This window comes from Pseudoliparis swirei, chromosome 1 (assembly GCF_029220125.1).
Source record: "Pseudoliparis swirei isolate HS2019 ecotype Mariana Trench chromosome 1, NWPU_hadal_v1, whole genome shotgun sequence".
In the NCBI taxonomy this organism is placed as follows: Eukaryota; Metazoa; Chordata; class Actinopteri; order Perciformes; family Liparidae; genus Pseudoliparis; species Pseudoliparis swirei.
Genome location: NC_079388.1, coordinates 19,160,809 through 19,282,693, shown reverse-complemented (window position 1 = coordinate 19,282,693; position 121,885 = coordinate 19,160,809). Strand labels below are relative to the sequence as shown.

At 43.7% G+C, this 121,885-nt stretch overlaps 4 protein-coding genes and 2 long non-coding RNA genes across 6 annotated transcripts; 4 read left to right on the top strand and 2 right to left on the bottom strand.

The window, feature by feature from the left end:
- The first annotated feature begins 1,490 nt into the window (after positions 1-1,490).
- On the top strand, positions 1,491-97,213 carry khdrbs3 (KH domain containing, RNA binding, signal transduction associated 3). The gene is made up of 9 exons (XM_056428663.1): positions 1,491-1,930; positions 48,748-48,887; positions 57,898-58,014; positions 63,010-63,156; positions 63,660-63,799; positions 69,856-70,036; positions 80,125-80,207; positions 93,180-93,232; positions 96,042-97,213. The coding sequence occupies exons 1-9, from the start codon at positions 1,840-1,842 to the stop codon at positions 96,131-96,133; spliced, it is 1,044 nt and encodes a 347-aa protein (XP_056284638.1). The 5' UTR covers positions 1,491-1,839; the 3' UTR covers positions 96,134-97,213.
- Positions 87,120-88,566, top strand: LOC130204605 (uncharacterized). The gene is made up of 3 exons (XR_008833731.1): positions 87,120-87,357; positions 88,156-88,278; positions 88,372-88,566. It is a non-coding gene; the product is annotated as an uncharacterized LOC130204605 (long non-coding RNA).
- On the bottom strand, positions 90,038-90,875 carry LOC130204552 (uncharacterized). Its single transcript, XR_008833712.1, has 3 exons — positions 90,353-90,875; positions 90,190-90,228; positions 90,038-90,093 (listed from the first exon to the last, which is right to left on the bottom strand). It is a non-coding gene; the product is annotated as an uncharacterized LOC130204552 (long non-coding RNA).
- A 971-nt stretch (positions 97,214-98,184) lies between the features above and the next one.
- LOC130203466 (uncharacterized) lies at positions 98,185-101,986 on the top strand. The gene is made up of 2 exons (XM_056429688.1): positions 98,185-98,243; positions 98,825-101,986. Exon 2 carries the CDS (start codon positions 99,829-99,831, stop codon positions 100,744-100,746), a length of 918 nt encoding a protein of 305 aa, XP_056285663.1. The 5' UTR covers positions 98,185-98,243; positions 98,825-99,828; the 3' UTR covers positions 100,747-101,986.
- Positions 101,987-104,153: 2,167 nt separating this feature from the next.
- Positions 104,154-106,274, top strand: LOC130201972 (uncharacterized). Its single transcript, XM_056427251.1, has 2 exons — positions 104,154-104,238; positions 104,391-106,274. The coding sequence occupies exons 1-2, from the start codon at positions 104,164-104,166 to the stop codon at positions 106,272-106,274; spliced, it is 1,959 nt and encodes a 652-aa protein (XP_056283226.1). The 5' UTR covers positions 104,154-104,163.
- LOC130202607 (uncharacterized) lies at positions 104,917-110,200 on the bottom strand. The gene is made up of 2 exons (XM_056428321.1): positions 109,382-110,200; positions 104,917-109,169 (listed from the first exon to the last, which is right to left on the bottom strand). Exons 1-2 carry the CDS (start codon positions 110,198-110,200, stop codon positions 108,840-108,842), a joined length of 1,149 nt encoding a protein of 382 aa, XP_056284296.1. The 3' UTR covers positions 104,917-108,839.
- Positions 110,201-121,885: the final 11,685 nt, after the last annotated feature.

Below are 121,885 nucleotides of genomic sequence, written 5' to 3'. Positions count from 1 at the left end.
CTCAGCATCCTCCACAAATATTGACAGAATCCTTATCTCTTTTCTCCACATTTTCTCACAAATATGAAGCTTGTTATATACAATTTCTGGTCCTCCCAGCCTTTTAAAACACCCCAAATTCCTCACAAAGACACTTTAGCATTCATTGTACGCTTCCAGGAAACCGAGAGGCTTAAGATGTCTGATAATAAATGGATTTGTGGCTGTACCTTTGGATAACTGCTGTCTGGATATCTTTTTTTAATTTTTGTAATGACACCACAGTGTCACTGTCTGTTATCTAACTGGAGACTCGCCAGGTTTGTCTCTGCTTTTTGTTTCCTAAACAACACGGTTGTCTAAATTAATGAATTCATAAACACGCCCGCGGGACAAAGGCATGCTTGACCTACGAGAAGGGGAATGGATTTTTCCTGAGAACTATTGACACGTTGTCCTAACAAGGAAACGCAAGCTAAGGAGTCATGAGCTCCTAATCAATTAACTTGAATGAGTAAAGAGGCTATTATGTAGCCTCATGAGATCTTCCGGTTACTTTACTGTACCAACCGATTTGAAAATATGACAGGTGAGCATCATCAGCATAGAAATGTATAAATATCACCTGCTTTCATCCCAAAAAGCCTTATATTCGCTGTGAGTTGTTTTTTGATTTACTTCCCAGATGTATTTAGCAATTTGACCCATACGCAAATGTGGATTTGCCGGCTAAATGTTAATTTTGTGAACTCTTCTCGAACACGGTTAAACCAAATATAGGTTTCCCGAGTGAAGCTGTTTACGCCAAATTCCTACACCCCAAAATATGTATGCAACGCAACCATCAAGGTTCTATAAATACGAGGTTGGCTCTCAACATGACGCCGGCGGCTTGCAAACTATACGGAAACAAAGGTGCTGACAGGTGCTCAAGGGGTTACTCTTCTGCCGCAACTCTTTTTTAAAGCAAGAGTAACAGTCCTCAACATGTGTAGGATTATGGTTTAAATGGAGGGGGGGGAAATAATAATTTAAAATCTTGCATTCTCTCTGGTGGCCCCCGAATCTTTACAAAGCCTTGGTCCGCCCCTGTTGGGTCGCCATGTAGTTCTGGGTCTTCAACGTGAAGCAGCCGCCATATTGGACGACCGTTCTTTTAATCAGCGCTGTAATTGGTCCCAGGTGTGGCTGATGTGTATAACGTCAACAGGGGAAATCATCTGGCTTCATGCTTTTTAATATATGTTAATATGATCCTGTCATATTGTTTCGCTCCTACATGACTTATTAACACGAACACAAACATTACTCTTTACTTTGACATCAAATGCGGGCTCAATATCCCTAAACTCGGCGTCATCTCCGAACCGCCGCCGGTGTTCATGGGAAGTTTATGGTAATTCAGCACCGCGGACAGCTCTGTCGCGTCGCCCCGCCCCCTTTTTTTCGCGGGGCTGCGGTGTCGCGCGCCGCAGCCGTTGTTGTCCCTCACTTTCAGCACCGGATGCTGCGAGAGGGAGCCGAGAGCGAGAGGAGCCGGGCTGTGATGCGTGTATCGGGGGCTCTTGCTGGCTGAACAACAACTTCTCGATGGGGATAAAAAACCTCCCGGTCACATTTAGTTGATTTATCCCTTTAGGCGTGTTTGTCTTGTGCGCGTGCGTGCCGCGAGGACCACTGAGAAATTATGCTCGAGCGCGAATGACAATATCGCCCCGCGAAAAAAAGAAAATATTCGGAGGAGCCCCCCCCCCCCCCTAAACTTTGGAGCCGTGTGGACGTCGAGCAAGTTTTTTATTTTATTTTTTTGGACTTGAATTAAACATTGAAGTCTTTTTTTTTAAAAGCCCGTGCGTGAGAATGGAGAGCGAAAAGTACTTGCCGGAGCTTATGGCAGAGAAGGACACGCTGGATCCGTCTTTTCAGCACTCCCTGCGGCTGCTGGATCAAGGTAAACATGTCGGTTGGCTTTTAACAACTGAAGTAAACAGTTTATAGCTGCCGTGAAATGTAATTTTTTTGGCGTTTGACTCCGACAACACACACGGCTAGTGTGCTGCGGGCGACATGACTCCACTACGCCTACTTCAAGTTATAAATAAGAGGGTTTATTTATTTTTGTGGGTCTACTTACAATTCCCGGTTTGGTCACACCGAAGAAGAAGAAAGCAGCATGGCTGCTTCGCCAAGTTGTTATGCAGCAAGTATGTCATAGCCATGTGGTGTGTAGAAATCAGGAATAAAAACCTCTTTAAAAGGGTTGAAGCACCTGCATAGAGATTTAATAAACTATAAGACATTTCTTGTTGAAAGAAGGAAACCTTTTATCTCTAAATGAGCCTTTTGTTGCTGGTTTTTAATCAGGCACAATGCTGGAGGAAAAAAAAAAAGCTTTAATTGATGGCAAAGTTGAATTTTGCACCTATTGTTTTCAGATGATATCACACAGCCAACAGGTTATAGGGATGGAGGACTAAAACCACCTGCATGGCATCCCAGTTTTTGCAGGCGACAAGCAGACGTGTGTGTGTGTGTGTGTAAGCTGCGGAAATAATCACACTCTTATTCAAATGTACATGTGTTTTCCTGCCTTTGAAGTGACTGGATTTGGAAAGGATGGAGCAGCGGCGGCGGCAGCTCTCGTGGACGCTTTAATTAATCCGTTGCACATCCCGTCTTCCGCTTTGAAGCCGTCAAGAATCTTCTTGCACTCCTTCAGACGCAGTGCAAAGCAAAAAAAAACAACTCATGTGGTGGGAAGCGCACTTTTATAGCATCCAAGTGGATCCTTAAGTACCACTCATGGGCTTTGTCGTCTGGAGTCTGGCAGCACTGTTGTTGGCTTTGAGGGGAAGAGCAAGACAAGGAGCACTAGTCTGTAAACAGCCCCCGCTGCACTGTCACTAATTGAATTGAACCTCCAGATGCAGTTGTGTTTTTTATTTTGTACTCCCTTCTGGCCCGACGCCTCCCATCGCTCGGCTCCTCGAGGGGCTCCTCCAAATGGCTCCAAATGGTGCCCCTGCAAAGCGAGGCGTGACTAAATTTCACGAAACAATCACTTTTCCTGGGTATTATCCGCCCCCCCCCCTAAACCCCAGATACAAATATACAGTTGCTTGTTTTTCATCCTCGTTTTTGATCTGCCGATTGTGCTTTTTAAAAATAAATCAATTGATCGGTTGGTTGGACTTGAAGTCCGGCCAGGAGCTCTATAGCTGAACATATGGACTTGCATTCATGAAGCGCCTCTTCAAGTCTCCTGGCCGACAAAAGACGCTGCAGCAGACTGACGGTTTCCAGGGTTCGTACGGTCATGGAAAACCTGGAAAAGTCATGGAATTTTATAATGGTCATTTCCAGGCCTGGAAAAGTCATGGAAAAAACTTAAATCATAAAAGTTTTGGAAAAGTCATGGAAATGTGTTATAATCACGTGCTCATTTACGCAGAGTTTGAAATAATTAATATGTTTTTTTAAAGAAAGACGCTCAAAATATAAGCCGGCGTGTGCTCTCAATACGCAACATTTTCTACATTTTTCATGTTTATACTGAGATTTCAGTTTGGTCACGGACATTTGGTTTAAAGTCCTGGAAAAGTCCTGGAAATCCATTCGTCAAAATGTGTAAGAACCCTGGGTTTAAAAAAGCTCAAAGAAATTCAGTTTACAATAAAATGGTAAAAATGAATAAAGTCCTCCTGAGCATTCAGCTTGCGCTTCAAAATATTGGGCATCTTTGCTTTAGAAACTAGAATGGGCACTCGGTAGAGCGCATACCTTCGGATATCACAAGATTGGGCATTGAATTATGAACATTTTGGCATTAGTTGGATGAGTTTCTTTCCTCAGGCCATCAGGATTGTGAACTCCGACCTCACCAGGACCCCCACATAGACCCACACAACTGCCCCTCTTAGGCACACACACACACACTTACTGTAAATATTGTGTTGTTTTTTATTTGTAAATAGTGTGTACTTGTTGCCCTTGCACATTCCTGCTGAGCATTGCCACTTTCATTTCACTGCACACCCTGTGTGTGTATGTGACAAATAAAACATCTTGAATCTTGAATCTTGAATCTTGAATCAATTGGATATAAATTTACCGCGCTATGGTAAAAAGAAGATTTTGACCTTTTCATGACCTTGACCTTTGACCCGATCAATCCCAAAATCTAATCAAATGGTCTCCAGATAATAACCAATCCCACCAAATTTCATGCGATTCGGTTTACAACTTTTTTTGTTACGCGAATGACACGCATACAAATACATAAATAAATAAATAAATACACGGCGATCAAAACATAATCGTCCGCATTTTCAATGCGAAGGTAATAATCTAAATTATCAGGCTAATCGATTACGACAAGAGTTATTTCCTTTCTTTCGATGGACTACTTGATTAATTGAATGAATCAAAGTAACTGATCTCAAAAACCTTCCCCCCTACTATCATTATTCGTCCTCTTTGTTTGGGTTTTGAGGTCAAATTAAATTTGGTAAATTGTCGGGAGTCTGACAACGTCCTCAGACGCCTCCCGACAAACCAACAGGCTTCACGAAGAGCCTCGCTGTGAGGATGAAATGGTAAAGAGCCGGCGGCCTGTCTCCCGTCCTTTAAACACAGTGATGTGTGTAATGAAAGTCTTCTTCTCTCTCTCGGCGTGTGTTGGAGTTATGGATGCGATGCCGAGACGGCGTGGATCGAAGCCCGCGGGGTGAACGCGTCTCCCAGAGAGTTGATTCATGTGCAGTGCGGGACATTCAATCCAGATACGGCGGGTTTTACTCGGCACTTCTTTTGTTAAGATATGGGTTAGCCTCTTTTTCTTCTTCTAAGAACACATATTCGCCTCAGTGAGAGACAGACCTGAGCCCTGAGTGAATACTATATGCAAAGTTGAACGATTCCTCCCGAATACAAAGTCTCTGCAGTAGGTATGTCGAGTTATTACCTTCGCATTGAAAATGTGGACGGTTATGTTTTGATTGCCGTGTATTTGGATGCGTGCGTGCGTGTTATTCGCATAAGTCAAAACGTTTAAAACTGAATCGCATGAAATTTGGTGGGATGATTGGTTATTATCCGGGGACCATTTGATTAGATTTTGGGATTGATCGGGTCAAAGGTCAAGGTCAAGGTCATGAAAAGGTCAAAATCTTATTTTTACCATAGCACGGTCAATTTCTATCCAATTGGCATGCAACTAATGCCAAAATGTTCATAATTCAATGCCCAATCTTGTGATATGCGAAGGTATGCGCTCTACCAAGTGCCCGTTCTAGTTGCACATATTTTGGCCATTTCCCCCCAAAAACTGCTTAAAATTTATGGAATTCTCAATGCAGGAAAAGCACCCAAAAAAATAGAATATAAGATTAAATGTTCCCTCTGTGTTTTAATTCAAATAGCGTATTGGTAAAGCACTATATTACTAAAGTTAGTTTGTGATTCATGCACCAAAAAATGTCAGTCGGACACCATCGCGAAAAGCAGAATTAATAATCTGTGACATTTCGTGAAGTAAACTGAACTCCGCGGTGCACACACCATTTGGCCCCCGAAACCCAGAAAGTCTGCCACGCCTCCAAAAGACCCGTAAACACTGTTATCTCTCTCTTCCACAACAGATGGGACTCAGCTTAATGGAGCTCTTCTTCTGCCATCTTGCTGATGAGTCCTGGACTCGATTATGCAATTGGCGAGGGGACGGAGCTCGAGTAACTGTAGAGTTTCACTGTGTGCAAACGGTGAATACGAGATTACCCTCCAGGTCTGGAGAGACTTCCCATTCGGGAGAAATTAGGGGAGCAATGTAGTCGGAGCGCTGGGATGAGGGGGGGGGGGGGGTTGGGCGTTGAGAAATTCGAGGCCATTGGTGGAGCTCCTAACCCACGAGGACCATTTCTATATACAGAGAACATGTGTGTGTGTGTATTTTATTCAGTCAATCAAATACAATTCAATATTATCCGATATAATATCCAAAACAAAAAATACTGAAGAGGTAGAACCAAAAATATGCTTATATATTCTTATCCTAAATAAATCAACAAACCAATCAGAAAATGTATATAAAATAAATAAAAATAAGAAAGAAAATGTATAAATAATATATACATATACACAGATATACATCCACATACATCTTCCATATAAATACATTTCAATCACACATAACTCTCAAGAATTGTTTTATAAAAATTCCTTTGAACACCAAAAAGGAGTTCACCATTCTTACATCCATTTTAACGTTATTCCATAATTGGACCCCGACAATAGAAATACATCTTCTTGTAATCCCTTTTTTAGTTCACTGCGTCTGCTGTTGTCTCCACTGAAGTAAACATGGAGGACACAAAGAACACAACGAGTTGAGCCTGTGGGAGAACTGGGCGTTAAAGTACGTTTTCTGGCTTACAGTTCTGGTAGTTCTACTGCTTTACATGTCAGGAGGAGGCTCAGTGTTTTCAGTTTCAACACAATCAACTGAAATATTTAAAACATATCTACAATAAAAATCGCACATTATAAAAAAGAAAACATCAACATGAAGCATTACGAAACAAACAAAACAGACTTTCACCCTGGTGAACGCTGTGTGGGTCCTGTGGGAAACTAAAAGTAAACGTGGATTCAACGCGGTTGTACGCAACGTTGTTTTCCGCAATGTTGTAGTAGTAACGTAGTAGTAGTAACGTTGTGGTAGTAACATTGTAGTAGTGACATTGTCATAGTAACGTTGTAGTAGTTGTAATGTTGTTGTAGTAACATTGTAGTAGTGACATTGTCATAGTAACGTAGTAGTAGTAACGTTGTAGTAGTAATGTTGTAGTAGTTGTAATGTTGTAGTAGTAACGTTGTAGTAGTGACATTGTCATAGTAATGTTGTAGTCGTAACGTAGTAGTTGTAATGTTGTGGTAGTAACATTGTAGCAGTGACATTGTCATAGTAACGTAGTAGTAACGTAGTAGTAGTAACGTAGTAGTAGTAATGTTGTAGTAGTTGTAATGTAGTAGTAACGTTGAAGTTGTGACATTGTCATAGTAATGTTGTAGTCGTAACGTTGTAGTAGTTGTAACGTTGTGGTAGTAACATTGTAGTAGTGGCATTGTCATAGTAACGTTGTAGCAGTGGTAACGTTGTTGTTGTAGTATCGTTGTAGTAGTAGTAACAATGTTGTAGTGACATTGTCATTGTAACGTTGTCATAGTAACGTTGTGGTAGTGACATTGTCATAGTAACGTCATAGTAATGTTGTGGTAGTAAGATTGTAGTAGTGACATTGTCATAGTAACGTTGTAGTAGTAGTAACGTTGTTGTTGTAGTATCGTTGTAGTATCGTTGTAGTGGTAGTAACAATCTCGTAGTGACATTGTCAGAGTAACGTTGTCATAGTAACGTGGTAGTAACGTTGTTTATGTAACGTTGTCATAGTAACGTTGTTGTAGGAACGTTGTTGTTGTCGGAACGTTGTTGTTGTCGGAACGTTGTTGTTGTAGGAACGTTGTCATAGTAACGTTGTGGTAGTAAAGGTGCTGTACATTTGTTGTAACTTTCTTGTAATGTAATTTTTTTTGTATTGTAACAAAAAAGTCCAAGGGCGGTTGTTGTATATTCATGGGAGTAACAATGTTACGTTTAATTATTATTTAAACAGAAACCATGTGATTGGAAACACATAAGTCTGAGCTGAGGAAGCAGCTTCAAGAGAACCCATTACATTTTGATTCATATGATAAAGTGTTTATATGCATGTGACTCCTACATCTTTCAGGAACAATGCCAAACGCCATTTTTAGGATTATTGTGATTATCACATGTTTTTGACTGGATTATCTTCCACATCGCTTCACATTATGACGCATATCCAACTGTGAAGTTGTTGAAACAATAGCATGTTCAAATATAAAGTCCCAGATGTGAGTGTGGATGCAGAGCTGTGTTCAGGAGGACCTCAGTGCTGCACACACTCCGTATCTCGTGCCTTTCATTGGAGACCCCACAGCAGGAGCTCGGCACGAGGCTCGCAATGAATTAAGATCCTCAGCTAGTTTACCCACAAAGAACAGCAACAACAACAACAACAGCATACATTATCTGCACCGACTGAGCAGGTGGGGGAAACGCATATCCATATTTCAGACGTGACGCCCCATTGTTAATTCATACATTTCCATCTCGGGTATTTTTAGCCGCGCTCGAGTTCCCGGGTTAGAATACCCAGAGGTGAACGGGGGAACGCTTTGGCCTGGGATCACAAGGCAGCGATATCGTTTTGTTGCGGGGGGGAAAACGGCGCTTGATAACGATAATAACGACCCGTGGATCCGCCCCCCGGACCCAGAGGCCGGAGCCGACCGGTGACTCGACCCCCGCAGGATGCAGCGAACTCGCCAAGTGAACTGAGAGGGCGGATGGGGGACCTGCTCTGCATTCAGACAGGCAGCGCTGTGTGTGTGTGTGTGTGTGTGTGTGTGTTTGGTGAAATGTAGGCCAGGACTAACACGGGCAGCCCCCCCCCCCGCTGAGAAGCTCACGGCGTCTCGTTAACAGACGTCCCCGCATCGATTCCACGGCTAACGCGGGGATGCGTGTTCTCGCCCGTCGCGGCAATAACGAGCCGGCGCCGCCGCGGCGTCGACTCCGTGCCAACACTCGATCCTCTCCGGCGGAGTTAAAATGTCAAACCTGGAATACTAACGTGATTCATTTGTGTTTGTTTTGTTGTGCATGCAAACAAACAGACAACCAGACAGCAGAGGATCGAACGCCTGCTGCCGGGCGAAGGCCGCGCGAGGCTGCTGGCGGCCACGCCGCGGCCGGCCATGCGTGGTCGTTTTGTCCCTTTTGTTTCTGGCTCGCGGTGAGAATGCGTGATTAGGTAAACAGTTTGGAATAAAGAAAAACAAGCAGAAGCTGGTCGTGTCGGCCGGTCTGAGCTGTGTCTGTCCTCCTGTGAGGGTTTAAACTCTCACTGTGATGAGGAGACACTCGATCTCAAACAATGATGCATTTACAACGTACAGCACATCCCGTTAAACACTAAATACATTTTGAAGTTCTGAAGATTCTGTTTTCTGCTAAAACGTCACAAACATATTCATTTAATTCATTGCATTTACTCGTCTCCATCTGTTGGTTGGTTGCAGCTCCACCTGGCACACGGCTCCACCAGGTGCTCCACCTGTTGACTTAGAGATGGTCGAGGCTGTTGAACACCAGGGATGGGTATCGTTTGAGTTTTTTACCGATACCGGTGCTAAACCGGTACTTTAAAACGATACCGGTGCCTGAACCGGAACTATAAAAAAATACACACAGTGAGGACATTAAAAACCTCTTCGGCCAGATTCCCTGTAGAAGCCGTTCTCGTGGAGCACTGACGAACAACGGAGATCAGACCTCACCTCGTAGCTAGCGCTAGCTACGAGCTATGAGCTACGAGCTAGCTTAAACACGGTTATAATGGCTAATTTAGTATTTGTTGTCCTACTCTTTTGAATGCAAGACTTGCGATCAACGTTCCGGTACTAATCTGAGTTCAGGCTGCTCGTCGGTCTCCACGTGTTCAGGGGGGCCGGTACCCGACCCTATTGAACAAGCCGCTGCCGTCTCGACGCCGCGTGCGTGTTTGAAACCCCAGAGCAACGTGCACGTGCCGCCCGCACGGCGCCGGGCTCCGAGTCCGGCCGGGCGGCTTCAATAATGCGAGCTGCTCTTGTTTGTGGCGGCGGAGGCCGACAGCCGATGCTCCCCGTCGCCGATGAGGAGACTGACTCGCTGAGGTGCTTCTGGGCGTCGACACAACACGGACCTTTTGGACTCCTCCCTCTTCTCAAACGTTCTTACACGTCGGCAAAACCCAAAACGTAGTCGTAGCCGTATCGCACGATCTCTACGTCGGGATTATATTCTGGGTTTTGCTTTTTTTGCTCGTAGGTTTTTTCGCGATTGGTTACGTACGTTAAAAGACATTTCTCGCCTCATTTATTTCGGGAACTCGATGGATATTGAGAGGAGGAGCCCGGGTCATCGCCGCTCCACAATATATATGCTCCGCCTTCTCTATTACATATAGATCCATTGATTGGGATTATATTCTGGTTTTTGCTTTTTTTGCCCGTAGGTTTTTTCGCGATTGGTTATAAATGTACATTAAAAGCAATTTTTCGGCTCATTTAATTCGGGAACGTGACGCATATTGAAAGGAGGAGCCCACGTCATCGCCACTCCTCAATATAAGCTCCGCCTTTCGCCTTCCCTGCGGCACATATGGATCCCCTGATTGGGATCATATTCTGGTTTTGCTTTCCCGCTTGTAGTTTTTTTTTTTTTTAGATTGGCATAAGCGATACGAGTCTACGTCAAAAGCCAGTTTTCGGCACATTTAATTCGGGAACGTGACGGATATTGAGAGGAGGAGCCACTCCACAATATAAATCCTCCGCCGTAGCCGTCTCCATCACATATTGATCCATTGATTGGGATTATATTCTGGTTTTGCTTTCCCACTTGTCATTTTTTTCCCGTGATTTGGCATAAGCGCTACGAATGTACGTTAAAAGCCAATTTTAATCGCATTTCATTCAGGAATGTGACTGACCGCCACTCCACGATATATATATATATCAAAAGTGTGGAGGGGTTGGAGGGGATGGAGGAGTCTCTGTCCCCGGGGAGAGGTTATTTGTTCGGGGATTGTACCGAAGTCAGTTAGAAGAAGAAAAGGGGGGGATGCAATCTGAGGGGAGCAACAGAAAACGGAGGAGTGGAATTGAACGGGAGTTGGAATGGGAAATAAAAGTGGCAATACGGGAGCGCTGTCACAGATGAGTTAGTGGGAAATACAAAAAGAGAAAAGTTCAGACGACCGAAAAGAAAGCAGCTTCCTGTGTGACCCCTACAGCAGAATACTCCTCCGTCTCCAGGAAGTAATATGAACGCGTGATGGACAGTAATTAATGCTGCGACGGAGGACGAGTGTGATCTCCTCCACCTTCTCTTCTTCTCCGACGGTGTGAATTCATTGCTCATCGTATTTATTTACATATAACTATAATTCCAAAACGCACATTCACATCTTTTATCTTTTATTTTGAAATTCAGTCGCGAGAATGAGACGGATGGATTTTTCAGCCGTTTTCTCATTTTCTGCACGAAACTTTGCTATAAAGAGTTGATATTTGACATTTGGACTTGAAAAGGGACCCCCTCCCCCCCTCCTCCTCCTCCTCTGTGTTGGCACCTCCTCAGAGTGGATCGCACCGGATTATCTTCTCCCGCCTCCCCAAACTGATCCAATCCATTTTGTGTAATCCGACTCAATGTAATTCTGTTTATGGTTCCACCTCTACACACACCTCGCCCGTGAGGGCCCCGGGGCCTCACGCTCACTTCTCTTTCTTCTCCTCCTCCTGCCTGAGCCTGTTGCTCTGCAAACAGACGGTGTCGCTAAGTCAAATACGCTGTTCGGTGCAATATTATGATTAAATAAAACATCGCTGCGGCATGAAATAAATAAATACAAGCGGTGTCAGATGGTCACCTCTGTGTTCTGGTGGTTGTGAGGGATGTGAGCCGTCTCTCCGCCCCTCGCTGATGTTTCAGAGAATGAAAGCACATTATTAACTTGGCTCCGTTATGTTATGTAATGTAATGTTATGTTATGTCCTAATGCTCTTAACAGAAAGCTCACGACAGAAAACTGCCTCCAACTAGTTTTTCTTTCAAAACGTTGTCAGCAAGCGTTCAAGGACTCGTCTTCTTCTTCTTCTTCTTCTTCTTCTTCTTCTTCTTCTTCTTTTCCCTTCCCAAGACCTTTTGCATTTAGTTGGCGAGGGTTTTATGTATTTTATGCGCCTCGAGGCGTTCACTGTGTCTCCGAAACTTCTGCACGGACGAGAATAAAGAGCCTCCGATCCCGCGGCTGCGGTTGAGCGGCGAGCGGCAGATGTTCCAGCCGGGCGAGCGTTCTTCTGTCCTCGGAGGTCCTCCGTCATCTTCATCGCCTCCATAAAAAACAACGTCTGGTTTAACGCCCCGGAACTAATCTGTTATTTTAGACGCTGTCGTCAGTAAAAAGTCTGTTCTCCATTTCTTTTCTTGTTTTTTATTTTTATTCAGTATTTTAATAGGACGTTGTACTTTTGAGCAAAGAAAGCGACTCGGGTAAAACACACCCGGCGTCGTTCTGTCCGTGATCTTCTTCTGAGCGTCTCCTCGTGTTGCCTTCAATGTCAAAAACACGTTTATTAATAGAAGAGAGCTCCTTTTTCTCGTCTGCTGGCAGGAAGGAGGCGTGTCCGTGTTTTGATGGACGCGGCGCAACCTGCAGCGCTGGCGCTTATTGAAGAATGAGGACCTGTCGGAGGTGTTGAGCCGTCTTTAACGTTCGCCTGACGCCAACGCTTCATGCAAAGTTTGTCCGACTGTTTCCAGAAAAAAGCTCTGCGTGCGAACCGCACGCTCCATATGTGGAAAGAGATTATTTATATCTTTAATATTTGTCCTCTCTGCTGCCGGCGTGTGTCTTTTCTGTCATCTGGCATAAAGAGGCATGTAAACACCGCTACCTGCTGTATACGTAGCTGGATATTAACTGAAAGTCAAACGTCGTAGTTGATTTATTCATCACGGTCAGAGGCGTGTCTGTGCTGGAGCAGAACGACGAATACTCCTTCATATCCTGGACTGTGTGGCACTCACCTTTATTTTTTGTAAAAGCAGAAAAAGAAGCAGAGGCTTTGGTGGGGGGGGGGGGGGAGCACATTCTCTGGTCTTTCGGATGCTGGAGAAGTTCCCCGGCCAGCAGGACCCTTTACTTGTGTCTTTAAGGCCCTTCTATTGCTATTTAACTGCATGCCGACAAAGTCACTAAGAATAGTATAAAAGAAGGGAAAGTCCATTACGTGGTACACGGGGTGGGTGAAGTCATCGCCTCGTGAATGGAGCACGGAGACCAGGTGTGCGTGTTGTTGTTTTCCCGTCAGCCCGTTAACACGTCGCCGCCGTACGACATTCATTAAGTCTTATCGGCTGGCCGTAAACACGGAGGGTCGACTCATCACGAGCACAATTACCCGCTCGCTCCACGCCGGTCAATACATTCTGCGGCGGGCTGTTGACGCTCCGCCCGAAGGCGCTCCGTCAGCGCTCCGTCAGCGAGGCGTTTGGCAGCGCTTCTCGTTAACGTCTGACCTGGGATCTGCCCAATCGGAGGCTCGTTAACGTCTGAACTGGGATCTGCCCAATCGGAGGCTCGTTAACGTCTGACCTGGGATCTGCCCAATCGGAGGCTCGTTAACATCTGACCTGGGATCTGCCCAATCCGAGCCTCGTTAACGTCTGACATGGGATCTGCCCAATCCGAGCCTCGTTAACGTCTGACCTGGGATCTGCCCAATCGGAGGCTCGTTAACGTCTGACCTGGGATCTGCCCAATCGGAGCCTCGTTAACGTCTGACCTGGGATCTGCCCAATCGGAGGCTAGTTAACGTCTGACCTGGGATCTGCCCAATCGGAGGCTCGTTAACGTCTGACCTGGGATCTGCCCAATCGGAGCCTCGTTAACGTCTGACCTGGGATCTGCCCAATCGGAGGCTAGTTAACGTCTGACCTGGGATCTGCCCAATCGGAGGCTCGTTAACGTCTGACCTGGGATCTGCCCAATCGGAGCCTCGTTAACGTCTGACCTGGGATTTGCCCAATCGGAGCCTCGATAGAGTCTGACCTGGGATCTGCCCAATCGGAGCCTCGTTAGTCTGACCTGGGATCTGCCCAATCGGAGCCTCGTTAGAGTCTGACCTGCAGGTGCATCTCTGCCCTGTCTGCTCGTTAAATCGCCGTCCTGCATTCTCGTTCCATCGTTAGCCCACAAAGTACAAAATAAAATGTCTTTTTATTTTATTCCCCACGAAACAAAAAGCCACACATTGGAGTCCTAATTGTGCGAAACTCTATTTAAAAGCCGCCGAGATGTAGGAACTTAGGAAATATAACCGATCCATTCAGTATTCAGAAACATATGTTTAGTTTTCCTTTTTACGAAGTTATTTTGGTCACATTGAAATGTGGTGAAATGGTCTCCACAATGATGTCACTTTGGATTGATTTTAAAGTGACTCACGTCCTGATGGATCTCACATCAATCTAAACCTTTCTCTCCATCAAGTCGCTCAGCGGTTTACATTGAACCAATATAATCGGTTACTGATGAATATTTTCCCCTAAAAGCTTCAGGAAACAGAACTAAACGTGGCTACATCGAGCATTTACTGGGGATGATTTTTAGCCGTGGATTAATACATATTTGGCACATTAGTGAGTATTTACAGCAGCAGCTGGGTACTTCCGTGTGTGTGTGTGTGTGTGGACCAGATACGTTAGTGGATCGATGTTTTTCGTCCTTTAAGTATCTTAAGCCAATGACTCTATATGACGATATTTCTAAAAACAGCAATGACCGCCCGCCGCCGCACTTCACGAGCACCACGGCTCACTTCTCTCCCGTCGCGTGGAATGCACATCGGGGGGAAAAAGCTGACGGTAATCACGGCGAGCGTGCGGCCGCACGCCGGCCCGGTCGCGGTGGCGTCGAGGCCGACGAGAGAAATCGAGTTTATAGATCTGTGGCTTTTTTCTTTTTTTCTTTCTTCTTTCTTCTGCTCCACCCCGAGGGCGGAGGCTTTAATTGGCGGCTGACCCCCGGGCGCTGGCTCTGTGTGAAGATGGCGTTAATACGAGGAGGAGGAGGAGGAGGAGGGGAGTGGGGGGGAGAGGGAGAAGAGGAGGAGGAGGGGAGAGAGGAGGGGGAGGAGGAGGAGAGGAGAGGGGGAGGGAGAGGGAGAAGAGGAGGAGGAAAGGAGGAGGGGGGAGGAGGAGAGGATGAGGGAGGAGGAGAGGTGGAGGGGAGGAGGAGGAGAGGAGGAGGAGAAGGAGAGGTGGAGGAGGAGAGGGGGAGAGGAGGAGAAGGAAAGGAGGAGGGGGAGATGAGGGGGAGGGGAGGAGGAGGAGCAGAAGAGGGGGAGGAGGAGGAGAAGGAGAGGTGGAGGAGAAGGAGAGGTGGAGGGGAGAGGGGGAGGAGAGGGGGAGAGGAGGAGGGAAGGAGAGGGGAAGGAGAGGAGGAGGAAAGGAGAGGGGGAGAGGATGAGGGGAAGGAGAGGGAGGAGGAGGAGGGGGGGAAGGAAAGGAGAGCGGGAGAGGAGGAGGAGGGGGAGAGGAGAGGAGGAGGAGAGGGGGAGAGGGAAGTGGAGGAGGAGGGGGAGGGGGAGGAGGAGGAGGAGGAGGGGGGAGGATGAGGGGAAGGAGAGGAGGAGGGGGAGGGGGAGGAGGAGGAGGAGGGAGGAGGAGGAGGGAGAGGGAAGAGGAGGAGAGGAGGGGGAGAGGAGAAAGGAGGTGGAGGAGGAGAGGAGGGTGAGAGGAGGAGGAGGAAAGGAGAGGGGGAGAGGAGAGGGGAGGAGGAGAGGGGAGGAGGAGGAGGAGGGGAAGGAGAGGGGGAGGGGAGGGGGGAGGGGGGGAGGGAGGAGGAGGAGAGGAGGAGGAGGGAGGGGAGAGGAGAGAGGAGGAGGAGGAGGAGGAGGAGGAGGAAGAGAGAGGGAGGAGGAGGGAAGGAGAGGAGAGGGAGGAGGAGGAGGATGGGAGGAGGAGGAGAGGAGGTGGAGGGGAGGAGAGGAGGAGGAGGAGAAGGAGGAGGGGGAGGGGAGGAGAGGAGGGGAGGAGGAGGAGGAGAGGGGGAGGAGGACAAGGAGAGGAGGAGGAGGAGGAGAGGACGAGGAGAGGAGGAGGAGAGGAGGAGGGGGAGAGGAGGAGGGGGGGAAGGAAAGGAGAGCGGGAGAGGAGGAGGAGGAGTCTTCTCTGTGGTTGCTGTATTGACGTCCTCTCATGCTGGAGGAGCTGATAAGAACACAGGAGCAGGATTACATGTCAGCGACGGGAATCGGGTCGCTTCATTTCCTTTTGCGGGGGGGGGGGGGGGGGGGTTCCAGAGGTCTGATGGAGAAGATGCCACAGCAGGGGGGGGGGGGGGGGCAAAGAAGAGCCGGTAACCTTGTAACATTAATGAAACAGCTGCACGCACAAGAAGCTCTGGTGCTCCGGATCAATGAGGGAAAGTGCATTGATTTAACAAAACACAAACACACACACACACACACAAAGGAGTAGGACCGTCGACACCCGACCTATTTTATTCGTTTTGAAGCCGCTGTCAGCTCCGTATAAATGAGGCGACGACGAGCGAATAACAATCGAGTCGCGTTCCACCGGCGTGTCTTCTAACGAGGCTTTTTTCTTCACGCGTGTATTTCTTCCGAAAGATGCACAAAAAAGTCCCCCGAGACACGCGAGGTTCGTCGACCGGTTCGTCGGCGCTCTGCTCGGGGGTCACGGCGCCGATCCGTACAAGGCCCGTTACCCAGAAGCCCAAACATCGGGGCGCACTCGTTTAAGACTCTTGACCTCTCGCTTCTTTCTTACTTCCTTCGCAAACGTTGCCTTTGAGGCCCGGGGGAATCCACGGCGCCGGAGGACAAACTTGCACTTGATGCGTCGCAGATCAGAAGTACATTACCCCCCCCCCCCCCCCCCACGAGGTCTGGGGGGGGGGGGGTCACCTTCCATTCACCACAAGGCACTTGTTTAACCCTCCTGTGACCTTTGGGGTCATTCGATGTTTAAAGTCTCAAAACATATGATTGACATCATGTTTTTTGCTTCATATTTCACGACTTTTCCTTATTTAAAGACGACAACTGGGTAAACAAAAAATGAACATGATTCCATGTTTTCAATGTGCTAAACACACTCGTACACATCGCTGTTCTTTGGGGTTAATTTGACCCCCAGGCTGAAATATAAACTTTTTATGGACCTATTTTATAGGTGTTGGTTGTTTTGGATGATATTGAGGTCACTATAACATAACATGCAATTTTTTAAATCTTCAAAAAGGTTTTGGGCCCAAACACAACCAGCAAACCACAGATAGTTCACGCATGACGCGGGGGAGGGGCCAACATGTACAGGTTTACACAGCGGCCTTCTACACACACTTTTATTTACGGGCTGTTAGGTATCACACACATTACGTACCTGACGCTTAAACACGGGAACTAATTGGAATTAGAATAATTTTCTGGAGGTTTCAATAGCTGGAGTCCAACTGACCTCGAGGGTAAAAGATGTTTATTTGAAGGTAACAGGAGGGGTAAAGCCTCTAGCTTCAGAGGGAAGTGGCAAAACGCTTTCCCAGAATCCTCAGCGCCAGTTGCCTTTGGTATTACTTGTGATTGACAGGATGCAGAAATGAAGGTCTTAGGCCAAATCTCTCACGTCCTCGTCCGTTTCCCCTCGCTTTGATCTCCACCGTCAACTCTGGCGCCGTATTGCCAAAGTCGACGTCCGCCACGTCGCCCGCACGCACGTCAGCAACGAACTCGTCTCAACCCAAACAGGAACACCCGAATCCCCCCGTGAAGACGGGAGTGTGTCTTTAAATCTCGTAGGAAAATGCCCTTTTATAAGATCTTGCCCCCCTGTGGACCCCTTTTCCAATCTCGCCTCGCAACCGTGTTATTAAAGTTCCAGTATACCTTCTGTTCCCTCCGCATCACATAAATAACGCCCGCGGCAACCGCCAGGTCGCCTGCCTCATTATCATATTTATTTAAAGTACCGTATGACCCATTTCATTCCGACGCGGGTTCCTCTCGTCACGATTGAGTGGTTCCCCCCCCCCCCCCCCCCCCGTCGCATTTAAGGGTATAGAGTCTCCGGAGATGCCGCCGTGCATGCTGGGGAAACTGACCCTGGTCATCAAAATGAAATGAAAAGAAACCTCTTCTTCTGTTCCTCTCTTGAGCGTCGTTATTGGTTACAGTACCGCATTATTACAGAGAGAAGCCCCCGGATCTTTCCGTATCGGGAATCCAACTCACTCGATCAATGATCCGTCATGTAAGCAATACCAGATGAAATGCTGAAGACGTTTGCCCGTTTTTTTTGGGGGGTGGGCGGTGCCGCCCTCGGTAACGCGACCGCTCTTAATGGACCGCGTCTGACGAACGGTCCCGATCGCGCCAATAGAAATCTGTCCGACGGCACACACACACACACACATCGGTGGAAGCTTTAATGGCCGCATCTGTCACCGCACGTCTCGGTGACCCCCCCCCCCCCCCCCCCCCTCCTCCCGCTCGCAATGGCCACCGACCTGTAGCTGGTAATGGGAGATTAATCGCGGGCTGCCGGTCCGTCTCTGATCGGGAGCCATCGAACGGTTTCCCCTCGGAGACGTTTCTCGAGACTCTCGGCCGGATCGACCGACTCGCCGTCGCACAATTTATGGTTATGTTTCTTCAATTTGCACAAAAGGCAAAACATATTGGTGTCCGCCGCCGGCATCGGTCAATGGCTTCCTGCAGATATGCGTCTCTCTCCAGTCAATCTGTGTGTGTTGGGGGGGGGGGGGGGGGATCGAAACCCTCATCTTTTGGGGACGGGGGGGCGAATGTCATCCGCTGTTACTTTATCTCCGACAAATTGACCGCGACCTTCTCGATGCTTCTTACATTTAGGAAAAAACATTTATTGACGAAGCTCTCTCTCTCTCTCTACCGTACTTATCTCATCAGACTTCCCTTCTCTTGAGTCCTGGGTGATTGCTTTCTCGTCTTTTAGGATTCTTGTAAACCAGAGCCACGTTGTGTGTTCCTCTGGAACCCACAAACTTTATCCTGGCGTTGATTTAACCTCAGCGACGGCTGCAGCTTCAGATTCAGCCGCACGCCGTCTGGTTTGGGGGGGGGGGGGGGGGGGCCATTACCTGGGCAAAGGGCCTCCGGACTGATATTTGAACTGAGGGACATAATTGATGAGCTCTGCATGTCTGGTTTCTGTGCGACGTCTGCTGGGATCAGGTCCAGGACCGGAGTCTTGTTGCAGATGCCGAACCGTTAACAAGCTTCTAATTGTTCCTGTTCTCTACCGGGAACAAGAAGCTGCTTTGACGTAGGATCGGCTGAACTCAACTCAACTCGACTCTAGTTTGGATCAGGAGTTTAAAAAAGACTTCATTTTGTGGGTCATCGTGGTTAAAAACACCAAATGTGTCGACCCCACAGGGTCAATGGCCTTTTTCTTACATTTTATAACTTGACATTGTGTCTTCATTTGAGCGAATCCGCCGCAGACAACTCGAGGAAACCTCCCAGACGCTTTGGTGCTGCTTGATTCCTGCTGGTGAACTACATTCTGTGAATCAGAGCATGAAGAGGTCACGTGGAATTCATCTTCATCACGGATCTTATTTTAGAAAAAGAGTTTTTGAGGAGTGAAGACCATCTTTTCGGGTTGTCTGTACATTGTTACTCCAACCCTTCACGCTCTCTGGTATGGAGGACTTAAAATGACTGAAGTATAAATAAATGAATAAATGCATGAATAAATACAAGAATAAATAAATGCTTAAATAAATGTATAAATAAATAAATACAGAAATCAATAAATAAATGCTTACATAAATGTATAAATAAATACAAAAATAAATAAATGCTTAAATAAATGTATAAATAAATTAATACAAGAATAAATGTATTTATTCATTTATTTATTTATGCATTTATTTAAGCATTTATTGATTTATTCCTGTTTTTATTTATACATTTGTTTATTCCTATATTTATTCATGCATTTATTTATTTATACTAAAGTCATTTTAAGTCCTCCATTCTCTGGTTTGCATATCCCTCGTTTCTCACGCCGCCGCCTAAGATTACCACTCAACAATTGAGGAAAACAATGCCCTATTGTTCCATCTCCTCCTCTTCAACCCTTGAATCGTTCCTTCCTAAATGTTGTTTTCCCCCCAGCGCGGCGTGCCGGTCGGCGGCGGCTCGTCGGCAAAATACGGTTTAACGTGTTTCATGTGACACTTCAATTTCCTCTCCGTCGGCGCTGCAGCTGCTGCGTCGCTCTCCGCTCTGATCGTGATGGATGTGAGTCGGAGGTGTGATTACGAGACGAGCTTCACCTGCCCGACTTTGACAGGTGGAGATTTTTAAGGTGAAGCTCGAGTCCAGAGTCAGAAACACACGAGGAAGAAATATAATGTTGGCCCTGATATCAGGAGGGCAGAACATGACCCCGTCGTTTTCATCCTTTAATAGCGCTGTTGTTCTTTGTTGTGTGTGCTATCTGTGTTGCCTGTACTAGGTAGGTACACACAACAAATAAATACATATATTTTATTATATAATACAATATTTGTATTACAAAGAAAATTGTTAATTTAAATGTAATAATAAATAACCACAAAGAAATTAAATACTACAATTGAATCTGATTGTCTGATTTATGTTTTCTGTTAAAAAATCTACTGCCTAATAGTCTTATTATTGACATTTCTATGACAATTGCTCATATGCTGTAAGCCTAATTAAGTATATTTATTATTTTTGAACAAAGGTCAAAGTTTCAAAAAGTGTCTCAGATTTCTTTTTAAATGCCCCTGAGTTCAGTCAGTGGGGGGAAAAATGCCCCCCTAAAAAATATGTAAATGTCCCCCCCTGACTGAGGCACTGAGACAATGAGACAGACAGAGAGACAATGAGACAATGAGACACAGACAATGAGACACAGACACACAGACAATGAGACACAGACAATGAGACACTGAGACACAGGAACACTGAGACACTGCCATGTCTTGGACAATATCAGATCGATATGTTGGATGAAGTGAAACAGACAAGCCGTATTTTCCTCCTGGACTTGTCTTGGCGCCCCAGAGCAGCCCTCGTGACTCATGACAACGCGGCGGCTCCATAACTATAATCTGACATCCTCTGGAAGAGTATTTAGTTTACGGGAAATCCTTCAGAAATCTGGAGCGGAGGTGGCGGCTCCCGGGGAGCGGATTGGCCGTGAAAATGTCGCCTCCTGATGAGACAGCCGGCGGCCGTTGCTGAGTCGACAGCCCCGCTGTGTCCTAGAGTAAAGTCCATTAGCCCCACATGCCCCCCCCCCCCACACACACAGGATCCCCACAGCACTGAATGGAGCCGGGCAAGCCGTTGGGAGATGGGGTCAATTGTTGTCAGGTTTCATACATAATGACCAATGGATTTCCATGACCTTTGCATGACTTTTCCATGACCTTTTCCATGACTTTAAACCAAATATCCCCGACCAAACATGTTGTGAAATCTCGCTGTTTAAATGACTCAAATGAATGAGACAATAGTTTAAAAGAAACAATATTTATATACATGTTTATTCTTTTAATCAAACTGTAAACATATGAATCTAACATATTTCCATGACTTTTCCAAAATTTTTGGGATTTTTTTTCTTCCAAGGAGGCCTGGAAATAACCATTTTAATATTCTAGGACTTTTCTAGGTTTTCCATGACCATACGAACCCTGTTGTTGACAATTTATCAATGAATAAAATCTCTAAATAAAAGTTTACTGAACGCACGCTTCATACACTCATAACCACCGAGGAAGAAGAACAAGTTCATTCATATTCTGACTTAAGTACTTTTCAGTTTGCTGCTCATCTTTTGAGAGTTTAACCCGAGATATCTGCCCGACACAAACAAACTCCAATCTGCATTGAATCGGATGCCACCCCACAAACAGCCTCCACACCTGTAGAGTTGAGTCTTTCAACTAATGAACTTAGCGAGGTACACAAAGGTTTCCTTCCTCCCGCTCAGCGTTGCAGCCGTCAGTCAATTGAGCGAATAAAGAGCTCAGTGGCGATCTTTATTTTGAGGGTCAAGGCGCCTGGCGTGCGGTCGATGAGACCGAGAGACGTGCGCCCACGAGTTACTGAGGGTTCATACGGTCACCGGAAAACCTGGAGAATCATGGAACTAAAAATGGTTATTAGCAGGCCTGGAAAAGTCCTTGGAAAAAAACCAAAAGTTCTGTAAAAGTCATGGAAATATGTTTATCTTCATATGTTCATTTATACCGATAATAATTCATATGCTTTTAAAAGAAAGACGGTCAAAATATAATAAACTTTTTCTTTAGAGACTATAAATGTTTATTCTTTTAATCAAACTATTGTCATTTAAGGTGTACTGTGTGCTTTGGAATTCTAATTATTACATTTAAATACGACATTTTCTCACTTTTTGTTTATGGAATTTTGGTTTAAAGTCATTTAAAGTCCGTCAACATGTGTCTGAACCCTGTAACTCCGTGAACTCTGTTTTCCTTCCCCTGAATCTTCGCCCCCGGGCCGATCCGGTGACACCGGAGTCCTCACGCTCGTCTCTCCTCGAGGGAGAACAAGGAAATGAAAAACCGCTCTCGGTAAATTAAATATCTTTAATAAAGACGCCGAAACAAAATCTCCTCGGTAAGCCTCGGTGTCGGATGATTAAGTGCAGATTTCCCTGAGAGGTCGAGCCCCCCGCGGGCGACTCGCGGATCGCGGCGAGAACGCCGAGCCTCACAACAGGGCCAAGTGTTCTTTTTGTATCGCCTCTCCCTCATTTTATTCCCCTTTTTAATCTGGTCACCGAGTCCCCCCCCCCCCCCCCCCGTCGTGTCCTCTTTCAGAAAATCCCCCGGTTTCGATGTGCCTGTTGAGCGCGTGCCACCGGGCGACTCGCCGAACATGGACACCGCCGTCGCTCCTCCGGCGGTTTAATCACTTCGGATGAGAGCGGACACACACACAGGTGTTCATGCTCTTAAAGCTACACCGCGTACAAAAAGGTCGCGACCCCCCCCGTCTCACCCCCACTTTTTATATATATATATATAAGCTTTAATTTACAGTGAGCACAATTTTCTTTTTTTCTTACTATCCGTTTATTTCTAGTAACACGATGAATCTTCCCCAACAAATTATTTCAGTTTCCTCTCGCCAAGAAACTGAATTTTACAAGTTCATATGCAACTCGATGCCACCTCGGCCATCGTTAGCTGTTAGCTCTGTTCTTTAGCCGCTCAAAGCTAACGCTAACTAGCTCTCCATCTGTCCATAATGCATTATCAGGGAAAGAAACTGAATTTTAAAGGATCACATTCAAACGCATCAGGATGAAAAGTTACATTAAAGTCAACTCGATAGCCACCTCGGCTATCGTTAGCTGTTAGCTCTGTTCTTTAGCCGCTCAAAGCTAACGCTAACTAGCTCTCCGTCTGTCATTCATAAAGCATCATCAGGAAACTGATTTTAACAGGATCACATCAAACGCATCAGGATATAGTTACATGAATGCATTAAATGTAACTCAATGCTATCGTTAGCCGCTAGCTCAGTTCTTTAGCCGCTTGAAGCTAACGGTAACTAGCTCTCCGTCTGTCGTTCATAATGCGTCATCAGGAAAGAACTGGGCTCATGGGATAGTTTAACCCCGAGTGTGAAGGACCAGGAAGCTGCTAGTAACACGTATTGTTGTTGTTAAGATCATTTAAAATCGGATCGCGGTGCGCGGACGACTCGCAGAAACCCGACCACGCATTTTAGGCAGTTTACGAAAACGGTATCTGTATCGGAAGATTCCTAGCAAGCAGTGGTGTATAGTAACGAAGTAGAAGTACTTCGTTACTTTACTTAAGTAGTTTTTTTGGGTATCTGTACTTTATTTTACTACTTATATTTCCGTTTACTTTTACTTTTACTTCACTACATTTTGCAATGAAAACTTGTACTTTTACTCCGATACATTTCCCCTGAAACAGTATCGTTACTCGTTACTACGGAAAAAAATAATCATGAGAAACATCGGGGACTGTTGTGGAACACACCGCAGCGCACCTGAACGCAGCACGAGCACCAGGTTGGGGATCAGTGGTCCTTGCCGCGTGTTTTCTCTTCCCAGTGATGCCCAGGATGCTAGCGAGCGAGCGGCTTACAGATACGACTCATTTCATGTGGAGCAGCAGTGGAAGCTACTCGAACAACCACGGGGACCAAGATCAACGTCCGTGGCCATGTTTGGGCGAACTCTTTTCTTTTGTCGGAATGAAAGTTTCTTCCTACCGGATGAAGTGCCTCTTATGCCGACCGAAAGCTACGGAGATATTGGCCTTCAACAACTCACCAACCTCAGGAAACACATTGAGGTAAATTAAGATTAATCCCATGAGCCGCAACGTTAATGTTTAGTCATCATAAACCTGTTAAGATATCTAGCAGTGTTGTCCTCAGGATTGGAGTAAGTTATATCTTTGGCAGGAGAGGGGGAGACAGGTGTCTGATTGTCCTACACATGTTGTACGTTAGGCTAACGTTCGCTAGCTATCGTCAATTAAATGAGACAATTAGCGTGAGTGGAGTAAACGGATCTCTAGCGAGTTAATGAGCTGAAGAAGTGTTGACAGTTGTGAGAATTTGTTGATTTGAGTCGTCTTAGCTATAATATAATGCTAATCATTACAGCATTATAATAATTATTTGTATTAATATTATAAGAGTGACGGTCCAGTAATGGCGACGATATTGATTTGGGACTGTTGTTGTGTTTAACTACAGAGATACAAGTACATATTCACAAATCAACTCTGGATGCACAGACAAGGCCTGCAACTAAATGTATAAACCTCAAATTAAAACAAACTATTTTGTACAAAACTGTTGGTTGGGGACATGACATGTTAGGAAGTGTTATTAATTCTATCATGTCTGTAATACTCACTTTATTTCAGGAATGGACTAATCAAGCAGCACATGGAAGAACCCTCCCTGCAGCTAGGTGATGCCTCCAGGTCCAGTTCATCTGATGAAGAGGACTTCTTCTTCGTCATCTCAAGCCGTGACAGCAGCAAACAGCTGGATGGAGACGTGGATCACGTTGACTTGCTGAAATGCTTCCCAACTGTGTGCTGCTGTCTGTGAAGCTAGACACACTCTACCTGCACCAGGGCCTGTGAAGCTAGACACACTCTACCTGCATCAGGGTCTGTGAAGCTAGACACACTCTACCTGCACCAGGGCCTGTGAAGCTAGACACACTCTACCTGCATCAGGGCCTGTGAAGCTAGACACACTCTACCTGCACCAGGGCCTGTGAAGCTAGACACACTCTACCTGCACCATCAGGGCCTGTGAAGCTAGACACACTCTACCTGCACCAGGGCCTGTGAAGCTAGACACACTCTACCTGCACCATCAGGGCCTGTGAAGCTAGACACACTCTACCTGCACCAGGGTCTGTGAAGCTAGACACACTCTACCTGCACCAGGGCCTGTGAAGCTAGACACACTCTACCTGCACCAGGGTCTGTGAAGCTAGACACACTCTACCTGCACCAGGGCCTGTGAAGCTAGACACACTCTACCTGCACCATCAGGGCCTGTGAAGCTAGACACACTCTACCTGCACCATCAGGGCCTGTGAAGCTAGACACACTCTACCTGCACCAGGGTCTGTGAAGCTAGACACACTCTACCTGCACCAGGGCCTGTGAAGCTAGACACTCTCTACCTGCACCATCAGGGCCTGTGAAGCTAGACACACTCTACCTGCACCATCAGGGCCTGTGAAGCTAGACACACTCTACCTGCACCAGGGCCTGTGAAGCTAGACACACTCTACCTGCACCACCAGGGCCTGTGAAGCTAGACACACTCTACCTGCATCAGGGCCTGTGAAGCTAGACACACTCTACCTGCACCATCAGGGTCTGTGAAGCTAGACACACTCTACCTGCACCAGGGCCTGTGAACGGCTCTTCAGCATCGCAGGACTCGTCTTCAGCCCCAGAAGAGCGAGACTGACATCTGTCCATTTTGAAAATCAACTTCTTTTGAAGATGAACAATACATTTTTCACTTTAAAGTGATGATTTTGGTTGTTACTTTTGGTTCTGCTTTTTTCTGTGGTAATCGTGTTTTTATATTTTAGTAATTTCATAGTATTCATATATTGCTAAGTTCATCCTAGCTCATACTCCTTGTTCATGGCGGCCACAGCACCCAAACAAATAAACTTCATAATTCTCAAAATTCTGACCCTTTTCTTTTTTATTCACAGCATTTACTTTTACTTTCAATACTTAAGTACATTTAATATCAGAAAATTACTTTTGACACAAAAAAAATCAGATACTTTAATACTTTTACTCATGTAGTATTCTCATAGGTGACTTTTACTTTTACCTGAGTAATTTTCCAGTCAAGTATCTTTACTTTTACTCAAGTATGACTTTTGGGTACTTTATACACCACTGCTAGCAAGGGGCCATCTGCAGCTTTCCTCATGACCGATCACCACGGTTACCGAGACGTCTCCGTCCAGCGTCAAGTATTAAAATGACGCCAACGATGTCGCAAATATTTTCCGGACATAATTGCTTCATCTGTAATTTTTACAGCTTTTTGCTTTTCACGATTCAGATAGCATTTCGTACTCACGATATCTCGGTTATGAGATTTATTTACGAAACAAATGATCTTTAACTTTAAAAAGAGAGAGAGATCACGGTGCCTCTAATCCGCCTTCCCGTCTCTCCGGCCCGCGGCGACCACAGCGCTGGGATTTCTTTGCTCCTGGTAGTTGAGGAAATATCAAAGGACAAAGAAACTACGAGAGTAAATGTGAAGGAGCATGTGTGTGTTTCATTCCTCATCGTTCATTCAGTCTAGAGTTCACTCTTAATCATCGGCGTGACCTCTCACGCACACGGACCTCATCGCAGCGGCTCGATACGCTTCCTCCTCCGGGGACGCCGACGATGTCATAACCTGTAAAGATGACCGCGAGGGAGAAACCGGGCACGGACACAATACGGATGAAAACAACAGCGGCTCCTTTCCCGACAATTAGTCTTGACTCAATCGATGTTTTTGTTTTCTTGGCGCATTAATATCGGGACACAAGTCTTTTTCATTTTGTGAAATTGATATCATATTTGTTTCTCCTGCCGGGGTCTCTGTCGCAGCGCAGCCGCCTCGGCTGCACGCTCACCTCCGTCTGCAAAGACGCTTCAATGGGGGGTCCGTTTACCCAGGAGAGAGCCGGTGTAATCCATCAGCCTGGCTGCTGCCCGTCGGCCCCAGCTGCCCCCCCCCCCCCCTCTATCAACATCTCCCTTTCTGTCGTGATCTGCCTCTCGCTGCATAGCAACAGCGTACGCTAAAAGCTTTCCCACATCGAATAAAATAAATAATGTACGCCTCATCGTAGATAATCTGCAGATGACCCGACCATTATAGCATGAAGAGAGAAACCACGACACTATGTAATGTTAAGTGATGCATTATTTACCATGTGTGGACCAGTTGGGTGTCTGTGCTGGAATAGAGATATTACATCATTCTGTATGTCAACATGTCTCAAACAGCGTCTAATACGGCTGAATTTATAGTTCTAAATATTTATAAAGCAGCTGGTGTGTTTGCCTGAGTTCATTGCCATCCTGCTCTTGACTGTTTCTGGGGGGATTTGTCTTTTCTTGCTGAGAGGTGGATCAGAAGATAGAACACACGAAAATTACAGGGTGACGGGTGGAGATTTCCTCCTGTTATAATAGGAGGGGAAACACTGGAGTTGATAAGCGTGTCTTCTTGTCTGATCAATACGCAACTGTGAGGTGCGCGAATGGACCGAGCGGCCAGCTGCTGATCACTCACTCAACGAACAGAATTTTTTTTGGGAGCACCGAAGACCCATTTTGACCCAGGAAAACCCCTGAATGTATATTTGGGATTAATCATGATTAATCCACAGAAACCTGATTAACCTGATTAAAAATGTTAATCGTTTCACAGCCCTAATATATATGTATATATATATACATAAATATATATGTGTATATATACATAAATATATATGTGTATATATATATATATGTGTATGTATATATATATATATGTGTATGTATATATACGTATATATACATGCTCCTGAACGCATCATCTCACTCTTCCGTATATATGTATATATATATACAGGACTGTCTCAGAAAATTAGAATATTGTGATGAAGTTCTTTATTTTCTGTAATGCAATTAAAAAAACAAAAATGTCATGCATTCTGGATTCATTACAAATCAACTGAAATATTGCAAGCCTTTTATTCTTTTAATATTGCTGATTATGGCTTACAGCTTAAGAAAACTCAAATATCCTATCTCTAAATATTAGAATATCATGAAAAAGTATACTAGTAGGGTATTAAACAAATCACTTGAATTGTCTAATTAACTCGAAACACCTGCAAGGGTTTCCTGAGCCTTGACAAACACTCAGCTGTTGGAAATATTAAAATTTTATGAGATAGGATTTTAGAGTTTTCTTACGCTGTAAGCCATAATCAGCAATATTAAAAGAATAAAAGGCTTGCAATATTTCAGTTGATTTGTAATGAATCCAGAATGCATGCCATTTTTGTTTTTTTAATTGCATTACAGAAAATAAAGAACTTTATCACAATATTCTAATTTTCTGAGACAGTCCTGTATATTAGAGATGCACCGATCAGGTTTTTGGTGCCGATCACCGATCACTGAAATCAGTATCTGCCGATCCGATAATACCGATCACCAATCACGGTGTCGATTGAAGCATTCTATTTATTGCGTAGCATTATTGCCTAGGACTATGAGGAAATACATATATAAAGCAACTCAAACATTAAAGAAATTACCGATTTCTTTAAACATTTAGGACTTTTACTTTGAAAAATGTCCTAATTGATACATTAAAATTGTTTGATTGCTATTGTAGGGGATTTCAGTTAAGTATGGAACACATCTGCATTATTCATTTCCTGGAACTCTTGGGGAAATCTATATACAGGACTTTTCTTAACATACAAAAGTCTGACTTATTTTTATAAACTCTTCCTTGGTACAGTAAAAATGTTTTAATGTTAGCATAATTTAAGCTAAATCTCAGAAACGATCTATAAAGATACAAAATCAGTTCATTGTTTACTTTTATGTTATTTAGTGTATGATTTGTCGAAATCTTATTTTGAAAAACGGATGTTGTTTTACGTGGTTCTTTCCGCTAACTTTCCAAAACCGGATGTTGTCACTTAAATCCTTCCGCTAACGTTATCAAAACCCTCGATGGAATGTGTTTACCGTGAGCATCAGTCTGTAGGGGCTGACATGTGAGAGTCGGCTGAGTCGACCCAGAGATTCAACTCGGGGGACGGGGACGCCGCTCCGTGGAGATCAGGCCTGACACAGTGGTGGTGGGCCTGATCTCCGACAACGACGAGAAGGCCTACCTGGAGGAAGTTGCTGATCTGTCACTCTGGTGCCAGGACAACAGCCTCATCATGAATGTCACCAAAACTAAGGAGCTGATTGTGGACTTTAGGAGGGTACAACAACAGAGGACGTACTCACCACTGGGGATTAACGGGACTACTGTGGAGAGGGTGAGCGGGTATAAATACCTGGGAGTCCACATCACCGAGGATCTGACATGGTCAACAAACACAGACACTCTGGTGAGAAAGGCAAGGCAGCGCCTCTACCACCTCAGGCAGCTGAGGAAATTTAAAGTTTCCCAGAGGATCCTTCAGTCCTTCTACTCTGGAGCTGTAGAGAGCGTCCTGACAGGAAGCATCACAGCCTGGTTTGGCAACTGCTCCGCTCAGGACAGGAAGGCTCTGCAGAGAGTAGTGCGTTCGGCTGAACGCACTATTGGAACTACACTCCCACCCTGCAGGACTTGTACACCAGGAGGTGCAGAACCAGAGCCGGCAGGATCATGAAGGATCCTCACCACCCCAACAACAGACTGTTTCAGCTGCTGCGGTCAGGCAGGCGCCCGTAGTCACGCTGCAAGAACAGAGAGACTGAGACGGAGTTTCTTTCCTCAGGCCATCAGGATTGTGAACTCCGACCTCACCAGGACCCCCACATAGACCCACACAACTGCCCCTCTTAGGCACACACACACACACACACACACACACACACTTACTGTAAATATTGTGTTGTTTTTTATTTGTAAATAGTGTGTACTTGTTGCCCTTGCACATTCCTGCTGAGCATTGCCACCTTCATTTCACTGCACACCCTGTGTGTGTATGTGACAAATAAAACATCTTGAATCTTGAATCTTGAATCCCCTCGTGGACCTCTGACCTCTCACTCTGCGGCCCTCGCCGGGCGCATCGTCTCCGTTGCGCGGCGATTGAAACGTCTGATAGTTCTCGCAGATGTTACGTCATCTGATCGGCCGTTTTGAGAACGCCGATCAAAACCGATAATGGGAATATCGGCCGATATGGATCGGCGCCGATCAGATCGGTGCATCCCTAATATATATATATATCCACGCTCTACATTTTATAATGTACAAGAACTATTTCAGTAACAGTCTTTTTTCCTGTTCTCTCCTCAACTATCGAAAGTGTCGACTGAATAAAAATATATATTTTTAGCTCGTTAGTTGCAATCAATGATCAATACAACGTATCAATTAGGGCTGCAACAACGAATCGATAAAAATCGATTATTAAAATAGTTGGCAACGAATTTCATTATCGATTCGTTGTGTCGCGCGATTATTACGGCGCTCAATAAGTCGCGGATTATAATAAAAGTTGAGTTGAGAGCAAAGCGGCGCAGGAGAAACCGGAGCGAGAGGAAGAGGAGAGACAGAACGCTGCGTTGTGAGAGCCAATCAGCGCTGAGCTGCTCCTCTGTTGATGAATCTAATTGGCTGCTGCTGCTCACGTGGCGCTGGATGCGCAAGTCCTTCACGTCGTCGGAGACATTCACGGAGCTAAGTGCGCCTCCGGGTGACGTCATGACCCCAGACACCAGGGCGCTACATGTCACCACGTGTGTGGCATTTCCACAAGAGTATAACGTAGAAAACATGGTTATTTATTCCGTGGCGGATAGCGGAAAATATTTTTCCACGGAGAAAGGCAATGGAGATAAACCCCGCCCCTCACCGTATGAGGCGTTTAACCCATAAATAGCCAACTCAGGAGAGTAAACCGCTGTCAGTCTGTTTGTGACGGTTCATCACCATGGTGACCAGTGGATCTCCAGGACCTTTCCATGATTTTAAACCAAATTTCCATGATTAAACATTTTGTGAAAACTCTGTCTATACGTGACAAAGTGAGAAGATGTAGTATTTAAACAAACAATGAGAATTTCAAAGCATACCGTATATATACCGTGTAAATTAACATTTGAATAAAACACATTTGCATTACTTTTCCAATTCTTTTGGGATTTTATTTTTTTAATTACTTTTCTAGGCCTGCTAATAGCCATTTAAAAATTCCATGACATTTCCAAGTTTTCCATGACCGTATGACCCCTGTTTTGAATAAAGGGTTGAAAATTATTTTGTTTTTTTATCCGATTAATCGATAAAATAATCAACCGATTAATCGATTATCAAAATAATCGTTAGTTGCAGCCCTAGTATCAATGATCAATACAACGTATCAATGATCAATACAACGTATCGATGATCAATACAACGTATCGATGATCAATACAACGTATCACTGATCAATACAACGTATCGATGATCAATACAACGTCTCAACTCATTGAAACACTTCTAACAGTCAGAGAACGAGCAGAAGACTCAACCAGAACACATAAAACACGTCCACTGAGCTACAGAGCAGCCATGGATTCCTCCACAATTAATCATTCAACTCAAATGTTTTTTAATTAGCAACATCAAGTTAAAGCCGAACACACACACACACACACACACACACACACACACACACACACACACACACACACACACACACACACACACACACACACACACACACACACACACACACACACACACACACACACACACACACACACACACACACACACACACACAGTGTGTATCTAGTTCCCATCCACTCCTCCTCTCACCTGTGTCTCAGACTGTGTGTCAGAGTGAAAGTGAACAAGGTGTCCAGTGTTCCAGGACTGGAGGTATCGTGAGTCCGGTCAGGGGATCTCTTACCGTCACTCGACCCGCCGGACGGCCCGGCGCTGTGTGGTCCAACACCTGGCCCGAGGGCCGCCAGGAGGACCACACACAACTAGGGATGGTATCGTTTGGGTTTGTTTCTGATTTAAAACGATACCGGTGCTAAACGGTGCCTGAACCGATACTTTAAAAAAAACAGTGAGAACATTAAAAACCTCTTCGGCCATACCTCGTAGCTAGCTCGTAGCTCGCGCTAGCTGCAAGCTACGAGCTAGCTTAAACATGCTTATAATGGCTAATTTATTATTTGTTGGCCGACTTTTATGAATGCGAGGCTTGCAATCCACGTCACGGTGCTAATCTGGTTGTATAGGAACCACATTGGCACCGGTTCGGTACCCAACCCTACCCAGAATGCCTAGCGTCGACTTCAGAAGATTGAGAAGCTTCAGACGCAAGCCTCCATGTTGAGTCATCTGATGAGGTCGCGTCCAGACGCACGACGAAGAGGAAGAAGTAGAAAAACGAGTCCCGTAAAAAACATGAGAAAGGATCGGAGCGGCAGATTAATATCAGATCTGAGGAATAGTTTCATCTCCTTTTCTAATTAAACTTCTGACAGTCGTGTAAAAATATCACATGACTATTTAACCCTTGTGTTGCCTTAGGTTCATTTTGACCCGACTCAATATTACACCCTCCCCCCGCCTTTGGGTCATTTTGACCCGATTCAATGTTTCACCCTCCTGTTACCTTTATATTTACTAACATATTTTACCCTTTGGGTTCAATTTGACGCCAGCAATAAAAACCTCCAGAAAATTATTAGAATTAATATTGTTTTCCAAGTTTTAGTGTGAGGTACTTTATGTTTGTTTGTTGACTCCCGAAAGAACACCGACATTAAACATTGAATGGGGTCAAATTAATCCTAAGGCGGGGGGAGGGTGTAATATTGATTCGGGTCAAAATGACCCTAAGGCAACACAAGGGTTAATTACTTCCCCAAGATCATTAGACATTTTCTGAGTATATATATATACACATACATAAACATATATATACACATACATAAACATATATACACATACATATCCAGGACTGTCTCAGAAAATTAGAATATTGTGATAAAGTTCTTTATTTTCTGTAATGCAATTAAAAAAACAAAAATGTCATGCATTCTGGATTCATTACAAATCAACTGAAATATTGCAAGCCTTTTATTCTTTTAATATTGCTGATTATGGCTTACAGCTTAAGAAAACTCAAATATCCTATCTCTAAATATTAGAATATCATGAAAAAGTATACTAGTAGGGTATTAAACAAATCACTTGAATCGTCTAATTAACTCGAAACACCTGCAAGGGTTTCCTGAGCCTTGAAAAACACTCAGCTTGGTTCAGTAAACTAAATCACAAGTATGGGGAAGACTGCTGATCTGACTGCTGTCCAGAGGACCATCATTGACACCCTCCATCAGGAGGGTAAGACACAAAAAGAAGTTTCTCAAAGAGCAAGCTGTTCACAGAGTGCAGTTTCAAAGCACATCCACAAAAAGTCTGTTGGAAGGGGGAAATGTGGCAGGAAACGCTGCACAACCAAGAGAGATGACCGCAGCCTTAACAGCATTGTGAAGAAGAGTCGCTTCCAGAATTTGGGGGAGCTTCAAAGACAGTGGACTGAAGCTGGAGTCCAGGTATCAAAAGCCACTGTTCACAGACGTGTCCGGCAAATGGGCTACAATAGCCGTATTCCCATGGTCAAGCCACTTCTGAACTCAAGACAACGGAAGAAGCGTCTGACTTGGGCTATGGAAAAGAAGCACTGGACAGTTGCAGAGTGGTCCAAAGTCCTCTTTTCAGACGAAAGCAAGTGTTGTATTTCATTTGGAAGTCAAGGCGCCACAGTCTGGAGAAAGGCTGGAGAGGCGCAAAATCCAAGTTGCTTGAAATCCAGTGTGAAGTTCCCACAGTCAGTGATGGTTTGGGGAGCCATGTCAGCTGCTGGTGTTGGTCCACTGTGTTTCATCAAGTCCAGAGTAAATGCAGCTGTGTACCAAGAGATTTTAGAGCACTACATGCTTCCGTCTGCTGAAAAGCTCTATGGAGATGAGGATTTCATTTTCCAGCATGATCTGGCACCTGCCCACAGTGCCAAAACCACCAGTAACTGGTGTACTGACCATGGCATTACTGTCCTCGATTGGCCTGCCAATTCCCTGACCTGAACCCCATAGAGAATTTGTGGGGTATTATGAAGAAGAAGCTGAAAGACACCAGACCCAACAATGCAAATGAGCTAAAGGCCGCTATTGAAGCATCCTGGGCATCCATAAACCCTCAGCAATGCCACAGGCTGATTGCCTCCATGCCACGCCGCATTGATGCAGTAATCCGTGCAAAAGGATTCCCAACCAAGTACTGAGTGCATTAATGGACATTTTCAAATGTTTGATTTTGTTTTGCTGTTATAAATCTTTTTTTTACTTGGTCTGAGGAAATATTCAAATTTTATGAGATAGGATTTTAGAGTTTTCTTAAGCTGTAAGCCATAATCAGCAATATTAAAAGAATAAAAGGCTTGCAATATTTCAGTTGATTTGTAATGAATCCAGAATGCATGACATTTTTGTTTTTTTAATTGCATTACAGAAAATAAAGAACTTTATCACAATATTCTAATTTTCTGAGACAGTCCTGTATATGTATGCAGGCACGTGCACAGACATTTTGGGGGGCAGGTGCTCAAACCCCAAAAAAGGGCACCCAATGCCAAAAAAAATTCTGAAAGAGTTGAAGCATAAGCATCAATACACTGATGATGCAATACATCCTCGACCTGAGTTTCCTCTGGGCAGCATCAGACCGCTAGCTTACATTTTCTTTATGAATAAAGATGAATATTATATAGCAACAACAGTACAGGCATTCTGATTGGCAAATGGGTCTTCATGCCAGCCACGTATTGCCCTCCTCGCTGGTCTGATACGGATGCGTATTGCCCTCTTACGTCATTTTCAAAATGAGCGATATTGATAGACATCAACAGCCAAGAGCAGTGGTCCTTTTTTCAATCTGACAACGCAAATCCTAGACTAGCCCCTGTTAAATAGAACGGAATAAGAATTATCTCTCTCTCTCCTCTCTCTTCTCTCTCTCTCTCTTTTCTCTCTTCTCTCTCTCCCTCTCTCTATTCTCTAAACATAACTAACGTCAGTAAACAGCTGGACAAGACTTTGAAATCACGGATTTCGTGAGTTTTTGTTTGTTTAGGAAACGTCGGACCAGTACTTGTGACGTCACGTTTTCAGCAGCGCTAATGTTGTGGTTGATTTATCACAAAACAACGTCAGGGGACAAACACCGTCATGACCTGTTTGTCTGGTGCTGCGCGTCAGAGGAGAAGGAGGTGCACCCGTTTGGTGGCGCGAGGAGCACTGCGCGGAGGAGGAAGTGGAGGAGGAGGAGGGAGGGGCGGGGGGGGGGGCTCGCGAGTGTCGCGGAGCATGTCGGGGCGAAATTCTCACAACTCAAATAAATGCCCTGTCGGATATTAAAACACATTTGGGGGGGACTTGATGACAGAGAGAGTAACTTTTATTCTTAAATATTGATGAATTAAAAAAGTGGTCTCCAGCAAAAAGGGCACTTTTCTCATCCAGGGCAAAAGGGCTGGTGCTTGAGCACCACTAGGGCTCTACCTGTGCACGTGCCTGTATGTATGTGTATATATATATCTACCTCCTCATCCTCCTCCCCTTCCTCCTTAACCTCCTCCTCCTTCTCCACCTCCTCCGCCTCTGCCTTATCTTCCTCCTCCTCCTCTTCTTCCTCCTCTTCTTCTTCTTCCGCCTCCTCCCCTACCTCCTCCTCCTCCTCCTCCTCCGAGACTCGTTAGGACCTCCCTCAGAACGGACAACTCCTCTACGCTCCAGAAATGTCCGACTCCTGTATAATCAAGACATGTTGGATTTCTCGTCTTCTACTCAGTTATTTCTATTTCCTGCTCGCCGTCGGGTCAAAGGTCACAACGCAACACGTAGTTGAGTCCGGTCGACGGCTGTCTGACCACGTTACTGAAATCCTGAACAATAAAAGTCATCTGCTAATTTATTAGCATCACAAAGACATTGTACCTTTTATATTTTCTAATCGCTGCACAATTTGACTTCATTTAAACAAAAAGAAGTATAGAAAGAAGGCGGGACTCGTTCCTTCATTTAGATTCATTCACTTTGCTTTTAAAACAGGATTTTTTTTTAAAATCTGATTTTCCTTGGAGTTTTTAGGGGAAATTCTGAATTTGAAGCAGGAGTTGGATCATATGTTTTCTTGTGTGTCCATGTTAATAACTCAGGGATGGAACTGTCTGTTAGTTCATCCCTTTAAACCCTAAATAAAATAAAAACATGAGCATTCCCAGTGTGTGTTTGAGCTACAATCCTTAACATGTTAAATGTCAAAGACATAGCTGCATGTTTCACAGCTGAGCTCTTCTCAAAGGCACAACTTATATACATAAATACATAAACATAAGTATAGCAGCGTCATGAAAACATCCACCCGTGTTTTACCTCCAGCTAAAAATGAATTGAACGTCTGGTTTTGCTCTCCTAAAGGAGCAGCGTTCAGTGTGTCACTGAGTGAACTCAGACTGAAGTTATGTCTGCTGTCACCGTGGAAACGACGAACATCGGAAGAGCAGGACGTGGTGTCGCAGAACGTCACTATTTCATTCTGCAGAATCGAGACAACCTAAACAAGCATAAACCTCTGTATACAATTAATATATGTATTTATTGCAAACTATGACTACGGACCACCGGTTGAAGGGCCGTTGGTTCAATTCCCTCGGGGACTCCGGAGCCTCGATTAATCTCACATACAAAACTGTGGAGATAATCTCCGGTAATAAAACAAGGGAGGATGTATTTGCAGAGCTGATCCAGGGAGTCGGTGCCAAACACACTGTGTGTGTGTGTGTGTCTCTGCGTAGACACTAGTGTGTGTGTGTGTGTGTGTGCAGCTCCGCTGGAGAACATCGAGTGCTTTATTTCATTTGCAATATCGATCTTTGTGTTCTTGGGATCGCTTTGATGCTCGGCTCTCGCGAACAGAAGATGACAGACGGCCGTCCGATCGATCGGGTCAGAGGACGAGCGACCGACACGCACGTGATGATGACCACCGCTTAATGCCTCTAATGCACGCCGGCTGCGTGGAGACACGTTCTCTCTATTTACCAGAATCTGAGTGTGTGTGTGTATATGTGTCAGTGGCGGCTGGTGAAATTTTTTTTGGGGGGGGGGCGCAGTTTAAATAGCACTCAACAATGAGAAGAAAAGAGGTTTTGAGTAGAATATTGTAAAAAACAAAGCTTTATTTCAAGAACACAGCGTGCTCAACACGGTCCAATAACAACTATCAACACACTGTAACTTTGGGCATGAGAGGTTCAGAGCAGCTTTAAGGAACATTGGGTTGGGTTTCAGAGGTTTGCAAAATAAAAGAGTTTCACCCTCACATGAAAGAGGTTCAGAGCAGAATAGTCAGAAAGAGATCACATGTTACATTGGGTGACAGAGCAGACCCACTACTGGAAAGACAAGTAGCTCCTCTCTTTAAAGTGGTCAAACTTCTCAATAACTCTCTGGTTAAAGTCAATCATGTCTGTAACCAGCCTGTTTCATTATTCTTGAGGGAATGTGTCTGTTTTTCAGAACTTCTTCGTTGTGTTTCGATGCCAGTTCGGTCTCCTACTGCTCTGCATGAAGCTAACTCGCTAACAGTTAGCTTCATGCTCTTAGCTAGATAACTGCGGCAAGATTCGTGCTTTACACTTGTCTGAAGCTCTTTAGATCCCTCACCCCGTTGTAGTCCAGAGAGTTTCAGTCCCAGGACTTTGGAACAACAGACGGGGGGAACAAAAAACGAATTACTCATGGAGCATCCAGCTAACCAGCTCCGGTTAGCATATCGGCTTGAGGAGAATCTCCGGGTGTACGTCCTCCCGCGGTCAGCGATTTGCTGCTGAATTTTTAATTCCGGATGTTCGGGTCCCAACTCTTTCAGCCTCTTCTTGTCAATATCTGACCGTCGATTGAAAGGTCTTTCGCGTAGAGATACCACAGAGTGTTCAGTCACCGACGCCATGCTAACAACAAGCTTCTGCTAGCTATGTTGCGCGCGTACCTGCGTGGAGGTGGAGCTCCCTGGCAAGGGTTGCCAGGTCTGTGAGATAAAACCAACCCAATATCAGAACTCAAAATATGCCCGTGCCAAACCATATACACTGCTTTTAAAGTCCAACAGCATTGCTATCATTGCCAAATGTATTGTAATATCTACAAAGTAACAACATATGTTTAGTTTGCCAGCATTAAAAGCAGTTTTCCCTCGCGTTATTTCACCTAGGTCCTAAAATGGCCTTGTGTAATTAGATACAGTATATTATCATAAATAAAGTGTGTACGTGCTGATCTGGAGTCAGTTTGGTAGGATTTGGGTCTGAATAAATTATTTCATTTAAAATATGGATTTTTATTTAAAGATATTCATGTAATTTGCATGCAAAATAGGTCTACCCGAACCAAGGACAAAAAATTCAACCCGCGCAACACTTCAAAAGTGGCCCGATTCCGCAGGAAAACCGCGGACCTGGCAACACTGCTCTATGGGCTGAGGGAACATACGGGTCTCTGTCTGATCTGAATAGTCCAATTGCGTGCGCACATTTGTGCGCCCCAAGATTCACGGTTTCATCCGCCAATGTGAAGCCGTCCTTGGCGAAACGACTGAAATGTTGTATCGATGCAATAGCACACGTTAGACCAGCGCCTCGGAAAAGGGGAGGGGCTTCTCTCCGTGATAATGGCGATATATTATATTTTTTCACATTAACTTAAGTGGTTGTTGACAGGGGCTGACGGTCTCCCACACACATTTAGCGCGTCAACACGGTATATTTACTATTTAAATGATTTGGCATATAATGTTTTTTGACAGGATTTTTTTTTTCTTCTTTTTTTTTTCATGTCCAAATTTTAAGAGGGGGGGCGCCCTAGTGCCCCCTATGGACGAACCGCCACTGATGTGTGTGTGTGTGTGTGTGTGTGCGTGTGTGTGCATCCAAACCAGCGGCAAACGTTCATCCAGGAGCCACTAATGCGTTTTTTTCAGTATTGTATAGTTTTGATTGTTGCACGATGAGTAATTAACACATGTTGACCAATGGATTTCCATAACCTTTCCATGACCTTTCCATGACTGTCCCAAAACATTTCCATGAATTTTCCATGACCTTTCCATGACTGTCCCAAAACATTTCCATGAATTTTCCATGACCTTTCCATGACTGTCCCAAAACATTTCCATGACTTTTCCATGACTAAACCAAATTTCCAAGACCAAATATTATCTAAGATTTTCGGAGTATATACCTTAAATGACTCGAATGAATCAGAGACAATAGTCTGATTAAAAGAAAAAATATTCATATACATGTTTATTCATTTAATCAAACTGCGTAAATGAAACATATGAATATCAAACATTTCCATGACTTTACCAAAACGTTTTTGGAAATTAAATGTTTTCTTCCAGGTCTGGAAATAACCTTTTTAAATTCCAGGACTTGTCCAGGTTTTCCATGACCGTACGAACCCTGAATTGAAAGAGAGAACACAATGAAGCCGGTCTGGTCGTTACCAGTTATGATGATTCGGGTATATTTCGAGACGAGGCCCCGATAACGACGTACATTACGGCTTCCGTGTTCATCGTCCGCCTAATGACGGTTTTATGGGACGCTTCATTAGCGCAGCGATAAACATCAGCCGCTGCTAACGCCGGGATGAAGAGGGCTCGCTGCGGTCCTTCATGTTAACGTCCAGCTCTGTATTTAAAGGTCGGGGTGTGACCAGATGGATGATTTATTATTAATTAACTCACGTTTAACGGGAGTTATCTTTACATCCTTCTTTCTGTTTCCCCCTCGTCGTTCATCCGGGACGTTCTGTTGTCTAATGAAGAGAAAAGTGGCTCAACAAAGATGGTGATTCATCTCAGAGGACACCAGAGATCATGCAGGTCTTTTTTTATTACGTATCACATCTCAGTCTCAGGCTCATCCCGGACCGCAGAAGGCTCCTTTGCAATTACATTACGTTTTATTTACATGCGTTATTTATTGATTTAACGTCCATTGATTCCTCCTTCAGCCTTCTATCTGTTCACCCACCTTTCTCTGCATGAGGCTGGACATAACCCTCGGGTACGGATAGTTTTTCACGTAATTTCTTCGTACCCGGTATAATTAAACACGCTAATTTGTTACATTTCCCTTTGCAAACATTAATCAATCAATGAAAGCAAAAGTGCAGCAAACGGAAACGGAAACGGACAAATGAATAATTTCGTGGGACTTAAAACTTCCACTGAAGCTTCGCGGAACAGAAACACCATATTTCAAAACCTCTTTGGGTCTTTAGATTGAGGCTCGACTCCCTGAATCCTGTCGCTTTGTCGCATCATTCCTTCTGCAACGGTATAAAGGCACCGACTTGAGGACAGACTGGTAGAACATCTCCAACATCTCAGAGCACTGGTCCACCAGACTGGTAGAACATCTGCAACATCTCAGAGCACTGGTCCACCAGACTGGTAGAACATCTCCAATATCTCAGTTTCCCCAAGATAAGAGTCGACTCCTCCACTTCTTGTCCACAGCGTTGATGTTGGCCTTTCGCAAAGTCGTCTTTAACACACCCGAAAATATACATCTTGGAATATTAAGTTGATGATCAAACTCATTGCATATTCGGCATTTTTTAACGTTCTTTAAGTTTGCAGGGGAACGTACATCCGCTGTGTCAGCAAGTTGCACAGTGTGTGTTATAATATTCATTAACACACCTCACACACTCCTGTCGTGAGTTGATGTGGCGCCAAGGTCAAGTGTATGTATTTTTTAATGATCTGTTTAATTTTGTTTTCTCCTGTAAATATACATTAATTGGCATTTTATATTATTTTTTTTTGGAACAATTCAGCAAAAAAATTAAAAAAGTCTACTTTATTGAAGTGACGGCTGATTCGTGAAGCGGTAACTTACTGACTCCAACATTTTGCCTGGTGCATCTTTATCACCTGACTATCACGAGGTGGCTTCATGCCTCGAGGGAGCTTCTGCACCTCACTGCTCCGTAAAAATATAAACGCTAATGCTGTAGAAGCACCATTATGATGAGATAATGCACCAGCTGTTTGTGGTGCAGGGGAGGGAAACCCTGTACACTGCCTCGTTCCTCATGAGTACAGCGTGTTGGCGCCTCGCCATTTTACACGTCTCCGTCCCTGGTCCTTTTTTATCTCGTTCCAAAACTTGTCAAAAAGCAGACACTTTTTTCACCTTAGCGACGCTTCTCAAAAACACCACTTATTTTGCTTCAGGAACAACCTAATGTGAGGGTTTCATACGAATAGGGAAACTATAACGCGACATCAGCATCGAAAACTCCAATTAAAAGGCGGCAGGATTGGTAATAATCTTCAAAATCTTGTCAATTATATTTTTGTTTAATCCTCACAGCAATCAATAAATCAAATGGTCTGACAAAAGAAGAAAGACAGGAATATCAGTGTCCTTTCTGCCCATCTTCTGACACGTTGCTCGTCCCTTGGGTCTTCCACAAGCTGTGAGCACTAACAATAGCCACGCTAGTGATGTTCGCTGTTAGCGAATTTCTTGTTAGATTTAGCAACTTCTGGAGCGTGTGTTTCATTGGAAACGAGTTGGCAACATTTGCCATTTTGGTGCTCTTAATAATAATAAAATAATAAAATATATGTAATTGTAATTCTCGCTAGTTCCTTCATATTAACAACCTTCGCTGTAAACATCGAGACACGAACGCCGGTCTCCCGTAAACACCGGGACACAAACACCGGTCTCCCGTAAACACCGAAACACAAACACCGGTCTCCCGTAAACACCGGTACATGAACACCTGTCTCCCGTAAACACCGGGATATGAACACCGGTCTCCCGTAAACACCGGGATACGAACACCGGTCTCCCGTAAAAATAGGGACACGAACACCAGTCTCCCGTAAACACCAGGACATGAACACCGGTCTCCCGTAAACACCGAGACACGAACACCGGTCTCCCTTAAACACCGGGACACAAACGCCGGTCCCCCGTAAACACCGAGACACGAAAACCGGTCTCCCGCAAATATTGTGACACGAAAACCTGGTTGAAAGTCCTGTGTTTGTTCGGTTCATTCAGCCCCTTGTGTTTTCTTTTTAGCCTACAAATACAAAGTCGTCCACTCACTTTACACTGTAGTTACTTTACAACTCAGTGCGTCTTCTAGGGGTGCTGAAGGGTGCCTCAATTGTCATCAGTAGGAGGCGCTCAGCCCAAAGCGGCATACGCCCTCTAAAATCCCCACTAATTACATTTTTAGACCACACGTGACCCCGATAACGATGCCATACCATTGCATCGGGCACAACTCTGGATGCTCGCCGTCGACACCTCGCCCTATAAAACCTCATCCATCACGGCGCGCCCATTTAATGCCGCTGCTCGGATGAGAACACATTTCAAAAGCAAAAACATCCTCTGGCGCTGTTGCAAACACTTTGATAATCTCCGTGCAAACTACGTCTTTTAAATGAACAGGTGCCAAGATAAATGCACCCTGTAACCATCTTAATGAGCAAACAACGAGCCAGGAGCAGTTCTGGCATCTTTGAGGCCAGTTGAACCCTTTAAGGCCTTAAAAAAACAAACTTGAAACAACCCCCACCACCCAAGAGGCTCTTGAAGGAACTTTAATGCTCTTACTCAACCATTTTAAATGTGTGACTCACCCCCGTGGGTGACTGGAGCATTCCTAAAGATCCCGATTTTGGGGGGGTTTTCGCAAGAGAAACATTTTCTTTTGCTCTCACCATTACCACAGTTTTTGGGGGGGGGGGGTTGGGGGTTAAAATCATCTGCGACCGTACGAGAGGGCGAGGCCGGAGTTCCTCAGAGATCCACAGCGTGGAGTCCTGGATGTGTTTACGGCGCTTCGCGGTGCCCGGATGCTAAAACGCAAAGAGGCGCCACTCGAGGGGGTTCTCCGTCGTAATCCGTGGACATTATCTCCACGCTGTAAGCGAGTCTTGGCTCGTTAGCTCGCAGTCGAGAGCCAGGCTGGCAGGGTTTCAGGGAGCGAGGCAGAAAGGGAAGGAGGGGAGGAGGGGAGGAGGGCCTTGCCAGGCCGCCGAGAATGTAATCTCCAGATTAGGAGGCGAGACGAATTCCCGCTGCCAGCCTGACCTTGTCAAGGCAACAGAGGAGCCAGAGTGAAATTGAGTCGAGTATATAGATCATATATATATATATATATGATATATAATTCAATATTGTCAGGGGATTTGCTGCTACAGGCTGAGATATTTAGTCTGGTAACGTACGACCAGTAGTTTATCGTTGATAATGTTAGCATACGTTAGCTCAATATGGTTTCATAACGGACTGTAGCAGGACCGACGCCGCTACCCGTGGGTTTCCCCCACCAGCACCAAGGACCAGCCAGGCACAGAGAGGTTTCGCTCAATGACATATTTATTCTGTCAGACACACACCGAGCAGACCGCCAAACATGCGCCCCTGCTCACTTCTCCCCTCCCTCCAGCTCTGCTGCCCTTTTATACAAGCAGCATCGGCTGCTGACTGATTGCCACTCAGTCAGAGCAGCTGACTGATTGTCAACCAGCCAGCAGCCGAGGCCAGATTGGGGACAGCTGCCACACGGACATTAATGAGTCAGTTTACTGATTTTATTACGCATTTTTCACTATTTCGCTGTGTTTTTAACATTTACCGTTCTATAACCGCAACTTTGTGCCACTTATCACCTCAATTCAGCAAAACTTTTTTTGTCTCGCTTAGATATTTAGTGAAGTAAAAAACTAAAAATATATATAAAACCGTGTTTAATTCTGATTGATGCATGGAAATACATGACTCACCTTTTTCAAACTGAGCGCACATTTATGTAAATATAACCAAATGTGTTCAGTTAGAAGTGGAGGCAGATTGAGTAAATAAGAAATCGGGACCTTTAAATAATATGCCATGTGGGTTTTTTCTGGAGGGGGTAAATGAGCTTCCATCTGGACTTTTATGCAATATAAGTTCCCTCTGAGTGACCTGAATGCCCTTTCTGATTGTGTGTATACAAACACGTTATGCTAGATAGAAACTGGAAAAAAGATAAATAATGATCTGGCGTTCATGTTTGAGCATTTCATTCATTTGACCCGTAATTGCAAATCAACAAAAATAGTGAGTCTGTCTGCCGCAGACGGCCACGCAGAGCACAAGTTGCATAGAAAGGAAGCGGCGGAAAGCCGGCGACTACCGCGGTGCTGTTTAGACGAGATATATTTATATCGCCTCAGACGCTGTTGGAGAAACTCGCCCGTCTCAATTCATTTATTCACAAAAGGAAACACGGAGAGCTCATCACTTCTATGCAGGTGCATTCTGTCCGCGCGGCAAATTTTAATAACGTCCATGAAATTCAAATTATTGTCATGTTTTTTATGCTATTTTATGACTAGGAATGCGAGCAGGAGTAGAATAAACAGCTTTATCTTAACACTTCAAACAGAATGAAATATACCACAAAATAAATCCCAAGTTTCGATCAAAGAAATGCCCAAAAATAAGACACCAGGGTGGACGTGACATCCGACAGCCGGTATCTACTGCAGCTAACGGTTTCCCTGGAGGCACCACTCAGATACAAATCAGCCAGATAAATATCTGTAGCCACAGACATAAATAAATATTTATTTTTTTCCCCATTAATTCCGAAGCTACTCAGAAACTGGGTTACGAGGCTCCTTTACTTCCGTAAAAGCAAACACGGGTTGGGCTTTCTTTGCTCTCCATGCGGACTCGACAAAAACCTTCATGAAGCATCAACAAAGGGGGGTCATCGTATCTATAACCCGATGTCTGTGTCGAATTTCAAAGTGCTAAAAGCGGGTTATCGTTGAGTAAATTAGTGAACATACCTTTTTTACTCTGGAGCTGGTTCATTGACCCTCAAAGGAACGATTCAACATTTTGATAGTTAATCAAAATTTCTTGGCAAGATTTTGATGAGAACATTGATTCCACTCGCATATCGATGTAAAATTGCATATGGAGCTGCTCAGATTAGTTTAGTTTAAATACTGGAATCATGTCCAGAAGAACCGTTATTCTTAATCAGGAATAGTTACAGAAAATCCCAAATTGTCGCTTTTTTTTCATTTACATTTTTGTTCCTCAGATTAGTTTTAGATGTGTTGATCAGTGGATTTTTGAATTTGAGGAAAGTCACGTTAGCCGTTTCCCTCAGCGTCCATTATTCATGCTAAGCTAGCTAGGCTAACCGGCTAGGGGGGTCGGTTCGCTATGGGAAAGTCTGATTTAGAGTCAAATTAGTCGCCACAATTTGCATCCTTTGTCATTGATTTTGGGTTATTGAATGAATCATCTTTTTTTTAAAACACTTTTCAATATATGACACAAATTTAAGTACAAATCCAAGCATGAAGAGCTCAGGTTTTCGCTCTAAAGAGGATTACTGACTTCAGAGCGAAGGAACTCAAAATATTGTGTTTATATGACAAGAAAAACTAACTTTAAACAAAATTGTGTACGGTTTAACAAACCATCTATTGAAAGAAACATACATTGCCACGCGGTCCTCTGGCTGTAAATGAGGATCTCCCTCAGTTCCCGTCACTAAGGATACACCAGATACTGTACTTATGATGTATCGCGCCCCTCAACACAAAACTGGTGGACTTAATGACCCAATTGCTTCTGTCCCCATTCCCCCAGCTCCACTCTCTAGCAGTCATGCATAATCCCACAAAATCTACGCAGTTTATGAATTTTATATGGAGAGGCCTAAATCACAGAGCTGCTTTTAAGAGAATCCATTTCTAATAGAAGAGCAGACAGCTGGGACGGTGTCCTGTTGTCACTCGGAGGGGCACATTTTATAGACGCTAAATATATATTTGATGTGTGCAAAGTTGTACAAGTTTGACATATTTGATGCACGAAACATAGGAGGCCAATATTGTTTGGATAATCACAGTTTATCACAGCGGTGGTATTACGTTAGCTTTAGCCATTGTCCACGGCTTCTCCTCAAAGACGTTGAAAACGTATTGAAGTGAGCGTGTCACGAAAAAATAGAGAATTTGAGAGGTTCAAAGTCCACCATACGTTGTAACCCCTCACTTTGAATAATTGTATAAATGTCCAATTGCGACATTGCGGTTGAAACAATCTGGCAAAGACCTTATTCAAAGCAATCTGAGTATTGTACCTTTTTAATAATAATCATAATACAATCGTCCTCCAAAAAGTAGATTTTGGAACTCGTCACAGTATTTAACACTATTTAACGTTTTTTAACCGTAAATTGAAACCGTTGCCTGTCGATCTTCTTCCTAACACAATGTTTCATCATCAGCCTCGCTGACCATGTGCATTTTTGCAATGTCGTAAAAAAAAATGTTTTAGGAAAACGATTCCAGAGTTATAATAATATATATCTGAAGCATTTTGGAGCCTCGGCAAGAGTAAGGGAAGCAAAATAATTTTAATTCTTGATCAATAAGAATAACCAAACGTGTGTCGGACGACATCATCGGGAGAAATTGAAGAACGTAGACGTTCAACAATATTAGAGGTCGAGTGGCATCGCCCACATCGTAAGGAGTCTGAGACACATCGGCTTTAGAAGTGTCGTCAATCCACCAGATTTCCTTTCATTCTGCACATATCACATGGTTGTCGAATGGGAAGCTGTGTATTCCCACGAAAGGACGGCGGCCGTAACAATCGAGGAGCGATTCAACGAGTTCCGGGATCCCAAATCTCTTATTCAATAAAAGGTATGCCTGGCCGAATCACGCTACGGGCAAAGGCCACTTTAGCTGGCTTCAGTGACGCCTGTTTCGATCTCTTCTGGTGGACGTAGTTCGAGTAACAGATAATTTTTTGCCGCAAACGAGATCTTTAGAAAAGCGGTGCGGTCCCTGAGTTTATCTCAGATATTGAGCTCGATTGAAGCTGCAGTTTGGCTGCTTATTATAGCCGCGCACCGTTGTGGGTTTGATTCGAACTTGAAAATGCTAAATTTTCTTGGTGGGCAAGTCTGCCAAAGAAAAAAAAAAGGTTTCTGTGAGCTTTAAAAGAAGATTTTTTTGTTGATGATTTCAGTTGAAACACAAATCTCAGTCACAATCTGAGGACGGCGCCTGGTGCAAAGGAAGGAAACTGTGTCTCTGCATGTTGCTAGGCGATGCATTAATATTAATGTTGTCTTTTCCTCAGAACGTTGTGCACTCTCTTGCACACCCTTTGGGATCAAATTTGAAGCTTTAAAGATATCTCCATCTCCCCGATACCTCTTTCATCCTCGTTAAAACTCGTATCAAAAGGTTTTAATTACATTCCTCCTGCAGAGCTTTGTTGAGGAATCATCACCGGCCGTCTATATAGTTTCCAGTTTTGCAGCGCCGATACGCTCGAGCTCGTTTCTGATCCAGTTTAATTGAAAAAAAGAAAAGAAAAATGGGCATGTGGCGTCTCCGGGTTGTTTGAACATGTCAACACGTTTGTTACGTTTTCAGATTCAAATCTCCCCGTCACACCTGAATCTGAACCAATCTAAAGGAAAACCCCTATTAACACGTAACCTGTGAAGCAAAAGCATCCCCGACCTCGCCGGTTTAATTCTTTTCTTTTTTTTACTCAAAAGTCGTTTTTTTGAGTTGCCACAAATAAATCCGTGATGGAAGTCCGCCCTCTGCGTCACCTTTTCCCCTGCCGGGCTTCTAGCTCCGAGTCTCCGTGGTAACCTCTCAGCCGGGCCTCCCTCTCTCTGCAAAAGCATTTTCCTGGCACTGAAACACAGATGTTATCCATCTGATTGGACGTTCAAGGTTACATCTCCAAAATACCTCAAAGTGTGCATCCACCCTCAGACGAACGGTGACAGCCAACACTACTTTGGGAGGCCAGAGTGCTCTAAAGGCCTTCCCATTATTATTATTTTCTGGCAATTGGAAAGTATTACGGTGATCCAGCCAGGCGGTTAAATGGTCGATGCCGGAGAGATCTCGCATCCTTTTTTTACTTCGCCTAAAAGGGTCGAGCAAATCTGCACACCAAAACTCAAGAACATGTTTCAACAGCGGTTATGAATATTCTTTTCGCCGTCTAAGTCTTTTCCAACATTAACTGGTTGCAGGTTATAACATATCTTTATTTAACAGCCTTTGTTTCCTTTATAAACTTATATTAAAACAACGGGTTCATATTTAGCCAACTCCGTTTTCTTACTTTCTTAAAAGTGTGATTTTTTATAGGGCTGTAGACTTCATTTTTTAATCTGCAGATTATTTTCTTTAAATTATTGCATTTATTTGTTCAGTGTTTTGTCCAAGAACAAGTTATATACAATTTAAAGTTTGAGCCAAAAATGTTGGGTACATTATTTATTTCAAAATGTATGGCAATTCATTTTTTATCAATCAATTAATTCATCAATCGATCTCTTGTTTTTTGCTCTAACTTAAGTACGGCACATGGCCAGCCTCGGTTAGCAGATATATTTGAAGCAGGGGAAACAAGCAAGCCTTCTATATCCAACACATCAGAGAACGTTACTTTGATCTTCTTATTTCTCTCGTGGAAAGTGGAGCGATATTCCCAAAAAATTTACATGTTGCTGCTCGGTCAACGGTGACTCGTTAAGTTTTCTCTTTCCTTCTCTTTCAGAGATTGAGAAGGTCCAGAAAGACGAGGACAAGCTCCTGAAAGACGAGGACAAGGACGAGGAGAAGTTCATCGACGTCGTCATCAACAAGAACATGAAACTGGGCCAGAAAATCTTAATACCAGTCAAGCAGTTTCCGAAAGTAAGTACAACCGCCGGAGACTTCTCAGAGAACGCCAAGCGCACATTAGAGACTTTCAGGATGGTGATGTTTATCGGTAATGAAGCCCGAGTACAGTAGCTCCGGGTTTAGATGCAGATCCCTCTACAAGTTGCCGCTTTATGTTCAGTAGACGTACCATCGGCTGACAGAACTGGGGTAGAACCACATCAGGGAAGTTACTTCTTGCTCTTCTTAAGAAGAGTTTCAGGCTTTCGAAAATATCACCGCTGTGAAGCCTCTTTCGCTCACAGCTCCCGGTAATTTACCGGGACAACCTTTTCGTGGGGCCTTAAGGGAGGGGGGAATGAAAGGGAACCAACAACGCCATCTGGGGACTTACACCCCAAGAAATATAAGTTTAACAACCCCAATATGTAGTTTGAGAAGTGTTAAGGACCCAGATTCAGTTCTGGTATTTGGCCAGAGACGTGTTTAGTCAAACAAACCGGAAGTTTATTCCAGGAAACCATGAAAATAATCTAAAACTAAACAATAAAAAGCCAAAATATGCAGACTAATTTACAACGGCCAACAGAAGTACAAACAAGCATAATGGAGACAGCAAAACGGGCACAATAGGGGCAGTGGGGCGATTTTTCACTGTTCAGGAACATTTTCAATCAAACCTTTTCCACTCTCGAGGTGGAGGACTGGCGGTACGAGGGTTCCTTGAATATTAATCCCAGCTCCCGTTCAAACGGGACCCCACGCGGGTAATGTTCCAGAACATTTCACGGATAGATTGCGTTAAAGGAACATACGTCTCACTCTATTCCCCTCGCACACACACACCTCTCTATTGCACTGACCTTGGTCAATGACGCTTTCTCGGTGTATTAATTTGTCAATGAATATTTATGAGTGTATGATTCGTACAGGAATTATCTCACAGTACATTTTATTTTCTTGAGAGAGCATGGGATTTATTATGACCCCCCCTTGTTGTTTCTCAATAGCTCGTGGTGGGGCGAGAGTGCATATAATTCACGTGCTTTGCGATGACTTTCCACGGCGAAGCCACTTTGAGCGATAACGCCGTTGTAGCCACGTTTTTCCGAGAGCACTTCAGGCTCGCCCGCCGCCGGGAGCCTTCACCGGCATGACGGGGATTACCCGCTGGGAGGTTGGTGTGGAAGTGAGAGGGCCCCTCCAGGGGGGGAAGGACAGCGGTAACCTGCAGCGTGTGGACAGAGGGAACACTGAGCAGAGCCCGAGGTGCATTTGGGTTTATTCCCCGCCCCCCCCCCCCCCCCCTCCAAAAAAACATGCTTTTCTCCACAATAACACCAGAATGTGAATGACATGCACTGCCAAATAATGCCCCGTCGGCCTGTCAGTTTAACATGAAGGGTGTATTAATGAGACAAGACATTAATTTAACACGTATAGCTCTAAAAACTTCACAGACGGCTGTTTGAGCTTCGTGATAAACACGTCCTCTATCAACGCTCCTTAATTTAAAATAATTGTCGCTGAAAAATCTTTCCGCGTTTTTTCATTTGCACTCAAAACAAATCTTCTTGTGTGAGATAAAACGTTCCACAAATTATCGTGAAAATTATTTATTTTAATGTTTTAACAAAAGCAACCACATTGACGTCGCTATATACATATATATATATATAAAAATATAAATGTGTACATTAAAAATAATATATATACTGTATACATATATACATAATATTGAACATAAAAAATATGTGTTTATATATATATATATACAAATAATCAAATATATATATAAAATATATGTATGTATAGAAATTTAAAATACATACATACACTACCGTTCAAAAGTTTGGGATCACTTAGAAATGTCCTTATTTTTCAAAGAAAAGCTTTGTTTTTTTCAATGAAGATAACATTAAATCAATCAGAAATACACTCTATACATTGTTAATGTGGTAAATGACTATTCTAGGTGGAAACGTCTGGTTTCTAATGAAATATCTCCATAGGTGTATAGAGGCCCATTTCCATCAACTATCACTCCAGTGTTCTAATGGTACATTGTGTTTGCTAATCGCCTTAGAAGACTAATGGATGATTAGAAAACCCTTGAAAACCCTTGTGCAATTATGTTAGCACAGCTGAAAACTGTTTTGCTGATGAGAGAAGCTGTCAAACTGGCCTTCCTTTGAGCTAGTTGATTATCTGGAGCATCACATTTGTGGGTTCGATAAGACTCTCAAAATGGCCAGAAAAAATGAACTTTCATGTGAAATTCGCCAGTCTATTCTTAGTCTTAGAAATTGCGAGAAATTGCAAAGAAACTGAAAATGTCCTCCAGCGTTGTGTACTACTCCCTTCAGAGAACAGCACAAACGGGCTCTAACCAGAGCAGAAAGAGAAGTGGGAGGCCCTGGTGCACAACTCAGCAAGAAGACAAGTACATTAGAGTCTCTAGTTTGAGAAATAGACGCCTCACAGGTCCTCAACTGGCAGCTTCTTTAAATGGTACCCGCAAAACGCCAGTGTCAACGTCGACAGTGAAGAGGCGACTCCGGGATGCTGGCCTTCTAGGCAGAGTGGCAAAGAAAAAGCCATATCTGAGACTGGCCAATAAAAAGAAAAGATTGGTATGGGCAAAATAACACAGGCATTGGACAGAGGAAGCTTGGAAAAAGGTGTTCTGGACAGATGAATCCAAGTTTGAGGTGTTTGGATCACACAGAAGAACATTTGTGAGACGCAGAACAGGTGAAAAGATGCTGGAAGAGTGCCTGACACCATCTGTCAAGCATGGTGGAGGTCATGTGATGGTCTGGGGCTGCTTTGGTGCTGGTAAAGTGGGAGATTTGTACCAGGTAAAAGGGATTTTAAATAAGGAAGGCTATCACTCCATTTTGCAACGCCATGCCATACCCGGTGGGAAGCGCTTGATTGGAGCCAATTTCCTCCTCCAACAGGACAATGACCCAAAGCACACCTCCACATTGTGCAAGAACTATTTAGGGAAGAAGCAGGCAGCTGGTATGCTGTCTGTAATGGAGTGGCCAGCACAGTCACCAGATCTCAACCCCATTGAGCTGTTGTGGGAGCAGCTTGACCGTATGGTCCGCAAGAAGTGCCCATCAAGCCAATCCAACTTGTGGCGGTGCTTCAGGAAGCGTGGGGTGACATTTCAACAGATTACCTCAACAAATTAACAGCTAGAATGCCAAAGGTCTGCAATGCTGTAATTGCTGCAAAATGAGCATTCTTTGACGAAAGCAAAGTTTGAAGAAAAAAATTAATACTTCAAATACAAATCATTATTTCTAACCTTGTCAATGTCTTGACTATATTTTCTATACATTTTGCAACTCATTTGATGAATAAAAGTGTGAGTTTTCATGGAAAACACGAAATTGTCTGGGTGATCCCAAACTTTTGAACGGTAGTGTATATACATTTTTATATAAATATATATTGCAAAAGATCTTCAGACGTCAGCTTATTGTTGCCATTTACTGACAATATCAGTATTCAGTCAGCACCAGTCCAACTACTATAACCAAATATATGGCTTATAGTACTTGGAATGTCCCTTTTTTACCAGATCTAAGTTCCCTCTTTGGTTTTCATCACCGGAGTGAGGTGGTGTGCGTGTGTTTTGTGCGTCGTGTCACCCGGAACCTGTTCCGAGTCTCGGAGGTTCACAGCTAAACAGATTTGCCTTGACAGCTTTGATAAGTAGTAGTACTAATACGCTGTTTAGAGCCCCAACAAGCCACCGAAGGAAGACAAATTCAATTTGTTCCGTCTGACAGGCAGCAATGGCGAGAGTGATCGGTCTGACTCCGAATGGGTTTTTCCCTCCTGAGCTGCGAACGTCACCTTTTGGGGCTCCTGGCATCGAAGACATTTTTATAAATCGCCGTTTAGCGGGCGTAGGCGGGAAACAAAAGGGGAAGCGGGCAAGGACGACCACGCGGTCGAGTTTCCGGGCTGTTGACTCCTCAGCGAAGGATTTTTTTAACAGTCAACGGTGATGAATATTTTCTCCGCATTTCTGAGATTAAAGTGCTGTAACGGTGTAGCTCCGTGTACCGGGCACTTTGATAGTGGGGCTTTTACTTTGAACGTTCACACATCTCCAATGTTTTCTTAATTGGATTTGTCTGAGGGTAAGGAGTACGCACACTTTGAGCGCACACTAACGCACAATAAAGCTGATTCTGACACTAACGCAACTGGAGAAGCCGCCATTTTGTTGAGAAATACTTTTTCGGCGCGTTTTTTTATTCGTTAAGTTATTACTTTCAAGATTTTACAAACATGTTCTTTTAAAATGTATAATTAACAGGCTCATAAATGCTTGTTTTTTTGTCTCCGAGCTGGAGCTCCAGCCTCTTTAGGCTCGAGTTCATGGTAAACTCCCCGCGGTCCGGTGACCTTTTTTGGAGGTCGGTGTGGCGTTTACCCGCTAATCGGAATCGACTGGCGCGTGTTTTTCCGAGTCATGAAGAATAAAGGGATTCATCGTCATCAGAACTTGGATGCGGTTACGGAATCAAAAAGGTCATCTGACCTTTGACCTTTATGATGAATACATTTCGGACAATACATCGGGAAGATCTTGGTGAATATGGGCCCCGTTGTTTTTAACACTTTTTTATTCCTATTTTACACAAATTGAGAACATACGATTTTATTTTAAATCCCGAAGTCACACCTACCCAGTACCCGACTATTAATACCAGAACCTTCTGAACAAGGGGACGCTATCGTCGCTCATCGGTACATTTTGATCCGTGGGGCCTCGGAGAGCGAGCGCCTTTTTGGCAGAAGGCGCCGCGGGCCATTAGCGAGGCGTAAGGAGTCCCACTGGTTTGTATCCAGTTCAGACTGAGAGCTTTTCTCTCTGTGCTGGGAGCCGTGATTTATCCTTCTGCTGTAGCTCCCCGTCCTGCTGTCATCAGCACAATCCCTCTGCTCTCTTTCTCTCTGTCTCTCTCTCTCTTTCTCTCTCTCTCTCAGCATTCCATTCAGCAAATGATGAAAAGATCTGAGATGTTCATGTTTAGGGCGATCAATCATACGTCCTTTCTCTCTCCTTGTGTCGGCTCTCTTTCCTTTCATCCGCATGACTTTATTTTTTCTTTCAGCTGGATAAAGGATCCGTCTTTTTTTTCTTCGTCTATTTTGTCAGTCGTTTTTTGTACGAGGGCAACAAACACAACACCGGCTTTTATTGCGGTGGCTGTAGGCGGCGGCACAATCCTCTCACACACAGTTTAATGACGTGTACCGGTGCAGGTTTCATTGTAAGTCACACAATCCGTTGTGATGACTAAAGCATTAGCAAACCCCCGGATACAGACGTGATTTCTATCAGACAAAAAAAAAGAAATATTACAATAATCATGCAAACGGGAACCTACATTTAACCCCATCCTAAACATGTGCGTAGCCTATTCTGACACAATCATTATTAAGGATTTTGAGTAGCCACATGCTACATAATTTGTTTAATTGGATATAGTTAATAATGTTATTATCTATATTAAAAAGGTTCAAACACATTTCCAAATCTCATTTGCTCACATTTCAAAATATCACATTGTGACGTCCCTCGTTAGGTCATTAGCTATCTTAACATTTAAGTGAGCCTTCATATGATCTTTAAAAAAACTGCTTTTGAGTATCCACATGTTACGTACAAAAAATAATGGAATTTGATGTAGTTAACTTTGTTATAAAACCAACATATTTCTGTTGATTATCTATATTAGAAAATCTTCTGTGGAATTTATAAAGTGTATTAGCTCGTTACCCCGTTAGCTACCTTTAAAGTTCCGCGAGCCTTCATACGATCTTTAAAATATCATGTTGTGACGTCCCTCATTAGCCCGTTAGCTGTCTTTAAATTTCCGTGAGCCTTCATATGATCTTTAAAAACAACAGCTTTTTTCCTTAAGGACTTTTGAGTATCCACATGTTAACGTACACAAAATAACAGAATTTGATGTAGTTAACTTTGTTATAAAACAAACATCTTTCTGTTCATTATCTAAATTAGAAAATCTTCTGTGGCTGAGCTCGTTACCCCGTTAGCTACCTTTAAAGTTCCGCGAGCCTTCATACGATCTTTAAAATCTGACATTGTGACGTCCCTCGTTAGCCCGTTAGCTATCAAGTTCCGTGAGCTTTCAAATGATATCTCGATTTTAAAAAAACAGCTTTTTTTCACTTGCTCAAGCATTTATATTTGTATCCATCTGTGTGACGCCGTTGGTCACCCACCAGAAGGACGGACCGCGTGCACATGGCGCCGGATCCCACGGCGAGACGTCGCCCCTACGAATCATCGCTCAGGAGAAGGCTCGGTGTCCAAAGGCTCTACCCAGGTGGAAATGATGGATGGACATCGCTTTTTAAACTCGGCACATTCAAAACGTTTCCGTTCACCGTCTCCTTCGATGAAACCCGTCTGTAAATTGGAATACCTCAAGAGGCCCGCCGTGTTTGCTCAGATAACTTTACAATAAGAATATCCCGACAATTCGCGTCCCGCTCAAATACACACGGGAGTTAAATCGGCGGGAGAATTTTGAGCGGGAGGCATTGAAATGTTTCCGGACGGACGTTATCTTCAAGCTGCATGTGCATATTCATTCCTTCAAGGTTATAGGCTAAATTTTGTGGGGAATTAGCACTGCGGGACAAGGCTCTTTAATAAGAGGCGGGAAGGATCCCCTGTAAGACCTCATCCGGCCACGGGATTCGGGGGTAATTATTAATTTGCTTAAATTGCTGTGATTTTAGAAATGTCCCCACTGTGGGACGAATAAAGGAATATCATATCATATATATCATATCATAAAAGAGCTGCTGGAGTTCAGCCCGGGCCAGAAGGAAAACCAACAGTCACTCATACGGCATTAGAGTCTCTCAGACCTCTCACCGGGTCCCAACGAGCTCTCGGGTTCTGGACACTTTGCAAAGAGATAGAGGCGAGGCTGAGAACCCAAACTGGCTGTTTCTGCCTCCTGTCAGCAAATTGATGACCTCGATAGTCGAGGGCGACAGCTGTATAACTCACGGGTAAAAAAAGAAAACATGGAGACCGGGAGAAAAGCGTTGCTCTCCTGTTTCGTCTCCGGCTAACGGTAGAATTGCGTTTAAGGATGCAGGACTTTTGACGGGCGTCTGCACACACAGTAATGCACACACAGTAATGCATAACATTTGTTTTTTTTGGTTTTTATGGTTGACCTTGTGAAGTAATGTGAAGCCTTCGATAGACGGAGACGCAGCCGGCGGCGCTGGGGTTTGAACGTGGGCTCGAACACGGCGCATTATGATAATGAGGCACATTGATATTCAAACATTCCAGAACATGCCGTTCAACGGATTTATCAGAAAAGTTCTGATTTCATAAAAAGTTTTTTTTTTTTTTAAACACACAGGATTAATTGCTAAAAAATATTTAACACGTAAAATAAAGGAATTAAACTAGTCGTGCAGAGTTGTTCTCTGCCTGTAAAATGTCTTATGTTTCTCTGGATGGAGCTGCAGCAAGTCTGAGATCACTTAGATAACTGTTGCATTGTGGGAAATCTATCACATTTGGACCAAGAGTGCTAAAAACTCAGGATATTTTAGCATCTGACCATTTTTGGGGGAAAGGGGGTATGTGAGTACTTAATAATCTGGGACTAGGACTGTGAGTATTTGGGATATTTGTAATGAGTTATTTATGGTTGAATGGGGTGGGGGGGGGCAGCCCTGGTGGCCTAGGGGGGTCAAAGCTTATAGTCCACGAACCGCAACATCTGGACAGTAAACGTTGCAGCATGTTGTCCCGTATGCTTCCCATCATGCCTCGACTGCCATCTGTCTAATAAACATCGGCTGGATGCATATTGTTGAATAATATATTGCACATGCCGTAGACTCTAAATTACAACACTTTGCACGGGCATCATTTCTACTGGGGACGGGGGGATGTAGATTATTATCTCCTCACCCCAGTCACATAAAAAAAGTGTCCATCTGCCAACATGGCGAGGGGAAGAGAGGAGTTCTTCTCGCTCAGTGGTTGCCATGGCGTCCCCGTAATCACGCCGTTGGAGCGGCGGAGGTTTTCTTCAGGTGCAGACGTCTCCACCTCATTAGTGGAGGCTGTCGGGGGGGCATTTAATCAATGCTTTTACTTAGTCTATATTTCCCCAGAGGTGCACTTGAACCGACGCAGTCGACAGTCGTGTATTTCTATTATTCTCTTCATAAACTGTTTTATTCGTCCATTACAAGTTGGAGCCTCGCTGCGGTCCAAGAAGTCTCATTACTGAAACCTGAAGTGGAAAAACACGATTATTACTCATATGAATAACACGATGCATAAGAGTCAGGTCTCCGCTAACGTGGACAAAAAGTGTTCGTAGGATGTGTTTAACAAAAATACAGCAATTTGCATCACATTTACATTTCTTCATACAGCCGTAATTATGGAAATGACATCAAAAGAAATGATATATACGCAAAGAAGAACCTCTGACTCAATTTATTTAAGCATTTATTTATTTATTCCTGTATTTATTTATTTATACATTTATTTAAGCATTTATTCATTGCTGTATTTATTGATTTATACATTTATTTAAGCATTTATTTATTCCTGTATTTATTCATTTATACATTTCTTTAAGCATTTATTTATTTATTGCTGTATTTATTCATTTATACATTTATTTAAGCATTTATTTATTTATTCCTATATTTATTCATGCATTTATTTATTTATACTTAAGTCATTTTAAGTCCTCCATAGTCCTCCACTGTACATACTTGAGTACATTTAATGAATGATATGCTAACGCTTAAACGTCCGGCACCGTGGAACCAGAAAGACACGGAGAACGTGACCCGGTGTATTCCGTGTCACGGAAGCTGCTGATAATGTTCCGTTAGCTCCAGAAGTTTATTTTCATCTGGAAAGACAGCGATTCTGACCCCCCTCTCTCTCTCTCTCTCCCTCTCCCTCCCTCCCTCTCTCTCGCAGTTTAACTTTGTGGGCAAACTCCTCGGGCCGCGCGGGAACTCGTTAAAGCGGCTACAGGAGGACACGCTCACCAAGATGTCGATTCTCGGGAAAGGATCCATGAGAGACAAAGAAAAGGTAACGCCCCCCACCCACCTGCTCCCCTTGCTCCTTCCACTCTCTTACCTCCACATCATGCTGCTGTTAGTCTCCTTTTTCTGTTTGTTTTCTGTTTAGAAAGATAACTTTTTTCATGTTAGAGGTCCAGTAAAAAGAGTTTCTTAACTTTTCAGGTTCTTCATTAATTCACTTAAAATCATGAAAACTGTTTAAAAAAAGCAATTTCATTATGTCTAATATTCATTTTACTGTTGTAGAAACATACTCACATGTTACTTTATCCAACTTATTGTTGCATTTGTTTTCCTAAATGTGATTTTCAGTTTTTGTGTTGGAGTGTTCCGATGTGCAGCTTTTGTATATTACGTGTTACGTCATTACTAATCCAATTGTTTCAGAACATGTACGTAAAAAAAAAAAAAAACGTTCATTTAGTTTTCTGCGCTCTTCACTTTAACTTTAGTTTCTCTACTTTTGCCTCATTGTAAATTTAAATAGTCTAATGTAAAGCCGTAGACAGATGGCCCTGCTGCCGTTTGATTGGCAGCTCGTGGGTCACGTTCAGCTTTGAAAAACAACATTCAAAAGTTTATGGGAATGGGGAAGATCTCCGAGATCAGCCACCGCACCCGAAGCCTCGCTCCATCTCCCAGTGAACAAAGAGACGCAAATGACGAGAAATCTAAATTTATGTCTTTGTTTTCATGCACAGACGTAATAAAACATGGCATCGCAACGATTTGAACATAAACGGAAACTTTATGGCAAAAATAAAAGAAGAAGAAGACAATCCGGCTTCACGACTTCCATCATCCACGATCACGTCTGCACATAAAAACAAATAAACGGATATAAATGTGTCCCGCCGGCGGCTCTTTTAATAAGCGCCGGAGGATGATCCCACTCCTCCGGACCCGGCCGCGTCGTACGGGACCTTGTTTCTGATTACCGTGTCGTTTTCCGCCGGTCCGACTCCTCTGGAGAACCCCGGAGAAACGGATCCGTCACGGAGATGTGCCGACCTCGGCGGCCCGACGCTGGATTTACGACTGACGGCTTCCTGTCGATGGACTTCCTCTTCTGCACCTCCGCTACTCCGCCTCCGCTTCATCTTCAGCCGGTTGCTGACTTTGCGGAGCGTGGTGTGTGTGTCATCATATTAATTGCTTAGCACTTGAAATTCCTCGTGGAGTTCATGGGGGGGGCAGAAAGAGGGATCTCCTTTTTGAGACTTCCTTTTAGAGTCACGGTGAAACTAAAAGCCGTGGAAGCGCCAGGTGACCCCCGGAGAGACGGCGCTACAAATCCCGCCGCTGTGGACACGTCTGAGGATGAAACGACGTTCAGATTGTCCAGACCATTTAAAGGCAGCGCCGTTACCGCGCCGACGACACCGCCTCCTCGTTAGCGCCGTGATGACCTCGTCCGCTCTCCTCCCCGGGAAGCCTAGGCCCGCTTTCATTTTCGGGGGTTTAATTGCGAGCTGACAGGACCGCTCTGTACGTGTAAGAAGTCCCGCACAAGAAAAAAATCTATGAAAGAAAATGAACCCAGCTGTGTGTGTGTGTCTGTGTGTGTGTGTGTGTGTCTGTGTCTGTGTCTGTGTGTGTGTGTCTGTGCGGTCCGTCTGTTTCTGGGGCGAACGGGGTTTTTTTTTCCCCACACAAATGTTTTGCAGGAATAAGAATAAAGTGGGAGGAAGATTCCTCCAGCAGATATGGAAAAGAAGAACAAAAACCAGACGCCTGTAATCTCCCACTGTGGGCTGCCTCACTGCTCCAGGACTCTGGGGGGGGGGGGGGGGGGGGGGGAGTCCTCGGCCGCGATAATATCACATATGCAAACGACGTGGTCGCACACACAGACGGGTTGCATAGAGACGTCGAAAAGACCTCATGGATGGAAGGATGGAGTGTTTCTCTTGAGCTCATGAGAGGGAGCGAGGTCCCCCCCCCCCCCCACACACACACAAACACACACCGGTAGCCCCTCTGCTTCGTGAAGCAGATTCGTGGGCGTGGGCGGGTGGGAATTAACATCTCATTAGCATACCACAGGCCCTCTTAAAAGAAGGTTATTTATAATTGGGTTACATCAGAGACACTGAGGCTCGCATCGGGAGGAGAGGAACAGGAAGCGGAAGCCTTTTGAGTCGAAGGCCCCGGAGAACACTTTTCTTTTTTCGTGTTTGAAAAAAACCCAAAAGAAACTGGGACGCCAACACGTGTTGTGGGATGCGGCGGGAGACGTTTGGGGCTTTTCGTCCTATTTCTCGACCGTTCAAGAAGACGGCGCTGGCCTGCTTCTGTCGGGCCGCGCAGACCGTCCTCTTCTGTTGAACGATGAATTAAAAGTCAGGGAGCGCATGCTCTACTTTCACTTCGAGGAACAAATACATCTCTACAGATCGTTTAGCATGCAACCGCATTCCGTCGACACACAGAAGAAGTCGATCTTCAGTCTGCGACTCGGTTTGAGCCGTTTGCAGCGAGGCGATGAAGATGAAGGCGTCTGCAGCAGCAGTTGGCTGAACAGACTTTATTGGCTCCGACGGCCACAACACGTCCGACCCGGCAGGCCGGTCCACATCCTGGCATTCCACCGCCGCCAAGACCGTCATTTGAAATGGACGCAGACGGATGGGTGGAGGAAACAAGGTGTCCTCCGTAGAAGGAAGGAAGGAAGGAAGGAGGCCGTCTAGATGTTGAAAGAAATAAGGACAAAAGCGAAGAAGGAAGGAAGAAAGATATCAAGGAAGAAGGAAGAAAAAAACAAGGCTGTCTAGATCTCTTGTAGAAAGAAATAGGGAAGCAGAAAGAAAGAAGCAAGGAAAGAGGAAGGAAGGAAGAAAGATGCAAGGAAAGAGGAAGGAAGAAAGAAGCAAGGAAAGAGGAAGGAAGGAAGAAAGAAACAAGGAAAGAGGAAGGACGGAAGAAAGAAGCAAGGAAAGAGGAAGGAAGGAAGGAGGCTGTCTAGATCTCTTGTAGAAAGAAATAGGGAAGCAGAAAGAAAGAAGCAAGGAAAGAGGAAGGAAGGAAGAAAGATGCAAGGAAAGAGGAAGGAAGAAAGAAGCAAGGAAAGAGGAAGGAAGGAAGAAAGAAGCAAGGAAAGAGGAAGGAAGGAAGAAAGAAGCAAGGAAAGAGGAAGGACGGAAGAAAGAAGCAAGGAAAGAGGAAGGAAGGAAGGAGGCTGTCTAGATGTTGAAAGAAATAAGGAAAAAAGCAAAGAAGGAAGGAAAATGATATCAAGGAAGAAGGAAGAAAAAAACAAGGCTGTCTAGATCTCTTGTAGAAAGAAATAGGGAAGCAGAAAGAAAGAAGCAAGGAAAGAGGAAGAAAGAAAGAAGTCCCATGTTGGACATCTCTTGTAGAAATAAGGAAGGAAGGCAAAGGACTGAATGAAAGAAGAAGGAAGGAAAGAAGGAACAAGGCCGTCTTGATGTCACAAGTTGGACATCTCTTGTAGAAAGAAAGGAGAAAGAAAGGAAGGCAAAGGAAGGAAAGAAGATAGAAAGAAAAAAGGAAGGAAGGAAGAAACAAGGCCGTCTAGATCTCCCTTGTTGGACATCTCTTATCGAAAGAAATGAGGAAGGAAGGAAGAAAGGAAATAACGAAACAAACAAGGCATAAAGAAATAAGGAAGGAGAAAGAAAGAATAGAAAGAAAGAAACAAACAAGGGATGAATAAATAAGGAAGGAGAAAGGAAGAAGAAAGGAAGAAAGGAAAGAAGGAAACACACAAGGCATAAAGAAATAAGGAAGAAAGAAAGAAGCAAGGAAGAAAGAAATAAGGAAGGAAGGAAGAAGGAAGGGTCCAAGGAGACGATGTTTCCTCCCAGCATGCTCTCCACGTCAGACGGCAGTACCTCGTCGTGGCTGTTCCGGCACGTCGGTATGACCCCCGGCGCCCCTAGTGGTGACTTGTGTCATTGCGGGGACGTTCCCAACATGTCAGACCGAGACAGGATTGGTTTGAGATGGAGGTCAGGGGTTAACCAAAGCCATTAGGGTTCATCCCCCGAGGGACGTGAGCGACTGGATCAGCGTCACTCCTCAGACATTCCACTGATGGAATGACATCGTTGGTGCAGAGAAGGGAAAGGTCAGAGGTCAGAGGGGTCAACCCCAGATACACCAACCGCACACATTTACACTTCCCCCCCAAATGTCTTTGGCGAGGGAAATGACAGTCGTAGTGGAGTCGGTTTGCATGGATACCATCTCATTCAAGATTATTATCTCTTTATTATTACTTAATAATCCTTGTGATGATCCTTATTGACGAGGACTTTGTGCACTCAAAGGACATCTACTATTGTCTTTTTCCTTAGACTTACAGTTACTATATATATACATATACATACATATATATACATATACACATATATATATACATATATATATACATATATAAAAAGAAAAGAATATATATGTATATATATATATATATAAACACATATATATATATGTGTATATATATACACATATATATATGTATAGACATATATATATGGATATATTATATATATACACACATATACATATATATTCTCTTTTTCTGTTGTAGATAATTAAGTAATTTGCTACATTAACGACTCTTGACAGCTCGTGTAAACACGTCTTCTACAACACTAAGACTGTTTTTATGGAGTTAAAAATAACTAAATTTCTCCCTATTAAATACGTTCTTGCCTCCCGACTTATAATAATCATTTATCTTAGCTTCACGTAGATGAGAGGAAAGCGATCAGCCGAGCGGACGTGACGACGGAGGGCGGGGCGTCGGCGTGACATCGGCTACATGAGGAGGAACCAGAGTGTCAAATATATTCCTTTCCAAGAACACACATGAATATCGTTGTGCACCACCCGACCTCACCCTGTGAACAACTCCCCGCAGTAAATCCATGACAAGATACGACGACGACGACGACAACAACAAACAAGATGAATGTCGCCGGCTGTGACGCTCGCTCCCTCAAACTTACTTTGTCCTCTTTTTTTCCCCCATCAGGAAGAAGAGCTGCGGCAGAGCGCCGAGGCCAAGTACCAGCACCTGAACGAAGACCTGCACGTCCTCATCGAGGTGTTCGCCCCGCCGGCCGAGGCCTACGCCAGGATGGGCCACGCCCTGGAGGAGATCAAGAAGTTCCTGATCCCCGTAGGTCACACACACACACGGCTGAAGATGTGTGTGTGCAGCTCAGAGCTTCTTTACTCTCCCTCCATTCGTTATGGATGATCTCCCCGGTACTCGGAGCTATGATGATTTACATCTCCCCGTTAATTATCAGCAGGCCCCTCCCCCTCTCCCACGTACCGTCTCCATAAAACATATTTATCGACGGCGCGGACACGTGGCAATCACATTGTTCTTTATGATTGAGACCCGTCCGCACATTAATTACGCACTTTAATTTAGTGGCGGGAAAGCAACTCGTTTTATTAACGGCGGCGATCTGAAATGGTTTCTTCTCGTCCGCCGACTCCGGAGCGTCAGGGCGGCGCTCTAGAAGTGCATTAATTAGATATTCCCGGGGCTGCAGCCCTGAAGACGGAGGGACGGGAATTTAATGCGGGGTAATTGAAAGCGAGCCCTCCATTGCCGCCGTGCGTGTGTGTGTGTGTGTGTGTTTCTGAACGCGCTCGCCTCTCTTTGTGCAGGATTACAACGATGAGATCAGACAGGCCCAGCTGCAGGAGCTCACCTACCTGAACGGCGGCTCGGAGGACGCCAAGGTGCCGTCGGCGAGGGGCAAGGCCGCCGCCCGGGGGAGGGGGACGCCGGCTCCAGGGCCGCCCAGGTAACTCCAAGTGTGTGTATGTGTAACCTGCAGGTATAATTTACACTTCAGGAGCTACTGGAAGGCGGCGTCTGTATAGTATCCAGGTAACGGGGTCATGATGTCATTTTGAGGGACGGGATGTCGGGTCCCATAAGCAACGCCTCCTCTCGGGTTAGTTTATGAAGACGAGACGCGGACGTCACAGTAAAGTCACGCGGGCCAGTTTTACATCCAGAAGTTCTGTTTGCCTCGACGCAACGAAACCAAAGCTACCGGTCGATATGGGTCATGGTTGGAAGGCAGTGAGAGGAAACCGGTTTATCCTTAAGGAGTCGTTGGCGGACTGCCGTGAGTCACCGGAGCTCAAAACTACAGGTTCACACGGATGGAAAATGATTTGAACGCAAGATATTTAAATATCACTGAGAACAAGTCAAATTAAGGGGTTACACTCTCTCTCTCTCTCTCTCTCTCTCTCTCTCTCTCTCAGCCACACATCTTGGCTTCTCTCCATTCATATATTTTTTACTCCTTTAACCCGATTCCGCTCCAGCTGAAGCAGTCTCTCCTTGTGAGTCTCTCCGTGACTACACACTGTCCATGCACTGTGGTGTTGTTTGTGTTCTACACTAAAAGTCATGAAAAAAAATGTGTGGCTCCACTGGCTATAGAGTGTCTCTTAAAATATACGTTCCCAGACTGTTCAAAACCTATTCTGTTGCGTATTGTGTTTTTTTTGCAATAAAGTTTTCGGGTGAGTTTGTGGAAATGAGATGAAACTAAAGAAACACCGGAGGAATGTCGGCTGTTTGTGTGTCTCACGTAAACCGAGTACTCTAGTTCCATTTTTTGTTTCTCTCCGTCTCCATGGAAACAGAATTGAACCCTGAGCCTGTGTTTCTCCTCACCTGTTCGGCGATGTCGCTTTGTCCGCCGACCAGTGGCGGCTGGTGAAATTTTTTTTTGGGGGGGCGCAGTTCGGCGACGCGGTTTAAATAGCACTCAACAATGAGAAGAAAAGAGGTTTTGAGTAGAATATTGTAAAAAACAAAGCTTTATTTCAAGAACACAGCGTGCTCAACACTGTCCAATAACAACTATCAACACACTGTAACTTTGGGCATGAGAGGTTCAGAGCAGAATTCTTTAAGAAACATTGGGTTGGGTTTTAGAGGTTTGCAAAATAAAAGAGTTTCACCCTCACATGAAAGAGGTTCAGAGCAGATGTAACAGATGTGGAACGGGCATGGAAGAAGTCGGCTCAGATGGTGGATTTTCCCAGCACTTATTTATTCTGCAGAAGACAACAGAACACACACATTTGCCTTCTGATCTGTCTCTGCACTTCCACTTCCCTCAGCAAAATAAAACCATTGTCCATGGAAGACAGGACCACATTAAATCTAAATAATAACAATTCTCATCATAAACCATGACATGTAACATACAAGGGAAAACAGAGACCCTAATGGACAAAATAAATAACTACATGAGCTAGAGTCATTTCAGCAGAAACAGAGAAAATTCTAACTTTGAACAAAAGGGAAACACATACCTGCAGAAGACAACAGAACACACACATTTGCCTTCTGATCTGTCTCTGCACTTCCACTTCCTAGACACGCAAAACACAATTTACACAAGGAAAATATACGTCGGGCGACGGATGTAGCTAAACAAACGGTGCCAAAGTGGCTCAATGAGACCGCCACCAAACGTATATGTTGACGGTCTAAATGACACGACAGCTGGACGCCGTGATCGTATTAGCGACCATTACTGTATGTAACATAAACGGTTAATTTGTATTAAAGAATATAGCCAAAATAGTGCAACATCGTTTTTCACTCAACTCACCCTCAGCAATATAAAACCATTGTGAGCAGGGTTGCCAGGTCTGTGTGACAAAACCAGCCCAATGGCCAATCAAAACCAGCCCAAAAACCAGCCCAATATCAGAACTCAAAATATGCCCGTGCCAAACCATATACACTGCTTTTAAAGTCCAACAGCATTGCTATCATTGCCAAATGTATTGTAATATCTACAAAGTAACAACATATGTTTAGTTTGCCAGCATTAAAAGCAGTTTTCCCTCAAGTTATTTCACCTAGGTCCTAAAATGGCCTTGTGTAATTATTATACAGTATATTATCATAAATAAAAATGTGTGTACGTGCTGATCTTGAGTCAGTTTGGTAGGATTTGGGTATGAATAAATTATTTCATTTAAAATATGGATTTTTATTTAAAGATATTCATGTAATTTGCATGCAAAATAGGTCTACCCGAACCAAGGACAACAAATTCAACCCGCGCAACACTTCAAAAGTGGCCCGATTCCGCAGGAAAACCGCGGACCTGGCAACACTGCTCTATGGGCTGAGGGAACATACGGGTCTCTGATCTGCCGAATAATCCAATCGCGTGCGCACATTTGTGCGCACCAAGATTCCCGGTTTCATCCGCCAATGTGAAGCCGGTCATTGCCAAAACGACTGAAATGTTGTATCGATGCCGTACACACACGTTAGAACAGCGCCTCGAAAAAGGGGAGGGGCTTCTCTCCGTGATAATGGCGATATATTATATTTTTTCACATTAACTTGAGTGGTTGTTGACAGGGGCTTCCGGTCTCCCACACACATTTAGCGTGTCAACACGGTATATTTACTATTTAAATGATTTGGCATATAATGTTTTTTGACAGGATTTTTTTATTTATTTTTCTTCTTCTTTTTTTTTCATCTCCAAATTTTAAGAGGGGCGGCGCACTAGCGCCCCCTATGGACGAACCGCCACTGCCGCCGACCATTTGCTTCAAACTCCCTGCAGTCATTTCCTCAAACTGCAGTCGAGACACAGCTTGATAATTAAGTGTAAAATACATATTATTTTTTTAAAGCCAATGTTTCTGAAGGTGGTCCAGTGGGGTCGGCGGTTGGAGAACCGCTTATGCGTACCACCGGTCTCCTCAGCGTGAGTAGTCCGACTAGTTCCAATGACCGATTGCCGGATTAAAACATTTTATCCACATAAAAATAAGGAAACTCGAGGCCGTTAAGAATAGAGAGCGGTGTGTGATGAGGTACAGTATGAGTATCGCTCTACTTTTTTCGTGTGAATCCATTTGTGGCAGCTGTGGAGGTGTGTGGGGGTGTCAGATTGGCCTCAGCAGCAGCCAATCTGACACCTCCACACACACACCTTTGCCCGTAGGTGGACAATTTAAATCCGCCGGTGTTCTCGACCGGAGACAATGAAATCGTCTGTACACAGATTACAGATTATAAATGTTCAGCTCTATGTTGATGACCAATCAACGTTGGTTATTCGACAGGTGGAGCATGTGACAATTATTTTGTATATATATATATATTAATTGTATCAACACCGGGGGCCTCCTGCTGGATCTGGTTTTATGAGACATAATTGAGCATGGAGCTTCTGAGGAAAGGGTCTGTATGTGAGCCGAGACTAAAGAATCACAGGCCGGAAGGGGCCGTTAAGGGAGCAAGTAGCTTTAATATTAAAAAATAGAAACGGTAGTAAATAGTGTGTGGTAGTACACAGTGAGACAAAGTCACATTTGCATAAAAAGCCTTTATGTTTATGCAAATGATCTCAAGGAGACGCTCCGCCATCTCCTCTCTCCGTTGAACACAGACTCATTCCAGCTCCTCCGAGACCTCCCAAGACTACAAATAAATAAAGAAATACTCACGGCCATTGGAAAACTTTAAGTTTCTAAAGAAGTCAACTCACTGCTCAGTCCTCCGACTTGATGGTGGTCCAATTTCTATCAAGTAAACCAACTGTCCCATCTCATGTCTTCTCGTGGACCGGAGGTCGTTGAAGAAATTGATGATGAAGAAGAATCTCCGAGAATCACAGCACTTAACTAGAATGGGCACTCGGTAGAGCGCATACCTTCGCATATCACAAGATTGGGCATTGAATTATGAACATTTTGGCATTAGTTGCATGCCAATTGGACAAAAATGTATCGTGCTATGGTAAAAAAAGAGTTTGACCTTTCCATGACCTTGACCTTTGACCCGATTGATCCCAAAATCTAATCAAATGGTCCCCGGATAATAACCAATCATCCCACCAAATTTCATGCGATTCAAGAACATTTTGACCTGTTCATGACCTTTGACCTTGACCTTTGACCCGATCGATCCCAAAATCTAATCAACTGGTCCCCGGATAATAAACAATCATCCCACCAAATTGCATGCGATTCGGTTCAATACTTTTTGAGTTTTGCGAATAACACGCATATAAATAAATAAATAAATACACGGCGATCAAAACATAACCCTCCGGCATTTTCAATGCGAAGGTAATAAGAATATTCAGTTTATTCTTAAAGGTACAGGTCTCAAACAGGCACCTAGGACGTCTGGAGACTCTCAGGCGGCGGATTGAGAAAGTCTGCCGATAATGTTTCCAGCCGTCTGTTATATACACGACAGAAAAAGAGGCGTTCATGTTCCAAGAGTTCATGTTCCAATCCATAGGCAGATCACGCCATATTGGGATGATCCTCTAGCCCCCCATCCAGAAGTTCTAATCCACACAAAGGCTATTGACCCCAGAAGGCCTTGTGACTCCTCTGAACTCTCGACTTTTTACCTCTGGCCTACATATTTGAGGTATCTGACGGAAGTAGTGGAAATAATACTTCACCCTCTTTTTAGTCGGGGAATTAAGAGACTTCCATTTTTCTTCCCTCCTCCTGACCCAAATCTGTGATGTGCCACCGATGATAACAGAGGAATGGAAGGCGATAGAGAGATAATCACCCGGAGAGCAACCTTGGTGGTTTTCAGAAGCTCAAACAACACATTACCAAACCTCAAGGTCTGACTGCCTTTGATGCTCGCCTCGGTGTTAACTCATCCGGACGGCTGCTCACGCATCCGGATATCTCTTTCTGGGAATTACCTAAACATTTTTTTTAAATCACACAATCACAAACCCCACGAACTCGCGCCGCGGTAACGAAATGCAAAAGGCGCTCGTCGACATCCATCACCGTGTTGTCATCGGCATTTTACTTAGTAGGCAGGAAAGTAATTCAGCCGCGAGACACGCTGTGTTGTGAGTAATGGTCGTGACTCACTTTTTTTCTCACCCTCGCTTTTCCCTCCGTCTCTCTCTCCGCCTACACACACACACACACCGGACCTGCCGACGAAGGCAACGGACGCATCGCTGCGGTTGCGCCCGAGTCGCTCCGGACGATGCAGGACGAGGCGAGCTGGAGTTAAAGTAGACGAGGCAGCTCGCCTCCAAACATGATAAATTACAGCGCCTCGCCGTAAAGACCCGGGGATGCATCGGCGTCTCGTGTTCATATATATACAGGACTGTCTCAGAAAATTAGAATATTGTGATGAAGTTCTTTATTTTCTGTAATGCAATTTAAAAAACAAAAATGTCATGCATTCTGGATTCATTACAAATCAACTGAAATATTGCAAGCCTTTTATTCTGATTTATTGCTGATTATGGCTTACAGCTTAAGAAAACTCAAATATCCTATCTCTAAATATTAGAATATCATGAAAAAGTATACTAGTAGGGTATTAAACAAATCACTTGAATTGTCTAATTAACTCGAAACACCTGCAAGGGTTTCCTGAGCCTTGACAAACACTCAGCTGTTATAAATCTTTTTTTTTACTTGGTCTGAGGAAATATTAAAATTTTATGAGATAGGATTTTAGAGTTTTCTTAAGCTGTAAGCCATAATCAGCAATATTTAAAAAAATAAAAGGCTTGCAATATTTCAGTTGATTTGTAATGAATCCAGAATGCATGACATTTTTGTTTTTTTAATTGCATTACAGAAAATAAAGAACTTTATCACAATATTCTAATTTTCTGAGACAGTCCTGTATATCTATTACGCTATCCAAGCAGTAGTGTCTCGTAATGCTTTGAAATCCACATGTGTAGAAGGAGGAGATACTGTATGTTACCCGATCCATCCATTCAGACCTGGAGTCAATAGTTTCTGCTCTGTCCACTAATCCTGGGCGGATGTTTGCGTCTTTCCTCAGGCCCCGAGGAGGAGTTCCCCCACTGCATGCGGTGGTGCCCCGGGGAGCGGCACCCAGAGGGGCCCCGCCCATCCGGGCTCCGTCTTCCAGAGGGAGGGGCGTTCAGAGAGCCAGAGGTGCCCCGCCAACCGCCGGGTACCGGCCGGCTCCTCCCGTAGTTCAGGACACGTACGGCGAATATGTGAGTATATCTTAAAACTCAAGAAAAGTCGTGCTGCTTTTTGTTCTGTAGTTCTCTCTCACTATGAAGTGGATACTAGAGAATCAACTTGTTTCGGGCTGTGGGAACTTGTGCAACCCATTCATCATTCTTTTTGTGGCGTTCTTATAGTCTAAACAATCTGTGCCACTTTATTACCCACAGTATTGAGAAATACAATCAGGAGTCAACAATGCGTACGTTTTACGACTGAATCGATAGCAGCAGAGCTGCTGATACCTGAGCTTTGGGTACCGCACAGCTCACCGATCAGATACCAGCCGTGTACCGACATCATTGTTTTGTGTGCGAGGCAACGTTTTGCTTTGTAAAGCAAATTATAGATTTAAATGTAGTGAATTATTATTCATTCATTCAATTAATTAGCTTCCAATATGAAATCTATTTGATGCTTTCAAGCCAGAGAAATTGCACGGGAAAATACGGCAATTGCTCAATTTAACAGGACCTACCGTATAAACCACACCCACAAATGTTTGGTCTTCTATAGGACTACACACAGACTACACCAACGGTTGGAAACAGAAAAACAATGTACCAATGTATCAATCAATGGAAACAGCTGCTAGCTAGTGGTTTGAGATACCCACAATATTGGGCAGACGGTTATTAAATGTATTCATTTCAATCTTGTGACCCTCACAAATGGAATTGCACCAATCTCCATTGTATTGGGGTTGCATCCCTTTGTACCGTTGCTCTTAAGAAAATATATAATTTCACGAGATAGGTGAACTAAAGATGCACAGTTGCTTAAACATCCTGTCGTAGGATTTGAGCCCCATCGTATTCAGTGTTGTGTGTCTCGTGACGGTAGGAGTCAAGCTCCACCTTTTTTAGTGTTGTGTGTCTCGTGACACGGGGAGTTAGCGGTTGGAGTCAAGCTTCACCGTATTTAGTGTTGTGTGTCTCGTGACACGGGGAGTTAGCGGTAGGAGTCAAGCTTCACCGTATTTAGTGTTGTGTGTCTCGTGACACGGGGAGTTAGCAGTAGGAGTCAAGCCCCATCGTATTCAGTGTTGTGTGTCTCGTGACACGGGGAGTTGGCGGTAGGAGTCAAGCTTCACCGTATTTAGTGTTGTGTGTCTCGTGACACGGGGAGTTAGCGGTAGGAGTCGAGCTTCACCGTATTTAGTGTTGTGTGTCTCGTGACACGGGGAGTTAGCAGTAGGAGTCAAGCCCCATCGTATTCAGTGTTGTGTGTCTCGTGACACGGGGAGTTAGCGGTAGGAGTCGAGCTCCACCGTATTCAGTGTTGTGTGTCTCGTGACACGGGGAGTGAGCGGAGAGTGATCTTTGTGATTTGGTCTTTTAGCTTACCTGCAACAGTCCTACAGGGTAACCTGTCTGTAATATCAACAGCTGGCAGAGATGAATATATTATGCTTAAGAGTCGACTCTTTGTACATTTGCCAAGAGAGCCCCCCCCCCCTCCCCCGGGAACTCCAGCATCCGCATCGCATATTTAGCAGATATGAGGTGGGCTGCGTTGGGTGAAATTTGCCCCGGCAGCCCCATACCTAACCACATCTGACAGGTTTATTCAGAGGTTGCAATTTAAATGCGTGGAGGTCGTAGAGAATGACTCCTGGACCAGCTGTTTCCCATCATTGTCACAGTTGTAAACCGCATTCCCCCCACCCCTCCGACACCTGCACCTGTGTATCCGGGTGAAGAACCCCCCCAACATCTGTTAGATGATAAATCCAACCCACACCGCTGCAAATTAGAGGCTGAATGAGTTTGACTCTGCATCATCAGAATACATCACCATCCCGGGACAAGTGTTCTTCCGTCGAGCGCTGACAAATAGGCTCTTGTATTCATCACTGATTTTTTTAATACAGTTGTTGCCTTCATATAGCACTGCTTAACGTTTAATCTTGCACACTTTGCCGTCGTTCTCTTTTTCGCTGCGAGGCGTTTGCCCACGGGCCAAAACATTTGTTCAGCTGGAGGCGTCGTCTTCCTCTTGTTCACATTAAAAAGCAGCGGGTTACCTTCCGGTGAATTTGTCACGATGACGCATTGGGTGCACAGAATCTTTGTCTGGATGTTTTTTGACATAATCTCCCTCTGTTAAAGCAGTTTGTATTAGCGTCACATGACTCTGAATCCAATTGTTAGCATCTAAAACAAAATCACAGAAATGCTATTACCCCGTAATCCGGTCCTGGCAGGCCCCATCAGTCTTGAATGGTTATCGTGATTCGAGCTAAATCTCATTTTGGGTAATTCATTAGGTCGCATTGAAAGCTCTTTTTTACCTTCTGCTAATCCCATTGGAAAACAATTAGGACTTGATGATGATGCGTGTCTTTTTTTTGTGTGGTGCCGTTTCATCATCGCCGGCGTGGAATCGGAGGTATCGGAAGTAGCAGAACTTCCCTTTCATGTTAATTCTAGAGCTATATGTAAGGTAGGTTGGTATCGTTTGTTAAAATCCTCCAGATCCAGTAATCAGTCCCAGCTGAGTGTCGTGGCATTAAGAAAAAGAAGGAGAAAAACATCCCCCTCTCCGCATGTCCAGCCCTTTTGAGAGGCAAGGATTGTTAATTGAATCATGTTCTCTGTGCCGCTGTCGTGGTAGCAGTTGTAATCTACACTGGGTGTAATGGTTTCGAATGTATTTCAGATAAAGTAATAAAAGGAGCTGCATCCAACTGGTGTGCCGGGCGAGACCAGTCATGAAGATAAGATTGAAACTCATCCACATGGGACAAAACCTGTGATTTGGAATAATTTCTTCTCCTGCAAATGGGAATCAACTTCATTTCTACTAAATTACACCCACCCACACACTATATATATATATATATATGTATAGATATATATAGATTCAGATTCAACTTTATTGTCATAGCTGAGACACGCTCAACCTCGGTTCACTTGATGTGGATGTGTGCGCAGTATTTGGTCTTTCTGAACTCCACAATGATCTCCTTGGTCTTTCCGGTGTTGAGTGCCAGGTTGTTGTTCCCGCAGCGCTAGTTGCCGGATCTCCTCCCTGTAGGGCGACTCATTGTTATTATTGATGGTGATTCTGGAACCATGTACAGACATGCAGTCGTGGGTGAACGGGAAGTAGAGAAGAGGACCCAGCACAGAGCCCTGTGGAACGCCATAGCTCGGGTTCAGGGTAGAGGAGGTGTGATTACTTAACCTAACGAAATCCAGTATCTATGCCCCTGAAATTTGTTTCAGCACATACATGTTTTATTCTCATATTTGCCATGCCAGCAGTATTAGATCACTAAGTTGATTGTGGGCTCAGCGGTGATTTGCCATAAAAAGGTGGTACATCTAATCATGGTGCCCAGAGGATGAATCTCAATGTCAGGAGCATAATTTACTTTGAATTATACAGCGAACATACTTTAACATCTTTTCTACAGATATTCACGGAGAAGCAGAGGATGAATTAAAATAACTATAATAATCCCCTGACCTTTTAGGGCCTATTTTAACTCCAATACCAATTTGGTTTATGACCAAACGCCTGCAAAACTAAAGGCATTTCATTCAGCCTCGGCCATACTTCCAACTCAGAAAAATGTTATCATGTTAACGCGCTAAGTTATGGACTATTATGATGATTTTGTCCCTTCATGGAACCACCTTACTACAAAATAGTGTACATTCTGAGTGGGCTTTGCATTTTCTCCCCCGTGCCTCGGTAACTCTGCACATAATGAGCACGAAAAGACGAGTGCAGCGACGGCGATTTTCATTTTTCCAGTGCATTAATGACACAAATCCCCCCAGATAATACTTGACAGGTGGGAATAAGCGTTATTCAAAAACAGAGCCGAGATCAAAAGCTCCAAAAAAGGTAGCAAAGTAACACCGAGGAAAAGCCAAGACATTTGTCAAGTGTGCACAGGTACGTGATACTTCAACTTGATGCATGGTACAACTCTATTTTGGGCATCCTCAATCTGATCGCTGGAGTAATATATTTTTACCCCTGCAGTGGAATAAAAATAAAAAGCTCCAGCACATTACAGCATGTTCAGCGTTCTGAAAAATTCTGGCAGGGAGAGCAGAACAAATGACAGCGAGCTTTGAGGAATTTTTTCCAAGAGCAAGACAACCGAGGGTTACGGATATACCGCGGTGCTTTTGTCTTTACTTTTAACGACATCGCTTATTATTTCACTTTTATAGCGAAGAAGGTATGCAAGCTTTCGACCAGATGGCATCCTCCTGAAGAACGAGGCTCTTCTTCTTTTGATTCTACTTCATTCCCTCTCCTTGTTGCTGCGCATACGTGACCACGCGGCGTGTGCGGTTGTTCTCCGAAGTTCACGATGTGAGGGCAGTGTGTGTGTCGCCGAACTCCATTTGCATTCAGTCCGGTGTTCGTCGCCCGAAAAGCCGTCTGTGGGCGTCAGTGGCACCCTTATCTGTTAAACTGGCGTTGTGGAGCGCAGCGGCCGCGATACATGCGGCGCCCGAGCCCTCTGTTAAAGGGTACCTGTAGTCAAAAACAACAACGTGCTACATCCATTAGGCGCATCAAATAAATCATATTTTCCCCGCCGCTATTGTCAACAAGTCACGCATAGCCCGAGGATTTACATTTCTTTGTCAACATTCCGAGTCCGTGAACGCTTCAGGGCGCAGACATCTTGCCAGTTATTTACTCATGTCAAAGGTCACTATGACGTTGAGTCGTTGAAAGGAATTCAGCCAATCCGGAGCCACTTCTACACGCGTTGCTTCTTGGGATAGATCGGTGGCCTCAAGAATTACACAATCTATATCAGGGGTGCTCAATACGTCGATCGCGGCGACCTGCCAGTCGATCGCGTCGTAGTATTGGTAGATCGCATGACATTAAAAAAAATTGGCCCGCCCCCCTGTCACTTTCTCTATAGCGCCACATTACAGCAGCAGCATGTCATTTCTGTCTCTACGTGTTGCGCTGACAGTCCTCTGCCCGCCGTCTCGTGCGCCGCGGAGCTCCCGACACCGGTTTGCGCGCATCGGGACGGACGGAGCAAAGAAAAAGTCACGAGCCCCCCCGAACATGTCGGCCGAACATTGCATCAATGAAAGACATCTCCAGCGCTGGCTTATGCGCGATGTAGCTATCAAGCTCACTCTTTTGTGTAAAGCAGATTAGGTCTAATGACACTATATCATCGGACATAAGTTTGTGTTCTTTACAACAAATGCACTCTATGTCTGTTTTTTGTGGCACACATTTCCCACAACTGCACCAAACGTCCGCCGACTTGCGTGCACGGTCCACACGGTGAAGCATCTGGACCGGCGGTCCTTCGGCATCAACTTCATCAGAATCATCGCTATCGCTGTCACAATTAACTAAATGGGGATAGTCTGCTTTTAATGGTTCATACAAGTATCCAGTTGCTGAATCTGACAATCTTTCATCGTCCATATTTCGCCCGTTTTCTATATTATTATCAAGTTCTCAGCATTTGTTTGCGCTCGACGTTGTTTACATTGGTTTCTGAACACATCCGCTGTGGCTGGCTGTCGATCTATCAACGATGTGATGTCACACCACCGGCGCCATATTCAAGCACCAGTGCAATGAAGCTTGTCGGAGTTGAGGGACTTTGAACAGCCTAAACTACGTATTGTTATTGAATACTGGACCGTCAGTGCATGAATAACCTTTAGAAACACATTATCTTTTGATCTGGCTACACATTCGAGATCACAACAGGTACCCTTTAAGTCTTCAGTGGCCTCGGAGGCCAGTCCTTATCTTTTAACAACACGCCTCTCAGCCATCCACTGGCATACAAATGAAAGACTCACTTAGTGCTAGCCTCCCCCTCCTGCCCCCCTTTGCAACCTTTCACTGTCACACTAATCCCGTTTAGTGTTGGGAACACAGCGCTGTCGCAGCGTCGTCGCGCTATTGTGCTTTCCGGGATATTTTGGGTAAATGGTATATCAATACAAACACATCGGATATTATAATAGCTTCGCTCACACTACCGTCACGGCCCCCGCTTTCCATTTGAAAGCTGTGTGGAGTTTTTTCTTCTTCTCTCCCTCGTGTCAGACACCAAAGAAAAGAGCCATTTCCTATGTGCCAGTGTGTGATTTATATACCGAGCTTCTAACTCAATTAAAGAGTGTAAGAGTGTAGCTGCTCTAAGAAATGGCAATAACATGCCATTGTTAAAGTTTAATACGGGGCCTTGATACCAGGCAGTGTTGTCCAATGCGAGTGGACAGCACCTTGAGAGTTTTAGCCCTAATGGCTGGTCCCGAAAACCAATCAGGGTATCTAGTACCGGGTTAAAAGGGCGATGTCGGTGCTGTGCGATGGATCGTCCAGGTATCGCAGCAGCTACTTTAAAGAAATGTCTTCTAACCATCGAGGGAACAGTCCCTCAAAACCTCCAGTCAACATGTTCACATTTCTTTGCCACCTGGAGGGATTTCTGTACAAATATATTGATATTCAATATCAGATTGTCATTAATTAATTACTACGCATTTCAGTCACCCGATGATATCTCCTATAGTGCCACCCATAGACCAACTTGCCAACTTGTGCACGTAAGATGTCCTCTAATTTATTTTGCCGATTGAGCGGATGAACATTTTTTACTCGATGTGATCCGCGGTGTTTCTCCCGGCACTCGAGTACTTTACATTACACGTCATTTAGCTGAGTGCTGTGGCGAGTAATGGTTCATAACTGCAGCCGTGGGGGTTCTCGAGCACGCCTTTTGAATTCAAGGCGCTGGTAGAACAGCCAGTTTTTGCCTGCCATGTCATGTTTTTGTCTCTGTGGCAAAATCTCATAATATCGGCCGTGTTTTCTAATTTTCAACGTCCGATTTGTTGAAACTCACAAACTACGTCCGAGCGTCCTCCCGACGGCCTCCGGATGCACAAGTGGACGTCCCAGGGTCCTCGGGCGAGACACCGAACATCAAGTGTTTCTGATGGTTAGCCGAGCGCCTTGCATGCTAACGTTCCACCATTGATGCGAGTGTGTGCGGATGGCTAAATGAGGGGTACATTGGATAAAAGCCCTTCGTACGGTCATGGAAAACCTGGAAAAGTCATGGAATTTTAAAAATAGTTATTTTCCAGGCCTGGAAAAGTCTTTAAAATAATTTAATTTCCAAAAGTTTTGGAAAAGTCGAGGTAAATGTGTCAAATTCATCTGTTCATCTACGCAGTTTGATTAAAAAAATAAACATTTATATGAATATTTATTCTTTAGCAACTATAGTCTCTCTCTTGTGTCATTTAAGATATATACTTGTGTATACATGGAGATTTCACAAAATGGAAATTTGGTTTAAAGTCATAGAGGTCATGTAAATCCATTGGTCAACATGCATATGAACCCTGAATGAAGATGCTGCACGCCAACATGTTCCATACGGGAAAAAACAGCTTCTATGTCAGAGACTTCACAGTTCAGTTCCTCCAGGAATAGAAAACGTATTACACACTTTGAAATGAAAAAAAACTATTTTCTTTTCAACAATAATAAAAATCCTTCAGAGTGTCAGAGCTACAGGTTTCTAACGGTGAGGAAAACTACATGTTGAATTGCATCAACACATTCCTCCTTGATATAGGAACATATGTATAAAAGGTATTAAAGAAAAGCACATGTAATTGTTATTTCTTATGCGGAAGGAATTTGAATGAATGAAATATGTTCAAGGTGAAGGAGACGTCGTCATCTCTGCTGCGTCTCATTGGTCTTCAACCATCGAGTCCTCGGCACTAAAAGGCAAATATGATCCAATTATGATCAAATGATATACCTGCAACCAAGATGTCTGGTCTCCGAGACTTTCATACATTCCTGAACGTCACTGTGGCAGCTGTGGAGGTGTGTGGGGTCTCTAATTGGCCTCGGCTGCTGGCTGATTACAAATCAAGCCAATTGGAGACCCCACCCCCACACACCTCCACAGCTGCCACAGTCACTTTCCATTTGTATTCCAGCTTGACGTCAGGCTGCTAACCGTCTATTGACTCGTGACATGTTAGAGCTGTAGACTAAGAGAGGCCTTCAGCTTATTTATTATCGTCATTTGTCCAAATGGCGAGCGGAGTTATGGCCTCGTTTTATGGGTCAAAGACCCGCTGAAGACTCAGACGTTGACCTTCCTCGCATTCGTCTGCTCAAAAGAAAATATATTACAATCACGGCGACACGGTTTAGCTCCCGCCGAGCTTCTTATCATTCGACATTCATCACCGTGCTTATTTATTCCAGCCTGCAAATAGGTATAATAGAGACAACTGTTTAAGTGTGTTGAAATATAGATGACACGTGGACAAAAGCAAAGCCGGCATTTAAATTTCAAACGCAACGCTTTTATTTGGTGGAAGCTGGTTCAGCTCCAGAGATTTGAGCTGTGGCTTTGAGCAAACACCGTGTAGCTGTGGAATAATAGTAAATATTAACAATGCATAGACTACTACTTCTATGGAGAACTGGTACTGGGTACCTCGCAGATTCATTTGACTCTATATATCCAAATTAAATGTGTTATTCATCATCAAACTGTCGAGAATCCCATCAGAATTATAAGCTCCACCTCTAAGTACATTGTGATGATATTATATTCGTATATTAGCCCCAGTAGGTGGCCAGTGATGCCCCTGGTACACACACATGTGTTTATGTAGCCCACCCTTCAGAGCAATGACGCACCTCAAACACAACAATAATAACCTTGCCACTGGTAGTTTCTACTGTACAGCTTGAAGCATCAACATGCGCATGCTTTTCTACATGTTCAGTTCTCCAGGACGACAAAACTCCCGCTGCATGTTTCAGATACTTTTTAAAACCCAATGTCCACTTCCCTTCCCGTTAGTGTGTTCTGTAGATTGCCTTGTCAAGTCTGTCCACAATCCTTCTTAATGTTTCATTAATATGATTGGAAACGGCAAATCAAAGCCCACATTTTGAACTGCCCGTTAATAAATGCGTTTCATTTCATCCCTTTGGAAGAAAATTGCATTTTCTTTGTCGTCGGTCTTGTTTTTCTTTCAGAATTTCTGCTCCCGCCGATTCCACCGGGGCTTCATATTTACAAGCGTACCGGTTGTTGACCGAGCGTAGTCCTTTGCGTGGGGACGGGGGAATTGCTGACTTTGGGAAAAGCTCCTTGTAACTGCGGAATTACAAATGCGAGGAGGGACTTTCAACCCCCCTGACCCCCACCCCGGAGCGACTCTCAGACAAATGGGTGGACCGCCACGGAAAAAACAAACAAACCTCCCACTCACACGCAATGAAAAACAACAAAAGGAAATACAAATGAGTTTTAAAAGCCGCCCGGTGGGACGGCGAGGTGAGGGCTGAGCGTATGAAAGTGATTCTTGAACAGGTACCCCCGGGTACTAAAGTACCCAGAAACAACCACGTATCACAACATCCGGGGGTCGTGGTTGGAAGTAGTTCTACTTCACGTGGACTTTCTGGAGGATTAAAGATAAAAAAGGAGTCAACTCAAAGCTGTCATTTGGCAAATGCATGTTTCTAATCAGGAATTGGGGCGAGCCTTAATGCGAATACGGCTGTGATGAGCATTTTCTCTATTCATTTCATGCATGCGGAATCATAGGGCGGATGGAATTAGCCGAGGAGTGTGCGGAGAGAGATCTGTGGTTGGGGGTCGAACGCCTTTTGTGCTACATAAATCCCATTTATCCCAAAAATGAGGACGTGTGTGCGGCGCCGGTTCTCTTTGATGTTCCTCGAGCCCGAGCAGACGTTCAAGGCTCATCCCTATTGAGGTGCTGATGAAGCCTTACTCACAGTGGGGGGGGAGGGGGGGTCGACACCAAGACCCTTAAGGGGCGGGGCTTCTGTCATGGTGGTGCATTGTGGTGCGTTTTTCCTCGATAGTGAAGATGTCCAAAGTAGAATACAATGGTTCAGGGAAATGATGCCGTCAATAATTGAGCAGCCGCCGAGCGCCGCACCGCTCGCTTAGATAACGATGTCGCACCTTTTCACGCTCTCCGCTCTACATTCCACGTCTAACCGGTTCCTCTTTGTCTACGTCTCACTGCAGGAATACGACGAAGACTACGGAAAGACATACGACGACCAAGGGTACGAATCGTACGACAACAACTACAGCAATCAAGGACAGAAGTAAGTTCCCTTTTCTTTAAGGCTTTGTGGTGACACCCCCTTGACAAGTCCCGCCCCCTGGAGCGCAGGGCCAATGGCAGCGTAGCATCGACCGGCGCCGCTCCGGAGACGCTCAATGCTACGCCGTTTTAGATCTCCTTCGTGGTCGAGGTTGTTTTGCGGATCTGGAGGTCGTCGTAGTGACGCTCGTTACCCGCAAGGAGATTTACACGCGACTTAAACCTCCTTTCAGAAAGATGTGAACAACAACCCTGATGAGCAGAAACACCTGCATGTATCTGTGAGACTACTTCCTCCTAACATTGAATCAACACCTCTCTGAAACCTGGACACCTGAACATCATGAGCCTCAGAAGAGAACTTCAGCTCCGTTGTGTGAGGATGCGTCTGCAGCCAGGTGTACCTAATAAACTGGTCTCTCCAAGTCTAAAACGCAAATGTGTGAGCAGCAGAGAGCCGGTTGAAGCAAAGGGACGAGGACGTGAGGTAAAGTGGAGATGTGGCGCCCAGCTGGATTATGAACATCTGGATTGTGGCGCCTGAGCGCTCACCAGTCATTTACGCTCATTTTCTGCCTCGCTTGAAAGTGGAAAAGAACAGTCTGTGTTTCATGGAGTCGTTTTAACTGACCTCGAGGTGTCTTTTCAGGATTAAGACCGTGAGAGAAAGAAGTTCAACGCGTTTAGGAGAGTTTAAGAGATGTGGTGAGAGAGATGGATTAAAGGCAATGGCAGCGACTCGAGTGACGTACCGGCTCGTTGCGTTGAACAATGACTCCTTTTGTTTTTTAATCACCTTTTTAAAAAACGTGAAGCTAAAAAACGTAGCATTTTTATTGCTCTGTGTTTTTATAACAGGGCAGCGATACGTCGCTTCATTTAAACCGAGTCTTAATGTCAAATATTGATTTCTTATTTCCGGGCGGAGCGATGACACTCGACAAGCCGCACAAGGTCAAAGGCTTGTCTCTGGTTTGCTGGTGTCCCGCCTGGTGTTCCATCAGCACACCCTGCGCCACCTTTATGTGCCACTTGCGATATTTAGTGTGTCAAAATAAAATTGGCTTGTATTGGCAGCAGCGAGAAATAAAAAAATAAAAACAGACGAGAAGAAAAGAAAAGAACATTATTCTGTCGCTTTGTGTGGAGAGGGCGGTGGTCGATGTTTTCTTTTGTTGTGGTGTCAGGATGTATGTCACCCGGGCTCCATCCATCTTTTGTGCTATCTCTTTTGCTCTCACACACACACACACACACACACACTGGGTTGTATCTTGCGGTGTTGGTGGTTGTGCTCGCTGTGAGGGGAGGGAGGGGGTCCGCCTCAGGAATCTGCAGCTATTTGTTTTATAAGCTTCCTCTCGAATAATAGTGGGGGTGTTTTGATGGAGGGTGTGGGGGGGGGGGGGGGGGCAGGCAGGCAGACAGAGTCCATCATATAAAGGCTGGAGGCTGGAGGTCGACTCCAAAGAGATTTCCACGTCCGTTATCTGGTGGGGAACAAAAGCGGCTAATGGGGCTCAGACGTGGACGCCTGTGGCTCCAGAGACGGCTGATTCTGATTCTTCTTCTTCTTCTTCTTCTTCTTCTTCTTCTCGTGTCCTGGATTTAGTTTTTAAAAAAGTCACAGATGCCGCCGACGGGCGGACGGCTGTGTACGTGTACGGCGGACAGTGCTGCTGTCATTTGTCCAACCTTGAACTGATTGAATTTTAGCCATAAATTTAAAGATGTGTTGTTTCCCGTGTTCTCTTTGTCCTGCAGACTCAACATGGGAAAAACAGATTATCCATTTATTAGCTTTTAGTTATTATAAATATATATATATTTATATATATATATGTATGTATATATAAAAAGACATATATATATATAAATATATAATATATTCATTCATATATATATATGTATTTTTATATATATATATATCCCAGTCCCTCCATAGCGTCCTCTTCACAGTCACAAACCCACTTAGCTTCTTGATGGACAAAGGTGCGGCATTTTCACCCCTGAGCCCGAGGAAAGTCATATCCATTTCTGGCTGCATTGTGTGTGTGTGTGTTTGTGTGTGTGTGTCTCCTAACGATGTTTTCTCTGAGGCCTGAGGAGCTCCCAGTCACCAATCGGAGCTCCGACTGCGTGGCGGGATCTCGGTGGCCGGAGGATAACAAGCAGAAGAATTTACAGCCTCTCTCTGCCGCGGTGTTCCCCCGGTGGCTCATGCTGGAAACAGGAAGAGGGATGTTTAAACAAGAGGCATCTGCTCTTAAATAGATGGTTAAGCTGCATCAGTTGATCCCCCTCCCGATACCACTAATTATCTTTTTATGTATATTTATGTAACGTGAAATACATGTAGCTATACCAGTTGAACAGAGGTATCCCAGGTCATCGTGGGTTTATTTGAAAATATAAAAGAGGTAAATCCTTCATTTCACGTTGTTCCTGTATGTCCGAGATTCGTCTGCGTTAGCATGAAAAAAAATTAAACGTACACCTCAACGAGATCGCGTTCCTACCCTTCGTCCTTCTGCACGTCATCTCCACGCCGACGGTCGACGCAGAGGGGCACTGGGGTCGAGAGTTTCACCCGTAAGAAATATGTTGGGGTTTCAAACTGTCCACAGCTGGCTTATTAACAAATATGTATCGGAGCATCGCTGTGGGATCGTACGCGTTGCCCTTAAAACGGTAAAAATACTAGAGAAAAACTTGTAATTGCACAAGGAAAACAAACCAAGGTTTTACACAGACATGTACACTGTGTGCTTCTATCACTGTTGGGCAGTGACACTGATAACATCGATATTTTTTCTCTGCTGGATGGATCTGCTATGAAATGTAACATTAGTGCCAAATAAGGACAAACACAAACGAGACGAGACAACCCGCGGCCTCCGTGCTGTCACACGGCACGGCCGGAGTCGAGTAGTTCACACTTCATTACATTTGAAAGGAGAATGAGTCGCTCACAACCAGAAGACGTGAGACTCCAGTTTCTCCGACGCCTTGAAGACATTTCACAACATTTCCATGTTTCAGAAGAGAGCCGACCCCCCGGGGGAACCCGCTGGAACGTCACCTCGGCGTGACAGCTGCGTCCGCCAGATCGCAGCGCGCCCTTCGCCGTGTTTACACAACAGCGGAGCGTCGAGCCGTCGCCTTCCTCCGTTTCATCTCGGCGGAGCTTTCGGGAACGCCGCGGCGCTCCGCCGCAAATCGAGTGCAGAGTGTCTCTTAATCTCATCAGCAGGGAGAAGGTGACGTCTCCGTAGGGAAATGGAGAGGGCTTGGACAGCCTCCCCCCGGCTGGACACTCGGAGGGAGGTCGCGGCGAGGTCGCGTGGGATCAAAGCGTTATTTCACACTCGACACCTCGTAGACAGCCGGCTGCCGACACCTCGCATCTCGATTTTTTTTGGTACCCCATAACATCTTAAAGGCTGGATCCCGGAGGTCCGAGGGCAGGAGGGGGAGCCGTGTGACGGGTTTTTTAAAAAGGGCAGTCGCACCCCTGAGGGATGGCTGTAAATCTTAGAGCAAGAGAGACGGGAACAGAGGAGGAGAGTGGACGGCTTTCTAGTTTTCATTAGGTCACACTTTAGAGTCCATTCCTTAAGAGAGGCCCCCAAAACTACTGGAGTCTCATCAGCAACGCATTACTCAGGGGACAACTTGCTTACACTACCAAATACATGTAAATAATACATGTATTAAACACTCAAAATGATTATTTTGTCTATGCCTAATCTGCCGAATCTCCCCATAGACAACGAGCCTTTCCCCTAAAAGTCTTGGTGTCATGTCCACCGGCAGCTGATTCGATCACACGTCCCTCAATCACCGTTACTTCTTCGAGGGTGTGCTCGTTGGGGCTGTCCCCGTGGCAGACAACACCCATTTAGTACCATGTGAATATCCGGATTGTGTTTTCATCCCAGAACAGATTGGTTGCCTCCGAGATGCCTCGCGGTGCTTCCCCGTCGCTCGGTACCTAGATGCCACTTTTCAAGGTAGACAAGCTCGTCAGGATGAGTGACAGGTGTGCTGTGGCGGGAATTAAACCATCTGAGGGAAGGAAGTGCAAGAGATTTACACCTCTCGCTCCAGCTGGAGGACAAAGCTGTACATGCAATGTTCCTGCAATAAGACAGAACGAATTTCACAGATTCCGGAGAGTCGCAACCCAGAACATGTTTCTGAGAGAACGTATTTTCCCCCGAAGGAGGATTTTTATGCTCCCTAACCACAAAAAGTAACATCAATGGCCTGTTCAGAAGCAGAGAGAAGACTCATTTGTAAAAGTTAAATCTTCGCTGTAGGCCATCCTCTCTCTCTTTGTGACTCTTCAGCGGGGTCAGCCTTGGAGATGGCTTTGCAATCAGCCACCACACTGAGCAATCACCAGAGCATCCACGAGAAGGGTTTCCATTTCAAATTACGTGAGCTTCATTTTATACAAAATGGTTGGAAACAGGGAATTGCTGCTTCACCCCCCCCCCCCCCCCTCCAGCCATTTTCATTGTATTGTCTGTAGAAATCACCACTGAGCCGGTGTAATCAGAGCCTTCGTGGCGCAGCTTCATCCACATTTTATTTCTAAATATGAAAAACATTGTGACACAAGGAAGCATCTTTGCTCAAGGATTCACAGTCCAACCTCGTCCCCCCATCCAACTAAACTGCACCCTCAATAAGTTGAGTTAAAAGTCTATAATATGCATTAAATAGGCCAAAGAAGAACTCACCTGTTACCTCTGCAGCCACATCGTAAATGCACTTCTAGGTTTTATAAATCGCCGAGGACTGGAAGAGTAACGTAAGACGTAAGAAAACCAAATCATTCAGATTTTAACACCGCCCATCTGTTTTTGTGTTGCCAGGGGAACGGCGACATCTGTGCTTAAGACGAAACATTTACAGAGATGACATATATATATATATATATATATATATATATATATAAGCCGGAGAGGCAGGGTCCTCTACCTGTGGAAAAGTAGGTCTGGAATCAGACGCCTGATGAAAGAGACTCACGCTCGTCTGTTGCGCTTCAACGGATGTGCTCTCTCTCTTTTTGGGGTTTGAGGAAACGGCGAACCGGCGTACGCCTTCTACTGATGAATGTCAAACGAGCAGCCGACCTATTTAGAAAGTCAAAGCCTTTTCACACCTGTGACAGGGCGACGTCTGGAGCTGGAGATCTAACCTCGCTCGGCACACCGGCTCACATTCACGCAAACCAGCTGTGCGCTTCTGACGAGGCGGCGCTGTGAATCGGGAGTCGGCGAGGACGAGAGTAGAAACTTACGAGGGAGCGGGAAGGATGTTTCGAAGGTTAAAAGTTTCTTTTTTATCTCGTGACGCCCGGAACTTGGCAACATGTCTTTATTTAATTTAGATTTTTTAATGGAAACCTGAAAACTTCTAATAAAGCCATTTGCTGAATAGAGTTTCGTGTTTTCAGACTACATCAAACTTTCACATTTAAACAAAACAAGTGGCGTGTAACCGGGCGATCCGCTTGGAAGTCGTCGTAGAAGACGAGTCATAAAATCTGGCCAAAGAAATGTGTTATTAAAACTCACCGAGCTGTCTGCCTGTGTAGCAGTGGCTGAGCGGCAGTGTGTCGTTAGCCGTAGTTCCGTTCGCCGTTTAGCAACGGAAGAAGACAAACTGGTTTAAAACCACCGGACAGCTGGGGGGTGACAATGCAACCAGGTCTGTTATCACTAGCGGCTGGACGGCTGTCAATGGCGGCCTGGGAACACAAAGTATTAGATTAGCCGTGGACAGACACCGAGCTTCACTTTCACTCAGGAAACTACTTTACACTGAATACATGTGCTGCGTACCGGCATTTAATAAAGAAAGCTCTCCATCAGGCGTATCGCTCGCTGCACTGCAGACTGTTGATTGATGGCTAAATGTGCCGTAGGGCAACCGGGAGGCCGTCCAACTTTTTGGCCGCACAAAGCAGAAGTTTACTGGAATCTTTGACCTTCTGGAAGTGTCTCTCAAGACTCACTGGTCTCTGTAATTGAAAAGGGAGAAAGTAACTACTGAGAGAGGTTTTGTAGCAATATTGATAAAATGTCACCTCCAGAAATTAGAGGTGCCTAACAGCTTTTGTTGCCCTCTTCTCGTTTGTGAGAAAAGAGAAAGGTCTGCAGTGGCAAGCTCTCCACACAGCCGAGTACTTTCTGCCGTTAGCAACGGCGAAACCTCGAGAGTTAAGTGGGGAAAAGGTGGTTTTCGTGAGGTAAACATTGAACTTGAATGCAGTGAGAAATAATGACGACCGCCTTCAGCAGAATGTAGGCAAGCCTCTGAAATAGCGTTAGCGTTGCTGTGCAGCAGCCTTGCTTCTTTTTGTTTGGATGTATCATTGAATATGGCGTCTCAGTAAAGCAAATAAATAAATATGTCTGCTAGCGCCTGTGAATTGCGGCCAATTGATTTTCTGACACCCTTAAAGATTGACGTTTACGTTGAAACCGACCTCTCTCGAATAAAACACCTGCATTTTGGCATCGCGTGAAAAAAATTATTTAGTATCCTGTCAGGTCTAGGACGTGAAGAGCCAAAACATGCATCCAGTTGCCACGTCTCTCTCTCGCTCTCTCTCGCTCTCTCTCTCTCTCGCTCTCTCTCTCCTCTTCTTAAAATGTCTTTGCTGGACAGTGAATGGTGTTTCAAGGATATTGCAGCGACTTGACACCCCGTGGCGGAGGCTAGAGCCGACTGGAAAAACCTCTCGCCCCGTAGCAGCTGGCCGGAGACGACACCGGCACGGGGAGGCACCGGCCGGCTCGCGTCCGCCGGCTTGGCCTCGTTTGCAGTTGAAAAAATGAATGCTTAGCCACGACTTAGGGCTCGAGCCTCGGGAGACATCTACCTCCTAATGGCTCGATGGTGTTTTGAGCCCTCACCGGCGCCTTCCAGGCAGCCGCTGCCTGGAAGGCGCCGGAAGGTGGTCCCGCCCCCCAAAACTCTGATCCAATCAATGCGCTACCCCCACTTGGAGCGGAGCGCATATTCAAATCCACTTTTTGGAGCGCATTGCATATTCAAACCCGCGCATTTGGAGCCAAACCCACTTGGAGCGCATTTGGAGCGCATTTAACCCACTTGGTTCAACAATTTCAAAGGTACGTAGCTATTTTTGGGCCGGCTAATGTTGTGGTAATGTTATTTCAACCTGCTAGCTAGCAGATAGATGATGCTAATCTTAGCTGTGGTAATGTCATTTCTACCTGCTAGCGAGCTAAATCTGGTTAAAACATTAGGTAACAAAGTAAGATTAATTACTGCAGATTAATCACTGTATTTGAGTGATTGTTAATGGTTAGTGGTTATCTTTCAAATGATGCCTGTGAGGCACTTGACGTTGAGACTGGTTGACTTCCAGGCTGCTTTGGAATAAGGATACCTCTGAGGCAGCCACCAGTTTTGGATAACTCTGAGGCATCATAGGTAGTGTTGACTGCCAGGCTGCCTAGTCGTTGGTATACAGGTTAACTCACAGGCATCCAGTTGGTTTTAGATACCTGTAAGGCATCTAGACGGACATTAAGAGGGGCTGACTCCCAGGCTGCTTACTAACACTGGTTAGCTCTCAGGCAGCCAATTAGCTTTGGATGCCTGTGAGGCACTTGATGTTGAGACTGGTTGACTTCCAGGCTGCTTTGGAATAAGGATACCTCTGAGGCAGCCACCAGTTTTTGGATAACTCTGAGGCATCATAGGTAGTGTTGACTACTTTATATCAATAAATAACTACTTTAAAGACTTTAAAGACTACTTTATATCAATAAAGAACTTCAGAAAGCCAGCTCCAAACTATTACACCCCAGTGTCAATAAGTGTTTCATTGTCACATTGGTATGTGCATCAAATCTGAATTTAATACTGTGTTCGTGTCATATGTCTTTCCCATTTTTGTTAAGGCGAAGCCAAGGACCTGTGCTCCTCCGTCGGTGCTCTGGCTGCCAGGAGCATCGAATTTAAAGAAGTGGCCATGCTGCGGCATCAGACCCCACTGTGGCCACAGGGAGAGCCACGGAGTTCAAGTAATTTGCAATATTCCACATCCTATATCTGGGCTCTGACAGGTTTAATAGACATTATTTATCCTGAATTTATGTTTTTATCTTTTCCTCCAGACAACAGCTCCAGCACCTCGCCAACCAGGTGAGGTCAAATGAGCAATTTGACCTCCTCACGCACACCTTGGGGCCAGGAATGGTAGAGGTGGTGGTGGATATTTTTTAAAAGTGTGTTGACACACACATTGAAAATATTAACAATTAGCAATTTGTTGTTTGTTGTGTTCATTAATTAAATATCTTCATGTTCTACATCACTGTGTATGTGTCGTGAATTGGAAGTGTATTGAACTTGGCATCTTGATTTAACTAGTCTGATAATTTAGCTAGCTGGGCCTGAAATCGCATGGTGTAAATTACAGATCCGACATGTTAGGCATGTGGATTAAGGCAAATAGTCATGGTAACACAATATGGCAACACTAATTTCTACAGCTTCACATAAGGGTTTATTCCAGTAGAGTGTTACAAGTTAATGAAACCCCAACTTACATTAATTATTTTTTTTAAATGTATCGTCAGAGGACACACACATGATGGAGGAGAGACATGACTGATGGGGTGTGACATATTCTTTATTGAAAATAAAGGCCAAATACAACCCTCATACACACAGTAAAATGGTAAAAACAAAATTTCACACGCAAACAGCTTAGTTTACTAAGCACTAAGGATGGCAGAATTTAATACACTATAAATATTATCTAAATATTTTATTGGGGCAGTGTAGGACAGGTCGGAAAACTGGGGAAAGACTAGTTACGGGTTCGCTGTCTTCGCCTGCGCTTAAATGCCCCGTCGTGATGGACAGTTTGTATCTGCCGCTTGTTGTGGTCTGTCTTTGAATAGTTTGCAATCAGGTGGAGCAGTCCTCCTCCTGATCTCCTCCACCGTTATCTGGTATCTTTGTAAAAATAATTTCTGAGTCACACTCAAAGAAGGTTTCAATGTTTCAACAATATTATTCGTAACAATATTATGATTTCATCTTCTTTACATACAGTACAGTATTGTACACATGTAATGTCTGTACATAGCCCTTCTGTCTTTACTGCCATCCCAACAGATGTTCCTATAACCCAAAACTGTGATGGGCTCTTGGGAAACCAGTCACATGGTGAAAAGGGACATTTTTGAGATTAGAGTGAAAATACTAGTAGGTCGAAACTCAGTATTTTGGTGAAATTGGGTTTCGATTCAATTATTATTCTATAACATGTCTATCATCCCTAAACATATCTACTTTTTTTCATTAATTGAATGTGTTAAAATGTGCTTTATTCAACCAGCCAGTCTATTTAGAACCCCTCTCTTTAAAGTTGTTTTTGTCAAAATTCTATTCCATGAAATCTAACTGATCAGCTGACTTTGGGCAATCATAACATTTGAAACAGACAAATAATGAAAACATATTTGAAACAAGCTTGAAGTCAGCTTCCAAAAGGTCAAATTTCACCATGTGACTGGTTTTCCCAGATCCCATCACAAATGGTCTCAGCACTGTTACTACCACACTACCACTAAAAATATAAACCTGTCTTGAAGAAACCTATGCCTAGCTGTGCACTTCACCTTTGCTCCGATGCCCTGAGCATGTCCTCAAAAGGCTGTGGACATTCTGAAATGCCGGCTGGGATGGGGCAGTAGGGCTTGGTGGAGCAGCAGGGCCGGATGGGGCAGGAAGGGTGGATGGAGCAGCAGGGCTAGATGGGGTTGGGGCTGGGGAGGCTCCACCAACCAGTGGTGACTGGTGGAAAATTGCGATCTTTGCAGATGGTCCTATAAAGTAACAAGAAGTAACCAAATTTGCTATATGAGGAGATGAACTAGTGTTGTAGTACTCGAGTCCAGATGGCAAGATAAAGAATAACTTACCACCTTTTGACACCTGCAGGGCCTTCCGCTTCCATCCTACTGTATAAAGACATTGCAAGGAACTAATAAGTATTTTTGGGGAATTATTGAAGTCATTGTTAAATGTCAGTGTGTGAAAGATACTTTTTTTTAGTCATTAAAGTAGGTCTAGGTTGAACCTTACCCTTCCTGGGCGCCATTTCTTCATGAACTGAAAGAGAAAGGCAATATGAGTGTGATTAGTATTATCACATAATGTTAGGCATATGCAATGTTAAAAATAATCTGGCAGATTTATTCAATAGGCCTATCTGTATGAGGAGGCATGAGGACAATTTAACTAAGGGATATCAGTCTACAGTCAACCAGTCTCAACATCAAGTGCCTCACAGGCATCCAAAGCTAATTGGCTGCCTGAGAGCTAACCAGTGTTAGGAAGCAGCCTGGGAGTCAGCCCCTCTTAATGTCCGTCTAGATGCCTTACAGGTATCTAAAACCAACTGGATGCCTGTGAGTTAACCTGTATACCAACGACTAGGCAGCCTGGCAGTCAACACTACCTATGATGCCTCAGAGTTATCCAAAAACTGGTGGCTGCCTCAGAGGTATCCTTATTCCAAAGCAGCCTGGAAGTCAACCAGTCTCAACGTCAAGTGCCTCACAGGCATCATTTGAAAGATAACCACTAACCATTAACAATCACTCAAATACAGTGATTAATCTCCAGTAATTAATCTTACTTTGTTACCTAATGTTTTAACCAGATTTAGCTCGCTAGCAGGTAGAAATGACATTACCACAGCTAAGATTAGCATCATCTATCTGCTAGCTAGCAGGTTGAAATAACATTACCACAACATTAGCCGGCCCAAAAATAGCTACGTACCTTTGAAATTGTTGAACCAAGTGGGTTAAATGCGCTCCAAATGCGCTCCAAGTGGGTTTGGCTCCAAATGCGCGGGTTTGAATATGCAATGCGCTCCAAAAAGTGGATTTGAATATGCGCTCCGCTCCAAGTGGGGGTAGCGCATTGATTGGATCAGAGTTTTGGGGGGCGGGACCACCTTCCGGCGCCTTCCAGGCAGCGGCTGCCTGGAAGGCGCCGGTGAGGGCTCAAAACACCATCGAGCCTCCTAATGACCCCCGCCCTCAATTGGCCATGTTGCCTTGTTCATCCCTTACCGAAGAAATTGTCTCAGGAAAACAATAAAATAAGCACAAAGTGGGTCATAATGTTGAATGTTGAAGGGGCATTATCATTTATCGGAAGGAAGTTAGCCAGTACAAGGAGACGTATTTTCTCACTTTCTTTTACTGGTAGTTTAGCAACGCATACAATATAACGGTTAACGTTTTCATGTATGTTTTATTTTGTTTCCCGCCTCAATGCCAACACAATGCAGGTGATTACAGTTTTGTATGTGGGGATCACACCCATGAGTATTTACATAAAAAATGTAAATACAAGTTCTGTGAAATACATTCCTCTACAAAAAAACACACTGAGCGGTTTTCATTGGAATTACTTCTGGCTGAAATGTGTTTTGCGGATTATCTGGAGCAAAAGGAACGTAAATTTGTAACAATAATTGTCACTTACATTGTATTAACATAAGCGGTTCATGGTTTGTGTTAAAATGGTTGAGCCGCTCGTTGTACTTTCTCTGATAAAAAAATCAAAATGGTTTCTTTCTTCGTTTTTTCCTGTCGACTGGGCTCCGATTTTCAAGTTTAGGTGAACATTCTCCACATTTGAAGCTAATAAAATATACACTTTTTCATTTACGTTGTTCTCCAATGTGCTAGCTCAGCAAAGCATCTATGCTAACGGAAGCACACATTTAGCTTCATCGTTCAGCTAAATTGTAGCATTTAGCATAATGTAGGTTTCTTTTTCCAGAAGGTTGTACAAAAAGGAAAATAGAGAGCACAAAATGTTGAATGGAATATACTTCTTTTTACGATCATAAAATCTCTGAGTTTACCTTCATGTGATTGTGGCGCCCCTTTAAAAAAAAATGTGTACCCTTCACTAACGGAGGTGACACTGAGAAGCGAGACTCCATTTGTGGCATTGAATTTCTTAAGGGAGGAACAAATAAGAAATGAATACGACGATATTAATGACTGGAGAGAGAGAAAAAAACAATCGGTTGCGGAGCCTCTCTTCATGAAGCAGATACTGCTCGGTGAGAGCCGGCTTAATAGCAGACGGAATTAGTGGAGATTGATTTCCTGGAGTGCTGCATACTGCGGTGTAATTTGATCGAGGAGCAGCGCAGTAGTGTCTCAACCCTCTCAGAACTCAAGTTTAGCTTTTTAAGATCACACCGCAAACAGAAAAGCTACTCCGTTAGCTGTAACTGGAGTATAGCGCGTAGTCCCGTTACTTCACCTCTTTGCCCTCAGCGGTCGGGGTCGATGTTGCGTGTCTCGGGGGTTTTGGGTGCCTTCGGCGCTCTTAATCCGGCGAGCGGCGAGGAGCTGCCGACGCTGACAGACCGACCGACGGACTGACTGACAGGCGGGCGAGGACCCAGCTGTGATGGCTGGTTGTCGTCTCAGTGGCAGCCTTATGATGAATTACCTCTCTTGAACGATAGCACTCTCGCCGAGCGATACCGACGCGGGATTGTTTTCCGTCGGCAATCTCGGGTCGGCGACCGCGAATAAAAAAAAAAGAAAATAAACTAGGTGAGGAATGAGTGTGTCTTGGCTCCCCGTCTCTTTATTTTTCATTAAAGTTGCCACCTCTCGTAGATCTCCATACGCAGCGGTACGGAACTGGAGGTTTGTGCGGAGACACGTTGGAAGGAAATTGCCAATGTGGAAGAACTTTTGAGTGATTGAAAGCGGCCTCTTGGTTGTCTTTTAGTACGTTATGCCGTACGGCAGGAATCGATGGCACTTTGTAGTTTTACCATAAGTTACATCGACACACCATGTTTTCTCATTTCATGTATTCCTTCGTACGTTTTTAACATCCACCTTTCTTCTTGGTCTGTTTCCAGCTCGGATGACTACTACGAATACGGACAGAGCGAGGAGTCGTACGATTCGTACGGTGAGTGGCAGATCTTTTCTCTCTCTAATGCACCTCGTGTCAACCGTCACGGCGTCAATTCACAGTTCCTGAATCTGCCGGCCTCAATTGTCATGGCAACTGTAACGCGGAGATGTCTTTGACGTCTTCAAATGAAGCTTCTTCAGTTTATTTGGCTCATTAGCGAGAGAACAATGGCAATAACAAACTAAAATCCGTGGAGTTAGTGTTATAAATACAGAAAAAATATATTGAATTTTGTATTATTATTTTGAATTGTTTGTTTGTTTTTTATGTTGAAGTGGATTTTGTAATTAATTTTGTGACTGCAACAATGTCGTTGTTGGTAGTCTTCAGAGGTGAAAAGAAAGTGTTGCGGCATCTACATTGGTTTATTTTGACTTAAATGCTTGTGGCAGATTTAATAATGAATTAGTGTCAGAATATGTCAAGATAATTAAATAACTCAACATTATGCATCATAAACAAATAAGAGAGTGATGGCACTTGACATTGTCAGACACGATTAAAAAATCATATAATAAAACATATATTAACAATATATATATATATATATATATATATATATATACACACATATATACATATATATACATATTCAGGACAGCACCCTATTTTGGAAAAACTGGAACCATTTATATGTTCAAATTCTTACCAGCTCATTATTATCATAATGATTGTAAAAATATTATAGGGACAAACATGGTTATTGTACTCACAGCTTCCAGACTAGTGGCCTGTGGAAGGTAGGTAGACAGGCTGGTAGGTAGGTAAACAATTATCTCATACATCAAAAGACAAAATATGTAGGAAAAATGTAATAATTAAAACAATTTTAATTAATTAAATCGATATCTTTTGGCATCTAACCTTTACAAAAAAACAATGTTATTTCTGTCAAAAAACAGTTTTGCTCTCCATCTTCAGCCCTGAGATTCACTGCTTTTATATACAAACGTGTGTGTGTGTGTGTGTGTGTGTGTGTGTGTGTGTGTGTGTGTGTGTGTGTGTGTGTGTGTGTGTGTGTGTGTGTGTGTGTGTGTGTGTGTGTGTGTGTGTGTGTGTGTGTGTGTGTGTGTGTGTGTGTGTGTGTGTGTACGTACGTACCCGAGAAAGTGTGCTAAGACAGTAATAGCCAGAGCAGCTCATTAGCAGTGTGCCAGGATGCTTATATGGTGACAAGTATTCATGTTTTCTTACACATCATAAGGTTAATTTCGCTCATAAAAGGGCTCCAGTTGCCAGGAAATTAATTATTCGACAGCGCCGTCGACCTTTGACAAGATACAGTGAAAAGTGGGCCAAGGACACGTTTGCTGCAGAGAGCACTTGAATGATAGCTGATCTAGAGTCAGGTACAGTGTGTGTCCAGCTGCAACTGAGTCCATCTCTAATCGTGTATTTATATTATTTGCGTGTACCGGAACATACAAGATGAACTTCATACCGCATGTGTTTAGATTATTTGCGTGTACCGGAACATACAAAATGAACTTCATACCGCATGTGTTTAGATTATTTGCGTGTACCGCAACATAGAAGATGAACTACATAGAGCATGTGTGTAGATTATTTGCGTGTACCGGAACATAGAAGATGAACTACATAGAGCATGTATTTATATTATTTGCGTGATGAACTAGATAGCGCATGTTTTTATATTCTTAGCGCGATGAACTACATAACGCATGTATATATATCATTCGCGTGTACCGGAACATACAAGATGAACTACATAACGCATGTATATATATTATTTGCGTGATGAACTACATAGCGCATGTATATATATTATTTGCGTGTACCGGAACATACAAGATGAACTACATAGAGCATTTGTGTAGATTATTGGCGTGAAGAACTACATAGCGCACATGTATATACTATTTGCGTGTACCGGAACTTACAAGATGAACTACATAGTATTTAGATTCTGATTCAAGGGTACTATTAGATTATTTTAAATAAAAAACTATTTTGATGATGTCAGTGCAGATTTAAAGATTACAGTGTATAAATGGTATAAAAACTGATGATTAATTGTTCTCTGTTTTTACTGATTGAAAATGGATAACACATTAGTCCTGATCTCTCTGTGAACGTTCACCTTGTGCTTTATAGAGATTTTAATTTGTTTTCCGAAAGCCACGGCTTCACCAAAACTTTCCCGAGTAAAAGAACTAAGCACCTGTTAACTCGTTTGGGCGCATTGCTGCATAAAATTGGTAAATGCTGCCACTCTGCTTACAGAAAGACGGCGACAGTTCAAAGAAAGCAGACAAACGGCGTTTTTTCTGCTTCTCTAGAAACACAAGGTTACCGTGGTCCATTTCTTCAAAGTGACTGTCAGTGAAAGGGTGACAGTTTTAATTAAGGGTATTGGCTGTGTGCTGTCAACAGAGAGAAGAAGAAGAAAGAAACAACCCTTTGTGAGCCTCAGCTCTAGGGAAGTCTCAGGATGGCTGAAGATCAGACAAAGGGTGCCATCGATAGTGGCACTTTCACATTGACGCTAACGGGGGGGGGGGGGGGGGGGGGCTGGTCGGGTCTAATGGTAATTGTGACCTTTTATTTTTTCGCTGGAAGCCACTAAACGGGTCCTTTTTTTTTTTTTCAAGTAGCCATTTGATTCTCACATTCAATTATCCGAGACGCATCTTTCCAGGGGAAAGTCAAGCTTCCCGGCGTGAAAGCGCCGCTTTTGTTTCAAAGACGGTCAAAGCGCTCGCAGCCCTCCCGCCGCGTTTCACATATCTGGAGATTGCATATTTACAATATTGTCTGTCTCTCTTCCTTTCTTTTCCAACAGGCCTGGAAGAGTGGCCGAACAGTCGCGCCAAGGCACCGCCGGCACGGTCGACCAAGGGAGTGTACAGAGATCAGCCGTACACCAGATATTGAACTGTTTCATACAACCTGCACCCTCGAGTCCCCCGTGGCCGTTTCAACCCAAGTAATGGATTTTTTATGGACGCTCCCCCCCTCTCCCTCTCCCCCCTTTTTTTAGAATCTAAAAAAATTAATACTAAAAAAGAAACGGTGACAGCGAGCTGCTGAATGAGTAGAAAAATTGTTTTAAAAAAATGGCACATCCCCCCCCCCCCCCTGATTATTAAAAAAAAAAACAGGGTCCCACTGGGTAAAGAAAACGTGACGCAATATCGTCTCCTACAGGAGAAACCGACTGGACCGTAAAGCCTCCATAGTACATTAAGTTTCTCTCAGCTATGTGATGTGAAGAATGGCTATTTCACTCGGTATTGATCGGTGGTCCACTATCGGCTGTCGATACAACATTTCTACACAGCTGCCGGCGCAACTTAAATGTATTACCCCCTCTATTCTTCAAATCTGCGTGGTTGATCACTTTAAAATTGTAGTAGCTTAGTTCTAGGGAAGTGCAGTACTGTAGATATTCTTTTACCGGAGGGGTAACCGGTGGAATCGTGTCCTCTTTTGTAAATGAAACATTTACAAAAAAAAGACAAAAATCATACTGTATACATAATGCTTTGCTGTTTCCTCCTTTTTGTAAAAAAAATTAGAGTTATTTAGGTGTTAAAGGGCTTATAAAAGCATCGTGTGCATCTGTGGATATTGTCAGCTGTTTTATTCTGAAAAGCACATTTTAGTGGTTCATGATTACGCCCCCAAGAAAACCCAATTAAATACATATATAAATAGTCGCCCACATTTACACCGACATATATAAATAACCAGACGCAGCAAAAACAGTCCACAGGCTTTTTTGTCATTTTTGTGATTTCTTTATTTTAAAGATGCAAATAAGTCATTTTTTGTGTAATTTCTTTAATTTAATACATGATTAAATACATTTCCAAAATGCTAAATCCAATGCTGGTGAATTTGTAGGAATTTCCATCTCGAGATTTGTTCAACGCTGATGAATTCTATAACTTATGTAAGCCCTTTAATATTTGTTTCTTCTCTGTTGATGCTCAATAAATATTTTCAAAGAAACTACTTGTGTTCAAGAGAATAATTACTCTAAATAAAAGACTCATAATTTAAACTAACCCCAATGAAAAGAAAAAAACATGCGTTGGGAATATCTATCCACTATGTATCGAAAAATCATTGGATACCCTGTGAGGGAAAACGACTTATCAAAGAAAAAGAGCACAAACGGCATTTGTGACCTTGTCGGCGACCTTGTTGATCTGACGAGAACGGTTTCCTGTTTGTATTCGATCGCCGCGTGATGCATCTGGTTGGAAATCTCTCCAACCCGAGATGTAGAGGATTTGGCGATAATGACTTTGCCGCTCTGTTTGTTCGTATAATTCGGAGCATCATCGGTAAACACGCATTAACTCTCCGAGTGTTTACCCCGACAGAAGCTGCACCAAAGCCTCCTTGACCTCTAGGCCATGTTCAGGGTGGAGGGTGGGATGGGATTGCTCTCTCTCTCTTCTTGTTCTGCTCTCTCTGTTCTCCTCCGGTCATGTGACCCCCCCTCTCCCAGTCGTTTTAAAGAGCCTGGCTTTGCCCCGTCCATTAAAGAGACTCTAAATGACCCCCAGCTGACCTCCGTCAGAGAGAGGACGGCAGTAGCTGTTTAAAAAGACCTCCGCCCCACAAGGTAAACAACCTGACCCGGTTTAACCTCTCCCCCCTCTAACGTAGTTGAACTTAAACCCTCTCTAAACTTAAACATGTAATGTGTGTTCCTGTCTCTTGTTAAGCCACAAACCTGGGAATAATTAGACATCTGTAAAAAAAAAAACAGTCTGATAAATAGCAGTAATATTTCAACGAACTGTATAGTGAAATAACTTCGTCATAAGTGATAAAACATATCCCCTGTTACAATAATTGAAACATAAACGTGTGTTGTGTCTTGGCGTTTTGGTTTCCATGAAGCTAGCTGGTAAAGATGTGTTACCGTGGTGATCTTGCATGGTCATAGTGTTTTCTTTATACTCCTTTCTAGGCCGACGGCCCGGCCGGACCAGGCCGATCCGTCCGATCGTCTCATTGGTGGTAAAAGGTACGTCGTTGTTTCTTCTTCTTCGCGTGTTCATGACGACGTGTTGCAACGTACCAGAAGCACGAGGTCACGAAAGGGTCGTGAATATTAAAATGAGAATGAAGGGGTGACTCTCTAAACCTGTTGGGACGTTGGTTTGAAATCCCAGAGGAGGTACAACATGAAATATTCCACAGAGCGCTATCATCAGGACGTATTAAATATGAACGTGACTTTGAGGCGACTTGATGTTCTCTTGACTGATGTTTAACATATTATCCCCACGGGGCCCCCGAGTCCGGAGGCTGCACCCTCAGGTCTCTCCGGTCCTACACCCTTTTTACCATCACCCTAAAGAGGACCGCTAGCGCTCTGCTGGACCCCCCCGCCCAAATTTGTAGCCACGCAATTAGTGTAGACGAGAGCTCCGAGTCATCTGAACCACAATGGGGGTCCCCCGTTGCTGCACTTAGAAAATGACACGCCGAGCTTGTATTAATTGGCGAAAGAACTCGACTAGGAATGTACTTTTTCTTTTTACATTTGTCATTTTCTTGAAGCTCACTTTGTTCGTCTCTCTCTTCTTTCTTCTCTCCGAATAGATCCGACCAACCGCCATCGAGCTTCTGTCCAAAATATATTCGAGGCGCCGTTCGCTGTCGAACGACATCACGAAAAAAGGGAAATCCTCTCGGCCCAAACGGCGGACTTTCATTTTATTTATTTTTTTTACAATCCGGACCGAGACGGAGTGAGACCCGAATAAAAAAAAAGGGAGATGAAAACGATATCGCGTGTCTCACACGTCGTCGTTCTCCGGTAGAAGGGAGGGAGCGAGAGGAAACCCGCCATGCCGAATGGACTTCCTCATCCTCTGGGAGGACGTTTCACATTCTACATAAACACAGGAACTGATTCTGAACCTCCGTCTCTCTTGATTTCGGTGATGCCTGCACCATTTTCCATTAGCCAACGCCCATAATAACACCGTATGCTGAGGGGGATTTCATACGTATAGAAAAGACACTTCTAATCCCATATCGTAAAGCTCATGAAATCTAAAGTGCCTTATGTGTAGTAAGAAAAAGTATTTTTTTGAGGGGTGTTTTTTTGTTGTTGCGTTACCAAGGAACTGGAAAACACCAGCCGGGCCCTCGCACTGGAGCACGGTTCTGATTCCAGACGTACGTCCTAATCAGGATCGACTTCAGTGGATATTACAATTACTGAAAATAGCTTTCCCGACGGATAGAGAGCTTCATCCTGCTGAGTCCAGAGAGGCTAATCCGCGCTGCACGCGGCCGCGTGGCCGTCAAAGGTTTTCTATTAGAGGAAGTGATTCTCTCTCCGGAGCCGCAGACAATAACACAGACACCTAAACCCCGTATCTCGGAGCTCCCGGGGGAGGGGGGGGGGATTCTTCCTCCGAGGTGGCTTTACACCACAGGCTTAACTGGAGTAAGCTTGTACCAAGTTAATGAAGTAAGAGCAGCTTATTTGATTAAGAATGCATCCAAAGAGGACGACACTGAAGACGGATCGATGGGTACTGGGACCGCGAGAGGTGGCTTTCATAGAAGGCTTCTTGCTTTGAAGGACGAGGTACATGAACACACTCTACCTAGACTCTACCTACACTCTACTTATGCTCTACCTACACTACCTACAGTCTACCTACAGTCTACCTATGCTCTACCTACACTCTACCTACAGTCTACCTACGCTCTACCTACAGTATACCTACAGTCTACCTATACTCTACCTACAGTCTACCTACACTCTACCTACACTCTACCTACACTCTACCTACAGTCTACCTACACTCTACTTATGCTCTACCTACACTACCTACAGTCTACCTATGCTCTACCTACAGTCTACCTACACTCTACTTATGCTCTACCTACACTACCTACAGTCTACCTACAGTCTACCTACGCTCTACCTACACTCTACCTACAGTCTACCTACAGTCTACCTACGCTCTACCTACACTCTACCTACAGTCTACCTACACTCTACCTACGCTCTACCTACACTCTACCTACAGTCTACCTACGCTCTACCTATGCTCTACCTACACTCTACCTACAGTCTACCTACACTCTACCTACAGTCTATACTCTACCTACAGTCTACCTATGCTCTACCTACACTCTACCTACGCTCTACCTACACTCTACCTACAGTCTACCTACACTCTACCTACAGTCTACCTACACTCTACCTACGCTCTACCTACAGTCTACCTACACTCTACCTACGCTCTACCTATGCTCTACCTACACTCTACCTACAGTCTACCTACGCTCTACCTACAGTCTACCTTCACTCTACCTACGCTCTACCTACACTCTACCTACAGTCTACCTACGCTCTACCTACAGTCTACCTACACTCTACCTACGCTCTACCTACACTACCTAAACTCTACCTCCACTCTACCTACAGTCTACCTAAACTCTACCTACATTTACAACCATTTCTGTCTTTTTTGGACAGATTTCTTTGTTCGTCTTTATAATTATTTTTGTCGAATCGGATCAGAACCGACAAAAATGGTCTGGGTGGGGAAACCATCGAGAGGAAGAGTTTCCAAGAGCTAGAAAAGAAGATTGTTCCAGAAAAAGGAGGCACCCCCACTAAGACTTAAGTGTATCCGTGTCACGTAGATTCACATATGCCCCGCCCCTTTTTGTATGACCAAAGAAGAAAAAAATGTTGATCCATTGGACGAACACGTTGGGAGACCATTTCCAGGAACTTTAGTTATGGCGTGTCTTTGATCGTTATTACACTCGTGTCTGTGTGGTAAATAGCTAGCTGTAGCCAGTTAGCTTAGCATAAAGACTGGAAATAAAGGGGAACAGCTAGCTTCTTTCTTATTTCTTAGCTTATTTATTCCTGAGCATAACAGAAATGTGTATGGTTTTAAATCAAGTATTCAGCTGTTTTAAATCTACTCCATACATGTTTCAGCTGTATGTGATTATAATCCCTGTGATGATGTTTTTATGTACAATTCAGAAATCGGCACTGTTTTGATTTCAGCCCTTTTTTTTGGTCAGATTTTTGGGGTCGTGAAATAAAAACTGCCAAAATCAGACAATTTAGAGTTCCCTCCAAAGCAATACAGGAAGAGATAGTTGACGACTACGACTACCAACCTTTAATATTACATCACACTCTGGAAAACTGATTTTGATCAGATAATCTGTCGGTATTTTAACTCTCCTTTTCATAATGTCTTTTTAATCTGTGAAGCGTGCTCATCCACCTTCGCTCCTCTTCATCACGTTCAGAATCTGAAGTGTCCGTCTCCGGCCTTTCTTTTGTTCTGTAATTAATCCGGAGAGATGAAAGCACCCTGGGGTGCTCCTTCATCTCCCTCTGATGTCACAGGGGCTCGACGCAGATTGTGATAAAATCGTTAGTTACGGCAATAAGACAGAGGATGTAACGTATTCACTATAATAAACTTCTGTTTTTATGGGAAGTACAATAATTCTAATGCTTGTGCTTATTTGTGTGATTACCCTGTTAGTCCAATAAATATATCAGAGGCTTCAAGAGCATCTTAAATTAAGACAGATACCAAAACAACATATAAACATGTTATTACTGCGTGTCCAAGTCAGTCTGTTAGCCATGCTGTGTGTATAAATTGTGCGTTTACTACATCAACGTGTGTGTATTATTTTAAATGTGCCGCTCTGCAGTCGTCACTGACTCCAGAAGGGAACAGCTTGTCGACGTCGTCACGACTAATAAAGTTTTCTTCTGTCAAAAGGTGTTGTTGATTGAGCAACACCAAGGACCCCTCTCCCTCTGATGCCACACTTTGAAAGCCGGTATATGTATACATATATAATATATATATATATATACGTATATATATATATATATATATAAATGTAAGTATGTATATACATAGATATATATACATATATATATACATATATATATACATGTATGTATATATATGATGACCGCAGTGAGTCATGGAGGCAGTTCCCATGCTGAGGATCGACACTAATGAAGTCTGAACCACATTTAGTTTTAATAAGTTGGGGGGGGGGGGGGGGGGGGGGTTTACCTCTGGATGCCTTTGGAATAATAGCTGGAAGATCAAATAAGTGTTTTGTTGTCTCAAACCTTTTAAATAATGCATGTTCCCCTCCAACACCACCTCGGATACTCTGATCATGTACATGCTGCTGCTGCTCTTCTTCTGCTCTTTATTCTCTTTCTTCTTCTGCTCTTTATTCTATGGAAGCCCGTTTCCGCCACTGTGAAAAAAAAATTAACATCCTGTAAGTCATAATTATGAGATACTATCTCATAATTATGACTTAACTATCTCATAATTTCGACTTACTATCTCATAATTATGAGATACTATCATTATTTCGACTTACTATCTCATAATTATGAGATACTATCTCATTATTTCGACTTACTATCTCATTATTATGACTTAACTATCTCATAATTTCGACTTACTATCTCATAATTATGAGATACTATCTCATTATTTCGACTTACTATCTCATAATTATGAGATACTATCTCATTATTTCGACTTACTATCTCATTATTTCGACTTACTATCTCATAATTATGAGATACTATCTCATTATTTCGACTTACTATCTCATTATTTCGACTTACTATCTCATAATTATGAGATACTATCTCATTATTTCGACTTACTATCTCATTATTTCGACTTACTATCTCATAATTATGAGATACTATCTCATTATTTCGACTTAGATACTGACTGAGGGTGGGGCGTAACAAAGCAGAGCAGGGAAGCTGTGTTGAAGAAACAGTGAACCAGGTGAAGTAAAGATAAGGTTTGTGCTAACAGCAACTACCTTGTCACTGTACCTGCAATACAACCTTCGCAGATAAAAGCCAATGAGAGGCGAACGGCCGCTCAACAACTTGTAGAATAGCGTTATTTTCCGCTATTTTGACCGCGGTGTCTCGGTAAATTGTACTTCACCACAGCGCTTTCGCCACAGCGCTGGTTAAGCTAGCAGCAAATCGTTGTCAAATAAGCTAAAGCTGTCTGTATGTGGCCTACCTGTTCAGCTAACAGTTTGTATCTTAAAAAATGGCAAATTATTGTAAACTCAGCTACCGGCTGAGACGGCAGCCCCTCTCTCTGCCTCCGGTACCTGCACGCAGGTAGCCTACACGAAACATGAAACGCAACTCTGTGTTTTGATGTCAGCGATTTGTTATTGTATTGACATTTTAAGTTTGTGTCCGGCAATATATTAGCCTACTACGTTTATGTATAGACTTTGAGGTAAACATTACTGTTATTTTTTAAATAGTCTTCAGTTCTCATCCTCTTTTGCATGTATTCTTTTTAATGAATATATTTTTTATATAAAGCACTTCCCCTTATGAAAAAGAGAGGTTTAGGAGAGGATGGTTCATGTTGTTTTTTAATTGAAAGGTGAAAGTTATCCTGACAAAACTACACTTACACTATACATAGGGTACTTCATAGGTCATACTACACCGTATGATTGCATTTCCAAATGTTGGCATGCACCAAGATTAAGAAAAATGTATTTGACCAAGACTTCACTGCAGTTACAGCAGCAGTCTGTCCTGAAACTTAGAGCGAGTGCCTCAGACCTCAAACAAATATTGAGTGACTCGCCTTTTATATAAGCTACATTTACAGTATACAACCTGTATGATTCAATGCCTTTCACATTTATATAAATATTAGCCATGGTGCATTGCAGAACACAGTAGTGGTGTCACAGATTTGAAAAAAACCCTGTACAAATGCAAAGTTACAATGCCACTTCTCTCACAAAATAACTCATCTGTAGCCCAAGACTCTTGTTGTGTATATATGATGTATGTATGATGATATCATCCAATAACTTTCCTTGTAATACATGCTCACAGGATGGATAATCTAAGTGACTTCTTGAGACAGAGAAATGTTCCTGAGGAAACAATAGAGACCCTGGAGCACGAGAAGGTATTTAACTGCAAAAGCAGAGTATTTGAGTCCAACAACTGTACTTGCATAGACACTTTGTATTGCTTCTAAATGAATGAACAAAATATTCTCAAAATGATTTGGTTATCTAATCAGGATTGCTCTTTTTTAAACAAAGTTTCCATGTTTAGATTGATGCAAGCACCATACAGCTGATGACAGATGAAGAACTAAAGACTTATCTGCCATCATATGGTGATCGCCTAGCAGTGTCAGGATTTTGTCAGCGGAAGGAAAACAGCCACAGCAACACTCGGAAATCAAAGCTTTTTGAGCGCCTGAAACAAAAATTGGCCAAAAGAAAACATTTTGACGAAGGAGGCAGCAGCACGAGCGAAGGGGAGCGCTCACATCCATCTCAGAAAAGAAATGCTCTGAAGACGATGAGAAAAATAGAAATAGGATGGATGCATTATGATGATGAAAAAGAGGTTTTCAAGCAAGTGAGAGCCAGACGAGGAGGTGGAACAAGAAAAGTCGATGTTTCAAAGGATGCTCAGAAAAGGGATTTGATTCAAGAAGCAATTGGCCTGTTCTTTCCAGACAATATAAATAGTCTGGGGTCCTTAACAGATTTTGAGTTAGATCTCAAAGATTACCAAGAGGTGATGGTTGACAATGTAATTACAGTTGGACAATTGTACATTGACACAAAGCTCCCTCTTCTTAGGTTTTATTTGACCACACAGAAGAAAATAATGGACAGTCCACACAGTCACAGCGCAGGTTTAGCTCCATCTTTGGAGAGACAGGTGAGCTCTCAGAATCCGTCTTCCCCTTCTTCTCTCAGTGTTGCTACAGCGCCGCCATCTGCTACATTTGAAACGGTCAACCCTGAAGTGATATTCCTTGGAAGCACTCCAAGCGATGACAATTATGACTTTGCACTGTATTCCACACAGGGTGGGAGTGAGGATGCTTTTGAGAGCAGCAACGTTGTTTTTGTCGGAGACTTTTCTGAAAATGAGCAACAGAATTTGGATGATACACTGCCTGTTTCACCACAAACCATATCATCCAGTGAGAGGGTGAAGAGAATATTAGTTGTTCACAGAGGGCAGGTACTGCGAGAGCTCATAGCACATTTCTGCGATGATGGACTTCAAGATGTTGACATCAAAATCCAGCTTGTTCTGCCAGATGGAACACTTGAGATGGGGTATGATGATGGCGGAGTTGTGAGAGATTGTCTCTCAGAATTCTGGAGTGAATTCTACGACCAATGTGCAACGGGAAATGCTCTTAAAGTGCCTTTTCTAAGGCATGATTTTGGACAGCAGCAGTGGGAGAGTGTTGGTCGAATCATTGCTTTTGGATGGGCGAGGGAGAAATATCTTCCTGTGAAGATCGCACCTGTCATATTAGAGCAAGCTGCTTTTGGATATGCGAAGAGCGATGTAGTGGAGAATTTCCTCAAATACATGCCTGAGTCTGAGCGTACAGTGTTTGAATCATGGAGATCAGATTTTAACAGCGTCGACCAAGAAGAATTGATTGAGATCCTAGACAACCACAGCTGCAGAAGGTTACCAACAGCCAGCAATGTCAATGAAATCCTCCAGGAGCTCGCCCACAAAAGGCTTGTTCAAGAGCCTGCCTATGTCATTGAACAATGGGCAAAAATACTCAGCACCGCCGGACACAGCCTTCAGGACCTCACAACTGTATACGAAACCCTGCAACCAACTGTGAGAAAGGTTGTGAAGTCTCTCTCCTTCCCAGAGACAATGAATGTCCACCAGAAGGACATTCAGAAGTACCTCACCACATATTTGAGGAATGCTGATATGCAGCATCTGTGTTTGTTCCTCAGGTTCTGCACAGGGTCAGATCTATTCCTGGGGAAAGACATTATTATTGACTTTACTCTGATTCAAGGCTTTCAGAGAAGACCTGTGGCCCATACTTGTGGCTGTGTGCTGAAGCTGTCAGTCCATTATGACAGCTCCCCTGACTTCAGCTCCGAGATGAACAAGGTGTTGGAATCTAATGTGTGGGTAATGGACATAATCTAATCTAGTCCAGGGAGTGTGTGTGTGTTTATGGTATTCATACACATTTCAATGCAAACTCGTTTGCTTGTTTCCTTGTATAATGTCAGTGACCAAGCGTCCTCATGTAAAACCATGCATAAGATTGAAATAGTTCAAAAGATAGCTCGAAAGACAAACTTTCCTGTTCCTTACCGAGATCATTTGTTAAGCATAACAGAGAACATAATAGCATCACGCCAGTGGAGATCAAGGAGGGCTAAAATGTACGTTTAAGTAACTTTTGTTGCCACTTTTAAGTATCAGGGTCTTTGAAAACTATGCTTTTAGTTTTCAGTTTGTTTTTTAGTTAAGCACTTGTTATGTAAAGGCATTAATACAAAAGTTACATTTTGGCTGGCATCAGTTAAAGTCACTTAAGTGTAAGGCTCAATCCCATTGTGAAGGACATCGTTGGCAGACTGACCATTGTAAGATTTATTTCAACTAATATGCCTAAAGTAAGGAGTGTAAACATCTAATGTCAAAATAGAAGAATTAGTGATTGCTCAGTGTTCTCTTGCTCTGGGAGAATGTAAGTAATGTGTGATGAAAAGAGCACTGTGGCACCAATCACTTGCTTATCTATTCAACTCTCAGGATTAGTCACTCAAAAAACATTTTGTCTGAATCTATTGGTTAAATCCTCAGACATATCCACACATCTACAGCATCATCATACTTTTCTCATTCGTGTATATAGTACATTTGTTCTTACACAGTTCAGATACCGAACAATGTTTTTTGTTATTTGCACATAAAAGGAAGATATGAATATGTGGAAGAATCTTTACAAAAAAAATCTTTTGCTGGTCATGTTCTTTTACTGTCAAAGTTTTGAAAAATGTATTGACTGTTACCATATGCATGGTGCACACTTTTACAGATGCATCTATATGTAGCCAGTACTATGTTGTCATTTTCTTTTATTGGCAAAGTTTGGAAAACTGTAGTACTGTATTGTTACCATATGGTTTTACAGATGCATCTATATGTAGCTGGCTGGGTTACGCCTATGATGCTCTTCTTTGTGTTCTTGGTGTTTTCAATTAAGCAGGAAGCAGCACTGGGTCTCAGGTGTTTAATTTTAATCTGGTCAAATATATAAAAAGTCACAAAATCATCATCGCTGCTGTGTGTCTGCTTGGCTCCCTGTCTTTGTCAGTTGGAAGTAATTAGAACACGTGTGCACGAGCACACAGGTAGCTATGCTGAACACATACACACCCCAAATTACATAGAGATACGAACCCAACAGGATTTGATGAAATTCATAAACTGTGTCTACCTTAATCTGCACATTTACATACAGGGCATGCGGAAGGCAATCCGTCGGTCTGCGCAAGAAAACGAGCAGTGCGCAAATATATGCGCATTTCACCGAGTACAACGTCTCATATTGTTGTCACCTATTTAAGACCAGGATACTACTAACACTAACATGAATATTTATAACAGCTGACCATCCGCAAGGATGGCGAGTAACCAGCAAAAAATATATATATAGGCCTACGTTGCCAGGTGCACTTCCACTCATGAACAGCGCTGACCAATGCTTTCCTTTTGCCCTGAGCAATTATCCATCCTGCCTATGAATGCACCGTCACTGTCTACACAATCGGCAACACCATGGACAGAGGACAGGTCAGGTAATACAACTTGGGAAGAGCCTGAGGTGTCAATCATTCAGCACCATGGACAGCGGCCTGCGCAAGACACCTGAAGTGCGTTTGGAATAGAAATGCTGGTGTACTTTGATTTTATTAATTTAGTTTAATTTTACACCGCCGATAGGCAAATCTAGTCATATTTACAAATGAATTACATTTTGTTCGTAACAAGTTACATCATCCACCTTCGTTTACTTTTCCTAAAAAAAATGTCCTTACATGTCAGCGTTGCAAGAATTTCAAAATCACATTTGGAAAAGAAGTTGAAACGTTTTGTTTTTCATCCGTGGGTGTCCAATTCACCTATAGGCTACATATTCACACAGCTAGTCTGTTTTACAAAATGGCTTCATCAGCAAAAAAAAGAAAAAGTCACAGTTAAGAGTAATAACAATAATTAGATTGGCGCTCAATCAAAAGCAACACTTTGCCTAATTAAACATTTTTGCGGAATTCCGAAAAAAATGATAAATGGAACAGAGTGCACGTCCCCGTGCACTACACTGTCCATGGTGCTGATGCACACCTGAGCCACACTGCACTTCTAACTGTGCGTCAGCTACCTCGCTGAACTGCTGCGGCTTGCACGAGCGTGTGGTGTTCACACAGACAGCGCTGCTGCTGCCAGCCCAATCTTTCATCGAGTTTGTCTTGGATAATAGCCATCAATAAAAGCATTTTTAACAAATGACGGGATTCCATCCACAGAAACGCTCGAGGGCTTTTAATTTGAAATGGATACAGGAAGTATTAATACATTATATATCTTTTTTATTTCACTTCTGTGATATATTCTAGATATACATTGAAACTGTAGCAAACCTTGATAGCTATATTGACATCATAGCAGTCTAGCTGACAGTTTCTCATACCACATATTTCATTCCCCCAGCCCATCAGTAATCATTTGACGAAGTCTTAGATACAAGTCCGTAATTTCATACAGATCATCGGACATTGCCAGATTGTGCTCAGCCATAAGTTCAATACATAAGTGAAACACATCCTCATCACAAGGATAGTCTTTAAAACAACAATCCTCTCGGCATATTTCTATTTTCATTTGATCAGCTGACTGCAAGAAATTCTGAGCCCCATAAAGGTTGGGAACCGCATACATTATGGAGGGTCGACCATTAGGAGCCCGAGGATTGTTTGATCTTCTTATGCGATGGTCATTCCAGGCAGTTACAACGTCATCAAGTTCCTCCTATATATGGACAGAAAGAGTGAAAAACATTTTTAGAAAATAATTTGTGTTTTATGCCCTTATCTCTCATGGGAGACCAGGGATGGTTTTAACAACAACACTTTCACCAATAAGGGATGACCTACGAGTTACAGAGCTTGGACAAAAAGTGTTACAATCGTCCTCAGTCTCTGTGTTAATACAGTAATCAACAGGATTTTAGAATACTGTACCTGTATGGTATTTTGGAAGCAAAACTGGATCAGTGATTTGTCAATGAAGTTGCCAACAAAATAGCCATCTGCTTTCAGCTGGTCGAAATGGTCCATCCAAAACTGGGCGCATTCACTTCTCAAAGTGCACCACCAACGTTCAATCCTTTGATTGCCAGTACTTGGACCTAAAGTGACACACTCAGTGCCATTCTCATCCTCACTGGTGTGCAAAAACCTTTGCATTATTGCAAGGTGGGTATTCTCAGTCCCGTGATCTAACCTGACTTTTTGCGGACATCCATTGTGTTCTGTCACAGCATCGATGAAGTAACCTGCGATTATACGAGGGTTATTGTTGGTTTTGTATGCTTCTAGCCATATCATTTTTCTCGAAAAGCCATCAATGCAACCACTGATACATATTCCATAAGGCTTTAATTTGTCGTACCCATCTATATGCCATACATAGTTTGGTCCACGGCTGACATACATACGCCGTCTCAAACGGTTGCGAGCACGCATATCTACCCCATTCCCGTCCATCAGTCGTATCAATTGACGCACAGTTTCTCTGTCTGTAATAATCCCGGCCATCCAACATTTCTGGTGCATCCATCTGTAGCCATGCTGTTTGCCAGACGTTTGTAGTTGTTGGTGAATGAAGGATGCTACCTCAGCTTCATCTGTCTTATTTCGTCTCCGCCAAAGTTGGTTCTTTTGTAGCTTTCTTTCTAGGGTCCGGAGGCTTAGTTTGATATCATGTGATTCCTCCAAAACGACTAAAATTTCACGATTTGTGAATCCACGTCTGAAGTAGTCTTCAATGATGGTATCCATTTGGTTCTGGTAAGCTTGGTCTCATCCACTTGCTTCTGTTGCTTTGGCGCATATGAGGAAACAACACACATGCCTGTGAAACGTTTCTCAATATTATGAGATGTCATTTGCTTAACCAGCGCTGTGGTGAAGTAAAACTTACCGAGCGGAAAATAACGCTATTCTTCAAGTTGTTGAGCGGCCGTTCGCCTCCTTTCATTGGCTTTTACCTGCGAAGGTTGAAGTGAAGTCTTGGTCAAATACATTTTTCTTAATCTTGGTGCATGCCAACATTTGGAAATGCAATCATACGGTGTAGTATGACCTATGAAGTACCCTATGTATAGTGTAAGTGTAGTTTTGTCAGGATAACTTTCACCTTTCAATTAAAAAACAACATGAACCATCCTCTCCTAAACCTCTCTTTTTCATAAGGGGAAGTGCTTTATATAAAAAATATATTCATTAAAAAGAATACATGCAAAAGAGGATGAGAACTGAAGACTATTTAAAAAATAACAGTAATGTTTACCTCAAAGTCTATACATAAACGTAGTAGGCTAATATATTGCCGGACACAAACTTAAAATGTCAATACAATAACAAATCGCTGACATCAAAACACAGAGTTGCGTTTCATGTTTCGTGTAGGCTACCTGCGTGCAGGTACCGGAGGCAGAGAGAGGGGCTGCCGTCTCAGCCGGTAGCTGAGTTTACAATAATTTGCCATTTTTTAAGATACAAACTGTTAGCTGAACAGGTAGGCCACATACAGACAGCTTTAGCTTATTTGACAACGATTTGCTGCTAGCTTAACCAGCGCTGTGGCGAAAGCGCTGTGGTGAAGTACAATTTACCGAGACACCGCGGTCAAAATAGCGGAAAATAACGCTATTCTACAAGTTGTTGAGCGGCCGTTCGCCTCTCATTGGCTTTTATCTGCGAAGGTTGTATTGCAGGTACAGTGACAAGGTAGTTGCTGTTAGCACAAACCTTATCTTTACTTCACCTGGTTCACTGTTTCTTCAACACAGCTTCCCTGCTCTGCTTTGTTACGCCCCACCCTCAGTCAGTATCTAAGTCGAAATAATGAGATAGTATCTCATAATTATGAGATAGTAAGTCGAAATAATGAGATAGTAAGTCGAAATAATGAGATAGTATCTCATAATTATGAGATAGTAAGTCGAAATAATGAGATAGTAAGTCGAAATAATGAGATAGTATCTCATAATTATGAGATAGTAAGTCGAAATAATGAGATAGTATCTCATAATTATGAGATAGTAAGTCGAAATTATGAGATAGTTAAGTCATAATAATGAGATAGTAAGTCGAAATAATGAGATAGTATCTCATAATTATGAGATAGTAAGTCGAAATAATGAGATAGTATCTCATAATTATGAGATAGTAAGTCGAAATTATGAGATAGTTAAGTCATAATTATGAGATAGTATCTCATAATTATGACTTACAGGATGTTAATTTTTTTTTCACAGTGGCGGAAACGGGCTTCCATATTATTCTCTTTCTTCTTCTGCTCTATATTCTGCTCTTTATTCTCTTTCTTCTTCTGCTCTTTATTCTCTTTCTTCTTCTGCTCTATATTCTGCTCTTTATTCTCTTTCTTCTTCTGCTCTATATTCTCTTTCTTCTTCTGCTCTATATTCTCCTTCTTCTTCTGCTCTTTATTCTCTTTCTTCTTCTGCTCTATATTCTCTTTCTTCTTTTGCTCTATATTCTCCTTCTTCTTCTGCTCTATATTCTCTTTCTTCTTCTGCTCTATATTCTCCTTCTTCTGCTCTTTATTCTCTTTCTTCTGCTCTTTATTCTCTTTCTTCTGCTCATTATTAGGGTCCGAGCGACAGACGACAGACGAAGTCTGTCCGAGAGGACCCTATTGAAATTGTTAGGGGTATTATTATTCTTCTGGATTTTTATTTTTGAACATTGGGGGCATATTGGGGGTATGTATCATATCCCAAAACTCACCAAATTTGGCAAGCTTGTCAGGCTTGGTGAAAATAGCCGGATGACACCGACATCGAAATTCGGCTTTAAAAAATTGCTCTCTAGCGCCACCTGGAAGTTTGACCGGCGACGCCCCTCACCCAGTATGGTCAAATGACTAGCTTTTATTTTTCCCAAGTCCACTTGGACCTGCTCTACAAAAAAGCCTCTCAGGACCCTAAGCTCCGCCTACTTAAATTTTCCGCCATATTTTTTTTGGTGAAAAACACATCAGAGGCGTTTGCTCCGACAGACGGTGTCCAATTCATACCAAACCTATTGGAGATAATGATCATGGAAGCTATATCATCTAAGATCTATCATCTTTTTTCAAATATATTATTGTGGTAAGCATCTATGGCCGAACGAACATTTTAGGGGCGTGTCCTTTTTTGTAATGCTCATAACTTCAACACTATTGGGAGAAAAAAATAACAGACTGTCAGTATATGTGCAGAAGGGAGCCTGAAACATTCACAGCAAATTTCGTGCAATTTGAACCGTAGGGGGCGCTACAATAATTCACCAAAGTTGGGCACAAGCTGGGGAACAATAGTCCATCAAGGGAGAGGGGGAAGAAAAAGGAAAAGGGGGAGAAGGGGGAAAGAGAGAGAGAGAGAGAAAGAGAGAGAGAGGAAAGAAAGTGAGCCGGGTTCAAATCCCGACACCAGCAGGATGGAGATTTATGATATTCATATTAAAAGTGCTTTTGTTGCCCGATATTGACGTGTGCAATGCAATTAACTGTTATGTTAGTATGAAATACAATTTCCATACTTTACTTATGATGTATCCAATGCAGATGACCTGTTAATACACACGTTTTAAATAAAACGCCCCTTGTTTCCTCAAGGTATTGACGTTATCTATAATTTGAACATGAACAGAGAACTGAGATAGTATTGATATATACATTGTAATTCTATTATCTCTCATTTGAGTTACTGTGGCCCTGGGTAAAAGTGATGAAAACTGGTCAGTCTAACAAAACAATATTGTAGCTTTTACTCTAATCAGAGTATTGGAGAGTTATTAGTCACTTGAAAACAAGAGTTTGAAAGCAAAACGTATGAGAAATGCAACGATTTATTAAAATAAGATACGGACAAAATATACAAAACACCACATTATAATAGAACACCTAAACATATTAAACAACTATATACCAAATTAATGTCCAAAGTTATTTCTTTCTCCTGCTTTCCAACCACTGCTCCTTTGGAACTGTCTCTACTGAGGGGCAGTAAATGACCCCCTTGTACTGGCTGTGCCCAGTCTCTGCAGTCCTGAACTGCCCGCATTTTTTGCACATATTGTGCAGTACTTTTCTTAAAAGTTTTCTGCGGGCAGGAGCAGAAGTAGGAGCAGGGCCAGGAGCAGGGCCAGGAGCAGTGGCAGGGCCAGGAGCAGGGCCAGGAGCAGTGGCAGGAGCAGTGGCAGGGCCAGGAGCAGGGCCAGGATCAGTGGCAGGGCCAGGAGCAGGGCCAGGAGCAGTGGCAGGAGCAGTGGCAGGGCCAGGAGCAGGGCCAGGAGCAGCGGCTGGGCGAGGAGCAGGGCGAGGAGAATAGTGCATATTTATGAGTACAGTAACACAGACACAGCAACTGTTAGTTAAGCAAACTACACTGATAACATGTTGTCGGTTATTGAAACATGGTAATTACACATGTAATCATATCAATACATATAAATATATATATATATATATGGATACACATTATTCACAATTATACTGTGTAATTATATTGTTTCTATAATAAGTCTGTACCAGTTGTTAAATACCAGTAATTAACTATGACTCTGTTTCCTTTAACGCTATATATAAAATGAAGATATATTATAAGAGTCTTTATAAATTAACCATGTACATCTGCTGTCTATACTTGGACGTTTGCGTGTTTTCACTCGGTGCATTACAGTCGTATTTATCCATGGCCGTTTCCGGACATTTTTGCAGGTCACGTTAATATTATACACTTATTATTACACGACTTGCGTTGACGCTCGCGATCTTGCGAGCCTTAGCTCGTTATGCGAATGTACAAATGGCAACCAATGACTTCATGTAGATACACAGTGTATTACTAATGGAGAAGAGAATAAAACCGTGCCATGTCACGGACGAGTTGTTATGCTTGCGCTAGCTACCACTGAACTGACTGCTATACCGTTGTCCAACACTCGTTATTACAATGTAGGTAACGCGATCTCGGAGCATTCGCTCGCTGTGCCTGTAACGTGATGTGACACCGGCGGGCGGAGAGAAAAGTTAACAACCTAGATGTGACGTTTACGGCGGCGGCTAACGAATAATAAAGTAGGATAACTTACGGTTGACACGTTGTCTTCGTTGTAGAAAAGAGCTTACGTCCAATGTCATGCGTAGCCGTGTTGGTGATCTTGTGCGGCGTAACGATTGGCTGAATCCATTGTGAGGCCGACGCACCATTGGCCCATCCATTGTTGAAGTGTACGTTGCGTACGTCGTACCAACCTTCGCGAGACTTGCCGCGGTTGGCCGCTTGCCGCGAGATTTGGCCGGTTTGCCCTGCGGCGCCGTGATTGGCCGAATCCATTGTGAGGCCGAAACGCCATTGGCCCATCCATTGTTGAGCGAGCACAGGGATTGGGCGCTGACAATGGATTTTTTGCTGGCCATGCCTGAGGCAGATAGCGCACGACACCCGGAGATGCGTGTTTGATTCCAAGACAAGACAGCTTTTTTTCATCACTTTTTTTTTTTACATTGAATTTACATGACGTGATCTATACTTCACGTAGGGACACATGACGCATGAATATGTTCATGTAGTTAAAGCGCCACCTAGTGGCTGAACTGGACTTTGTCGAATCCGCCCCAAACTTGTCGCGCTCGTTACAAGTCACGGTCCGAGTCGAGTCCGACCGGCGCGCCCGGGTGAGCGAGGACCCGTTCGTAATTCTCTTTCTTCTTCTGCTCTTTATTCTCTTTCTTCTTCTGCTCTTTATTCTTTTTCTTCTTCTGCTCTTTATTCTCTTTCTTCTGCTCTATATTATCTTTCTTCTTCTGCTCTTTATTCTCTTTCTTCTTCTGCTCTTTATTCTCTTTCTTCTTCTGCTCTGTATTCTGCTCTTTATTCTTCTTCTCTTTATTCTTCTTCCCCTGCTCTTTATTCCTCTTCTCTTTATTCTTCTAGTCTTTATTCTTATTCTTCTCTTTATTCTTCTACTTCTTCTCCCTCTTCGTCCATCCTTCAGACTTCATCCACTTTGAAGTTGCTTCTCAGCTCTGTGAAATTTGAGATTACCCCCCCCCCCCCCCCGTCAATACATACACAGATATAAACAACAACACAAAGTGCTTGTTGTTGTTTTTTGGTCAAAAAAGTGTCAGTGAGCCTGATCTTATGTTATAGTTTAAATATAATATAGTACATCTATATTATAGTATAAATATATTAAAGTATATCTATATTATAGTATATCTATATTAAAGTATATCTACATTATAGTGTATCTATGTTCTAGTTTATCTATATTATAGATTATAGTACATCTATATTATAGTATATATATTATAGAATATCTATATTAAAGTACATATATATTAAAGTATATCTATATTATAGTATATCTATATTAAAGTATATCTATATTATAGTGTATCTATATTATAGATTATAGTACATCTATATTATAGTTTATCTATATTATAGATTATAGTACATCTATATTATAGATTATAGTACATCTATATTATAGACAGTATATATATTATAGTATATATATTAAAGTACATCTATATTAAAGTATATCTATATTATAGTATATATATTATAGTATATCTATATTAAAGTATATCTATATTATAGTATATCTATATTAAAGTATATCTATATTATAGTGTATCTATATTATAGATTATAGTACATCTATATTATAGTATATATTCTAGTTTATCTATATTATAGATTATAGTACATCTATATTATAGAGTATAGTACATCTATATTATAGTTTATATATATTATAGTATATTAAGCATGTCTTAAAGACATAAAAACATGGATGACCTGCAACTTCTTGATGTTAAACTCAGACAAAACCGAAGTAATTTTAATCGGCCCTGAGCACCTCAGAGATCAATTATCTGGTGATGTGGTTTCTGTAGACGGCATTGCCCTGGCATCCAACACCACTGTAAAGAATCTTGGCGTTATCTTTGATCGGGACTTGTCCTTTAACTCCCACGTAAAGCAAATCTCAAGGACTGCATTCTTTCATCTACGTAATATTTCAAAAATCAGGCACATCTTGTCTCAAAAGATGCAGAAAAATTGGTTGACGCGTTCGTTACTTCGAGACTGGATTACTGCAACTCCTTATTATCAGGCTGCTCTAATAAGTCTCTTAGGTCCCTCCAGTTGATCCAGAATGCTGCAGCTCGTATTCTCACTAAAACTAAGAAAGAGATCACATCACTCCTGCACTAGCTGCTCTGCACTGGCTCCCAGTAAAATCAAGAATCACTTTTAAAATTCTTCTCTTAACGTACAAAGCCTTGATTGGTGATGCACCATCATATCTTAAGGAGCTTGTAGTACCATATTGCCCCACTAGAGAGCTACGCTCACTAAATGCGGGACTACTTGTAGTTCCTAGAGTCTTAAAAAGTAGAATGGGAGCCAGAGCCTTTAGTTATCAAGCTCCTCTTCTATGGAACCAGCTTCCAATTTCAGTCCGGGAGGCAGACACAGTCACCTCGTTTAAGAGTCGACTTAAGACCTTCCTCTTTGACAGAGCTTATAGTTAGGGCTGAATCAGGTTCACCTGGTCCAGCCCCTTGATATGCTGCTATAGGCTTATAGCTGCCGGGGGACGTTTAGGATGCACTGAATACCTATCTCCTCTCTTTCCTCTCCTTAGGGATGAATTTTCATCTCTCAATCACACGTTACTAACTCTTTCTCCCCGGAGTCCTTTTGACTTCACGTCTCATGGGGTCATCGGACCCTATGAGACGACATAGATCCTATCTGCCTGATGGATCATCGAGGTCTGGGTCGTGGAATTCCTGCTCCTGACTACGCCACTGTCCTGTTGAGACTCCGCCCACTGTTGAGACTCCGCCCACTCCTCCTCTCTACCGCCATCTGCCTGATGGATCGTGGAGGTCTCCATCGTGGAATATGCCTACTATGAACTATTCATACACTCTGTCACATTCATTGAATGTATTTTAACTCTAAATCTGTCCTTCTGGTCACATGACATCTATTGTTCTGTCCATCCTGGAGAGGGGTCCTCCTCTGTTCTCTCCTGAAGGTTTCTTCCCTTTTTTCCCCCTGAAGGGTTATTTGGGAGTTTTTCCTGGTCCGATGTGAGGTTTTGGGGCAGGGATGTCTATGTGTCCAGATTGTAAAGCACTCCGAGACAAATTTGTAATTTGTGAAATTGGGCTCTACAAATAAACTGAATTGAATTGAATATCTATATTAGCATATCTATATTATAGTGTATCTATATTATAGATTATAGTACATCTATATTATAGTATATCTATATTATAGTATATCTAAATTTATTCATCAGGGCTGAAACAAAAGAAACTGAAGTCAGAATAAAAAAGGTACGATCACAAAAAGAAAAGAAAGAAAGAAAGAAAGAAGCCCGTGTCCGTTACTTTAAGTCGTTGGACGTTGACCTTCTGCGTGACATTTGATTCCCGTTAGCCGTGTCGGGCATTTAAAATGTCCTTTTTCTAGCCACAACACCTTAACTGTGCAAAGGATCATGGGAAATAATGTGTGTGTGTGGGGGGGGGGGGGGGGGGGGGGGCAATGTGCTGCCTCTAGTTCTCGAGGGAAAAGTCTGTTTACACTCCACAAAGCTTTATTTGTATCTTTACGGAGTCTTGAAGTGCCCTTGAGTGCATTCTAAACCGAGGAGATAGGTGCTCAGTGTATCCTAAAACAAGGAGATAGGAGCTCAGTGTATCCTAAACCAAGGAGATAGGAGCTCAGTGTATCCTAAAACAAGGAGATAGGAGCTCAGTGTATCCTAAAATGAGGAGATAGGTGCTCACTGTATCCTAAAACAAGGAGATAGGAGCTCAGTGTATCCTAAAACAAGGAGATAGGAGCTCAGTGTATCCTAAAATGAGGAGATAGGTGCTCAGTGTATCCTAAAACAAGGAGATAGGAGCTCAGTGTATCCTAAAACAAGGAGATAGGAGCTCAGTGTGTCCTAAAACAAGGAGATAGGTGCTCAGTGTATCCTAAAATGAGGAGATAGGTGCTCAGTGTATCCTAAAACAAGGAGATAGGAGCTCAGTGTATCCTAAAACAAGGAGATAGGAGCTCAGTGTATCCTAAAATGAGGAGATAGGTTCTCAGTGTATCCTAAAACAAGGAGATAGGAGCTCAGTGTATCCTAAAATGAGGAGATAGGTTCTCAGTGTGTCCTAAAACAAGGAGATAGGTGCTCAGTGTATCCTAGAGGAGAGAGGCGCTCAGTGTATCCTAAACCAAGGAGATAGGAGCTCAGTGTATCCTAGAGGAGATAGGCGCTCAGTGTATCCTAAACCAAGGAGATAGGAGCTCAGTGTCTGCCTCCAGGACTGAAAGTGGAACTGGTTCCATAAAAGAGGAGGAGCTTGAGACTTGAAGGCTCTCATCCTAAATCAAGGGTACATACAAAGGATTTATTATGGAAGCCATATCAAATATTTTTTTAGAGAGAAGACTGGGATTAGGAAGGTTGTGACGATAAGTGAATTGAATGAATACGGTGCGTTCAGGGTCTTAAAAAAAAGAAAGAAATTCGAAATAATATTTTGTGAAAAAATGTAAAGTGTCAATCTTTTTTTCCCCCTCATTTAAACCGCTGATTGCAACTCACGGCGTAGAGAGAGAGAGAGAGAGAGAGAGAGAGAGAGAGAGAAATGGCTTTAATCTGTTCCTCTGTGCCGGGTTGTGATTGGCTCTCGGGTTTCGGGGCTCTGGTGTTGACGGGATGATGAAAACTGTCTCCTTGGCCTCACAATAAAGACACAGACTGACCTCTCGACCTCTGGGATTGCCCATCTGTTTGCCTGAAGAAAAACAAAACTGTCTCTCCCACAGTACCGTGGAGGGTGTTGTGTTCTTTACCTCCTTTCCTTCCTTGTTTCCTCTCTTTCCTTCCATCTTTTAATATTTTTAGTGTCATTCTCTCATTTATTCCTCACAGGCCGGTGGTCGGTGCTACCGCTTTAAGGAATGATGGGTAGTCAGCAACATCTGTGCCACTTACCCCCCCAAGCCACGCCCACTAACCGACCACGCTGCCCGGACATTACAAAAATAACTTATTATTTTAATCCAAACCATTTTAGCTTAGTTTAGCTTAGCTTAGCATCGCGACTGGAAACGAGGGGGAGCGGCTCGCTTGGCTCAGTCGAAAAGCAAGCCCCCCCCCCCCCCCCCCCCATCTCTACCAAGGATGCGTTCAGGGACGGTACGGACGGGTCACCTTTAGGACACTCTGTCTCACATGCATTTAATGAAGCGTACATAGTGTCGTTACATTTTCAATTATGTATGAACCACAAAGAGAAGGTGAGCCTCACGCCACCGTCACGTTTCCTTTCGCCTTGCGGTCGTAAAAAACAAAACCGCCCCGCAAACGGAGGAACGCCGCGCGGCGGCTGCTCATCCCAAAAGATCACGGCGCGTTACGGCGGGTCACGTTTAGGTCGAACGCAACGAGGTCGTCCGTTTTCAATTTTTTTTTTTACATTTAATGGAATGGCTTTCCGTGTCAATGCGACGGCGGTCCAGGCGGTCCGGGTGGCGAGCGGCGAGCGGCCGTAAATTAGCCGCGGAGGAAGTTCCTCTTCCTCGCTTCTAGAAACGAGAGGCGCCTTCTGGATGCTCATTTGAGATTAGCATTTTTGTGTCTTTACCCGAGTCATTCTTCACAGGGGAACACCACCGGGCTCCTTCCCATGTCTTCTAACGATACTCCGGGGTACGCTCGGCTTTTTTTTTTTTTACCGTCTCTTGTGAAAGATGCCGCTCTCTCTTAATTTCCCCTTTTTTTTCCTCCGCTGAGCCCCAGTCGGCACGGTAACAACTTCTTTAACGTATTCACTTCCTTAACGGCCCACCAGGCGACCGGAGACCGCCGATGCAAACGAGTAGTGATCCATCGCGGTGAAGGAGAAGCAGGAGGAGCTCACGCTGTGGATCGAACCGTTTACACGCCATACGATATCAGTAGCCCCGCCTCCTGTCAATCATCCTTCGCTCAGACCAAGAGGCGAACGGCTCGTCTTCGGACTTCAGCGTGACGTTCTTCCTCATGTTGGTCTCGTGTGAATGAGACGCTCTGACCTGAAGGTCACGACGTGTCTGTAACGCTGTCAGATTAGGTTAAACACACACAGATGGATCATATATTATCTTTTAAAAGGACATTTTAAAGATTTCATCCCTGATTTATTTAGTATTTTTGTTATGAGTGCAAACAATGACATTTTGCATTGAGGTGATGCATGAACAACCTTTTTGTTCTGGGAATATCACCAGACACCTATGTGGCAGCTGTCTCCAAATTGGCCTGGCTGCTGGCTGGTTGTTTATCAGCCAGCTGCTCTGACTGAATGGCAAGCAGCCAGCAGCCGAGGCCGGCCTGATAAAAGCTCTCAGTTGAGAGTGGAGAGGAGAGGAGTGAGCAGAGTCTGCTGTGTGAGTGTGTGAATGAAGGATGTTCCCGAATGGAACCGTGGCGTTGGTGGCTGATCCTTGGAGCTTTTGGGGGAAACCCACGGGTAACGGCCCGGAAGCTGTTACAACATACTTATACTGTAAAATATATATAAATATTGCAATACTTCCATCAGGGGGCCGTAGCCTCATTCATCGTGTTCATAAATAATCACAACGCACTTTTATTTCATCGAAAAGCTCCAAGTTTGTTCCACTTTAAAGCCACTACAAGGAATATTTACTTTGTTTACTTTGGTGGCCCCTGTGGAGGAAAGTGGTAGTGTTTCAAAAAATCTTCAGCTCTAGAGCTCATCAGTGTCTCCTCCTCCTCCTCCCTGAAGGATGAAGGCTCAGCTGGAGTCTGAGTCGAAATACTTACTTGTGAAATTGCATGATTTAATATCCACGAGATGACGGGCATTAAGAACATATTTTAAGAGGCAATCTCCTCACTGACGGCCGTGTTTACTCATGAAGGTCAAAACGAGGCATCGGCATCAATCTGGAGGAGATTTTTCTCATGGTTTGATCCGTCTTGGAAAATGATGTTTACATCCCTGCTGCTGTGGGCAGATAAAAGCAAATAATGAAATGATCGTAATAGAGAAATGACGGGAAATGAAAGTGGGAGGAGCTAAACGAGGAACAAATGTAGAACATATCTCTCAAACCGCCTATGAAGACCATTTCCCGTGTGTTGAACGACCTTCAGCAGTCCAACCCGAGGTTCCCCGTTCTCGTGTTCCGTTCATCAATCCTTCCCTCCGTGCGTCGGAGGATCATTTGAGTCTTCTGGGCCAATCACACGACACATACTGTAAATTGGGTTTTTCTTCTTTTTTTCTTCTTCTTCTGAACATGCAATTATTGTAATGCTGGAGAAACAATTGGCTTCTCTCAAAGGTAATTAAATCTGAAATTACAAATGAACAGAGCGCATGAATGATTGGCATCCCCCCCCCCC

What these genes read in the sequence shown, in the direction of transcription:
- LOC130203466 (XM_056429688.1), top strand. Translation starts at nt 99,829, where the DNA reads ATGAACACACTCTACCTAGACTCTACCTACACTCTACTTATGCTCTAC.
- LOC130201972 (XM_056427251.1), top strand. Translation starts at nt 104,164, where the DNA reads ATGGATAATCTAAGTGACTTCTTGAGACAGAGAAATGTTCCTGAGGAA. An exon ending in AGACCCTGGAGCACGAGAAG is followed by an intron (nt 104,239 to 104,390) that starts GTATTTAACTGC and finishes TTCCATGTTTAG; the next exon opens with ATTGATGCAAGCACCATACA.
- khdrbs3 (XM_056428663.1), top strand. Translation starts at nt 1,840, where the DNA reads ATGGAGAGCGAAAAGTACTTGCCGGAGCTTATGGCAGAGAAGGACACG. An exon ending in CCATGAGAGACAAAGAAAAG is followed by an intron (nt 58,015 to 63,009) that starts GTAACGCCCCCC and finishes TTCCCCCATCAG; the next exon opens with GAAGAAGAGCTGCGGCAGAG. An exon ending in TCAAGAAGTTCCTGATCCCC is followed by an intron (nt 63,157 to 63,659) that starts GTAGGTCACACA and finishes CTCTTTGTGCAG; the next exon opens with GATTACAACGATGAGATCAG.
- LOC130202607 (XM_056428321.1), bottom strand. Translation starts at nt 110,200, where the DNA reads ATGGATACCATCATTGAAGACTACTTCAGACGTGGATTCACAAATCGT. An exon ending in GCTTCCAAAATACCATACAG is followed by an intron (nt 109,170 to 109,381) that starts GTACAGTATTCT and finishes GTCCATATATAG; the next exon opens with GAGGAACTTGATGACGTTGT.